Source organism: Gallinula chloropus, assembly GCF_964237585.1.
Source record: "Gallinula chloropus genome assembly, chromosome: 16".
Taxonomy (NCBI): domain Eukaryota; kingdom Metazoa; phylum Chordata; class Aves; order Gruiformes; family Rallidae; genus Gallinula; species Gallinula chloropus.
In genome coordinates this window covers 3,904,869-4,026,764 of record NC_140101.1, presented here as the reverse complement: position 1 = coordinate 4,026,764, position 121,896 = coordinate 3,904,869, and the positions used below count along the sequence as shown (strand labels likewise).

At 43.3% G+C, this 121,896-nt stretch overlaps 5 protein-coding genes across 5 annotated transcripts; 3 read left to right on the top strand and 2 right to left on the bottom strand.

The window, feature by feature from the left end:
• Positions 1-8,782: 8,782 nt before the first annotated feature.
• TAF4 (TATA-box binding protein associated factor 4) lies at positions 8,783-47,373 on the bottom strand (the record flags this gene model as incomplete). Its single annotated transcript, XM_084271607.1, has 16 exons — positions 8,783-10,342; positions 14,794-14,913; positions 14,995-15,051; positions 16,706-16,831; positions 17,473-17,603; positions 18,192-18,361; positions 18,987-19,101; positions 19,449-19,593; positions 20,973-21,224; positions 22,307-22,396; positions 22,534-22,656; positions 23,398-23,517; positions 25,173-25,292; positions 25,806-25,972; positions 44,033-45,121; positions 47,058-47,373. 16 exons carry the CDS (start codon positions 47,371-47,373, stop codon positions 10,175-10,177), a joined length of 3,309 nt encoding a protein of 1,102 aa, XP_084127733.1. The 3' UTR covers positions 8,783-10,174.
• A 16,027-nt stretch (positions 47,374-63,400) lies between these two features.
• Positions 63,401-75,414, top strand: LSM14B (LSM family member 14B; the record flags this gene model as incomplete). Its single annotated transcript, XM_084271783.1, has 10 exons — positions 63,401-63,521; positions 68,040-68,203; positions 68,560-68,695; positions 69,225-69,341; positions 71,131-71,301; positions 71,423-71,503; positions 72,407-72,568; positions 72,746-72,899; positions 73,882-74,061; positions 74,416-75,414. 9 exons carry the CDS (start codon positions 63,401-63,403, stop codon positions 74,051-74,053), a joined length of 1,278 nt encoding a protein of 425 aa, XP_084127909.1. The 3' UTR covers positions 74,054-74,061; positions 74,416-75,414.
• Positions 75,415-77,629: 2,215 nt separating this feature from the next.
• PSMA7 (proteasome 20S subunit alpha 7) lies at positions 77,630-83,402 on the bottom strand. Its single transcript, XM_084271537.1, has 7 exons — positions 83,269-83,402; positions 81,780-81,906; positions 80,393-80,517; positions 79,190-79,312; positions 78,674-78,793; positions 78,137-78,199; positions 77,630-77,858 (listed from the first exon to the last, which is right to left on the bottom strand). The coding sequence occupies exons 1-7, from the start codon at positions 83,362-83,364 to the stop codon at positions 77,766-77,768; spliced, it is 747 nt and encodes a 248-aa protein (XP_084127663.1). The 5' UTR covers positions 83,365-83,402; the 3' UTR covers positions 77,630-77,765.
• Positions 83,403-84,078: 676 nt separating this feature from the next.
• On the top strand, positions 84,079-99,774 carry SS18L1 (SS18L1 subunit of BAF chromatin remodeling complex; the record flags this gene model as incomplete). Its single annotated transcript, XM_084271379.1, has 11 exons — positions 84,079-84,147; positions 88,101-88,177; positions 89,499-89,583; positions 90,413-90,557; positions 94,221-94,418; positions 95,385-95,549; positions 96,413-96,514; positions 96,872-96,964; positions 98,029-98,148; positions 99,288-99,415; positions 99,621-99,774. 11 exons carry the CDS (start codon positions 84,079-84,081, stop codon positions 99,645-99,647), a joined length of 1,209 nt encoding a protein of 402 aa, XP_084127505.1. The 3' UTR covers positions 99,648-99,774.
• A 3,069-nt stretch (positions 99,775-102,843) lies between these two features.
• Positions 102,844-109,345, top strand: MTG2 (mitochondrial ribosome associated GTPase 2; the record flags this gene model as incomplete). Its single annotated transcript, XM_084271496.1, has 6 exons — positions 102,844-103,071; positions 104,697-104,844; positions 105,394-105,509; positions 106,047-106,265; positions 107,721-107,859; positions 108,245-109,345. 6 exons carry the CDS (start codon positions 102,844-102,846, stop codon positions 108,637-108,639), a joined length of 1,245 nt encoding a protein of 414 aa, XP_084127622.1. The 3' UTR covers positions 108,640-109,345.
• Positions 109,346-121,896: the final 12,551 nt, after the last annotated feature.

The following is a 121,896-nucleotide window of genomic DNA, read 5'->3' as shown; positions in this document are numbered from 1 at the left end:
ATGGCTGGCCAGGACCCCTCAGGATGGTCACATCCTGCCTCTCTCAGATGATGTTTCTGCCCTGGTAGGATGCATCCCACATCCTCTCTGCTGCTGGCTTGTGTTGAACTAACCAGCCATCCCTTTCCTCTGCAGCCACATCCAAACCTCCAGAGTTTGTATTTTCGGTTTTTAAAGAGCTTTGGGATACATTAGAAAGGATAAAAATTTTATAAGGGAAACATTATACACTTTTATACGTATAACCCTCATGTTTCAGGATAAAAGGCACCTTCTAACTGCCTGGGGTGAGTGGGAAACTCCTCCACTGGGTGCATTAGAGCCTAATTGTTCGTTATGGATGTTATATGTTGCCCTGTAAGTTTTTACTAAAACCTCCAAACTTTCCTGAACACACACACACACAAATCCCAGTTTTTCATACTCCTGACTCCTGCCTCAGCTGGGGCTGCCCAGGGGACAGGGCTCTGCAAACACACCTTCCACCAGCTTCATCTCCATGCTCGTCCTCACACACACACTGTCCCTGCCAGGGCTGGCACAGTTTCACTCACCTTTGTCCTTTAGTCCTTATCAGCCTCCATCACCAGCACTGGCAGGTTGCGCCCCTGTAGCTCTGATGACTCAAGCACATCATGACCCACTCCAAGAGATCTAGAAGCAGCAAATAAGCAGTTCTCAGCAATGCCAAGTTATTTTAGTAACAGCTCCTTACCACCAGCACCCAGTGGGTGAGACACACGTGGAACAGGTGGCTGGTGACCCTCCCAGGCATGGGGCTGGGACAGCACCCTCAAACCCTTGCAGGGCAGTGCCAACAAGCTGCTTTCACAGCACATGGCACAGCCCTGGGACCATGGAGCGTCCCCCCAGCAGGTCTTTGAAGGGGAGATCTCAGCTCCCACAGAGAAGAAAAACAGAAGAAAACAGGCTGCCCCTGGACCCTCACCAGCGGGTACAATCCCTGCTGTCCCCTGCCTGACCACAGCTGGGGGCAGAACCACCACCATTCCCCCTCTGGCAGCATACAGAGCCAGGGGGTTTACTTCAGACCGTTTCCACGTTCAGCAGCAGTTCCTCCTTGCTGGCACTCAACAACCTCTTCCTTCAGAGAGGGGATTTCTTCAAACCCTGCTGCAGCTGCTGCCCTCAGTGCCACGGCAGGTCCTGCCCACAGCACTGCTGGCTCCTGTCTCCACTCCTCCTCCCCATCTTTGGTCATCCTGGCTCTGTGCCCCACACAGCCCAGTCTGGTTCTCATCAGCATGGGGTCATCCTGACGGGTACAGCTCCTGGTCCATCATCTTTGGTGTTGACCTAAGTCAAGGAGTTCAACCCAGTATCAGTGTGAATGGAAGTAGGAAAAGCAGAAGACAGGCTGAATGTGAGACATCAGCATTTGCCTTTTCTGGTTGGGAAGCTCAGGTTGGGGTTTCATAACATGTTGAATTCCTATGGAAAAATAAACTCTTTTGACATCACCTTCATTAGATGTCTCCAGCCTCACAGGAGAGGAGACCTGGGCTTGGCTCGTGGCAGGCATTAGCATCAGCCACAGTGGCCTGGAGGTGACAGCCCACCCATGAACCTGGGAAGGAGCTGTAGTGCTCGCTTGGAGACGGTTGGACCAGGATCCAGAGAGGCTCAGATGGGATAACCCATCCCTGACATCCCGATGGGCCCATCCCCACCACAGCAAGACGGGTCCCCTCCCACCCCCCAGACAAACCCTCTGCCAACCCAGCTAAATACAGAGCAGCTTTCCTCTTAGGAAACGTGTCTACATTCGAGCTGGGAACAGTGTCACGTCCCCTAAGTGTCTTGAAGCAATACTTGCTGATATTCTCTCCTTCAGTAAACACATTGATTAGATTACAAATAAGATTACTGCTAAACACGGCCCTTTGCAGGAGTGAGGCAGCACCTCTGCGTCCTCCTGTCAAGCAGGTTCGAGTTCGTTTGTTACAGAAGCTCTTGATTATTGTGACTTAATGTGACTCTGCTCTTCCTCCCTCCCAGGGACATGGAACAATTAGCAGCTGCGTTTAGGGGTGATTATAACACACCTTGGGGGTGTGCGGGAGGTAAAGGACCAAAGAGCAAAGGACTTAACGACCTAGAAAACAGCAATTCCCTGCCAAGCTGCTGCCTGTGGGGCTGTCTGACCTGGAATCGATGCGGCAGTCGGGTCCGGGCATGGATAGTTCTGGCAGCCAGGGCTGAGCCAGCCCTTGAGCTACAGGGTGACATTAGAGCGTGGTTTTGGGAGCAGCTCGGAGGTCTGCAGTGACTCAGGGAGATGGGAGAAGGGGCATGGATGGATGGGGTGGAAGCAGGGTCACCCCATTGCTGGCCCTGTGCTCATCAAGGCATCCCCCCTAGAAAAACCCCCACTGCCACGCAGCTCAGCAGAGTTTAGTAGGGATTATGGGCCAGGAGCTGCAGGGAGCCCAGCTGAAAACTAGGCAGGAGGGATACCCACCCCAACCCCCTCCTCCATGTGCAGTTGTCCTGCAAAGGCAAGGGGCAATGGGGAAGCTGATCCAAACCAGAACCAGGACAGCAGTGTCCTCTCCACCCACAGACCTCCCAAAGCACATTGCTGAGATATTTGGGATTTTCTAACTCCAGCAGCCACAACTCCTGGCATCAACTTACCTCACCCCCTCTTCAAACGCATCTCGTATCAAGCCTTGTAGATTTGTACCCTGTAGAAATCACAGCACTTGAAAGAAGGGGGGAAATTAAGAGGCCGTGGTTCAAACCCTGATTCTGCATGTACCACGCTTTCTGACACTGATTTCCTTACATCTTGCCATCACCAGGAGTTGCCTTTGAACATCCATGTCCCATTTTGTAAACGTTTCCAGCCGGCAGCTCCCTTTCTTCTGCACCTCCGCTAATTCCCCTGGCTGCTACCTGCCTTCACACTCGTGAGCTCACAGACATCTGCAGCGACCGTGCCCTCCAAAAAGACTTAAATACATAAATAAACAGTCTGGGGCAGCCCCTCTGATCAAAGTCTGCTGCAGCACACAGGGCTCTCCCCTTTTTTCTTCCTATTAATTGGAGGTTTGTTTTTTCCTGCCGCATCAACTGAGCTACCACCCCCCTTCCCCCCTTCTATTATTTAGCACTCAGCAGAATGAATAATTTATACTTTGCATTAGGCAGAGGAGCGTTCCCCCCACCGCGGGTTGGGATTTAGCAGGACCGTGTTTCAGGGAGAAGGGACGGAGGAGGGATGGAGGAAGGGAGGGAGGGATGGAGGGAGGGAGGACTCGGACGCGGCGTAGCCGGGCTCAGAGCACCATCTGCCGCCCGCCGAGCCGAGCTGGCTGCCCGTGCGCCGCTCCCAGCTTTTCCCTGCACAGAGGAGGACGGATTCGGCACCTTACTGATGAAACAGCAGCAGTTACAGAGGGTTTTTCCAGCCGAGGGTCTCCATGTGCTCCCTCAGCAGGAATGCAGCAGAGGATTCGGGCACAGGATGCCGCGTTAAGCCCCTCTGAGGGGTGAAGGCACAGGACAGTGAGGACCAGCTGCCTCCATGACCCTCCCAATCTTGTTTTAATTAGTTTTTTTCCCCCCAGAAATCATTATTTTCTTCTCCCTCAACCACAGGCACCGAAACCCCAGAGCTGACCTCTTTCCTCCCTCCCACCCGACCCCACACTGACCACAGTGCTCTGCCATTAAACTCACGCTGAGTGTTGAACTACTTTGCCAACACCTCTTCTTTCCCCTCCCAGATCCAGTGACAAAATACAACAGAAACGTTCACCAGTTACAGGCAAACAAAACCAGTAGGCTCCCCTGAAGTAGCCATTAGCACCCCATCCTCGGAGCAAGCACCCTGATGCCACCTTCCATGCACTGGGTGAAACACCCGGGAGGCTCTTTGCTGCCCAGTTCCCTTTGTCAGCACCAGGCAGCTTTGGGTGACAATTTACACACCCCGAACCTGCAAAATCAGCTGTAGGCAGGGCCAGAGAGAGGGGAGAGCTGCTGGGTCACAGAGCCAGCCCGCCTGCGGGGAGAATGGAGTTGCAGAAGAGACTGTTCTATATAGACACTATTTCTCTAGAGATACAGATATACATATAGATTTGTGCCTACATCTAAATATTAAACACATACCCCCACATTGTGTGTACATGGAAATAAAGTGTGTGGGAGCCACAAGCCCAGGAGGAACCCAGGGTCACTCAGCATCTCCTCTCCTTCCTCTGTTCTGGCAAAGAAACTTCATCAACAAAAAAATCTGTCCGGGCCTAAAAAACCCCCAAAACACCAGATCACATCTCAGGGGTGTGATGCTGGTCCTGGATGCGGGGGAAGCAAGCCTGTCCTCACCTCCCCCAGGGACAGCCCCTGCTCCCCCATCATACACAGACCTTCCCCACACTCCCTGCCTGCTTCCGTTGCCAAGGAGATGGGGATGCTCGCACAGACCTGCTTTGTGGTGTGGAGGTACCAGGTACTTGGTTTGGCTATTCTTTTTTTAAATTTATGTATTTTTAAATGCACAGGCAGCCTCAGGCACCTTCCTGAGAGCAAAGCTGCTCAGAGCTTCCAGCTCACCCACACCTTGGCTGTCCAGTCTGCTGGCAGGGGTACAACCCTGGGGAGAGGGGGTCTTGCTCATTCCCTCCTCCCCAGCCACCAGCTCCCGCTCTCATCCCAACCCACATGAGCTCTCATGTATTTTGCAATCAGGGAACCAAGTTGTTTCGGGGAGTTTTGCTGGGTTGAGGGTGCAGCACAACTGGCCCTGCAGGGACAGACCCTGCTGGGACTTGGGGCAGGGGGAGCGGCTGGATGGGAATGGTGCTCACCTCTGCCAGCACTCTCAGCTCTGCCAACACAACTGGTTTAGGGCTGTGCTCTAACAGGGACCCCAAAATTCCCGCACCAAGGATAAGCACACACACACACACACACACAACTTACTCCCACCTTTCAAGAATAATGGGAATAAAGAAAACCTAAAGGAAAAAACCCACCTCAAATCACACCCAGCTGCCGAGCATCAGTGCTAAGAGAGTGAGAACAGCTCACTTGTTCTAGGCCCCTAACTCTCATTTCTCAGACAAGAACAATCAATCCCCCTCACTCCCCCTCTAAGTGAAGGGTCTTACCCACGACTTACACAGATTTTTCCCTCTCAAAGTGAAGAAGCTAAACAGCAACACGCCTGAGATGGCATCAGGAGTTTGATTTTCTTTTAAAGAGGCTGCATCTAAACATCACTGCCTTCAGCTCCTGGGAAATGAGATGCATTGTTCTTCAAAGCCCAATCACAGTAATTGGATGAGCAGCGAAAGCAGCAGCACAGGAACTAGAAACCACTCACAACTTTTTGGTTGGCAACTTAATTTGGTTACTGGGTTGAAAGCTCCATAAGCACTGGAGTAAAACCAGACAGCACTTTCCCAGCACAGTAAGAGCAAGATTTGTTATGCATTTATTCAGGCCTCTTACAGAAACACAGTGTGTATCACAGCCCAACGCTGCTCCTGTTGTTTGTACACGTCTGCTATTGACTTCAGAACAGGGGAACTCCCAGGAGGAAACCAAACAGGGTGCAGCCCGGCTCCTCATGGAAATAACAATAAATAAGCTGAGCAGAAAAACAAAGGGAAAACATAGCACGTTTCACAAGTAATTTGTGAAGTAGGAGGAGAGCAGGCAGGTAGTGGCTATGAAGTGTGAGGCCTCCCTCAGTGCACCCAGAGGTCCCCTCCCACTCCCACCTCCACAGCAGCAAGGAGCAAGTTTCCCTCAGGAGACACAGGAATAGGAGGATCAGGATTGAGTCCTAAAACCAAGTTTTAAAGAGCTGACTCCCGTTCTCACAACTCAGTATGCCCTTGGGTAAGACCATCACCACCCAAAGCAAAGGAGTCCTGACTTGCTCTGCTTGGTCTCTGCTCCAAGGATGGTGATGGGGGAGCTGAGAGGGGCTGTGGCCATAGCTGCTTTGCAGGGGGGACACAGATCTGTGCCATTAAAATGCGATTTGATGTCCAGCCCCAGTTAGCAGCCTGTGGGACTGGGACATACACCCCTGCGGGCAGCATGTGATGGGCAAATTAAAGGCAGGTCGCAAGGCTGCCCTCCCTACCTATCCCTCCAACCATCTTCTCCTTAATTTATCATCTTGGCAACATTCACAAACAGGGAAAGGTCACTTGCTAACAAATAGCCCAGAACACTGAGAAGCCAACCTCACACAGGGTGCTGCTTGTGTGACACTCCCAAAATCTAAAGATTTGGCTCAACCCGTAGTACCCAAACCTTCTCCTGGCCACACTTCATCCATACACATCACACACTTGGATATAGTTGACCTGCACTTGCCTAAAGCCCTAACGTTTGTGCAAGGATTTTTACACACCATAAGCACGTAGAGAAGGGAGCCCTCACAACTTCAACTCACCAGCACGAGGGTTTGCACGCTCCCCTGGACACATGGGTGCACATACACACTCCCTGGAAACAACTACAGCTGGAATCATCACACCCACCCCAGCTGCCATCCTACTGAACCTGCCCCAGGAGTCAAGACTCTTCTCTGCAGTTGGACAAATAACCAAAAATACAAGGAAATGGTTCCAACTGTCACTGCATTGGACTCCTCACACCATTATGGGCAATTTAGTCTTAGAAATATGGGGAAACTTCTTGGATCAGATTAAAGTCTCCAATAAAATCTTAATTGCCCTGAATTTGATGGCATTTATCAGAGCATTCACACACGTATCTCTCACTATTACAACAGGTTCCCTGAAAATGTATCTAATTATACACCTGTGAAATACAAAGACCAGAGTGCCTCATTACATCTCATTTGTTCTGCTGAATTTCTATGCTAGAAAAAGACTGTTATCAATCATTCAGCAATGCCACAGCTATGCACTATCTACTCAAAAGGGTTAAAAAAACAGAGACATCAAGACTTTTGTAAAACAGGGCAGGGAGCCCACCTCTAGGTCACACATGCAAATGCTGGTAAACTTACAGGCAAGAAGAGAGGAAGAGAGTATGGTAAAAACTATTATAAAACATCTTGGGTGGCCAGCAGGAGGGAGGCTGCCAGGCAGGGCAGTCTCCAACTCACACACCTCCGGTCCTGAGGATGCTACAAAGAAGTTGCACCATTCTTTGGAAGAGGATGAAGGAAAGGGATGGTCAGTTCCCTTGCACGTTAGCCCTTGCTCTCTGGGGGAGTTAGGCAAGTGTAGGGGCCAGAAAAGAATGAGTTTCTCTCTTTATGGGTCAGTAACGCACAAGAGAAGCACTTGCCTTGTAAACACACACACACACACATACACAGTTACAACTTTACTCTGAAACATAAAGCTTCTGAGTTATCATTTTTACCATTAAAAACACCCCAACCTGCAGAGTCACTGCCCTGCCACGAGGGCATCCCCCCAGGAGCATGGCCACAACGCAGCGCTCACTCCAGCACCAACAACGGAGCACCAACAGCCCGGTCTGAAGATACACGACTTTGAGCTGCTGGTGGGAGATGGACACCACCAGCTTTGAGACTAAACTTTAAAAGCTGTGAAGATCTGTATGGAGTGAGAGGCTGACTGTGCACTTAAAACCCATCTCATTTAAAACAAACCCACAAGCTACGGGCTTATAGATCTCTCTCTCCTCCCAGCTCCCTTGGTTTCTCCCCCATACTTCTACACTCCTACCTCTGCTGAAGAGGGAGCACAAAGCACAGCACACCGTGTAGTAACTTGCATGTTTGAAACATGTCTTACCCCCAACTCGCTATCGGAAGCAACACCTGAAGGTCGGTTTCTTCCCAGCTCACCTGCCACAGCTCCGCAGCTCCCGTGCTCCATCGCTGGCCGGACAGTAGCAGTTCACATTGACAGCCAAGGCTCGTTAAAGGAAGGCTATGACAATGTTTGGCCAAAAGTCAAAGTCATTTCTTTCCACTTAAGAACATTACACAATGTGAAGGACAGTGTGAAGTTTACAAACAATTAGAAACTTCAAGGTAAGTGTCACACACGGTGTCGGGTGTGAACGTCACCAGGAGCCACACCGTGCTTCCAGAGACAGCCGCTCCCTCCTCACCTGGCCTGAGCCAGCGCTGGGCTGGGGGCAGGTCAGCAGCAGTGTGCTTGGGGCAGTAGCCTGTAGACAGATTTGTCTGTATGCAAGAAATAATGACCAATTTAACAGGATTCTTCTATTAACTTAACAGCAGGATTAGGCCCTCACAATTGTGAATTTATTTTTTGAGAGGGTGAATTAAAAAAAACCTAACAAAACCAAAGTCAAACATTCAGTACAGACCACCAGAACTACACCTTCTCAGAGTTCCACCTTCATAACCAAAAGCACGTTCACAATCAAAAGTATCCTCTTGTATAGCTGTGCTCCAAATCCCATGGTTTGTGTCACATCTCCTCCTGAAAACCATCCCAGTCATGTTGGAGGGAGCAGGCTGCCCTCAAGGAAAGGGCTGAAGTGTCTTATTAAACCACCACTAGACAAAACCAAAAGACTTCTAAGAGTTCAGAAACATCCCCTTGTTTATAAACACAACCAAAACATCCCCCACTATCCCCTCATCTTTCTTCAAGAGCCCTAAGACAACCACAAAATTTCTAGATTCCTAAAGTTACATATCTCCAAAACAATATAAAAAAACCAACCCAAAGTGCATCTTTAGGAACCAGTATCCCCTCAGGTAGACTAAACTTTTACTGTACCAAGAAAAATAAATTCAAGAGAAGATTTAGAGAGAAAAATACATTAGCAAATACAGATAAATTTGTTTTTAATAAAGGAGTTAATTTTCTTTCAATCCTATATAAAACAATAGCAATTAAAAACTTCATTTTTGAAAGTAAAATATTTACATATGAACAAGTAACTGTGCAAAATTTACATGAAAAAAAAATGGAAAGACAGGATTTCCTAAAAGACAAAAATAAAAGGGGTGTAACAGTTGTCAGGTGTCTGATAAAAATACTGATCAGCATTCAGTTTACACGCAAGAGAGTTAAATTCTACCATGAGAGTTCACACAAAGAAAGCCAAAGTATTTACAGTCATAAAAGTACTATCAATAGACAATTTAATACAATAACCTCTGAAAATATAAAGAACCAATTAGTATATTTGTAATAAAAAAATAGGTACAAAGAAGGGACTTTGCTCTGGACATCTTTAAAGTAGGCCCACAGCTTGCATACAGTCTTTTAGCAAAATAATTATAGTTTACATAGCCATTTTTATGTTATGTGCCAAAAATTATGTACAATTACTGACAAAATACACCAACCATTTTTCAACACTTGATTCACACTGAGAAACAGTCTTTTGATGATTCCTCTCAACTTTGATTTTATTTAATCTAAGCTTTCACTTTAGCTAAAAAACACAGTGCAAGTAAAATATATTTATGCTGAAAAGGTTTCTCTTTTTTTCCTTTTTTTCCTTTTTTGACTTTACAGCTTTACAAACTATAGCAAATAAAATGCATTTTTACAGATGCTGCTAAAACATTCAGAAGTAACCCTCCTTTATGGGATTTCAGGGCCTCTAATAAGCAATAATGTGATTAAAACTGAGGTTATGTTTAAAATTAACTGTATATCCCTCTAGATTTCGAACATTTTGGGGAAAGATAAATATTCTTTAAAAAAAAAAATCAGTTTGCTTTGCTAACTGACCGCTTTAAAAAAAAAAGCTAAATGAAATGAGGTCATCTGCTGTAGACATATGCCTATATAATTGATTTAGTTGAATAAAACTGAACTAAAATGTACAATTAATGTCGAAACTGCTACAGGGCTGACAAAGGGTAGCTAGTTATTTGCTAAACGATTCCATCAGTCTTTATATATGGCTTGTTTGGCAAGAAGGCCACTCAATCAAGAGATGAGTTAAAATTTAATTGTCCTTTTATAGTATCCACAGGCCTTGTAAGTATGCTCACTGTTACAGAAATGTATTTTCTCTTATACTGAAGAGTTTTATTTATAAACAGGAATATAAAACTGTTCCATGTAAAGAGGTGGTTGTTTCTTTTAAACAATATCCCATTTGCTTGTTACAAAAAGGCGTAATCTGCAAATATATAAAAAATGTCCTCAGGCGTCTCTCAGTCAAAAATACCTTGATCTTTGCCATTTTACTTAAGGAATGCTTTGTATAGCAATAGTGAATGGCTTGTCTCTCGCTCATTTTCTAAACAAAATATGAGGTCCCTGAGGTTCACCCGCGTTATCCTTTGTCGCGTAAACTGTCTGGTTGTTCCAACTCCAGAGCTGCCTGGGACTGCTGCACTTGTACCAGATCCCTGGAAGTGAGAAGAAAAGATGGATCAGAACATGACCAGGTATTCCAAAACTTTCCTAAGACAACAGGTGAGGGAGAAGCTCTAGTGACTATGTACAGGAAGCTATCAAACTGCATGCTACCAGATCAGCTATTGTTTATAAGAATGGAAAAGAAATCTCTGAAGAAGTTTTCAGCCACATTTAACAGAGATAAAACCCCCAATGCATTCTTCTGTTGAGGAAGCCACTAATGATAGGCAATCCCAGTAATCAAAACAAACAGAAGGGACAGTATTCTTCACAACCTCAGCATACAAATCCCAAGGATAGCCCTGAGGTTCCTGAAAGAACTGGGAAACAGCCCTATCCCCCCCTGGACCCTAAGGTCTTGAATAATGTCCTAGACCACCCAATCTTCATGGTAGGGTAGCAAGACCTCTCCTTTCAGTGACAACAGCTGTAACCAGCTCAGGATTATATTAAGTAGCTGCACTCCTAGACAGAGTCAGACACACTCCAATGATCTCTGAATTCCTTCCCATCATCCAGCAACACTTACCCCTTTGGTACACACTAGTAGTTTTCCCCAAGTAGCAGATTATATTTGTAACTTCAGAAAAAGTAGGAGAAAAAAAAATACATTTGATATCTTTAGAGACACCCACATCCTCCAGCTGTGAAGATGCACACTGCCTGCTGAGAGAGTTATACAGCAAGCCTGCTGGGGCAAACTCCACTGCACTCTAACTTCCAGAAACGCAGTTCTGACAGCATATATATGATTAACACAACTCTGCCATGCCTGTTGTGCTTCCCTTTACACAAGCAAGGAAATCCTGGAGTGCTTTAAAGTCCTAGGAATCAGTTACTATCCAGAAACAAGGTGCCTCTTCCAGTGAAGACAGGTTTGGCCATGTCCTGTGCTCACACACCCGAAACGGTTCGGTAGTAAGAGGGGTGCAGCCTGGCTTGAGGCTGGCGATGGGCACGGTCCAGCAAGGAGAACTGAAGAGCGTCAGGGCTCAGAACAGCACCGGCAACCAGCACCACGCCACAGCAGCCTCCCAGCTCCTCCTCGGCACAGCACTAAGGCGCAGTCACCAGCAGATGGCACGCAGAGACCAAAAGCCAACTTCTACCTCAAACTTTGAGTGGAGAATCTTTCTGGCAGTTGCCTGTTGCTGATACCTTGCTCTTTGGATATTTACATGAACAGCGAAGGTGTTCTGAGACACCAGGCACAGGTTTTCCATGTCTGTGGCTTATTTATGGATTCCTTTTTTCCTCTGATTTCATTTGCTTGAATCATGTTTTAACAGAATTTCAATGCTTAGTGATAGAAGGTCCAAACACACTCTGCTAGTGAGTCAAGGTTTACCTGCCTGAGAGTTTGGAGAATTTTAAAAGCCTGTTCTACACAAGGACATGCCAGGCTTGAGAAAAGCCAAAATCTGCCTACTACAAAGGGCAGTGCAAAAGCCACGTGAATAAGCTGCTGATGCTCACACTAATACATCCTTTCTACACATGAAAGCAGTACAGCTATGATCACTGTGCACTGTTATGGAACCAATCCAAGCTGCACTGGAAGCTGCCATCCCCGGGTGAAGCAGTAACCGCACTCGGTGCGGCTCTTCTTGCTTCACCACACTGCCAGCAGTGAAGTCAGACTTCTGTGACCTGGTGAACCAACAACCATCAACTCAGAGACCTGCAGTTAGGAGGGTTTAAAGGCTGGATTTTCAGAGGGATATTTTAAGGCCCCTGCACAACTTTGATGCCTAATTTCCATCAACTTCAGTTGGAATCAGAAGATGAAGGAGAACCGTGTGTAAACTACATTTTGTTAAATACATACACATGGCTACTAACAAGACAAGAGAGAGAATAATTGCAAGTGTTTTAAGTCTTTGTTTTAAAAATATTCTTCGATAAAAGCTCAAGCCTGATTTTTTTATAAAGACTATAATACTTAAATGCAAAGGTAAAAGTGCAGGAGACACAGAACTCTGCTACTCCTGCAGGCATGGCATAAGTTAAGAAGCTTTTTGCTAATTCAATAAAGTCACGTGGATATAAAACCTCACACTGACAGCAACTTGTTTTGTTGCCTTTTGAAACAAAACAGTACAATTACTACTTCGAAGTGATGTTACACGTAATTAGGATTCAGCATTCCTAGACATCAAAAGCTTACATTTACAAATCTATGTCTAAGTAATGACAAACCTTATTTTCCACACTTCTTGTAATGTGCCTTAACTACAAACTGCATACAAATGGTGACAAGTGGAGCTCAATTTAAAAATGTCAAGTGACACAGCAGCAAAAGCACAGCTGTGAGTCTATCAGATCAAAAGCAGCTGGTTCTTAATTTAACAGACAAAAAGATTAGATTTCCAGGGAACCTGCAGTTAATTGGTTAACCAGTAAGTGATTAATCTAGGATAACCAAATTAGTCAGATTTAGATGAAATACAAACAAGTGTTCACAGTAGATGTAAAATACATTCCATAACCTAAGTGACATTAACAGACTATTAATGGTGCAGTTGTGCATGCATAAGTAAGCAATGCCAACACTAACACTGCATGAGATACTTCAGCATATTCCTTGGGGATTACTTCATTTATACACCTCTGTCTTTGTAAAAGTGCTACTTCCTGCAATTTTTATCATTATAATCCACATTTATAAACCTTCAATACAGTAATTTATTTTTATCTAAGTCTTATTATCAGTAACAGGAATTTTAGTTAAGTTTCAAAACTTAAAATTACTTTAAATGATGCTCAAGAGGCTTGATCTTTCTTTAAAATAACATTTACTGGTATTCAGATCGCCAACGTTTTATATCAAGAACATGTCAATTACTGCTTCTAACAACTCAGTATACAACAAAGTGAATTCTTTTGAAAGAAGAGACTTTTTTCTACAGTGTAAGTGCTTTAACACTAAAAATTTGGAATGCTTAGGGAGCAATAAAGAATTATTAAACTATTATTATCCTATCACTTGTTATTGGACAACTCTGCAGGGGAAAATCCTTCAGTTACAAAGAGACCTTTTGGCCTTGTAAATGACACATTTCAGGAAGACTTTTGTTCTTTCTAAACACTAGAGAAATCCCACATTGAACATCTTCCATAAAGAAAGCAATTTTATACCACTTGCCATTGATGAACTCATTTAGAAATACAGCAGTCTACCAAACTACCTGAATGTAAATTAACATTGAGGTAATCAGACACTGAGCACACAGAGACTTAGTCTACAGAGCAATTGTTAAAGGGCCAGATTAAACAGTAACACAACCACCCCAGGCAAAGCTACAGGTGTGGGGAAGAGTTCCTGGAAAGCAGAAGAGGACCTGGCAGTGTTGGTTGACAGCTGGCTGAACATGAGCCAGCAGTGTGGCCAAGGCCACTGGCATCCTGGCTTGCGTCAGGAATAGTGTGGCCAGCAGGACCAGGACAGTGGTTGTCCCCCTGGACTGGGCACTGCTGAGGCTGCATCTCAAGTGCTGTGTTCAGGCTTGGGGCCCTTGCTACAAGAAGGGTGCTGTCCAAAGAAGGGCAATGAAGTTGCGCAGGGTCTAAAGCACAAGTCTTGTGAGGAGCGGCTGAGAGACCTGGGGTTGTTCAGCCTGGAGAAAGAAGGCTGAGGAGACACCTGATCACTCTTTACAGCGACCTGAAAGGGGTGTGTAGTGTGGTGGATGCCAGACTTTTAAGTAACACTGAGAGAAGAGGGAATGGCCTCAAGTTGCATCAGGTGAGGTTTAGATTTGGTATTAGGGAAAATTTCTTCACTGAAAGGGTTGTCAAGCACTAGAACAGGGAAGAGTTTGTGTCATCATCCCTGGAGGTGTTCAAAAGATGCATAGATGTGGTGCTGAGGGTCATGATTTAGTGGTGGACTTGGCAGTGCTGGGTGTACAGCTGGGCTTGATGATCTTAAAGTCCTTTTCCAGCCTAAATGGTTCTACGATCAGATGGAATTGGTTGAACTGTTTTGCTGTAAAGATACTAAAACTAAAGCAAATCAACAGCTGGTGAAAGAAATTAGCAAGTTCCTACAACCTGAAGCTCCTGCTGTCAAATCTAGCAGTGATTCATTTCTACCACTGCACCCACCTCAGCAACATTAAGAAGCGTGCAGAGTAGATTGGCTACAACCACAACAATCCTTCCCCAAAACTCTGGAGGTCCAAAAAAGCAGAGACTTGTGAGAATAGTGAAGCTCTAACATTCTTCCAGTTCCATGACTTGGGGAATGACAATTCAAGTTTGATTCCCTATGACGCTATGCAGATTCTAAGCCTTGGTCCTGGCCTTAGAGCAAGCAAATCTGAATGCAAAATACACTTCTGCTGCTCAGAAAGCTTCCACAAACCAAGAAACAGCTCTGAACAGGAAGGATTTTACAGAGACTGACGTAGCAAAACCCAAGACTACAATCACACTGTACCTCTGTCCCTGATCCAGATCCTGATGAATCTATTTTCCTCTTCTTTCTGGGACCAATCGCAGCTAATGCAGTCAAGTTGGCATCCCTCTGTCTCATCTGTGCTAGCTCTTGTTGCTGCATCTGCATTTGCCAGAAGAAACACAGTTAATTATTTTTCTTCCAATTTCCAAACTAAAAGCTGATATTAAGGTGAACACTTACCTCCTTGGCCTTCTGTTTCAACCTAAGCTGCTCTGGATCTTCTTGTCGAGATCGAGACTGTATTTGATAGGAGATGAACATGGAATGGTTGGGGGAAAAGAAAGAAAAAAATAATTCAGTTACAAAAGCATTTAAAGATTCTAAGTTTTACATAACATATGAAAGCGTTTCTTAAACATCAGCAGGAAGTGGAGAATACCTACCATGCCTAGGGAGGGCATCAGGGGAAAATAATTCCTAGAAACTAATAGCAGTTTCCCTTTTCTTAGTTTCAGGCGTCTGTTTCTGAAAAAGCATCGTGCTTTTCCAGTTTTGTTAAAAACAGCAAAGGAATAGCTAAGCATTTATGCCTTAAATAAAACCCTTACAAGACACAAATTACACAGATCTGTGAACTGAAATAACCACACTTTGCATATGAAAAAATGAATAAGACCTGTACTTTTTGGAAGAATTCCATCCCTGGGTGTATAACGATGCACTTACCAGGAATGTATCTTTCTGCCACCCAGCACATATAAGTCAGACTCCCATTTGATGAACTGCAGCTAACAGACTAATTATATTAGCAATTGCCCATTTCACACTACAATTCCTTGTCCATATCATACTTTTAGAAGTAACAAAAAGTACAATTTCAGCAAACTTTCTTGCTTTACATAATTAGTACACATTTGCCAATCAATTTTTTCCTACATGTATCAATTCTCTTAATTTCCTGAGGTTTTTTCCCAAGAAATAAACATACAGAAAACAGAAGAACTTCAGGACAGTCTTTCATTCGTACTCAGAAAATACAAGACCAACTATATCCAGACCAATCCTGACTGCTGTTAATACCATACATTCTTTAAGCCAACAGCAAAATAAATTATTTTAATTCAATGCTCAAGCACTCTTAAAATGATAAGCTTTTCCTAATGACTAACCTATGTCTTCCCTGCTGTACTTCAGGAGCAAACACAGGGAATTATATGAATATGCAAAATAGCCATGAAGACTTATGTCTCTTCTGAAGTAAGTGGATTTACTCTCTAATCTTACTTCATAGGTCACATTTTCTAGACCTTTAACCTGCTTTCCTTCTAAAACCTGCTTGGTGTAGGGCCCAAAAACTGGAAAAAAGTATTCCAGCTCAGGTCTAAACAGGAACCAACTGATATGAAGGTGCTTTTTGACATTATCAACTCATACCAGATCACACACCCAACAGAAACCTTGGGTTCTTTGGGGAATTATTGCTAGAGTGCTCCTGTATAGTGAATCATATTCACCCTATATCTGGGTCAGAGTAAAACTGCCTAATGTTCATGTTTGTGCTTAAATGAACTGTTTCCTATTTATTGTATTTCTCCAACTTGCCTAAGTCTTTCTGAATTCTATTTCTAGTCTCCAAAACATCTGTAACCTCTAAATGCCATTTAATACCACCACCAAGCTATAAACCCCATCTTTTTAACAATGCAAAGCACAAAACCTAAGTTTTAAGGCCTCTTTTAGTTTGGGAACACACAACGAGACCAGGAAAGCATGTGTGTCCCACGCTTTACCATGAAAAACATAACCAAGCTCTAACTAAGGAACATATTCATCAAGCTCTGAAGATTAGAGCCTTCCCCTTCACTGCAAGGGCTGTAGAATGAAATGAAGCTCTGCAGTTTTGACGTCAGAAGTGACACTTTGCAGACATGTGTGAAATCCAAGCACTTGCCTTTGCCGCACGCATTAAGATTTCCCTTTCTTGTTCATCTTTACGCTGCTTTTCTATTTGATCAAGTTGTTCAAAGAACTTGAGCTGTGCCCGGACGTCACTCACTTGCTCATATCTTTCATCATCCTGAAAACATGCAAATATGTTTCTCATTACATTTCATAAAAACAGAGCTGTTAGCTTGTGCTGTAGGAAGAACATATACATTTAAAGCTCAAATGCTCACTTTGTCCTTTTCAAACAAATAACAAGTGTGTATCTACACCAGTCAAACCAGCTAGAATTCTTAAAAGCATTTTGTTCTATCCCATGAATCATCAGATTTTTGACTTCCAAACTAGTATCATCACAGCTTTAACCTCACAAACATATTTCACAGAGCTAGGTGGTTTTTTTAAATGCTGTTTAGGCATTTGCATCTATTAAGAACACACATCTGTCAGATAGCAGTCTCTTGAGAATTCAAAGCAGTGCTTTTATCTGCCTATCTGATTGTACAATCACTCAGACTCTAAACATTTGACATAAATAAAGGGGAGGGTACAGTTTCTCTGCATTTGTTTTAAAAACATTTTGTATATGCAAGCTGAAGAGTTCTAGTCATCCATGTGTATTAATATCTTAATGTAAGATGAATCAGTCAGAGAGAATAAACAACCCAACTTCAGAGAATGAACACCACCTGAAGTCACGCATTACAGCCAACACACCAGCCTGCTGATTTTGGGCAGTTTTGCCATTTTCTTTGTGCAATGAAATACAGTTACCTTGTAAGTGATATTCTTTTGTTGAGCAGTCTCTGATAATTTTTCCACGAGGTTCTGTAGTCTTTGTTGTGTGGCATGTGATACGTAGCTAACTACATCAGGGTGGATTTCTGTTATTCCATGTTTTTTACCTATGATCAGAATAAAAGTCAGTTGTAAAAAATGATTTTACAATACAGATAAACATGTGGCTACTCTCAGTCCTGGATATTTTGATGCTGTTTGCAGAACAAGGCCTTCATTTCTCAGGCAAGCACTAAGCAGGAAATGGCAAACAAAACTTCACATCAGCTTAACAAAATTTACAGTCTATTAATAAATGCTGTACACTACAGTATAACAAACAACTGGAGAACACTTTTCATTTAACCATCTGCTCTAAACGAGTAAGTAAATACACTAAAAGTGCTTCTGGATTTATTTTTTTTTAAAAAAGTCATTATTTCTGTTCAGCCTTATCACTTTATACAGTCAGCATTTTAAGCCAGCTCCAGTAATTTTGATGTTACATTACCATCACTTTAAAAGGCAACTGTGTAGGTTTGTTATCCTTCAACACTATTCATAAGCTGAGTGATTGCCCACAAGCATCACAGTGTACAAAAGGTAAGGACTGCAGCAATTTTAAACTACTCAAACCAATTTATACAAAAAATGCCTTCAATTAAACCCAAGACTAGTGAAATTTGTCTATTAAAGTTCAAGAAAAATCAACATACCTATTTCTAATATCCTTCTTTGTAAAGGTGCTGGGAAAAGGAAGGTTTCGTCTTTACAGGACCTTGTTAATGTGCCCACTAGCTCAGAGTTTGTTGCCAATATCCGAGCGCTTTCTTCTGACAGGTTGACTCCAGCCATCGATGCAACATCATTAATGTCATCATCATCCCTTAAGAAGGGAAAACTCATTATAATAACAACATTTACTGTTTATCTGCACACACTGCTACAATACCACAGCTGCACACAATAGATTCCACAGTAAACCTGAATACTTTATTTAATTTTTGCATTTAATTTGCTTTTATTATATGATAAAAATAACACAATTTAATTCCAAAGAGCACTAAAAGTATTCTGGCAGTTTTGTACTTCCTGTGTTCTCAAGATCCTTTCTTAGGTTGTATGTTCCAGAACCTTGAGAAACAAGAGACCAGACACATCACCACCACAACACAACAATAAACTGTCCTTATCACTGTAAGACAGGCTGTACACCTGAATAACTGAGCAGTGTTGGGAGGAGGATGGAATGAATTATATTTACTTGTCCAAACAAGAAGTTTTTGTGAGATTTGATATTTATCCTCAGTGCCAGCTAAATGCTAAAACCAGTCTGGCATAGGCAGGCCCACAGATATTTGTTGAAGTCTTTAATAAAAAGCAGCAAGCTTGCCCACAGAAAATCCACCTCTGGCTGCTGTGAGTTTACCACTGGAGTATACAGAAAGGTTTCCCCAAATTAAGCAGGCTGCCCAGACAGCACAAGCACAAACAAGCATATGGTTCCTCACCTAAAAGAGCCTCCCCCAGGTTCTTTCAGTTTATTCTTCTGAGCAGCAGCTACTTGTGTCGAAACAGTGGCAATAGCTTTGTTTCCAGGTAATACTGCTGGTTTTACCACAGGTACTGCAAGAAGACAGACAAGATTTGTACTCCATCAAATTTGTATCAGAGTTCAGACTTATAAACCAGTCACAGGTAGGAATGGCAATAGGTCTGGTGCAAAGACTTCACAGCCATAGCTTGTGTCAGCATTTCACTCACCTCAAACAGGACCCTCCCACACAATTCCAGTACCCAGACAATTCCTCCAATACACACAGGGCATCCCCAGCCACTATGGCACTGTGCACCGAAGCTTTGAGCAGCAGTACAACAGCCACTAAGAACTAACACCAAGAACTGACACTGATAAACCAGCCTTCAGTCAACACTACCACACACAGTGCACACCAAGCAACTTGACTTCTCACCTGTCTGAAGCTGATTCAGTTGAATTTGAGGAGTAGTGAGCATAATACGACTATGTGGCTGCCGCAGCGCTACCATTGGTGTCTGTGTCAATGTTACCTGTGGAGGCCTTATCAACGCCCCTGCTTTTTGAGACTGTTGGATAACCTGCAAATAATAAGGAAAAAAAAAACCCTGTAAACAATCTGAGAAATAACTAGGGCTAAGAATCAAGTGGGGAGAACAAACCCTAACAGTCAACTTGTAAGTTATCATGTCAACACTTCTTACCATTGACCTACAATCAGCGCATTTTAAGGTATTTAGAGGTTTCTTCAGATAAGTCATACCTTGAAGAAAAACAATATTCCACTTTTTGTGATACAAAAAAAATTAGTAACTTGTATTTATATTATCCAAAACAACAAAAAAATCTATAATCAAAGGTCCAGTTACAACTTCCTATATGTGCTTTCTACATTACAAACTGGATCTGCCCGAACAAACTCTAGAACTGAAAATAAAGATATGATAAAGACAATCCAGCTGGTTCTACATATGCTGTTTTCAACCAGAACCAGCATAAGCTACAACAGCTGTGCAGCTTTATGCTACTGGATCGTTCAGTTAGCTGAATCTCAGGCAACTGCACCATACAGCTTCTTAACAGAAACACAGCAAAGGTTCTGCTGCAACGCTGCAATCAGAGCCCTTGATGCAAACTCCTCTTCTGGCCTCAACCAGCTGTCAGAAACTTACTTTCAAACTAACAACCCTGCTTATTTTGCAAGCTCTGTTTCTATAAGTCCTCCTTTCACTACTTTCGCTCCTAGTGTAAATATTTAACTTAAAGGCCAAACTATTTTCTTGTAAATCCAGCACTCATTAGTCAAACTTCAGATTTTATTCCTTCCTTAGTTTCCTAACCTCCTTCTAGAATATAGGGGTTATAAGGGCAGTAAGACCAATATAATCACTAGATTTTCTCTCCAGGTAAATGAAAAATATTTATGGATTGACAAAAGATCTCTCCTTTTCATTTTATATGAAAATTTCTGGACAGAGTAGCTCAGATGAATGTCAAGCATTCCTCTGAGAATGTTGAAGTAGGAAAAAAAAACCCTAGTAATTTAATAATATACATTACTACACATCCTAGAAAAACCTTCTGCTTAGACACTGCTTTGCTATAAGGGGGGGAGGTACTGCACATTATACTATTTTTATTTGATTTATATGCAGGCCTGATAAAAAGAGGAGAAAGAATAACTTTGGGTAATCTGTTGTTAGACTTATGAAACAGGAAAGGGAAGATCCTTCAAGAACACTGCTCTCATGGATAGGAAGTGATTGAGACAACGTACCAACATTTCATTCTAAAATAGGAAATAATATAGCACAACTTAAAATCCATTCTTGATTAATCTTGGTAGCTAGTTTCTCTAAAGAGATCAAAGATCTCTGAGCTAAAACACCCATTTTTAAGAAGTCACTGTATCATCAAAAATCCCTGTGCAGTAACAGATGATGCATTTAAGCTTACGTACCAGTGGTGTAGACTGCCCTTGTTTACTAACACCAACTTGTGTAGGCTGAGTTAGGCTGATTACAGGTTGTTGGAGAGTACTCGTTACAGTTGCAGTCGCCTTCCCTGCTGTGCGCTGCACTGAGGAGCTTAGAAGCACCGCCGCAGACGGAATCGTCGCTATCGTTGCTTGCGTTGTTGGCTGCTGCTGTTGACTTTGTTGAATGAAAGCTGCAGAGTCTGGTGTTAACTGTCTCAAGGCAGGTAAACTCCTCTGAAAGGAGGAAAGAAAGAATTCTGAGTACTTTAATCCTAGATCACACAAGAAAACGTTAACCGCAAAAAAGCAATGCACTTCGTTGTTATTGGTTTGTGTGCACCTGAGGAAACGTGACAGCAGCACACACAGAAATACCACACTAGGCAGAGTGACAGTACCTTTAGTTGTGGCAGCTTGGATCTCTAGGCTATGCAAGCCTACCTGGAACCCCCAGCAAGTATTTAACAATCCAAGCCCATACTGTTGCTCAATTGTGTTCCTACACAGACACCAAGCTATAACACGTGATGGCTTGAAACACACACTGGAGCACTGGTGAAGATTTTTGAATAGCTCAGGGACCAGTGTTTTACCTGATTCTTACAGCAGTTGTTTTCTTGCGGCAACAATTTTTGTCCTCACAACCAGCTCAAGGTTGAACAAGCATTTAAGAACCCAGAAATGTCACCACACACCTACAACACATCCCTTAATCACACATTAGTCAAGCAGAATTATACTCTTACCATACAGTGCTGTTGTACTTTTTCTGATTTTCAGATTATAAATGTTTTGGAATAAGCATCGTTTTGGGACATGTCCAATTCTATAAAACTCATGACAAATGGGATTCTTTTAGTGAGAGGTGCCGAAATTTGCTGTTTATCTACACAAGCAGATATACAGCACAGGCAACAGAGCATGAGTTTGTCCAAAAGGTAGAGTTTTCTGTATCATTCAATCCCTTGTTTTCTTTCCAAGATTAAAAAGAGGGTAATAATTCATAGGTTTAGTGCTATGGGAAGAAAGTGCTTATTAGTCATAGAAAGAAAACTTTTCAGATTCCTAAAGACAGCTACAACGTGACACTGTGGTAGAAGTTGTATCATTGACTGTGTCAATAAATCACACTAACAAACTCTTGGAACCAAGAGGCAGAAGTATTTTTTAAGGGAGCAAACGTCTGACCAGGTATCATTTAAAGCTTCCATCTACACCATTCTGGGATTCCATCAGTACTGGTTAAAGACAAGTGTGACTTCATTGCTGCTGATGTGTAAACACAGGAAAATTAAAAGGACCAGTGAACACGTTACCTTCAGGAAAGGCACAAGGTAAGGTTGAGGTGAAGAATTAAGTTCTCTGTACAGCCTACTGGTAAAGTCTTCTGGTTCAATTTTCCCATCCTTCAAAACAGAAAACCCAAATGAACGGATTTGGAAAAATTAACTTTTACAGATATTTGAGACACACACACAAAAATTAAGACTTAATTAACTGAAAGTAATAGTGTATCTTACAGCTTGTTATAAGCTTTTCTTACCAGCAGGTTCTGTACCAATTCTTTCACGTTAGCTGCAGTCTCTGTAGACTGTTTTCCAGATGATGCCAGTTTTATTAACGTGGACAGAAAGTTTTTGCATTTCTTCACATTTTCCATGGTTTCCTGTTATGGGAGGAGAAAGGGTAGAAGGGAAACAGTCAGAGATGGGAAGATAAACTCTTTTTAATACATAACCTGACCAGAAATAAAGTTCTGCAGGTCATCACTAGTTCATCAGTGCAAAACATTACTTATAGATTTGCATCCGTCAGAACTTAGGACATAATCAGACTGAAAATATTCTTTTGCTTCATACATACATCCATATTGTGCATTTTTGTTATCAAAATTCGATAAATTACAATTCTTAATGAAGTCAGAAAACACCAAGTATTTTAAGAATGGCAGTGGGAGAATACATGGTTTAGCAGGACAAGAAATAGTAAATCTCAGTGCACAGTTTCTCCCTGCTGTGCAGTCCTGGAAACACGCATTTGAATGAGTTGCTGCCAACTTCTTATCCCTTCTCATCCTGATTCTGCTCTGCAGTGCTGAACAATTCATTTTTCTATAAGATACAGCTAATATGTTTTAAAATAAAGGTGTGCTTTACAAACTGTTAGAGAAATCAAAGTTAATACTTTGACAGCTGCCAAAATTCAAGTGACCTGGGATCACACTTCATAAACTATACAATTCTAAAAGCTTACCTTTTCAAGACCAATAGCTCACAGAGCTCCTGCATCTTTCCTGCTCTCCCCTCTGATCTCCATTTATGTGTATGGATATATATGCAAATACATACATGCACGTATGTAAACGTGAATGAATAAAACAAGACTCTGAATGCACTCAGTATCTTACTGTGGCAGCAGTAGAGGTTGCTGTTGATCCTTGCACTGTTCTCTGAGGAGTTCCAGTTTGTACAGCTGCTGCTGTCCCCAACGTAGTTGTTTGTGCAGTCCCACCCAGCACAATCTGAGGCTGCAGAGAATACAATCGTAAGATTATTTCACCTTGAACACAGCAAAACTTGTTTGCCTGAACTGTCACACTGAAACCGAGCCAGAGGACAGCAGAACACCTTTCACAGCTCCTATAAAAAGGAGTTACTCCTCTGCCGTTTGCTGCAGTGGAAAGGAAGAGCCACCAGGTGGCACAAAACACTGCACATTCGGGACTCAAATCCGAGGAGTCGATTAAGAATTGCGCGGGGTTTGGGTTACAGAGTAAAACAGCAAAATCTCACCATAAACACACCCTCAGACACTGCAGTTTCACAGCACAATTAAAACGACTACTAAATTTCTATGAGCACAAGAGCTTTTTTGTCTGTTCCTTTAAAAGCCAGGGAATAATTTATAAAAAGGGTTAGAGAAAAGCTCAGGTCTTATCTAGGGCTTTTGGATGAACAGTGGGAGAAATAATTTTTCCAGTTTTGTAGACAACTTGGTAGTTCAAAGTAGGAATACCACCCTTAACGAATCAATATTGTAAGCAAGAACTTTTCAAGTGCACAGTTCATTGATGGACTTCCAAAACAGCTTAATTACTAACAACCACCCAAGCAGAGACACTGTCATCCTTACCAAGCTAAAGCTAGCTCTCAGAACTTTAACAAATCATTTGTAAACTTGCTCTTAAGATGCACAAGAGAAGACTCCAGTGCTGCCAAAGCTAAATTTCATTGGCTTCTGGGGAGGAAAAAAATCCCTAAGGATTCAATTTGTCTCATTTTTTGAAATCAGGATAAATTAAGTTCATGGTATGCTCATTACAAAAAAAAATATGCAGATGGAACTTATTAATTTCTTTTTTGTCCAGTATAACAGCAGTGCAAATTAAGGAAACTCAGTTAGGTAAATTAATTCTTAGATCTGGAATGATCACTGACATTGGTAAAGTCTCTCGGAGGGGGAAAAAGGTTAACTGGATGCATAGCAAAACCTGCATGTTTTAAATTAAAACTCTCTAATCCCATCTACTCAAAGGATGAAGAAAGCACAATGAACCAGATTAGGCGACAGCAATCATATTGTATCACTGTTGGCCTGGAAGTCATGTGGAGAAATTCACACTTTTGCTCTATGTTTTAAACTCACACCAACACCCCTCAAAAAAATAAGCCTGCAACAAAGCCTGTCATGAATACAAGGTCAGGTTATTAGAAGAGAACCCACATGCTAAGACACCACCATTTAGCTTTGAGTTATCAGAATATTTCTGTAACTTTTTTTTAATTGTAAATCTTGCTGCAGAGTTCAGAGGACCACAGATTCATCAGAGAAGTAATATCACTGCCCCAAATCCAAAGGGAATTGGTGTCATTTTCTTGAGGCAGAAAACATAAAGGTATTTTTGGTTTAGTCAGTTCTGTGATCATACAGACTAGTAACAGGTTACCTTCAACTCTATATGCATACAAGTATAATATGAAATAGTAATACACATAAAAGATATACACCCAAAATAAAAATTAATTTGAGATCTGCAAATGTTTTAAAGAATAATAAAAAAACCTATTTCTTCCACGCACTTAGCAATTATATTTTCTGTATTTCTACCACTCTGAAGCAGGCTTCCAGCTAAGCTTAACAACTGATGTATGTCACATACACATTATTTTTCTACAAACTCACTTGTACAACTGGAGGACGCTGTAGCGTTGTTGTGGGTTGCACTGTTGTTTGAGCCTGAGACACTTGCTTGATAATAGTAGTTGGTGTCACCTGTCGTGCAATAATAGGTGTTCCTGGAGCCTGGGGAAGAAGAAAAAAAAACAGTCACACTGGATCCTGTATTTAAATATAATCTAACCTGCCTAGTGTTTTGTCTCTGGATAGTTGCCATTATTACAAACACAGAAGAACACATTTGAACTACTATAAAACTGCAGTAAGGATTTTTAGTCTTCATTTATTGCAACTATGATGACTTCAGTATACATACACCCTTATCGACTTTTCTTTTAGTCTTATAGAGAATAATGATTCTTTGGGGAAAAGAGTTCTACATGTTAACCATATATGGTCTTGAACAGTCTTCTTTATATCAAAGACTTGTAAACTTAACGTCATTCAGATAGATAAAAATATTTTGATGAGACAAACTGTAACAGAATTAGGAACAACACTCAACGCCTATGGCATATCGAAAAGCCTGGAGAGCACCAACTTCATTCATGGTTTCTTCAAATCACTACTTTCTGGTTGTTCTTCACAGGAAAAAAAAAAAATCTGACTGTTTTTAACACTGCAAATTACTGAGCTGACCTGCACTGTTGATATCTGCACTGGAGGAGCATTGGTTGGTGTCGCAGGACGAGGAGTCATAGTATTTTGAGGCTGAGACTGGGCATGTGCCTGTGCTTGCATCTGCGCCAAGGCTTGTTGAGGGATCATCAGCAATTGCCCATTCTCACTACGCACAAGGACCATGCCTGTGAAACAAGAAATTGGTCAAGAAAGCATACATCCTTTTCATATATGGTAGAACTTGGGTTTTCACTTTTTTTTTTAATCAAAGCTGGATACATATGGAATCAATACACCGCTGAAGGACTAAACAGCTATCAAAATGGTTTAGAATAAAAGCAAAACACCCAGTTACATTACCACATTTTGTATAGAATAGCTTAATTGCAGAATTACTTTCTCTATCCAAATGCTCGGTATGGCATGCATCAGAACACACAAGGAGTTGTATCTATCCCAAGCAAAAAGTTCCATGTGACTAGGCTTTAGAATTAGCAGCCATGTAAAAATTTTACCTGCTCTTTACTACACAATTTGTTTAATGAAACACTGCAGATAAAAAAAAAAAAAACCCAAACAAAAAAAACCCTCCCTTGCCATTATGCAAGATTCTTGTTAGTTTTTCTTTAAGAGGGGGGAAAAAGTGAGAGAGAAAGATAATCAAACATGAGCTTCGCTGTCAACAGGCACAGAATTGTCTAAGTTCTAAATTAATTTCCCAAAACAAATTTAGTAATGAAAGTGGCTATAAAATCGTAATCTCTCTCATGTGCATCCACAACAGACTGCACTGTGCCATTTTACACCCCAAAAGAAAAATAAAATGGAGAGGGAAATGCAGCTGTCATTCCCTGCTCAGTCACTCAGATCAATAGACTTAACCCCACATTACCACAAACACACAGCTATAAAGAACTAGATTTTAAGAGGCAGATTTTCAAATGATAGGCACAACAGGAGCTGGTCAACATGAACTGTTTCCCAAGAGCTCATTCATTCAGCTCGCCTCAGTCAGTCCCTGAGAGCCTCAGGACCTCATCAGCTCTGGAAAAAGCCACCTAAGGAAACAAATTGGGTACTCAAAATTAGTTAGCCTTTCTGAGCAACAAACAAGAGGAAACTTCACCATGAAAAAAATCAAGAGGCACTACTGATATCAAAGTTTTGCTTCAGTGTTGTTCAGTGAATAAAAAGCCTCACCACATTCCCCAACAATACCTGGAGATCTGGTCTATGCCATCTCAGAGCATGACTACTTTAAAAGAATCAAGCCTTTATTTGCTTTCCTATTCAGATGAAGTGCTGAAACGGTTATAGACAACACCTTAAACAGTTTCCTTGGACTGTTTGAAAATTAGTGTTAAACTGCAAAAATCCATACACTGATTTCTACAAAAATTAGTTCAAATGAGAAGCAGATTATATTAGTTGATTTGCCCCTATTTTTTTCCTTACATTCTCTATGTTAACACACTTTCAATGAAGCACAGTCACACAGAGATGTTAAACTAGTTTACATCAAAAAGATGGGTTTCCATTCAGTCTCATTTAGAAGCATTAATGTAGGACCGCAGTGTGCTGTGGACAAGAGTTACATCCAGAAACAGACACTCTCAAACTGGTTTTCTGTAGGAAAGAAGGAGGGGGAAGTTTATTTGTAATCTTGCAGACTGCAGAAATAAAACTCTTAGTTTAATTGCTACGTCCAAACCCCATTTTCCAAGCCATCCCAAAGAGAGAAGTCTTTTCTCCTGTAACTTACATAAGGAGAAGCATTTTCATCACAAGAGCAAAGCCATACGCCACACCACAGCTTAGAAGAAATTTAGAAACCTGAATAGAAAATACAGAGCTTGATCCTGTCAGTGGCTCACTAGAACCATCACTGCTTTCTCACCACCAGCCTCATGCTACAGCGAGTGGACTACTGACAGCAAACAGAGGAATTCAATGTTTTAAAGACCAGAGAATGACCTGCTGCTACATCAAGCACATTCCTGCACAAACAGAACTTGACATCCTCTTCCAATGTGCAAACAGAAAACCTCGGGAAATGAACTCATGTTGCTCATTTTTGTCATCCCTCATAATAACCAGCTGAAGAAGTTAAACACTGAATCAGTGGGCATCTTCCATATGATTATAACTGAAAACATCAGTACAGGGACAGGAGCTACTTTCAAGTCAACATCAAATATTAAAGGTCGTTGATTACCATTTAGTTTCTAGCAATTGAAAAGACCCAATACAACTATATAAGCTGTGCTTTCAGAAGCCCTTAAGTGTCATGGATTTATAATGACATCCTGTAAGAAACATTTTTTTTCTTAAAATTCTCCATTTGGGGCTTCCTTAGGATATTCCAGGGCCAACATACCATCCAAATTCTTAGGTGTTAAATATTTTTTCCTTCCAGAAGGAACATAAGAGATACTAACTCTAGCTTTGGGCTTGGAGAGGGGAAATGCTTTGGTTTTTAAGCTGAAGTGACTGAAGTTATTTGAAAGTGCCAACCCAAAGCAGCTCATGAGAATCTTCACAGCATCAGGCATCAGCACACAGCTCTGCACTACCTGTTCTGGTCTCCAGCTCAATACACACACCAGGCTCAAGAGATGGGTCCGGACTACACATCAGTGTCCGGCAACAGCACAACCACCCCTCAGGACATCAGTACTGTCACCTCATTATTTTGTTCCCCAAAACACGAATGTGAAAAGAAAGAAAAGGGAGATAACCACAAAATGAAGGCTGACTACCCCTGAAGAACAAGCATAATACCTGAACAATGAAATATTCTCCCTGAGCTACATGCAAAATTAGAACATGCCTACACATTAACATAGCACAACTGCTGAAACAGACAGTTGAGCAGCATATTAATGTGAGCTTCAGAAAACATATCAAGAAAGTTCAGTTTTTGGCAGTAGACAGACAAAACAATCATTTGTAATTCAAACCCTGACTCTAAGCACTATCCTGCTAGATTTCTAACTATGGGAAGTCTGAACCTTCCCTCAAGTATTGAAGTCATAGTTAAAAGAGTCATTCATACAAAGCCACATTCATATCTGCCCCTATTTAAATAATTCTTTCATACTGCACCAGTATTTGATACACAGTTATTTGCAATTTATACAGATTCTAGCATGTCTAGCTAGAGTCTATCACTGATAAACTGCTGTACATGATGGGCTACATACAAATATAAAGATGACTACAAACAACAGACCAGTCTTACACAAACTTCAGTAACGGTGTGATGACCTAAGACATTTCACCTGATTAAAATTGTACCTTGTTAGCATATGGGTGATTTCAGAAAAGGTGTAAAAAATTCAGATTGCAATGAACTTTGTAGTTGAAATTTCTGTGCAGATATTCACCAGTAATACAGTGTGTGGGCAAGTAGTTTTGGGCTGAAAACTTACCACCTCTCCAGCCTTGTTGAGAAGTCTTAAAAAAAAGGGAGCCAGAGCTGTTCCCTCTGCGTCTCTTTCCCCAGCCTAAATACTTTCCAACCCAATTAGCTAAAAAAGAGACTCACTAACCTAAAACTATACCCAAGCTAGCATTAAGTAGATTTTCAGTGAAGTTCAGAAAGCTTTATTGGAGCTAACTTGATTAAGAATTAAAAAGAATGTCCCATTTATTTTCCACTTCTAAACAAAGTCAGTGTCGGCCTGTTACAGCCCCTCTCTCCATACATACATCAATCCCCTCTCCATGGATTCATTCATTGCAACAGAAGACAGGAGAGGCTGACAACCACATGTGTAGAAAAAGTAATTCCCTTATGATCCAAAAATTATGTTTTAAATACAGGGAAGTATCACAACTTCAAACTCCCAATGCATAAGGGTACAAATCCCGTATGAACCAGATCATAAATGCCTGCCATGTACTAGAAACCAGTTAGAATTGTACCCAGGTATCTCACTTTTCTCACTAAATTTAGCAATATATTGAAAGTAAGGATGAAAAATATCTTTCTGCCTCAAGTTTACCATCCAGGGTTTTGTTCCACAAATGGATTAATTACTATTTGAGACCAAACGGCTAAAAAAGATAATTGACAACATTCAATAAAAAAGGTGACAATAAAACCTGGCCATTTTAAACATCTCTGCCTTCTTTTTCGTAGAAAGTCTGATCATGTGTACTTTAAACCCATATTCACTATTAGAAATGCAAACATTCAAGCATTCTTTCCAAGTGTCTCATTTAAAAACTAATTAAAATTAAAATTAATTACCATTTTTGTTAGAAGTTAAAGGCTTAAAAGAATCCTGAATGAGGCTCACATTTTAGTTTGAATTAAACAATTCATCACAGCTCCAAATGAAGGATTAACAAAATTGAGTTGGATTGCTCCTTATGCCAAAAACACTTGTGCTCCTGACTAGTACAATGGTCATCTCACATGTTCGAGTTGTGGAGACCTTCCAGGATCTCTCCTGGTTTTGAGTGTTTGGATGGCAAAGTTCATTATTACATGATGGAGCTGCAGGATTCCACACTGTGCCATTTTTGCCTCTTGCTATTTGGATTTCAACTTGCTAATTACGTTTCCATATACAGTGTTGTGCTTTGGGTGGTTTGGATTGGGGTTTTTGTTTTGTTGCTTTTTTTTTTTAAAAAAACTTGTAAAATTGTGCACTGGAATAAAAAGTTAAGAGAGCTCTGTCCATATGACAGGTCAAAAAAACACAAACCGGGCTTTTTACTAACTCCTTCCTCTTCCTTTTTTCTTAGAAACATGGCTTGGCTTAGCAAAGACTACAGAAAAAAATATCAGAATAATAAAGGAAGGAGTTTTAAAAGTATTTTGAAGCCTTTGCAGATCACACTGATGATCTGAGTAACTCCCAAGACAAAGCTTTTTTGCTAGAGAGCCCAAATCAAAAGTTCCCTTTTTTGTTACTGGTTTTCACTGGTAAACCTAGATTAATATTTCTAGGAGCTGGACCTCCCAGTGGCAGAGTTAAAACTCCCTGCACACTCAGCAGGCATCTTCAGTTTTCTGCTCTGACGAAATGCAGAGTCGGGCAAATTGTGACCTCTGATAACCACATCTAGCAGGTAGCCACTCAAACACCACCACATCTAGGTGTCATCCTCCTGCAGAATAAATCACCATGGTTTAGAGACTCGATTCATACAGTAGGTGTCATACTGGAAGACTTCACCTACAGTTAGAAAGATCTAACAGAGGGACCATAAAAAGCTATGCCCATGCTTGTCACTGGGCACACCAGCATGTGAGAATGAAACTCTTGTGTATCAGTGAAATATAAAACCTAGAAAGAGTCCTATCAGATCACAAGTGACAGCATCTCTCTCTCTGATGCAGATACTGAACAGAAGGTTCAAGCTTTCAGGTTTTGCTCATTACTCACAGTGTAGCTCATGGTCTAATCCTGACCAATTCAGATCCATTACTAAGGACCCAAGCCTTTTAATAAGTTATATTCTTTCTTTTCTTAACAGCTCAGACATGATAGAAGAATTAACAGATGCATGATCATGAAATTGCATACAGAACACCCTTTTCCAGCCTCCTGAAGAAACTGTCATCTGAAAGTAAAAAAAGTAACTGAACTTTATTTCCAGAGGAAAAAACCAGTTAGGGTCAAGGAGAACTGTTAGACAGCAAAGAATTACCTTCAATACAGACACATGCTTATGTTCAGAAATAATGTCCAAGCCTGAAAGAATAACTAGAGGATTGATTCTTCTGGTGTAGGAAATCAAAGTCTTTACAAACATCTCTAGAAAAAAGGGTTATTGATCATAAAGGCCACGGACATCTGACAAATCTTCAAATCCTAACTAGATTTGCTGGAAAAGTTCACTAAGAGGTTATCTTCACGTCAAAGTAGTTTGTGCCTTAAGCTCTCAAGCACTAACTCATTTGTGGCAAGAAGCTGCAAACATTTGACATGGCAAGAAAATCTGACAGTAATCACAAGCAGGCTGTGCCATATTAGCAGAAGAAAGCTTTATAATAGTGTCCCTTCTGTATTGTCAGAAGTGATTCTGTTGCAATAAAAAGGAAAGCCAGTGTGTGTAGGGTTATGCAAGTTGATATTATGCACACCACAAAAACCATATAAAGCAAAGGGGATGAGTCAATGCTCTGTAGATGATTGGATCAGGCTACACAGAGACCCTGGAATGAGAAAACCTTTATAAAAGGATGAAGTTTCTAAGACTTTCCCAATACAAAAACGTTAGAATAATACTGGAGAGACAGCTGGAGAAAAGGATAGCTGCCTATACAAACTAGAGGAAAAACTTTCAGCTGAAATGATATATATGATCTAGCCCTTACTGCAGAAAAGGTAATAACCTGGCACAGACATCAGTGCTGTCCAACAATCCAGCATTCCTCCTCTTCTGATAACTCACCTGTCTGGAAAAGTTTAAACTCTATAAGAATGAAAAGCCAGGAAAAGAGGAAAGAACCTATCTAAGTCTAGTACTCCACAAAATTCTGGGTAATTAAGGAAATCTTCCCTAGTACAAAACAACTTTTAGCAAATTCAAAATTATTTACTATATACAAAGAGCAGCATCTGTAATACACCAGCAGACATGTAGCAGCTCATGAAGGACAATCTACACACCAACTCAACAGAAACAGTGATTACAAACCAAGGTGCATACCACAGAACTTTACATGGCAATACAGCTGTGGATTAGATGTTATCAAAGACATTATTTTATACCTGTCAAAGTCTTTGACATCATCAGTGATCCAGGCTCTTGACTTTTATGAACAAACGTGGTTGGTCTGTGACTTCTGAACAGGAGTCTTAGCTCCATGAGGATAACCACAGTGCAGGTATCAGCTCCTGCAAACCCATCAGCTGAAAACGAACCCACTATCTGTGATTCCCCCTGCACCAAAGCACTCGTACTGCACTGGCACAGATGAGGTCAGCCTGCACTAACAGGAGTTAGTAGTAGCTCCCTGCTGAGCTGCAGGTCTACAAGGCCATAAAACTGCCAGGCGGCGATAGAGCTGTCCAGCACGCTGGAGCAACCTGAGATGCTGTACCAGATGCCCTGACATCCCGGTTCAGAGTAATGGGCACCCAAAGCAAGGAATGCTGAGACTCTGCACACAAGTGTAGTGAGAGCACACAGCACACACTGTGCTGATCGCATCTTAAAGGTGCCTGTTAAACATTCAGCACCTCTTGTGCTTAGTGAGCTCCAGCTTGGCATGAAAAAACATGACTGGCAGGTGTTTCTTCAGAGCATCTCTAATACAAAACACTTGGAGTCTCTCCTGACAGGCACCAAACCTTACACCATTGTGAAGATTGGCATGGTACAGAGTTTTGTACAAGAACTTACTACAGACCTACAAAAGCACAGTGGAATAAAATGAAATGCCTCAACGTTTTGGTACAGCACTAGTTTACTGCAACACTCCCCTTGCCTGTCATCACCCTCCCCACATGCCCAAACTGCACACACAGATCACAGATCATAACTAACGGTTATGGTCTGTGAAGTACTAATTCTTGAACAGTTGACTTACGATTATTGCCAACACAGATGAAAGATACAGTCTCAAAAATCACCAACAATCCTGACTGCAGTGCACAGAAAGCCTATTTTGTACAGACCAAGTACACATTATGAAAAACTGCTTTAGTTTTCTCTTAAAGAGTCAAAAGATAAAAAAATTTCAGCTTCGTAGTAAAAGCTTCTGCTTACTCTTGCTATGCAAGAATTCAGTTTCAAACTGCAGAATTCTACTGTGTATAAGGGGAAGAAGGGAATAATTTGTAAACTATTGATTCACAAGTCCTTTAAGAATATAGTTAAAGGAATAATGTCATGCTGGAATGCCAAAGAGCCACTGTATTTAACAGTGATCCCATATGGAAAAAATCTTACCTGCTCAGTTGAGAAGATGTGTAAGAAGTGTTCTGGGAAATATGTCATTTTATATAGCAACAACTGACAAGCGGTTCAACAACAATGTGATTTGAAACTATTTTGACTTTTCTGGAAAGCTGTATTCCTTGAAAGTGTATTAACATTCCTTTCTAGTCAAGCATACAAAGCCAACACACCAGAGTGCTCTGTCAAACTGCAACCCAATCGTCACATGAATCTGTCTTTAGCCTGATGCATAAAGAACTCAGAAAAACACTACCAAGAGCTAAACCAATTCCTTTAATTGTTGATCTCAAAGTGATTCAGATTTAGCTCTGCCATTAGTTTCAATATGAAACACTGATGCAGTAATACCAATTTGGTTTTTGAGAAAGTAAGAAACAAAATAAAGCTTCACTAATTCTTTTATCTGTTATGCTAAATCAGAGATTTTAAAACTCAACTGGACATCACTCCTGGCAAACAGTTTATCTGTACCAAAGCCCATCAACTGCTATTGAAGGACCAGATTAAATGGGAATGGACATGCTACTTTGCATTTACCTCAGTCTCCACACAAATACTAAATGAGGAGTAAGGCATTAAATCCACGTTATCTTCCTTTAAAAGGAAACCCCCTAGAACAATTAAGTATGTGAAATCTCATAAAAGCTCATTTTTTGAACTCATCCCCAGTGTGAATGCCCTACTCTAGGTATACACCCTTTGTTCTTTAAGCAACGACAAAACCCTTTGCCAATGCCCCCTTTTCCCCCAGAGCTGTGGAGACCCAATGTCAGAGAGTTCCTCCGACTGACAGCTACCCAGGGCAGCCTCGGTGGAAATGTACCCTTCAAACCCTCCTCAGCAGAAACAGCTTGTGATTTTATGACTCTCTTGCTGCCAATTCCTAAGTTATTCTGCTTTGAGAATATGCCAAACACTATACCCATGAGTTCAAATACAAACTATCAATGTGGACATGACATTACATGTCATTTGGCTGATAGCAACACAACATTTATTATATAGCACTGCATTTTCAGTGAGGCTGAACACAGAAATAAGAGTATTTTCACACCTGCAGGTTTGAATTCAGAATGCTTTTAAACAAAAGTCTAGTTCTGATTTTTACTAACCATCAAATGCACAGTCCTGAGTAATGACTAAGCTTAATGACTGGGTATGACTAACACTTATAAATAATTAGTGCCTTCTCTCCCCCTCCCCCATGGAGGAGAGGGAAGGAAAGAAAACTAAATGATACACTGGAAAAAAGAAGGAATGAAAGGAAATAAGAAGTTGAAGTTCATGGCTTGAACACCTGTCTCTTCTTCCAATACACCCCTTAAGACTCCTACAAACTAACAGCTCCCCATGCTGTTCTATAAACTTCTGCAGTGTAACCACTCTCAGACTTCCTACTCCAGATTTGCTCCTGACTTCCTCCACTGACCCCTAAGCAAACACTTTCCTCGTCACCTCTGTTGACTCTTTTCCCACAGATGCTGCAATTCCTCAGTGCTACTCCTTGGAGTTGGTACTTCTGACTCATGTGAGTACAACTGGTCCCACTCGCCACACCACCACTTAAGCTGAACGCACCTGATGTTACTACATTCTGAGAGAGGCACTAAAGCCAACCCTCCCTTACAGAAATATTTGATTAATAAACTGGCAGAAGGTGTGAAGACAGCTTACTACAGCCTCGCTGCCCCCTCAAACCATTTAAGACAGACTGGATCACAGCACCACACCTCATTGCTTAGTTTTTGTTTATACTTTCATATCTAGAGTGCACATTTTTCAACTGAATCTACGCTGGGTGTCTGACCAGAGCCTATCCAGCATGCTCTGTACTCTGTACAGAAGTACTGTGACAGCTTTTAGCAGTTCAACCACTCTCAACTTAATCAAGTTGTAAAGGTTAAGTCAGACCATTTTTACTAGAGAAAAGATGCAATACAAATATCAGAACAGTCATGCTAGTGATGTAGAATAACATTACACACAAGTTTTGTGTTACTAGTTGTCTAGGTACTGGTTACAATGTGTTACTAAAAATAGTTCAATAATGCATTTTAAGGGGAAAAGCATCAAAATAAAGAGATGCATGGCACTAACAATTTCCAGTTCTAATTTATAAAGAGAGTTCTACACTGACAAGAAGTTACTCAATTTTTATCAATATTCTTTTCCAAATCTCACCAAAAGAGCTCAGCAACTGAGTCGAACCTTGCACTAAATCCTGTACAAACACACAGTAAAAGGACTGTCCTTGGGTAAAAGGACTTAATAAAACCTATTTATGCACTTTGCTGAGAATCAGCCTTTTATGCTCAAAATGTTAACTTTCTGATCACTAGTAATACAAAGAAGCTCATCTTTTTTAAACTTTTTTTCTAGCCTGACAACAGTTACAGAGCCAAAGCTTATCTACATTTGTGCAATGCCTTAGGACAGCTCTACAGAGGGGCTGAACTCTGCCTATACAGCTCTCACTGCAGAAACAGGACACAGCTGTATCAATCCCTTCTGGTTATCACCTCTTTCCTGCTTATTGATAATCTATACAATTGTATAGTGACAATAATCAAAGTTTTGTTCTCACAAAAAATAGTCTGTATTTTCAACCCCTTAGTCAAAGGCAGAAGTAAGGTCTCAAGGACCAGTTATTGCCATTTACATTATATATTACATTAAAGACACCTACAGACAGAAAATTACTCCAAGACAGGAGGCTTTGTGGTAAAATCTTGGCTCTCAGTTCCTTGAGACACCTGTACCTCCAGAAAACAACCAGCATTTCTGGAAGGAAATTACCACAGAATAGAACCAGGGTAAAAGTTTCCAGATTAAGCTAAGGTAAAACTATCCTAAAAGGTTTTCAAAACAAAACAAAATAAAGTAAATCATTTGTTCTACTCATGTGTCCATGGTCTCAATAAAAAAAAAACCCAACCCTTCATTTACTTTGAAATATGAGTGATCACACAGTCTCATCACCTGTTTAATTACAACTGCTTTGTGGACAGTTTTTATCCTTCTCCAACATCTGATCAGGACACTAGACCACAGTATTTCAGTGGTACACTGGACATGACTGTACCACTGTAAAACATGCTGATTGTATAAGCTATTTTCCTTCTCTTACAAGGAAGCAGTATGCAAGAGAGCTGATACAGCAAAAATGATACCAAGATGAGAAGGGTTTTACAACTTTCAAAAAACCTGGATCAGTACAAACACCTAAATACCAGAGGTTGCAGTGTAAGTCCTTCATTAGTTTAAAAGTAAATTCAAGTTAATGCATTAACAACTTATAACACAAATCCAAAGCCTGAATATACCCACAGCCACTGTTTCTGTAAAACAACTCTGTGCAACCTGTCAAAGGGATAGACACATACAGAGGCTTCAGTCCCAGAAAAGCACCAGGGAAACTTCAGCAGCGTTCACAGATCACACGAGTGTTTGTACACAGGAACATCCCTGTGGCCACGCACTGAAAAAGCCCTTTGTGACTTCTGAAGTGCCACATACTGTCTCTGAAGTTTGCCCTTCCTTCACATACAGTTTTACAGTTCATAATACAACTGAGACAGTTGTCTACTAAGTGCCACTTAAAATTCCTATCGTTGCCTTCAGTTGTGAGAAAACCAATTTTCAGAATTATTTTTTTCACACCACTACCCCTTCAAATCTTCTTTCACAAGAGATAATATATCTAACAAAAAAGTTAAACTTACTGTCTTCCTTCTGGCAAAACTCATCTTTTTAACATCAGGCAATGGCATGAAATTCAAGGAGCAGATTCAGACAGATAAACGGAGTTACAAACATTCATAAAGTTCCAACACAGAAAACAATCCTGAGAAGAGTAGTTATTTTCAGGTGAAATGTTGTTTTCAAGTATTTCTGACAAAAACTGCAAAAAAGGAGTTTAATATGCTGTGTTCTCAAGTGACTCCTATATCTAGTTCTGACCAAGCAGACTCCCAAGTATCTGATCAGGGTTTTTATGAGAACAGAAAGCAAGCTTACCACAAGCCAACCTCTTCTCTTTGCTAAAACCCACTCAGACAGGTATCAGTATTTTCAACTGTTTTCCTGAACTACTTCATACATTTCATTTTTTTTAGAATTCTATTTACATATCATTTCCCAAAACAGAGAAGAGAAACAGTAATAAGAGTTTTCACAAATCAAAACACTTCATTTCAAGAGTTTGTGATACGTACTAATTTGTATCTAATCAGTATCCAAAACTGTTGCATTATCATCTCAGACTGCTAACCTTGCTGCAGCATCCTGTATAAATGATTCAAGTCCTGGGCAGCATCCCAGTCTGTGCCCCTCAACCCAAGACACTGCATTTTAGAAGTAACCCACATAGATTTCCAGAGATGGAAAACTTGTTTAGCTCACTCAACACAGAAACATCATGTAGCTTCTGGAGTAGCAGACTTCAAAACTGCTCAAAAGAAATAAAAGATTGTTGGTTATTGACCAACCACCTTGATTATAGAACCCTAGTGATAAAACAAGCAAACACAGAAAACCAACACAAAAAAATCCCACCAAAAAAACCCAAACCCAAAAAAACCTCACCCAGAAGGACAACAAGGTGAAGTATAGATAGATTGGCATATGAAACAAATCCATACACACTCTACTAAAGACTTTTGGGAACAACAATATTTTCCCTAACAGAACTGAACAATATGTAGTCAAAGTTAATAGCTGTCATAGTTTAACAGAATCACCATTACATTCCCATTAGATCCCATCACCTAAAAAGACAGCTTTATCAGATGTTCAAAACAAGACACTGGTTTGCCCCATGCCACTCATTTTAGACCCCAAAAAATCCTCTCACTCAGCTCAGAGTCCCAAGCTCTGCAGGGTACAAAAGCTCAGCACCCAGGATTCCTCCATCAGGGAAGTTGCGATAAGAACAAACGCAACTTTCAGTCTGGCGACATATGGCAGATCTGAGGTAGCAGATTTCAAATAAAGCAGAATGTTCCTTTTGCTGATGCATGATTTGAAGAGAAAATCCATCCCTCACCCAGAAGAGTTCTGCAGAAGAGATCCACAGTTATCTTTCAGAAAGGAAGATACCGCATTATGCGCCAAGTATAGGACTCCCAAGCTTTAATCTTGGCAAAATATCGATTCCCTCATGGCCTTGGGCAAGTCAGAACTTCTCTAACTTGCTCTTTCCCCCAGCTCTAAAGCAGAGCTCATACTACTTTATTTACCAACCACACAGGCATGTTGCAAGGATTAAATTTTGTAAAATGCTTTGAAAGTAAAACATACTATAAGTACTGTAAGAAGCTCCTATTATCACTGTGCATTACAGACATTATTTTTAACAAAATACAGCCATGCCAACACTGTTAACAGGCATAACATTGGCAGCACATGCAACATACAGGCAAACTATAATCAGGATATGTTTGAACTCGCTTGCTAGTCAGTGAGAAATAGAAACAACTACATTCCACTACTTCATAGTATTTCTCCTGTTCCTTCCTATATTCCTCATATTATGGAAGTGTGTAGATTCCCTAATCTCTTATATCCATAGTTACTTTAGGCACTTCTGGGGTACGTGTTTCAAGAATGCTGCATTCCACATGAAAAAGTTACATTGTTTAATTGTTTAACAGTTAAGACTGACTGGTTCTTCTCAGCCTGCCCCTGCTCTCCCTTATCCACCCCCTCCTTAGCCTAGCACCCCAATTCCTTACTGAAGGAAGCTGAACTGTTCCTGCAGCAGTTACTTTTCAGTGACTCCAGCTCCAAAAACATAACTGCTCGAGTCAAAAGGACCTGAACCCACGTTTTAAATTAAGTATTCAAGTAGTTTTCCCATCAAGGCCAATCAAGGCCTAAGTTTGAATCCTTCTTGGACAGCTAGAAATACTTAGTTTCCACAAAAGTTAAGCTACCATTGAATATCCTGAAGTTTCCAGCCTCTAAGGCTGTCGAGAAAACCTGGAGCGTGCGAACTGATGTAGTCCATCCTCCACTATCTGCAGACATGTAGCACCAATGCACCTGAAGTACTTCCAAGTACCCTCTGCTTCTAGAAAGTACCACCAGATAGTTTAAACCAACTGTCAGTACTGAAGCGTTAGTTCAGACCTCTGTAACGGTCCATGTTAAGGGAGCTCCATCAGTTAAAACAGTTGGGTAACGGCCCATCATGTGGCTGCCACAGAAACGGTACACGAGAGGCCTTCCACAAAGAAAACAACAACCAAGTTTAGAATCACAGGACCACAGAACATACTGAGTTGGAAGTGGGACCCATAAGGACCATCGAGACCAACTCCTGGCTCCACAAAGGCCCAGTCCCACATGGGACTGAGCACATTGTCTGGATGCTTTTTGACCTCAGCCAAGCTCAGTGCTGTGACCATTTCCCAGGGGAGCCTGTGCCAGTGCCTGACACCACTCTCAGTAACGAAGTCTAGTCTTATCCCTACCATCAGCTACTGACAGAACTGACTTTTGTGAAACTAACTGAAGTTTTATTATTGGATAAAGCAAAACACATCTGTGATAGCCATACAACTGCACTACTGCTAATGAGAATACTGGTCTTGATCACATAAGTCAAAAATCACATAAAGTGTCATATCTGCTGCCTTCAAACAGGACTGAGACTTGCAAATCTTATATATTTGGGAAAACCAAAAATTGTCTTTAAGATCTAGCTAGCACATTTCAATAAGTTCTAACATTCACTTAGAAGGTGAAAGAAAAGATGGGGCTGGGGAAAGTTAAGGTTTCTAAAATTCAGTTTCACCTAGGCCAGTGAAGAAAACTGCCCAGACCTATTAGGTCTGTATTTTCTTACTCTACACCTACAGTGCTCTTTCCTACCTGTTCCTTTCTTTAAGCAGGCACATTAAAAGCTTATTATGAGATGCTTGTACACAAAACCAAAAAACACAAACCAAAAGAGAGTAACAACATAAAACATCTGTAAGAACAGAAAACTAAATATTTGAAACATCAAGATGACAACACTGCTGAAGTAAGGGCAAGTTCATAGACCTTGGGTTTGAAATGGTATTATAGCATTGCTGGAAGAAGATACAATTTTCAAAGTGATTTTAAAGTAGCAAGTGTTGTCGTTTCACAAGATGATTCTACCATGTGTCAGCAATGACCTCTAAACACTTCACAAACTCTTACATTGCAAAAGATTAATGTCTTAAGACATTAATCTCAGTTATGCTTTCCTGCAGACTTTTCTGAGCATCCGTAAGAGCAGAACACTGACTGAACACTCACTCACCAATTTTCCTACTCTTATTGTAAGCAACACATTTCCCATCATTGCTTAACGTACTCTGAAGCAAAGAACTTGATACCATTTATTTTCAGTCACAGTTTCAAAAGATGTTCCATCTTTAAAGTGGCATTTTATAAAGAGAAACTTGGATTTTCTGACAATATTTTCCTGTCTTTGCTAAGAAGGTATAACTAAGGTTGGTTTTGGACCTTCATTACCTGGACCTGTCCAACTGAACCAAGCTTCCAAATACAGGCTACTGAGGAAAAGACTAAGTGCAACAGTCCTCTTTCTTGAAGGTGTCAGTAGCGGAAAACCATTACTAAGGCACAGACCCTCTAAGTCCGGTGTCTTTAAGAAGCAATATACCAGAATCCAGTAAGGTCACAACAACCACGGACCATCAGCTCTTCAAGCACATCTAATTTAGTCAGTCTGTGCTTGATGTACAATCCCCTTGATGCAATGCAAAGCATTATTCTAAAAGTAATATATTTTAAAGACCATTGATCGAGCTTATATTCCACGTGCTCTTTTTAAGAGAATATCTGAAACCTATCAAGGATTCTAATTTTCAAGTCCCAGGTTAATAACACTTAGTGACATTTTATATCCCGGTTTCCATACATGTGAAACTGTAACTTTATTTTGGAGAGCTAGAAACAGTATTAAATGGTAAGAAAATAACTATAAAACATGTGCTACTTATTAGTCAAGCTTTCTATAAGAATTTTCTTTCTAAGTGTTTGCAAGTCCTGGTGTAAAAAGCAACATGTGCAGCGTATGAACTGAAGCTATTTCATGCACTAAATCTTACAAGCACTTATTAGCACACACTGCTAACTTTTAAAAACATTAACTTGGTCATGCAGATTTGATGCACACAGTGGATGCACAGTATACAAGTGCAGATACAGCTTCATACTACCAAACTGCCTTTAAAAATCTGGCCTGTGACACTGTAATCTGAAATACAACTTCAAAAGCAGCCTCATCTATTCTTATTTCACTATGAATGTATAGTCACTCCACTGAAGATTAAAACAGTTGCATGTGGCTAGACTTTCAGAGGTGCCTAGTCCTTGTACCTGTGAGATGTTCGTAAGAGCTCAACATCCATCAGATCTTAACAGTTCTGTAAGAAATGCTTTATGCAAAACGTTTTCAAAGTTGGCTACTTTCACATCATATAAAAATGCAAACCAAAGCAATTCTTAACAAATAAATCTGTTCACTAAAAAAAAATCCTTCCCAATATTAACTCTGCCTCATCATGCAAGAACCCAATTTCCAACTTCTATGTTTTTAGTCATGTCTACTTGCTGATTTTAAGACTCATGCTATTCTTTTGAAGCTATAAATATTTTTCAAGTGTAGGACAGACAAGAAAAGTGCTTAATAAAAAACCTCAAGTGTTTAGAACCTATATTGTTTTACTTTGATCTATCGAGACCTCCAAAAGAGCAATTTATGGTCCAATTATGCTTAAGGACTGGCAATGCTGCTTCTAAGAGTAACACATTTCTGTACGCTACAGCAGTTTGAAAACATCAGCTACCTGGAAAAAAGGTCCCACTGGACTCAAGAGTAGACTTTTCCCCATAATCAGGTTTATAATGCAGTATTAGTGAAAATGTAGGTATAACGTGGCAATAGACTCTAAACCTGAAAAGCCCTTCCACGCTCTGTGGCAATAAACAAATAAATAAATAAATAAGGCTTTTCCAGCCAATTGATTAACAACCTTCAAATTAAGCACTGGGATTTCAAGGTCCAAGCTTTACTGCTTAGTTTTTACACTAGCAACATGTAATTCAGATTGTTCATACAGGGAAATAATCTTTTCTACGCAGCCTGTTTGACAGACTTAATCAAACTACATGGCATCACATACCATAAATAGCACACTGCACAAAAAGATGGTGTGCAGGCACACGGTATGGTTTCTGATCTACCTTACATGACAGGTGCATTGCCTTAAGGTTGGTTAGGAGTTTCAGTAGATGTATTTTTACTAAGACCAATTGGAATAGATGATATACAATGACCACTGATTTCATTCGATACCAGTAGTAAAATTTAATTAGTTTTCTTTGTGCACTGCCCTGAAAACAGTGAATACTAGAAGACAGATATTACTGTTGTTGTTATTAAACAGACAGGAAACAGTGTAGGCTTACACAAGTATTCTCAGTTAAAAATGAAACTGGATACAAGTACAAGCCTGGTTCAAAGTAACAGCAAATTTATAACCTTAAATCTCCAAATCTAGGATATTTAAGGAGGGACAGAGCAGTTCTCAGAGAAGAAATGCTGCTCATCCTGCTTTTTACTCACCCGCTGAGTTCAGGACTAGATTTCTTGTCCAGAGATGCTCAGCACTAAGCATGAGACTAGCTACTATAAAAGCTGCAACCCTAGACACAACAGGGTGAGGTAAGGACATAGGAAGACTGCCTTTTGTATCACAGCTCCAGTGACTAAAAAGATCATTATAAGCTTCATATCTCTGAGTTTTTAAGTCAGACTTTGAAGGTATTTAAAGCAGAAGAAGGTAGTTTTCTTGTGTTGTATCTGCTGCTTCTCTATTCATGAGCCCTCAGTGGTACTGGGGGCATGCAGGGACAGAGAGGGAACTGAACAGCACGCGAAGGTTATATGAACTACTGGCAAAACCGCCTTAAAAGTCAAAATGCCTTACGTGAAAATGAAGTAGCAACATTTCATTTGATAATATTCCATTGTCACTCTTTGTCAGTTGGCAGCTTCATCTACGCTCACATTGTAACAAAGACACCAGGCAGAATGACTTTCTAATTATCACGGATTAAAAGATTTTTGGTCATCTGAAATCATACACTAAGCAGTGTAACACTATTACTATTCTACTACTGAAAATCAGACTATCCTTGATGTTAAATGCAACAATGCCTTTTCCACAATTCACAATAAACCAACAATAAATCTTTTTAGATACCTTCCTTTCCGCAAGAAAAACATTTCCAAAACAAAACCCCTTGATCCTCTTTCTTACCTGGTGGTAACTGAAAATTCTGAATGTTAGTTGGATTCTGAGGTGGCTGAGGCAAACGAGGTGCTAAAACTGTAGGAGTCAAAGTTGCTCTGATTCCACTCGTAGTTGCTGTTGGAGTCCTCGGCAGACTTTGTGCCACCGTATTGGCAGTGCCTTTAGCCATTCCTGTGGGGGTACCAGGAGCTGCAGGAGGTATCCCACCAGGATTGGGAGCAACATTGGAGAGCCCAGCTTGCATAGTTTGCCCAATAATCATGTTACCCCCTGTAGTACTGGGCTGGCCACCAGTAGCCAGCGTCTGCTGCTGGGATACTGCCTGGACTATAGTTTTAGGAGACTCAGATTTGATGACCTGTGTGGCAGGAGCCGCTGGCACGGTGGAACCAGACTGGCTGTTCACAAGCGACGTCTGGAGAGAAACTCCAGATCCCACAGTGGCTGTCGCAACAGCAGGAAAACTCCCCACACTGATGGTCGAATTGATCACAGTATTGCTCCCATTTTGAGTGGCTGCACCAGCTGCAGCCACCGTGGGTCCTGCTGTGTGAATCGGTGGCCTCACAAGCGTTACCGTGGGCGTCCCGGTTCCGATGCTCGGTGGTGGCTGGGAGGCAATAACTGTGGGCGAGGAGGAAGATGCAGAGGACACAGCAGTATTAAGGAAAGAAGTCTGGATGACAGTGTTGGAAGCCGATGGCAAAACAGCATTAACAGTATTTCCTTTCCCCACAGATCCAGGTCCATTGTTAACGAGAGGGGCAACAGCAGGTGCAGAAGCAGGGTTAGCAGTCACAGGAGTCCCAGAGAAAGCAGCACTTCCTGTGTGGTGTGAGTTCATCACCACGTTACTCCCATTCAAAGTTTGCACTGTTGTGGTCCCAATCTTGCCATTCCTGGTGGACAGGGCAGTTGCCATGGTGCTGATAACCACCGATTTGCCCTGACTGAGGGTCCCTGGAGCAGCAGTGACTTCCGATCCTCCTGCTGCTGCAGTGGTGGTGCTGGTGCTCGTTGCAGTGGCTCCATCCAGAGCTGAAGTCTGGGACCTGGTGTTATGATTAATAACACCCCCTTGCACTCCTCCTGCTCCTGCAAGACAACGACAAGGTTAAACAGAGAGAAGGAGCAAGACAAGAAGTCCAGTGAAGACAGAGTGTTCTCTCTCATCACCAAGCCTTCTTCATCTCCCAGGCTGCCTTCCTGGAGCCAAAAAAACCATGACAGAACACAAACTGAAGATAGCTTTGAAGATGTTACCTGGAAGACTCCAAATTCTCACCCAAGACTGACAGATGCAATATTAATCTTAACACCCCTGCTTTCAACACTACAGCAAGACAAAATAGGGAAAACAGATTTGATATGAACCAAGGGAAGGCAGAAGGAATATCACCTTAGACCTCTTCCCCATTCTAGTGCCTAAAATTACATTTGGCAACAGGACTACAACTGCAGAGAGAGAAAAATGGCAATGGAAGACACATTAATAAGGCATATTCCCTTTGCCCAGCACAAGCTACCCTCTAATCCTTTCATCTCTGACCGTTAGTTAGATCAGGAGGCTCAACAACAGCAAAATATAAAAAAGTGAATGGAAATAAAAACATCAGCCTGGCAAGATAAGAAACACTGCAAGGCCTGGAGTAGGTTACCAGAAGATCCCTCTACTTTACTACGGAATTTGTTCTTCTGAATCTGAAGTTCCCTCAACCACAGACAGTTAAAAATAAATAAATAAAAAGCAAAGCTGGTTTTGAGAAAGGACAAGATGATATCTTCTTGTCCTGAATAGTCCTCATGCCCCTTGATGAGGCCTGGTGTTATCACGAGTACAATCATACACAGTCCAGGTCCTAAGGAGACAGAAATGGAAAAGGAATAGTGACAGACAGATAGAGATGCATGTTATAAGGGTTAAGGAGATCCTCCTAGAAGAGCTTCATCAATCGTGACAGAAGGTCTGTAATATCTTCTCACACTTCAGCAACAGAAAAGAAAGAAAAAAAAATGGGGGGAGGGGAGGAATTGCAGAGAAATTCTGGGGAGACATTTTTTTAATTCCCCTGAAAACCAGCTTCCCTCCATCCTCATGTAGTGAGCTCTCCGTCCCAGCCCTCGCACTACCCCCCTACAATCTTCACCACACGGAGAGGGGGAATATTCCCAGGTAGCTACGGAGGGCGGGTGGGTGGCAGACATCGTACAAGGTGGGGTGTTGTGGCCTGGATTCCCCCCCTTCCCGGGACCCGGTGTTGTGACAACACCCCCTTGAGGGCAGAGGAGGAATGAGAGGTGTTGAATGCCCCCTCCAAGCCCCTGGAACAAGGGAGGGAGGTGGGGGGGAGCAATATCCAGACAGGCAGATATGGGGGGGAAGCATTTTGAGGGACTTCCTCCCCTTGAAATCCCCCCTCGCTTCCTCCTCTACAGGAAATAGGTGTCATGATTAATAACACCCCCTTGCACTTCAGCAACAGAGAAGGGGGAGGGGAAGGAGCATTTACACAGACAGCTAAGGCGGCATTATCAAGAGGGAATCCCCCCATAACCTCCACCCCTGGAAAGGGAAGGGGAGCAGTCACAGACGGCATGGGAGGCACAGCCATTACCGAGGGGGTGGGCTCTGCCTCCCTCAGCCCCCGAGATTAAGAAAGCCCTTTTACACTCCAGCAACAAGGGCAGGAAAAGAAGAGGGGACCGGCAGAGTCACGGACGGGCACTGCCGGCGTATTCTGCGGGGAGGCTGCCCCCACACATGATAAAACACCCTCTAGTAAGCAGAGGCGAGGAGGGAAAATAAAGGGGAGGGAGCAGAGGCGCGGATACACACCGAGGGAGCATGATGAGGGGAGGCTCTCCCCCATATGATCGATACCACCCTTTGCACTCCCGCTCCTGCCACAACGAGAAGGAGGAGAGAGGGAAAAGGGGGGAAAGCAGTGAGGGAAGGAGGCAGCCGGAGCTGGGGAGTGGGGGGAGGGGAGGGCCCCTCTCCCTCAGAGCCCCCCACCCCTGCCCATGTTACCTGCTTTTGTGATCTCTGGGGCACTCAGTCCCATCTTGCTGCTGCTGCTGCTCTCTGTTTGGGCATTAGCATTGCCTCCTACTACTACTCCTCCAGGGCTAGGGCTAGGGCTGCTGCTGCTACTGCTGCTGCTCACAACATGGTTCCCCAGCAGCCCCCCAGCGGCCCTCAGGGGCTCCTGCGCCTTGTGGTGCTGGTGGTGGTGGCCGGAGGCCGCCAGCTGGGACTCCAGGGAGCCCACCAGGTCGCTCACCACCTTCTCATCCACCTCCGTGTTCAGGAAAACCTCATCCAGCAGATCCGAGCCCGCCGCCATCTTTTTTTTGGAGGGTTCCTGTGAGCTGCTCCCTCCTCCCCCCCCTCCCCTTTCACTCCTCCCTCCCTCCCCCCACCCCACACACACACTCGGCACCGCCAACGCGCAGGCGCGCGCGCCCAGCCTCACATCACCGGCCGGAGAGGGATTCCGCCCGCCGCTGATTGGCCGCCAGCCGCCCATAAAAACCGGAGCAAATGGCTGCTAGGGCTTAGTTGGGAGTCGGGCGGCGGCGGCCCGGTGGCGGCGCGGTGGCGGCCGGGGGTGGGCGAGGGCGGGCAGGAGGACGGTGGGCGGTGCGGGGCGGCGGGTCGCGGCTGTAGGCGCGGGCGAGGTCGCGGCCGCGCGGGCCGCCGGCGGAGCGGCGGGGGCGGCCGCGGCTCTTTGTCTGCCCCGGCCCAAGATGGCTGCATGTCTCCCTGCTGCTCCCTGCGTTCGGGTCTCTCCCGCCGGCCCGAGTCTGAAGGGCGCCCCACACCTGTGCCAGCTGCGTGTAACTGATCCACCGGCGGCGGAGGGGGGCCGGAGGGCGGGCGGCCAGGCCCCACGCCCAGCCACGGGCGGGGGCAGCGGGCGAGGAGGAGCGCGCCGGCCTCCGCGCCTCCCTCCGCCGCTGGCAGAGGCGGGCTGCCCCGGAGTGCTGCCCGCCCAGGCGTGGGCCGCGACCCCTTAGTGCAGCCGCGGCGCGTTAGCTGCTCGTCTGGGCCGCGGGGGTGGGAGCCGCCGCCGTGTGTCAGGCGCGGACTCCGCAGGCTTCGCTCCGCGGCCTGGCCAGCCTGACTCAGCACGTCGGACCGCGCGGGGCCCGCGGCGGAGGGGCTGGGGCGAACCCCGGGAAAACGCGCCCGAGGAAGGAGGGCGGCTGGGATTTCAGCACTGGGAAGGGAAAAGGAAGAGGAAAGGGGGTGGGGGGGGAGTGGAAGAGAGGGAGATCACGATTTTAAACGGTCCACTCGCAGCTCCGAGCCCGGCACGGCGAGGCGGGGGCCCCGCCGCGCTGGGGACGGTCCCCGCCTGTGTGTCGGCGTGTGTTACACCCCCGCTGCCGCTTAACCCTTGGGGGGCAGAGCCGTGCGTCTGCGAAACGGCGCTTGGCGGGGAGCCGGGGTGCCCAGCGCCCGCTCCGGGGCTGCTCCCCTCCGCAGCGGGTTCCCCATCGCGCCGGGCTTCGGCCCGCAGCCCCGGACGGCCGTCGGAGGGGTGCGGTGGTGCCGAGCGGGGCGCTGGCTGCAGGTGGACATGTCTTGTTGAGCGCCGGCCTTACAGTAGGGAGCTGCACTTCGACCTTATTGTGCAACCGTCATAAAGGAAGTAAATATAGTTAAAGTAAAAATGCAACCTGCCGTTTAATAAACGCTGTCTTCTGCCAGGTGCCATTTCCCCAGAAAGCTGAGCTATGGGAGCAATATTAGCCGCGAGAGAAATCGCAGCGTGTGGTAAGTTTTAAGGGGTAACAAGCTTAAAATAGCACCTCTTATTTTGGCATTATAAAATAAGCTTTGCTCTTACGTATCGGGAATGGGTGGAATTAGAGGCTGGAACTGCGTGGCAGCGGGACTGACTCAGCACCTGCTAATGGCCTGGGTGCTGATGCCCAGCGCTGACTGCTCTGATGGCTGACTGAAGCCTGCGAAGGTGGAGACCTGGAAGAATAAGAGCTATGAGTTATCTGTGAGAAGGGATTGCTTTAAATAGGTCAGAGACAAAGTATTCTCTACTTAGGGTTGCCCAAACACGGGTGTCAGCGCTTCCTGCATTACATTTGTGGCGATGGCTTGCTTCTGGTGCTGTAGGATGAGTTCAATGGTTCTGCTCGCTAGCTGGCCCCATGAGGGGTGGGCAGGGTGCTGAAGTGCTGTCCCATGCCCTACCCTGCCCTCAAATGTGCAAACATGTCTACAAGGGAGAAGCTGTTAGCCAAAACCTCACAGGGGAAACATAAAACCTGATAGGTGTTTATTCTTAGCATGTAGCCATTGACTAATAGGGTGAGTAAATGCCTTCAAACCTGAAGTCTTAGGAACTCAGTTGATGGTAAGGGATACTACTGTCCTCTCACCTGTGGCACTTTAGCTGCTAAATAAAAATTACAATATTGAGCTTTTCACAGGGCTACCATCACCTTACCAGGTGGCCTCACTCTGCCTAGCTCTTCTGAGCTGTTTAATCTTTTTTCGCAAGTGCTCAGTTTTCTGCAACTTCTTTCAATCATTCAAAACTCAAGGTAGAGAAAGAAAACTCCCTTACCTTCTCTATGGCTTTTAACTTCCATTTTACAAATTTTACCAAATTACAGGGCTGCAAAGTAGCTGCGATTTCACAGACATCATTGTAGGTCATGTTGCCTCTTTCTTACAAGGCAGGAATGCTGCTTCAAGCAGGGTAGTCCCAGCCCATTTGCTGCTGCCACAGTCAAGCACGTTGCTAGTTTTAGCTATGGTGAAATTCTATAAGCAACATACCAAAGAACTATCTAAAATAGAAGTCTGGTCACATTCCCGAACCAGTGGAAGACATAATCTACATCAGCTGCTCAAATGATTTATTAAGGATAAAAAGCTAGACTTAAGCTAAACCAGCCCAAAGGTGCAGAGCAGCCACAAGCCCCTCATGGCATCTCAAGAGGAGCACGGCCCAGTGCTGGGCTGCAGTGCCCAGGGAGGGGTGGAGGAAGGGAGTGACAGGAGAGGGATGAAGTGCTTGAATGGCAGTAGCAGTCAGAGTGAAGGGTCAGAGCAGCCTATGTTCTTCTGCTGCTCACGTTCTAGGACAGCTTGAATGTAATTTGCAGTTGCATACAAAACTAGAAATAAAAACCTGGAAATCTTCATGTCCTTGTTCTAACACTCTTTGCTGTACCATATGGCCTAGCTACCATATTAGGTAAACAACTTTACAAAATCACAAGAGCAACTGAGATTCGTTACAACTCGTGCATTATAAGCGTGTAGGATTCATTACTGAATAATTTATCTTTCCTTACTCTCTGCCTCTTGTTTGACATCGGAAGTAACTTTCTAGACTGGATTCTTAAAGACTGGGATTCCCACTCCTCCGTATGGTACTGCTCACCTTCTGTTTTAAATGGTCTGAAAGAGCAACTTCTGTAAGAATTCTAGTAATGGATTACTGGTAATTACTGCTGTTGGGGTAGAAATAGTCAGGCTCAACATACAGGGATTGCTACGTTTCACCCATCGGTAATCATGTTAAAAGATCTTGAACGTTATAGGCGTGTATGGATTCTCTCTGGTGTCCAAGAAGCTAGAAGGAGCTGTACAGGAAAAGCAGAGGACTCTGGGTTCCTTTAACCTGCTACTTTTAGTATATTAGTGCTTAAAATACTATTATTTTCCCCCTAGAACTAGCCTGTATATATAGATCATGGCTCAGAGACTGTCTCTCAAGATACAAGCGTAAATGTAATTCTCTTTCTGGTTGTTTTCTAAAGATGTAGTTAGCCTAGACTTCATTACAGGCACATCTGACAGGTGACAGCAGTATGGGCTATGGTGGTAAGGGGACATAGCAAAGAAGCCCACAGAGGGTTTGTGAGATAGAGTTGTTCTTGGTTGTCCATACACAGCTCCTGTGAGCCTAAACTGACCAGTAGAATCTTGAAGCCCTATAAATAAATAGATGAAAAACTGGTAGTGATAATTTTGATGGGTGTTTTTTTGCTACTTTTGTGGCCCCTTCTCTGCTCCTTACTCAGCCACTGATCATTTTTAACTCCTGAAAGCTGGGGTTTAACCAGTTTTTACCTTGAGTTCAGTCAAACGAGATAAATCCATGTGAATTTTGATTTATTGAGAAAGCTTAGCTGTCCTTGTAGCCAGTATTCCAGTCTGCCTTGCTGCCTTGTACCCCATTTCCTTTTTTCTTTTGAGGCACACAAGAGCTCAATGGACAATTTGGTAAGTACAGGGCATCAGGAAGAGACAAGGAGTGGAAATGATGCAGTCCATGCAAAGCTTCCAGTCTGTTAACTTGAAAGTCTGTATGCTGCTGCTTCTGCAAATGGATGTCAGTCTGCAGGAACAAGTGTTCAGCAAAACCAGCAAGACTTCACAGGCATCTGGAATACAAATGTTTGACAATCTGTAGGAAAAATATTCCTGTTTTACGTATTTTACTTTAAATGTAGAGACAAATGTGTTCTTGCTGCAGACACAGCACATGGAAATAAATAAAACAACTTTAGTGCCTCTTTGCAGTCTATGGACTTTGTCTTCTCTTTGGAGTCTCACAATACTGTTAAAGTTTTGGTCTTAAAATCATCCCATGTACTTCAGTTGTTCGTAGATGAATCTGCAGAAGTCTAATGCTCCTAAGAGTCGGGGATTAATATTCAGAATTAAGTATGGTGTGGTCCAGGAACATGTATTAATCCTTGCATTCTAAAATAAAAACTGATGAACAGTAGACTTAGAAAGCAACTCTACAGTCCCATTTTTATTTTGAGGTCATTGTACCTTAAAATAAATTATAATACCTACCTATACTCCAATTTCCAGTTCAGGACAGCTCCTATCCTGATGTACATTAGACTGTTTCTGCTAGCTACAGAAGCACCCACCCTCTGACTGCAGCTCAGTGTTCCAGACAGAACATTGAGACAATGCTGCTATGGAAGAGGTATGGCAAAACCAGCCTCTTATTTAAGTCTTCATTGCTGCATAACATACCTGGAACTCCAGAAGTGGAGCAGAAAAATAAACAACTTTTTTTCCCCCATGAAGTATAGTGGGATAGGACTGAATAAGTATTTGACAGCTTAAGGGATAGCCTCTTTAAAAACAAGGTATTTAACAAGAACTAGTTAATTAGAGAATACACAGAAAATAGATCTTAGAGACTGCTGAGAAGCTTGATTTTCAAAAAGAAAATTTGGCTGAGCACACAGCTGCCTTGACAACCTTCTCTAGTTTTTATGAGACAGAAGCCTGTGTCACTAATACGTGCTAAATGGAATTCAGTATGGCTGTCCTGAGGCATACCAAAGTCCATGCAGTAACATCCCGTGCCCAAAAAAAGATGCCTGGAGAATACTGGATATATTCTTTAGGATAAAGGGTTATTGTTTAAAGGCCTTCAAGGCTTACAGTATAAAAGAGCTATGGATTATGTTTTTTTCCTTTTCCACTGCTCTTAATCTAACTTGCCATGCTTGTTACTGCCTGCCAATGTGGGAAGTATCAATATCCAGGAGATCTCGTATGAGAAGATAGAAGTTTCCAACCACATGCCCCAGTCAGTAGCAGGTATTTTTTAAGCAAATTTTCTGAATGCAGATTACTAGCAAATGTCCAGAATTCTGTCTGAAGACATGAAGCAGGCATGTCAACAAAGGTTGTGGGTTGCATCTTTTATGAAACATTTCCTGTGCAGGTCTATACGATTCACGGGAAAAAACAAATATGACTCAGTGTGCCTTCTGGTCACTGTAACGAGCTTCAAAAATTTCCCATATTTTGAATTTAGCAAATTATTAGAACTGACTGGAGAAAAGGAAAATGCTTTCCTCTCAAAACAAATTAAAGTAAGTTTTGGAAACCTGAACTGCAATTTCCGAGTGATGCACTGACAGAGTATGTCCAAGAAAGTGGGCCTGCTGATGGGCCTCATTACTGGAAATCTGAACTGCTCCATTTACAGTCAGGATTTGTTAGAATATGCTTGAAATATTTCTTTTTAGTGGGAGGTGACTTGGGCAGGTTTTGCTTCAATTCTTCTGGGATTCTTTGTGAGCAAAGTATTACTCTGCCAGGGACGTTTTATCAACAATATCCCCTCAGACATCCTAAGCATGGCATACTAATACAAAGGGTGTTCCAGTTCTGGACTCTTTCACATCCTCCTGATTCAGAGTTGTGGTAGTTCTTCCCTGAGCCTTCCTAGGTTGCGATTCTCCACCTCCCAGTAGTTGAAAAGACAATAGTCAAGTAAGTCCATCGCCTCCAGACACGAGCTTGGGAGCTTGCTATAGTCAGAAGGGAATTTCTGTTCTGCTTACAGCTCTGCCCAGCTTTATGCATGACATATAGTAATGGTCACTCAGGTTGCTCTTGAGAGGTTAGGTTGATTTAACTTCAGATATAAAGGCCAGAGAAAGGTTCCTCATCTGTGTCACTATACTCTTCTGTTGTCACTGATGATGCTGTATGTGCTGCTGTGCACTGCTTCTTCATCTCCATGATACTCTTCTGTGTATCTGGTGAAGCCAAGAGGCAGAGGAGATGGGAGCCTAGGTAGTGTGATGCTATTACACTCCCCATTCTGTGCATCAAGAGCAGAGCAGCATACACTGTTAAAGCTGGAACTCCTTAAGTACTACACTGTGTGGGTTTTTTTTTTCCCAGGCAAAACTACCCTACAGCAGTCCTAGATCATTGTGGGTTTGTCTCATCAAGACTCTTTACTGGACATTTGTTTAAACAGTTATGTCAAGCAGTGAATCCTCTTTCTTTATATGCTGCCCTCCAATCACTCAACTTCAAAACTACAGAAATAAATAAAGATAAAGAACTGAAGATAAATTGTCATCTTGTTTGTTCTTAGTCAGTGCCAAGAACAGGTAGAGTTAATGCTGCATCGGTCATGAAACAGCAGTTGCTGTAGATAAAAACATTTGTCCTAAGGAATTTAATAGGCATCTGTTTTATCACAATGCCTACGGACCATAAGTTACAGGAACAAAGCTGGACACATTCTTTGTCCTTATGTCCCCATCTAAATCATTCAGTAGCCCCAAGGCACCCCTCTTTTAAAACAGAGGAATAATTTAAAAACATTTCTCAATAATGAGAAAGTATTTCTCAATAATGAGAAGTGTCAAATGAAATTAACAGGCCAAAAGAGTCCATAAACTGTACATACAATATGTAGGTAAAAATCCAGATCCTTGTAGATCTGAACTGGAAGAACAATCCCATGTGCAAGCATTTCTGAAAGTCATCTTCTGATGACAAAAATGGGTAAATCATTTTCCCTGCTCTGCCTCTAGTTCACAGTCTGCCAAATGCTCTTACCAAGCCTTATGAGACGACAGGATTCCTCAGAGCAACTTGACTAATCTCAGTGACATTATAAAGAAAACAGACACAAAAGACACTGAACTGGGAAGCCAGTGTAGACAGAAGAGGTATGGAAAAACCATCATTTAAAAAAAAAAATAAGGAAATCTAGTAAAGGGGGTTTGTTTTGGTTATAATGAAATGAGATTGTATCTAAAGATTTTGTGGATTTGGAATGCATGAAGTATGTAAGCAAGATTTTGCCAAGTTGTTATTGTGTTTTTCTTTTTAATGACTTCCCTGTAATAACTGATTAAAATAAATCATGTTGTAGCTTCTTTATTGAGCTGCCTCAGACTTAATGAAAACACAGCACGAAAGAGTGTTCTACAAGGGGTTTTTCTGAATTTTCCTGCAGACTAAAATAGTTAGGGATATGATTCCAGACTACAGGTTACTTTTTTACACTACCTAGAATACAGTGTCACTACTGGAGACAGAATTTGAGGACTTGCCTATTCCTTTAATGAGCTTTTGTTCATATCAAATCCAGTAACTCAATTAAATATGGGATGTGTTCCTGCAGTTGACAGAAGAAACTAGTACATGTTTTGAAGCAAGTCAGTCAAATATTTTATCTTTCAGAATACAAGACGGGGAAAACTTCCAACCCAGAGGAAATGATACACCCAGATGGAAGGCCAAGTTTTTTATGTTAAGTGGCTCCTTATTGTCAGTTTTGTCTGTGTGGGGTTACTTCTAATATTCTTCCATTACCACAGCAGTATAACACCACCACCATCACTATTACTTAATTTTCTAGCTTAATTTTCTAGCAGTAAACCCATCCATCTGTGTAAACCATTTATTAATGACCACACAAAATGTCAGGCAACAAATACAAAATCTTGTTTAGGAAAGGTGATTAGTTAGGGCAGCAATAGGCAATTTGTATGTTCTTGTATAAGAAAGTCAGATTGTTTATATAAAACTTGTTTCTCTTCATTATTTTCAGCAGACCAAAAGGGGGAGCTAATTTTGCTACTCTGTACAGTTTAGTGGGCCAGTAAGTTTACTCATTTATTACTATTCCTTGACATGAAGCAATCTAAATAGAATTGTATGACTTGGCAGCCAAAGCCATCCCTGCTGCACCCTCATCCCCAGCAAGAACCCCTCAAACATAACATCCTTGTGACTTTGAAAGCTATGTGAAGCTGCATACTGTTACACATGTTGGCATGATCATACAACATGCCAGCTCTTACCCTGTACTATTACCAGCATTTCCACTGACTCAAAGAGAAACATGAAATTCTGTGCAGGGTTGAGTTGCCCCTTTCCTACTGCTTTCCTGCCACAAAAAGAGATTCACAGAAAACAGAATCCTTAACCTTTCTCTTGAAGTTTGACTGCTTTTATGTGTTCCAAATTCAACCTTTTTCATTCAGAAGTATCACCTCTCATAGAGAAGCCACATCCCCTTTTATATCTGGGTGCAGTGTCAAGCCACCTGTGTCACGCAGACTAAGTCACTTCCTCTTGCCCTGTAAAGCCCAGAGTGCATCATCATCCCACTGCAGCTCAGGTAGTTATCTGAAAAGTTATTCAGTACTATGTCAGTTTGGGCTTCCAGTTTATTCTCTTGCAGATGCAAGTATCAACTATTCCACTATATCAGCTGCTTCTTTCAGTTTAGAAGATTTTTTTTTCCTTACTCAGAATATCACTCTCAACTCTACTTGAGGTTCTTTCTGCTTCATCAACAACAATTAAGATTCCTCAGACAAGTGCATGCTCTGAGTTATTCTTGTACAAACCTTTTGCCTTCAAAACACCTTATTAACAATTGTATGTCCCAGATAGGCTTTAGAAGTTTGTCACAGGTGATGGAATGGGCAGAGTAAATGCTGGGGATACTGCTGAGTGAAATATAGTCCAAGACAAAGCTGTGAGGCTCTCTGGGAAAAATTAGTTATGTTAATATGAATTAAGTGAGAAAATTTGAATGCCAAATCAAATGTTGTTGTTATTAGGGTTACTTTCAGAACAAAAATGTGGTTTAAAAGTGCACTAACTAATAAAACCCTTGTCATACATGAAGTAGAGAGAAATGAGGTATGAAGTACAAATAATGCAAAGGCTTTGGAACAGTAAATGTCAGAATTTTCAGGTGTACATGGGGAAGTGTGTACACAAATACTACAGCAGTAAGAAGCAGCGTGGGTTACAGCTGGCCAGCCAGGGAGACACTGCTGTCTTATACAAAGACTGATTTACAGTTCAGTTTCTAAAATGGGAAGGAGATTAAATGCCAGTTTATTGGCATACGAAAATAAATTGCTTTCTGAAGCTGCACTAAAATCCTATTGCTATCAATCACCTTGCCATTCTTGGTATCTTTAACCTAAACCTGAAGTAGAACCTATAAACTCTAAACTCTAATGCCTGTTTAGCCTTATTATAAAAAGTAAAGCGACAAACATAAATGAAGCACACCCTAGCAGATAAAACAGTTACATCCTCAGAGACATTTCTGAAACATGCTTTTTAAAACATGTCCAAGAACAATTCAAGCTCTGAAAACTGCAGCAGATGTTATGCAGGGAAAGAACAGCATACTGCCAAGTCAAGGTAAAATGATATGTTACCTAGCTGAACAGAAAGCAGCAGAATCTACTGGTTGTTTGTAAAACAGGTAAGGAAAGAAATATTAATTTCTTTGGCTTAAAATCAGATTCCACTATAGAGAATGCAAATGACATCTCTGAACTAAAACAGTGAATAAAGGAGCTCTTTCCTCTATGTTCTCAGCCCAATGGTGTATGTTGGCCTATGATCTGATTTGCACTAGCAAGAACTGGGTAGCAGGTTCAACCTCTTCAAGCCCCTGGGCCAATGAAATAGTGCTCGATTCTGATAGCCTGAACGTGTTCAAGAATTTGTAGAGAGAAACAAGGGGCTCTCCAAGAAACACTGCTATCAAATGGTGAAATTTGCTAGTTTGAAACATCCAGAGGTCTGAAGTATGCCATGAATATAACTTGTCCTCCCTAAAACATAGGGTTTTGTTCTGAAAAGACCATCCAGAGAGTGACACATCATATTTACTCCCATCTACTCCTTAGTTTTTCCACTGAGACTACTGTCAAGCATACCTGGTAGGTGGTTGGATAGTCTGGTTGTAACTTGGACCCTTTTTGGCCCAGAAGTAGATTTAAATCATTGCTTATCACTGCAGCTGTTGAAACTCTTGGAAAATTTGGCATGAAGTTGAATACACAGATTCTTCTTCTCCCAGTTAATGCATAAACCTGAAACACCAAAATATCTTTATTTGCAGACTAATCCTCTGCAGCAATTTATCATAGAGTCATATCCCTCAAAGACAATTTTTTGGCCCCTTTCTGCATTTATTATCACCTATTTGCCTTTCAGTATACTCTTCACTCAAACTTTTGCTCACTTCATGCCTGAAAAAATACATCTCATCAGTGTACCTGTGACAAAGTCACACAGAGGCCTGCAGCTCACCTCAGCTCTACATTATCTGAGAGAAAGCAGCCTACACAGAAAAAAAACACCAAAAAAGCCTCAGAAAACAACAACAAACTAGTCAGCAATTTTTCCTAATGGAACTTTGTATTTTAGGCTATGTTCAAGTGCTCCCCACTGTCCTAGATAGACAACTATCTCTCTTTATGCCCTAATTATTTCTAAACTTAGGTCTGAGTCCTGTTACTCATTTGAATGGGAGATAGATGCCTAAACACTGTTTTTAGAATCTAGGTCTGGCTTATAAGACTTCATCCTTCAATTTTTGTGACCAAACTGCAAACTTCAGCTTTATCACTCTTTTTTTGGTATCACATACATTATCCATTTACCTGTCTTCATGAAAGGTATATTAAAATTTATCTCCAGCTTCCACATCCATAAATAAATCACCGCCTAGTTAGCCAGGGTAACTTCATCTTGCCATTTGTGACTCAGGTAGCCTCAGTGTAAAATGTATTTGCACTTCTCTAAGTGCTCATTCCCCTCAATGATTAAATGAACTACAACAGCAGACAAGATACTGGGGATTCTGGGTTGTGTTCTTGGTCTGTCTAGTATTGAGTGTGGTTTTTTGGTCTGATTTTCACAGCTTGTAAAGTAGACACTGTGTGGAAAAGGTCTGGAATAGCAATGTGTGTTCATTCTAACAAAAGATGTTATCCATATCCAAGATATTTCTGTTCTAAGTAAATAGATGTTCCCTCCTTACTCTGTTGCATAAAAAGTGTCCTAGTGACTTTGAACCTTGATATGTTCAGGTAATCAAACACACCTTTTAAGGGTAGGCCCTTTAGACTCACGAGGTACAACCAGCAAAGACTAGGCAGGCCAGAATGGCACTGTTGGCTTATCCCATAAATTTAAGTGGCAATTGAACCTATCTTAAGAAATGGAAGACTTTAGAAGTCAGACTGGTAACTTGAATCCCCATGTGGTAATTTGGATCTTTCAGCACTACATAAACAGAAAATTACTCCAGCATTTGTTTTGGTGATTTTACCATTGGAAATTATAATTTTGCATTATAGCAAAGAACTGTCTTTTCCTGTAGAAAATGACTGACCTAGCAGGTAAAACAGTTAACAGACTTCAGTATGAGAAGTGGTATTGAATACTTACATGGAACAAAAACAAACCCAAACTATTTTAACTCTCTGCCATCACATCCCTATTGGTAAAAGATATTTTGTCTTGACTATGCAGCACACTTGGACTGCTGGGAAATGCAATGGAATAATGCTGATTTATGCCAGTTCTACTAAGTACACAGTCAAGGTACTAATTAAGAGAGCCAATCCCACACAGAACTAAAACTCTTGTCACTTTATAAAACATTTATTTTAAATCCAGGAATTAAACTGACTTTAAGTTTAGTATCTGGGAGTGGAACAAAAGATATAAAATTGAGAAGTCTGAAGCACAAACTAATAACTGAGGAAAAGAGAAAGAGAAGAAAGGACAGACCAGTATTACATGTATTACAGTCTCTATTGTTTTGATGGAATTTTTTCAGAAGAGATACCCCTTTTCCTGAGATGCAAGACAAACTAATGTAACGAAGCACTGTTCCCTATATACATTATATATATTTTATATATATATTCCCTACATTCCCTAGACTGTGGGAAATGGAGAAATTGTACGAAGCACTCATACTCTAAATAAAAGTTACTGAGTTTTCATGCTTTTCTATTTTTTCATTTCCTTGTTCCATTCTCCTTCCCTCTCCCTTGCCTTTATTCTAGTTGACTTTGCATGTTTTTGTCTTTATTCCACTTTCTCTGCTTTTCTTTATTTAGAATAGAAACACTGACATAGAGACCATTTTCCCTTGTGATCTTTCCTGCATCTTTTCAGTTCTTCTGTCTTTTTCTAGTCCCGACTTCCCTCCCGGGCACTTTTCTACTGCTCAAGTCCTGTGCCACTATAGAACCATGTTCTTGGACACCTTACCCTCCTTCCCTGCAGCTACCACGTTTTCTTCTTTGAAACTACTAGTATGTTTCTAACTTTTCTTCCTCCAGGGCTCACATTTCTGCCTTCCTTTGCACCATTTGTTTTGCGTGCCACACCCCAATTCAAGTCTCCGTTCCACTTTCACCTCCTCCACTTTCCATGCTAGTCTCCCTTCTCTCCTCTTCCCTCTTCCTTTTGAGACTATAACCTTCCCTGTGCCACCTCTGGTACTTTAGGCCCCCAGCCAACTTCCAGAACTTCAGTTCAACCCCTGTACCATTAGCTGCCGTTTTCCTCAGCAGCTCTGCATATCCTAGTAATTCCTATTGCCACCAACCACAAACATATCCCACTGTCCCCAGGTGGAAGAGGTGATGCTCCAGCAGCCAGTGCCTGGCTCACTTCTGGCAGCTGGAGCCTTTCCAACCACTGCCCTCTGTCATTAACTCTACCAGATGTTAGTTCAGCTCACGTTGCCATGGACATGGCCATCAGCCACCACATAAGCGATCCCTCACCATCACACACCCCACAAATTTAATCATTGCTGTATGTTTTCTAGCTGCTATGAAATGTCATTAGATGGTGACCCTCCCCAAACACCAGTAGTTGCATTCCAACTGCCATGGGAGTCTCCTTAGCTCTGCCAACATCAGTTTTTTTGTAAATGAGCTAGCTATGTAGTTACATACTCTGACTGTACCCTACCTCCAGACTCCACAGACCACAGTCACCAGTGGTCCAAAATGCTGTTCTGTGCCTGCTGCCACAGTTACATTCCTTTCTAGTACCATGATGAACTGCAACTGGGTTCTTCATATGAAGCCAAATATTCCCTCTTCACATGAGGGCAGCCCAGGATCGCACATTTATCATGAATTTGCATCATGAAAGATACTTTTTTGTTCCCCTTTCAACACCTAATGGATCAAGAACTGTAGTTTTTAGCAGAATAAAAAACACTAACAAGGCATTTGAAATGTCAGGTGCTGTATTTCTTCTTGCACATAATTAGTTATCTCTGACTGCTGTCAAACAAAAGATACTGAGGAAATCAATTACAATAAGCCTATCTTCCAGAAGCAGATCGATTTATGGCCATGAGGATTATAACTTATATTCTCTCTGTTTGCATCTTTCTCCTTATCAGGGTATAGTTTGTGCCACTTTGGTGTATACTTGTTTTTCTACATTGCTTTAATTAGTCTTCCTAGGGGATCCACGCTGCTGTATTAGTACATGATCATCCCTTTCTCTTTCCTGGTATTAAATTTAAAAAAAAAAAAAAAGAGAAAGAAAAAGTGAAAGGATAAAACAATCGCAAAACCTTTGGCTGAATACAGAATAAACCACTGGAACTAAAGGTGTTTATGAATCAGTGACATTTTGGTGTGTGTAAAGAAAGAAAAAGCTGAACTGAAAAGCCTGGGCACCCACTAACCATTTCTAAAGAGTATTTTAGAAGTGGAAATAAGGAACATCAAGTTAAATACATTGTGGAGTTTGAGCATATAAACCAAAAGAGGGAGCACCTCTCGTCTACATTTGGTTTTATTTCCTACACTGACATAATTTTTCCAATTCAAAATAATCACTTGTGACTGCCACCCAACTGAGCACTTTATTATTATGATTTCTTGGCCTGTTTTTTCTCCATTTGAACTTTTCTACATTCTTAAACCAGACACTCCTCATTCAGTGGCACCAGATGAGGTTTTTTTCATCAGGGAAGTGTCTAACTATTAATTTGCCCACTAAAGGGCACTGTTTACTACAGTAAGAAAGGAACTATTTCTTGGTCTGCGTAGGTTATACTTTGGGCTGAGCTAAAAATGTAAAAAAGAAAGATTTTACTTTAAGGTCTGGCTTTCTTATTCAAAAATACTGTTTGCCCAATTAATATAACTGAAATAATTTGGTTTTGGGGGTTTTTTTAGCAACTCTCTCCATGCTAGGAAGGTGAAAACTTAACAAGAGAAAGACTGCACGTGTGTCTGTAAGAGCGAGGGAGAAGGAAGGCATCTTGCCTGTTCAGTGGGATCTACCCTCCAGGCTGCATGAACAGCATAAAATATGTGAGGTCACGGGGTGGACAGCCTGGGGCATTTGGAGAGCAGCTCTCTGAGCTCTGATGTGGAAGGAAGCAGGTCGTCACAACACGAGGCTCGGCCTGTGGACGGCATGCTATCGTGTCACTTGTGTCCCTGACGGAAGACGGGTAAGCGAGGCACACGGGCGCGTGCAGCTCCAGCAAGCCTCTTCACACAGAGACAATGGCTCCCACTGTATTGTCTCCAGCTGCCGGTTCTGAGTCTTATTCATTGGTGTCACACGAATTAGCGAGATTCGTGCACTCTGACCCGCTGCCCCAAATGGAACTGCCCTGCCTGATCCCCACCCGCCCTCGCGCCGGTGAGTGACTTCGCCTCCTGTGACTATGTCTGCCAGATGCTACCGGTTGCCTCTCGCTGACCCGCAGAGGGCTGGGGAGCCGGAGAAATCCCAGGAGACGCTGCGCTCACAGAGTCATTCTCCAGCTGCGGCCTGGCATTGTGGTCCCTCTGCCACGGTGCCGCCATCAGCGCGCCGAGCGCATCTCCCCGCGCCTGCCGAACAAAGGCACCGTGCGCGCCTGGCAGGCAGGACCCGCACGTACCGAGGGCTCTGGCGGGACGCAATCGGGCTCTTCAACCGCCGCGGCACCGGAGCAGGGAAAGGGGGAAAGGGCTGGGGTGGGAGGCGGCCATCCCTGCGCTCCTCCTCAGGGCCCGGCCTCCCGCTGGAGGCGGCTGGAGGCGGGAGGTCTCGGGGCAGGCGCTCCGCTGCACAGCGCTGAAGTGCTGCTGAGCGAGGTGAGGCGGCAGGCGGCTCTCGGGGCGGGAGAAGCTCCCCTCAAGACACCGGCGCAGCGGAAGGTGCTGCGGTAAGAAGATGCCACGCACAGCACAGCCCCGCACAGCCCCTTCAGCCCCACCACTGCGCTATGTAACAGGATCTCCGCCACACGGGCGAGCGGGCACCAGCGCACAACCCGCTCGCGCCGGTAACGCCACATCGCCCGGCCCGGCCCCACCGCCTCCCGCCGCCGCGGCGCAGAGCGGGAATGGCGCGAGCGGTCGCCCCGCCCACCCGCGTCTGGCCCCGCCCCGCCCGCAGCGCACGTGGCACCCTCGCGCGGGTTGCTCACGTGACGCGGGCTCCGGGCTTTTCCCCCCTCCTCAATACACCCCCCTCCCTTCCCTCCGCGTCTGACCCCGTCTCCCGTCTGGTCAATAGCAGGCGGTGGCGGCGCATGCGCGGCGGCCGCAGCACGCCCCCGCCCTGCCTCCCCCCCCCAGCGTCTCCCTCCGCCGTATATAAGCTGCGCGCGGCGGGGCTCCCCACTCCGCAGTGTGCGTGGGTGGCCGCGGCGGCTCCGCGCGGTGGTGCGGCGACCCGGCGGCCTCCTTCTCCTCCCTCGGCCCAGCGCAGCCCAGCCCAGCGGCTGCGCCGCCGCCATGAGTTCGGGGACCCCCTACATCGGCAGCAAGATCAGCCTGATCTCCAAGGCGCAGATCCGCTATGAGGGCATCCTCTACACCATCGACACTGAGAACTCCACCGTGGCGCTGGCCAAGGGTGAGGCGGGGCCCTCCCGGGGAGCTGGGGGGGGGGGGCGGGTGTCGGGCCTAGAGCGGCTTCGACGCCGCGGCCCGGCGCTCGCTGAGGGGATGCGGGGAGCCCGCCCGCCTCGCTCGCCACCTCCGTCCCCCGAACAATGAGCCCGGCCTGGGCGAGCGGCGGCTGCAGCCCGCCCGCCCCGAGGGGCTGCGGCGGAGCCCGCGGCTTGCGGCCGGGGTCGGGTGCGGGGAGCTTGGGGCTGGGGGGGTAGCGGGGTGGGAGCCCCGTGCCTTCGGCGCCGCTGCCTTTCCGTGAGTCAGCATTTGAGAGGCCGCTCCGCGACGCGGGGACGGGCACGGTCCGTGGCGGGGGCTTGTTGTGCTTCCCCGGAGGGGCGCCCGGGGCCGGCGGGGCCCGGGATGCTGAGCAGCCCTTGGCTTTCTCGGCAAGTTACCGCTCCCCTGAAGAGGAAGAGGAGCTGCCAGGAGTGCTGGCTCCTCTTACTGTTGTCAGAGCCGGGGAGGCGATGGTCTGCATCGCGGTTGGGGTTTGGTTCCCCTCCTGTCTGTACCTGGGTGCCCGGCAGTATCTTGGCGCTTGGCTTGAGCGCGGCCCCAGGCCGGTGCTGGGGAAAACAAGAGTTGCTGTTGATGTGTCTTTGTTCCCTTCGTGATCAATAACTGGACTCTGCTCAGGTGAAGAGGGTGAGCTGGTGTGCAGCGCGCTCGGGGTATCTGCACATGGGTCTGGCTCTTCCTGCGTCGCAGGCTGCTCAGAAAGGTTTTGCATCTTGTTCCTCTGTAGAAATACAGATCTTTATCAACTGCTTAAACGGTGTCATTTGGATTCAGTTGTCACCTGGGCTGGGAACTCCTGTACTTACTCACAGAAAAGCCTGCCCTGTCTTGTTTAGTCTTTCAAGCCAGGTCTTATTTCTGTTCTGCTTTTCATGTCCAGCTTGGCTCCTCCAGCTAATGTGCATCAGCTTTTTCTTTCCCTGAGTTTTGCCCTTCCCTGGTTTGGGCAGTTGGCACCTTCACTGCTTTCAGCAACCCACTGGGATTGCCCACAAACCAAACATCTTGAAATTAACCATCTTCAAAGATTATCTGCTGGCACATGACACTTGACTCCCAACTATCCTCAAGGCAAACCTCTGTCACAGTCTTTTTCTTCAGTATAATGGTATTCATGTGATGCTGGTCATGAGTATGTGACACCTATTAGCATGTATTCTGGAGTTAAAATGTGTTTTTTCACTTTTATCCTAGGAATTTGGCTGTTTATTAAAATGTACAAATTGAACTATTTACATTAACGTTGCATTAAAGTAATTGAGAGGCTGCAGATAGGATGCTGCATGTGCAAGAAGCTCTTCACCTCTCCCCAGCAGCAAGTGGAAATGGTTTTACATAGTTATGGTTTCCACATAGACTTGATGTTTCAGAGCATAAGTGATGTGTTTCAAAGGCATTTGGGATTGAAGTGCTTTATGGTGTGAAAATGTACATGCACAGTATAAAATTTCTGCCAGTTCTTTATTGGCCTCTTAAGTGTTCAGTTTTGAACTGGAATGTCTTAAGAAGTAGTTATGACAGATGGAGAATACGTTTTTTTCTCCCACTTCGTGCTCTTCTATAAACTTTACAGTACAAACCCTGCTTTTTGTTTTAACTTGGGGTTTTTTTTTTTATTTAGAGACTTTATATCAAAATAAGTGTGAGAATTATGAACATAACAATGGTGATGTTGGTGATAGCAATAACAGCCCTGTGGTTATGATGGGCAGCAGTTAAAAACACTTGGCCTCTGAAGGATTAGAACAACTAGGGATCACTGACATGCAGTTTAAGTTGTCTAGGTAGCTAGTATGTTGTTATTAAGCCCTAGATGCCACTGTTTAAGGCTCAGGCAACTACAGTATGTAATTTCAGTGATATTCTCTTCGCTTTTTATCATCCTGATGGTACAAAGAAAGAACTAGATTGAAAGAGACCTCAGGAAGGAACCTGGCTCAGCCTTTTCCTTGAAGCAGGGTGAACTTCAACTGCTTTGTGCTTGGTTCCTGTTAGGTCTCTAACACATGCATGGCATCTTAAATGCTTGATGAGGAGATTCCATGTGTTAATTAAGCACCACAAGAAAGCTGTGTTGTAAGAGGCTGAACTTAAATTGTGAATAAAAGAAGTTTAAGCCTGTTAGTGTCCTGTCAGCAGTGAACACCAACAACTTACTCCCTTCTACTGAAGTCTGAAGAAACTAAAGTGTTTGAGTATCCACATAAGCTCTGTGTTCCAGACATCCAGTTGCTCTTATGCTTCCTGCCCCTCCAGAGGTCTGGCTCCACAGAGCCCTCCACATGAATACAGACTGTAGTGTACACAGCGAGCTGCAGCACGGTGTGGGATTGATTTCCTGTTCGCCTGTGAACAATAGCTGCTGTAACTCTTCATGGGAGACAGCCCTTCCTACTGCTGCAGAGACTTAGAGCTGTACTTTGTGATGAGCTGCAGACTGTTAAAGGCTTCATGTGCAGAGGCAGGTGTGCTCAGCTCTGAGAGCCCTCTCAAATGCCCTCGGTGCTGTTCTGTGTACACCAAGGATATAGCTTTCAGATGTCTATGCCACTGTAACTTAAGAGTAGTATGATAGTTTGGGTTGGAAGGGACCCTAAAGATCATTTAGTTCCACCTTTTCAGTTAGAAACTGTGGGATCAGCCACCTGGGAGGCTGCCTGGACAGCTTTGGGCTTTGCAGGCTGTGTGTTTCTCCATGTGGAAACTGACAGGCTGATCCTGGTGCTCACAGAAGACATGGTGCTTCCCAAGCTAGCCGTGGGATTCTGCAGTAGTCCCAGGATAGCCTTAGTATGTCTTGCTGTGAGCTGTACTTATTTGATCTTGAGCAGGGCTATCAGTGGTATGGTTCATGTGTAAAAGGCTGCAAGCATTGCTTTTGGTTAATAATCTGCTTCTAGATGGCTAGGCTACAGCTGTAGTATGATCAAACAGCAGCTGGAGATGTAAAATACATTGGAGAGCTTGTATACTCAAGGAACTAATGGGAGGCAGGTGTTCAGAAGTGATTGACAGCTTGTTCTTGCACCAGTCAAGATCTCCTTCCAGTTAGGTGTACGCTGGGGTACTAAACACCATCAGTGTGACAGGGATGAAGTTTGGCACTGAGCTGCTGTACTAGGAGCTTATTGCTCCTTGTGAGCTTCACAGGGGTGACTGCTTGCAGCACAGAGCTGCTTGGTGGGGAACCCCACAACAGAGCTTTTCATCTCAGAGACAGGACTCTTGATGAGTAGCCCTGCCTACTGCTATCAGCATGCCTAGGAAGGTGGTATACCAGGTATGCTCAACACCAAGGTTGAGTGTATCCACGTCTTGCTGCCCTTCTGGGGAAGCCATGGTACCCCATCCCCTAGGATCCCTGTGACAGAGCTGTCTGCTTGTGTCTTTCCAGCTGTGCAGAAGGAGTGGCAGCTGGCTGGCATGTCACCACAGGCTATGAGATGGCAGGTGCTTGTGAAACTTAAGGGTATAATTTGTGAAGGTACTGCAGGAACCACAGTGTGTCCTGGAAGAGAGGTTGGCTACTTCTAACCTGTTAGAAGCAGCTGGTGCAACTTCAACACAGAATTCTTCTGTTGGCAGAAAGTGTACACCAACCCAGTGTGTGCTGGTGCTTATCTGAACTGGCAAAGCCTCAGGAAGACAGAAAACAAGGAGACTTGTAAACTTACTGAGCTTCTGTAACTTGTGGCTGAAGTTTCAAGCTCTCATGTGTCAGTGTCTGATTTGTTACCTATTTTCCTGCACTAACAATCCTGTAAGCCTGAGTCTCAACTCTTTAATGGCTCAAATTAACTTATTCTTCTACCAGGTAGCTGCCCACACAATCCATTGCAGGTTTTTTTTTCCCCATTATGATGTGTGACATCACCAGTTAGTACCTGCTCAAGTGTTCTGATAGCTGGGATTCAGTAAACCCTCAGTAGACATCAAGGTTTTGGGCTTATCACTAAGAACTTGCTTTGTAGTCAGTGGATATTAATCACAGAACCAGTGGCATGAAGTAGAGAGAATTTTAAAAGGAAGCTCTTGTCACTGATAGAACTTCACCTCTAAAAGGTGCAAATTTAAGCCCTAAAGCCCTTAAGCCCTTTTGGGCCTCTCCTGTGGTAGTTGTCTCAAACTGAGTGCCAACATGGGGCAGGGGCTGGGAAGGGAAAAGGAATATGGCAGTGTAGCAGGATGGAGTAGGATTTGTCACTCCAGCTGGTCTATGGTCTTTACCTTCACAGCTTGATGTAAACAAAACTGTTTATACAGGCTGCTGAAAAAGCTGGCATTTGAGGGACCAGATGTGTGCAATAAGGAGATTCATGGCTCTGGAGGTAACCTTTGTTGTTACTTCTGGCAAGTATTAGAAGAGGCCTTTTTAATTGTGTAAATCTTCACTTAAGCAATGCTGTAATGGTGATCCTGGACTAATACTGGACTAATAGTGATCTTTCTAATGCTAAAGTGCGATCCTTTGGTACTGAAGACCGGCCCACAGACCGACCTGCTCCTCCAAGAGAAGAGATCTATGAATACATTATTTTCCGAGGAAGTGACATCAAAGACATCACAGTCTGTGAACCTCCAAAAGCTCAACACACACTGCCACAAGATCCTGCCATTGTTCAGGTAAGTTACCCTGAAGTGTTGATAGAAAACTGTGATAAAACATTGGTGATTAAAGACTTGGTTTTTGGCATGAACTTATACAAATGAAGGCTAGTCAGTGCCTCCAGTAATCTTCAGATTGAAGCATCCTGAATTTCATTGTAATGTCTAAAATAGCAGCAGCATTAAAGACTTCAGTCAACAGAAACCAGAGCTAGCTTACCTAGCTGAGAATGCAGGAAAAATCAGGAAGAGGTAAACTAACCCTTCTTGGTATTTAAGCTTCAGTAATGCTGTGTGTGTGAAGTAGAGAATCTCTGCCAAAGCAAGTTGACTTCAGGACACTGTAAATGGAAATGTACTTTGTCTTGTTACAGTCTTCACTGGGCTCTGCCTCTACATCATCCTTTCAGCCACATGTGCCTTACAGCCCGTTTAGAGGTATGCCACCTTACAGCCAGCTTGCTGCCAGCTCTTTACTTAGCCAGCAGTATGCAGCTTCCTTAGGTTTAGGTAAGTAAAAACTTCACTTGCTGGAATAAAGGTACAGTCCTTGTATGCAGCTACTGTGAACCCAAATGCCAGTAACTAATACCAAATTCCCTGCCAAGTGTCAGGCAGCAACAAGCAGTGAATAAGTAGCTAACAACTTTGTGCTGTGGTCTTATTGGGGGCTGGACCTGATGATCTCTCAAGGTCCCTTCCAACCCCTATGATTCTATGATTCCATTGCAAGGAGGCCTGCATTTCACTTACACACATGCACACAAAAGAAAGAAACAAGCTAAATAGCTGTGACTTCTTTCTGAAAGTAATGTGAATACCCAAGAGTTGAGACCAGTTCACTCCTAACCTAACACACACATACCTTACATACACATTGCATGTTGAAACAACTTGTAGACCCAGAGAGGATTGCAAATACGCTGCTCTAATGCTGCTCTAGAGAGTCTTGTATCTCTTTCCAGGTCCTTCAGGTGTTTCACTACCTTGTATCTTATCCATATATCTTTGCTTTCTCTTCTTCCCTCTATCTCTTTAGAGAAATTGGTAAGCCCTCCAGCATCAGCAGCTGCTTCCAGCCCTAGTTCTTCTCCGTCTCCACAACCTGTTTCAGAGCCTGACATGTCTTCAGAGCCCCATCAGCTCTCTTCCAAGGGTAACAAGAGTTTGAGGACTCCAAATATTTGGAAGAACTGCATGGCACTTGCAAACACACTGTTGTCATTAACCCCTGCTAGAATGATAGTACTTACATGGGTTACACTAGTGGAACTAGTCTGTTCTCAGCTATTTTTGCTTTTCATTACATGAAGTGTTCCTCCTGTCCTAGAAGTATCAATTAGAGACAGGAGAAAGAAAAAGTACAGGACAGCAGATCATCTTGTGTAAGTATCAGGAGAGGACTGAGGTTTAGGGCTGTAAATTTGCTGCATCCCATCTAGAAACATGTGTCACCTTAGAGTCTGAGTGAGGAATTCATTAGTCTTTCCTGGAAAGACAAGCACACTGCTTAAGTCGTGGGTGGCTTTGCTGTTAGAGACACAGGTTCATAGGAAATTCAGGAGTATTGCTGTAATTGAGGAAATACCAGGATAGATTTCATGCATGATGGGACATAGTACTCTGTCAAGACTCCTAATTAGCAAAGCATGACTAATAGTAAGCAATTCCTGAGTTGTGGTAAGTTGAGATAATGTGGTTCTAGGTGCTTGCTTCTGTGTGTAAAAACTTTTAAAGGAGATTAAGTAGAGATACTAGACTGACCATCCTCAGAGCAGAAAGCCCAGGTGCAGCCTGCATTTAAACATGGTAATTGGTTTCATCTGTTTTTAACTTAAGCATGTATGCTTGTGTTGGCATGAAACTGACTCTGGTTCTGGCCCTCTGTATGTACTTTCTCAATATGCTGGCTAAGCTTTGAAACTTTCTCATGTTAAACTTGCACAGCAGCCTTGTCCTACTGAATAATCCTTAGGATGTGTCTGTCTTCCTTGCAAGCTTTCCAGGTGTACATTAACTGGGAACCTGCATGATGTTACCTACTGGGTAGATCCCATGTGGACTTGGGTGACCCAGCAGTGTCAGTGGCTTGGTTTGTGTGTACTCTTTGGCTTTTCACTTTTCTTGCTCTTAAAAGTATATTCCAAGTTTGCTTCCAAGCAGTTCTTGCTCATAACTACATAAACCTGTAGTACTCCCAAACTTCTAATTAAATCTAGAATGCAGTGTTTCTTCTGAGTACTGAAGACTGTCACTTTTTACTATAATTGGTGTAAGGTATACCAAACCATGAAAAGTATTTACATGTTTTGTAGTGTGAATAAATAAGCCTGGATGGAAGAGCAACAGAAGTCTTGGTAACACTTTGGCCTTGACCAAGAAGGAATTTAAAAGGGTAACTTTGAGATCCTGGTCTGGTTTCAGGTTTTCTTTGTTTGAAAGCTAACAATAAGCAGTGAAGTTGAAGGACTTCTAAAGTCAGCTTACGAAATGGGATATAGTTGAGGTGGTTGAGCTTTTGCTGCAGAAGTTTTTTGGTGAAGTGGGGAAGCTTCCTTGAACGGTTTCAGAATGCTGGATTTCTGCTTTCAGACTTAAAGTATCCCATAAAGTACCATCTTACATAACCCAAGGACACACCTAGAAATTGGATTTTGGTATAAACTGTCTTAACACTCGCCTAGCTTATCCAATGCTTGTCTGACTTGGTTTAAGAAATAAACGGGTAGATTTCTTGCTGGTTAAGCTCTGGATTTGGGAGCCACGACTTGTGTGGCAGTAGTGCCTTCCCTAGTGCCTATGCCACTTAAACATCGTGTGGCATGATAAACACTCAAGGCTTTGAGTGATCCCTGACACCGTGGTTTCTCTGTAGCAGCGGGTAGGGTTTGAGTGGTGCTGTGCACGTTTTCTGGGAGGTCCTTAGTGACTGGGGTTTCTTCCAGGTGCCGGCTTTCCCTCCGTTCACCCCGTCCGCAAAAGCCCCATGGTGGAACAGGCTGTTCAGACCGGCCCGGTTGACAACATGAACTCACAGAAACCACCCCCGGTGAAAGGAGCTCCGGGGGTTCAGCGCAACGGGCGGCAGGTCCCGCAGGGCGGCAGCAAGGCCGGCGGTAGGTGTGCACCACGGCATCGCCCAGGGGCTGTTGGGACCCGTCCTGGGAAGGTGCATAGCAGCACTGTGCTGCTCCGGTTTGGTTCTTGTGCCCCTGGTTAAGTTTTATCTCTGTTCAGTAGATACAGTCCCGGCAGCGCCTGTGCAAACCCAAGGACAGGTGAATGATGAAAACAGGAGACCTCAGAGGAGAAGATCGGGTAGGTCAACCTGATGCTAGAGGGGCACATTACTCACATTAGCCTATAAAGGCAAATACTGTTGATTCAGCTGAGGATGAGTGGATGGAAGATTCTAGTCTCTTTTTAAAAAAAAGCAACCCTTGAAGGTAAATTACACAGGGTGATACTGTGAGGTGGCAGCAACAGCTAGTTTCTGTGAAACCTGAGGTATTCCTACTTGGTAGGGGGACCTGTTGAAGAATTTCCAAAGCTCTTTTAACTATGCAGCCCTCACTTCCATAGAACAGAGAGGTTTTAGCTCAAGGGTGCAGTTTAAGCACAGATCAAAAAGTTAAAATCAAACAGGTATTTCTGACAAGAAAAATGAGAGAAGGCAGGAAATGAAACTCAGGTCTTCAAATTAATTTGCCTGAGGACAGCACTGCAGAAGAGGTCATACCTCTTCCAAAAAGGAGTTGATAGCTTGTCAGCTGGAAACCAGAAACTATACCAAATACAAGGTCCCTTTGAGGGTAGATGAGTCTTGGGTGGGTTTTCTGAGGCAGGTTCCCTGCTCCCTTTAACCTCCATGACAGGTTTGTAGACCAGTTACAGTACTGTGCTGGCAGGTGAGGAGCAGGCAGGAGAGATTGCTTTCCCTCAGCTCTTGGTGTTTCACTTGTTCTGATTTCCTCCCCTCAAGCTGGAAGGGGAGGAGATCTTACATCTCATAATGGTAAGACTGCCACCCCAGAATGCCAGTCAGAGTTAAAGCATTGCTGTGATGTGTCTCTAGAGCCAGGTTCAGATCAGAGTGCTGTGGCCTAACCATGGGACTGGAGGCCAGAAACTCCCAAGTTCTAACCCTGGTTTCTCCTGCTGTTGAGCAAGTCACTCAGCCTCCCTGAGTGCTACAGAGTGTTTAAACTCTCGTGCTTTCAGGGAACAGAAGAACCAGGAACCGTTCTAGAGGACAGAACAGACCCACTACTGTGAAGGAAAATACAATAAAGTTTGAAGGCGACTTTGACTTTGAAAGTGCAAATGCACAATTCAACAGAGAGGAGCTTGATAAAGAATTCAAGAAGAAACTAAACTTTAAAGGTTTGTGATTTCATTAAATATGAATTGCTGAGCTAGTAGTAAGTACTGTGTAGACAGGCTTGTTCTGAAAAACTGCATGATTGCATGTGGCAGCATCTCAAATCTTGTTTGAGGGAGTGAGAGAACAGATGGCTCTTCAAGGCATCAAGGAAGTGTAATAAGTTTTATTATCTTCAGATGACAAAGCAGAGACGGGGGAAGAAAAAGGGGACCCTGGAGTAGCAACTCAAAACAATGATGGTACTGCAGAGGAGGACCTTCTGGGACCCAACTGCTATTATGATAAATCCAAGTCATTCTTTGATAACATTTCTTCAGAACTGAAATCTAGGTGGGTATTTCCTAAAGCTTGTGCTTTTTAATGCAGTTTTAGACATGGAATTCTAGACTTGAGCTATGTCACAGGGTTAACTTTTTAACTTAGAAGGCAAGAAAGCATTTAGAAGGGTGCTTGGCCGTGCATTTGATGGTTTACAAGTGAGATCAATCCAGCTTCACACAGTGGGATCAAACAGAAAACAAGGATTTCAACTGATACTGATGCACTTGCCTGAACTATGATACAGGAATTTCCAGCTCTGTTTCCCAGTGCTGACTTTGAAGCCATTAATTTTAAACAAATTCCTTATCTCGCTTGTGGGAGGAGGCGGCATCAGGGTCATGTTGGGCTGAGGAGGTGCAGCTTGCAGACTGGAGCACACTAAACCTGGAGTCGGGCAGGGAGGGAGTCAGCTCCATCTGTGGAAACATGTTAAACTAAAGATTGGGAATATTAAAAGAAAGCTTTGTCTCTTGCTGCTGATGGGGATGTTTCACAGTGCCTGGTGAAGGCAGGTACCCCTTCAGTGTCAGGGTGTGAAATTTCCTGGGTGATGTTTCTGCTTCCCTTTAGCAGAGCTTTCTCCTGAGTGCTGGCTGCGAGGTGTTTGGGGCAGGCAGGCCCTGCTGGGGAGGGGACACAAGGCTGTGGAGCTGTGCTGGTGGCAGCCTGCTGAACACCAGTTGTGGTGCAGCTTCCCAGCTTTCTCCAGAGGTTTCAACAGAGCTGGGAGTTTGCATTGGTCTGGAAAACCAGGCAGGGTTTGAAATGCCAGTGAGGCCATGTTCAACCTCTTTCTAGACCCATTGTTACTCTTCCAGTATGGAAGTAGCTTGCCAGTAACTCTCAGATCCACAATTAGTGGAGGACCTGAGTGAGCAAGCACGTGCATGCTGCGTTCTTGGAGCAGCTCCACAGCGCAGGGTGCCTGCAGCTCCCCAGCTAAGGCAGGGGGTGGTTATTTAACGCTCAGTCTGAAGGCAGCCTTGTGCAGTTCTAGGAGAACCACGTGGGCTGAGGAAAGGAAGCTCAACACGGAGACGTTTGGGGTGTCTGGACGGTTCCTTCGTGGCCGCAGCTTCCGTGGTGGATTTCGGGGTGGAAGGGGGAGTGGAGCAGCAAGGCGAAACCAAACCACTCACAGAGCTGGTACTGGCAGAGTGTAACTTGAGAGGTGAGTTCTGTAGCAGGAATAATACTGTTGGAGCCTGGCCTGTCTCTTACTTCGCATCTGGACAAGGCATGTGCAACTTCTCTTGCTCTCCAGTGGCATGGATACATAAAGAACTGTTCCTTATTGTATCTGACTTGTCCTTTGGAGTGGTAGAAGGAAATACAAATGGTTTAGCATGTTGATTGTTCTGTTGATTTTTGTGGTGTTTGCCTTCTCTCTCTGGAAGCAAAAGCTGCTTGTCTGACCTGAGGCTTCCTGCTAACTCTTCCAGTCGATACATGGGTGTGAACTTTGCTGCTCTTTCTTGAAAGATCCCCACGATACCAAACCTAACTCTGCCTTTCCTCTGCATAGGTTCTGGCATCACTCCCCAGAGGATGGAACTGTATATAGAAAAAAAAACCCAACCAACTGCTGCACTAATGTGGGAAAATGGTTCATAATGTTTACTGTCTCAGCTCAAGTGACAGAACTTCATGTACTACTGCTTATATTCTGGACTTTTTTTGGACCAGCAACTGTCAGCTGGAATATTCTTTGGAAGAGGGAATGTGTTCAGGGGTACCTTCTTCAGGGTGTCTTTTTGTTTGTGTTTTCATTTCTTTAAGTGCAGACTAACTTACATGGTTCTTCTTTCTGGGTCTCTCAAAGGCTGCTATAGTCTAAGCGTAAGTCAGACTCCTTTTCTGAACCCTGAAGAAGATAAATCACGCTATTTTAACATGGAACCAAAGCTCACTTGAAATAAACCAGCTATAATTTGTTCTGAGTTACCAAATGGATTCTTCGGTGCTGCTGTTGGCAGCAGGTGTGAAGGATTCCTGGTGCTGAAGAGTTGTGTATATTGTCACTTGGGAATACTGGATTGTGGATCATGTAGTAGTGTAAATGACTGTACAGCTGTTTGGCTGGTACTGCTGTGGAGGTACCATGGGGTTACACTGAACCGGGACTCCCTTGAGCTGAGGGGTGCTGGGCGCTCCTCAGGCTGGGGGCTCCTCGCTGGGTCAGGGCAGGGGGGACACAGTGTGCTGTGGCCTTGGTGGGACAGGAGCAGCAAGTGTCTCTCTGTGATGAAGAGATTTTGGCAGTGATCAACTGTCTGGGAAGGACCTGACTGACTCCCTGCCTTGTATCTTGAGCTTGTACCTTGCTCACAGGCCGTACCACATGCAGACAGCTCTCTGTACACTAGTAGACTGTGGTGGAACACTATGGAATGTTTTCATTAAACTAGGGATGGGAGTCCATATAATGAAGCTTAACAGATGGGCATGTTTAATTTGTTTCCTCTGTACCCCCATACTGTAAATAGTTTAGTTTTTTTCTTTTTTGTTTTTAAAAAATCTGTATGTGGGGAGAGGGGCAGGGAGGGAGGGGTTACATTCATTTGCATGACTAAGTGGGTTAATTGCTATAGGCATGTGTCCCTTTTTTGGTTGGTAGGGGATTTTGTTGAAAAAGCACCTTGATGACTGAACCCCTTACATAGCTAGAGACTTTTAGTTATGCGTTTACCTAGGTTACTGTAAAAGCTTGGATTTATTTTTGTAGGACTTTATTGCTAAGAATTAGAACATAGCAGTGGGGCTGCTCTTTGGAGTAATGTAAATTGTAATTATAATAAACATGTAAATGTTTAATGTTTCCCTGGTACTCTCTTCTGGGTGTAGTGTGGTGACACCAGTCTGTACAGCCTGGCAGGTGCCAGCCCCAGCAGGGCTTGAGCCTGTGTCAGGAAATGGCATTGTGGAGTTCTGCCAGGGCTGCACTGAGTGAAACCAGCTTAGAAGTCCTGTGTTTGAGGCTCTTGTTGAGGAACACACCTGGGGCTGTTGTCCTTGCACTGGCTGGAACCCCTGGGTAGGTGGGGCTGAACTAGAACTCAGGTACCTGGGCTCATCCCAGCAAGGCAGGAGGGTGCTGGGAGCCTCCAGTTGTTGGCAGAAAGGAATCATTAACTTGTGTAACACCTTTTATATGCCTTGGCTTGTTAAGGCAGTAATGCCCCATTTCTGAGTAAAGCCTCAGCTCTACCAGTGCTGAGGCTTCTGGATGAGGGATGTGTCCCTGTCAGAGCACTGGCCTGGCTCCTGGGGCTATGGGGGAGCAGTGTGAGGGGATGAGGCCCCTGCCAGCCCTTTGCCTTCCCCTGAGGCAGAGAGCTGGCCCCAGGGTGCTGCTGTAGCCCTTGTGGCTGCTGGGTGGGAGCTCCCCCAGTGTGGCTGATGTGCAGGGACCACAGCTTTTCTAACTCCAACTGTCCAGCCCAAGGACTGATAAGGGAACAAACACAACTGTATTCCAGCAACTCCCCCTTATAGCTTGTGTGGTCTGATGCCCTCCCAAGCAGTAACAGCACTGCAGCCTTCCTGTCCTTGAGTCCTGCAGGATACTCTGCCCCCACTTTGCTTTGCAGCATTGAGCTGTAAACAGGTCAGGGAGCATGTGAGTTCCTGGGGCTATGTCCTGCTGCCCCTGAGCAGCTTCCAGTGGGGCAGGGTGGGGGTACCTGAGCTGCTCAAGTCAAGTATTGTACCTGTAAAACCAGGCACAGGTTGGTAGGAGCAGACAGCAGAGCTGCTTCTGAGGGGCTGTTCAAGTTCCCTGGCTGTGGACAGAGATAGGGAAACTCATCAAGCAGGGACTGAGGCTTCTCCCAACAGCACAAAGTGCAGCACAGCTGGGGCAGGTACCCCCCTTCCTGGTGCTGAAGGCTGTGAGGGGAAGATGTCCTTGAGTAGGGGCAGGCTAGATGAAGCTTTTCACTGTGCTTACTGAAACAGAAATGGGAGCCCCAGAACAAAAGGAGAGAGAGTTTTACAGAGCAGGGGCTATTGGTGGTGCTGAAGGGGCACTTGAGCAAACAGCTCTCACCTAATACCTTCAAATGTATGTATTTCTAGTGTTATGCTATACATGGTAACTGCTGCAGCTGCACCAGGACTTTGGTCTCTGCATCCCTGACAGCACCTGAGACATCTCTGCTGCTGCAGGGAAAGGAACCAGCTCACACTGTTGCTGGCACAAGGACCTGAGTTAAATGCAAGGCCTGGGGCTAAGACAGGCCTAGGAAGCAGCATAAGGGTAAAAGCAGAAGGAGAAAGTAGAGCAGAGGTTACAGCTGAACTTTTGAGCATGGGGAAGCAGCTGGTCTACAGCTCCCCTCAGGTGCTGCCCCCCAGCAAGGCTCTGAGTCACCCCCAGTCCCCCACCTCAGCTGGCTGCCATACCTGCCAGGGTCAGCTCTCAGCAGCAAACACAGCCCTCAGAGGCTGCAAGGCTTACAGGCAGAGCCCTAAGCTCTTGCAGGTGGAAGAGGGTAAGAGGCTGCCTAATTGCAGGGTAGCTGGGTCATAACACAGCACCACAGCTAAAAGAAAAGAAGAGGCAGGGGAGAAGCCAACACCTGACACCTGAGTGGGTAAGAGAATCAAACAACTAGTGTCCAAGGAATGAAGGCAAAGTCCTTGTCCTCTAACAGGATACTGCTGCTGCATCATCACAGCCAACCAAATAATGCCAGGAAAGTCAACTCTGAAGGACTGAGAGATTTTTAAAATAACAGTTTAAAAAAAAATCAGTAGGTTTATTGTAGGTCTCAAGAGGGGCACAGTATGAGTAAGTGGAATGCCTACATGTTGTCTATACAGAATAACCCAGCGCTTGAATTAAAAAGCAGCTAAGCAGTTGGATTTCATTCATCATGATGTTTTCTTCTGCTTTTTCTTTTCATTTTCTTCCTTTTCTTTTTCAATTTCAGCAACATACTTCTCAATTTCTTCAGGGTTTAAGATCTAAAACAGAAACATTGGTGACCCTTAAGATACCAACACAACTCTGAGCCTTTCATTTACCCAAAGCAACTTCAGTTCTGACAGGGACAGAAAGTTACCAGGTGGTTCATCCCCACGCAAGTACCTTTATGCAGACACAACACCATTCCTGGGCCACTAACAACTCACACAGGCATTTGCCAGAGCAGAGCAAGAGATTAAAGGCTGGCAGCTAATGCAGATAACAAGGACAGTATCAGAAACAGGCTGCCAGGGAGAAAGCAAAACACAGGCCTTACCTTCAGTGGCTGTTCTCGCCTCATAACCGCCAGCTCAATGTTCTTCCCACCAGACTGTACAACCTAAACAGGAAACAGATGCAGGTATTGTGAGTGTGGCCCATTAACTGTAACCACCCCCTTCCAGGTCTTTCTACGAGGAGAGATGGGGTTGGGAAGCAGCTCTAAGCAATCCCCTCTCAATGTAACTGAGAAGATGAGGGTCTTCATTCTGGCATCAATGCCCACAGTGGCTGGTGAACAGCTCCTCATTGTGCCCATCTGACTTTGGGTATTTTCTGCATCTTCAACATGGAAGCAGAAGTAAAGCATTCTGCATGTCTCTGGTGCGTTGGTTTAACACCCAGAACTGCTAGAAGGTCTTCTGTTAAGCTCTGGACATCGTTACCTGTTGTATCTGACCCTGGAGTTCAGTCCCCTGCCCAGGCCCCACACTGAAGTTTTTTCTCACAGCACTTCCCTGTGAGATGTGCGAAGATTTTCACACACTCACAAATCACAGGCAGTGAGAGTCACACAAGGGACTGAAACACTTACCTCAAGAAGAGCCTTGATGACAAGTTTAATAGTTAAATCATCTGTTTCAATGGCTTCGTCAGTGTAGTTTTTCTCCAGAAATTCACGCACAGATTTGGCTCCTCTGCCAATGGCGTTAGCCTGGTGGCATCAAGGGGAAAGAGAGAAGGAATGGAAGTTTAGAGAAGACTTTGTTTCCAGAATAAATTGGGTAATTACATAGTCTGAAACCATTCTGTGACCACCACGTATTTCAGGAGTGTTACTGCCAAATGTCACACAAGACGACAGCTGTCGGGCACATGTGGCTTTGGGCTGGTTTGTTGGTTTGGGTTTTTTTTAAACAAGACAAGATCCCCCAGTGAAGCTGAGCTGCAGACTGTCGTTCACAGTAAATGACATCATCAAGGATTTCTGCAGCTGTAGGCCAGCACCATCTGGGCAGTTAGATGTCCCTTCACCACCAGCCTCTCTTCAAAGGAGATATTAACTCACAAATATTTCAGTACCTCTCCGCAAGAGACAGAATCAACTCACCTTCCAAGCATGGTATGTGCCAGAGGGGTCGGTCTGGTACAGCCGCGGGGTTCCATCGAAGTCAAACCCCACGATAAGAGCAGAGATACCGAAGGGTCTGCGGCCGTTGCTCTGTGTGTATCTCTGATCAGAAGAGACAGAAGACCATAAGCAAGGCAAGAAAGAGGTGGCTACCCTACAACCCCTGCTCCTAATCCCCACTAGCTTGCTGTGGGATTCCAGCTATCAGGAAGAACCTCCCTCGGTTGGGTGGTGCTGAGCACACCACATCTGCCAGCCCAGGCATAACGCTCTTGTGTAGGAAGCAGAGAGAGGAGGGTGACACCTGAACACAAAGCAGTGATTGGCATCAGAAATCACAACAGCCTCTGTGGGAATAAATGTCCCACAGCAAAGCCCTGACACTCGTGTGGCAAAGCCTTTGCCATGTCACACACCAGAATTGCCCAGGGTCAAGGAGGTCTGACACCGGCAGCGTTAATTACCACAGCAGGAACGCTCTGCGGGGTTCGTGTTATTAACAGTTCCAGACAAGTCAGGAATGTGGCAGAAGGAAAGATGTGAAGGTGAGATTGCTGTAAGGGACCCAAGTGAAACTGGAAAGTAGCCATCTGCCCTGGCAGGAGAGTGGTTACACTATTGCCACCATTGCTGCACTAAAACGTGGCCATGTGGAAGCTACACTCTAATCCCCACCAGTTGCTGAAAATCAGTTGAATACACTGGGAAATGACTAATTTTATCACAGAATGCAGTTGGGCATGTTTTGGCACTGTAATTCATTTGAAATTCATGAATATCAAATGTAAAATATATCAGGTACTCCACTGATGTGCTCCCCTCTCACCTCTCCCTGCAAGGGCTTAGGAGGGAAAGCAAGCAGGAACAGTGAAGAGGTTTTGACACCACCTGTCACGGGAGTGGATCAGAGCTGTGGGTCAGCAGAGTGTTCCCAATGATACTGAACACTGTTACACAGTCCTCACAAGTGCTATTTCTTCATCTTTGGACAAAACCCAAACAGCAGTCAATCCTCCTTTCTTATTACTACATCCCTATTTCCAACAAACACCCACAACACACCCTGTTATGCTGCTGTTTACCAGCTGAGTAGCAGAGGGCCAGGACAGACCTCATCCGTGCTCTGTCTGGAGTGCTTTTCACCAGGACATATTTTAGGCACCTCCACGTGGTCCAACATACCTGTTTCAGGCTAGCGATGTAACGCGTGATGTACTCCACGGTGACAGGATCCTCCACTGTAAGCCTGTGGCTCTGACACTCCACACGAGCTCTATTTATAACTATCCTGGCATCAGCCGTCAGCCCTGGAACGACAGGGGATTCTCAGACTTGTGCTTCATACCACAGGGACAAAAAGAGCCCCAAAAGGCTCACAGGGTCAGCAGCAGCAGTGAAAAGAACGAGTTTATGATCACACTTTCTCAGGTTTGAGGAGCAAAACCAGCTCTTTTAAGGCAACAGGAGAGGAGCCAAAGTACCAAAATAACCAGAGGAGTCAGTTTGCAGCTCTCAGGCAGTTCTGAACCAGGTAGTCGTGGTATTACTGACAGACTGATGGTGTTCCAGCTAACAGCAAAGCAACCTCACTGCTCACACACACCAGGTTCATTTCACTGGCAGCTTCAGAGGCTGCAGCAGCGTGATGTGGGCTGGCAACAAGTGAGCACGACCCTTTGAAAAAAAACATTAATTCCAAACAAACCTCTCCTTTTACTCTCTTGCTTATGATGCCATAGAAACTGCCTTGTTTCTGTTAGAGAACTTCTCTTCAAGCTTGTGAACCCACCTGCACACACACCAGCCCCTGGCTAAGGCAGCCAGGCCACACATGTAGCTGAGCTCATCCCTCTGGCACATCAAACCCAAACCCCATTACTTTCTCCAGCTGAATCAGAACAGAAACTGCCTGAAATACATTTTGTCTCCATTTCCTTTAACTTTTACACCTGTTTAAGCTCTGAACAATGGATATTTAGATACGTAGAACGGGAGGAATGTGGAACTACAATATTTATGCTCCAAAATCCAGAGCTGTTTATTCAGGAGGAGCCTTCTGAACTAGGAGAGGAGATTTTTGTTCTATGTAAGTCTGCAAAATCTAGCTTTTTTGGCTTGGTGCATGAGGGAAAAGGTTTCCAAAACAGACAAATGCCTCTTATTGCTCATTATTATTTATGCATTAATAAAACTTAATTTATATGTAACATATACATTTGTAAATATTTAAAATATGTACAATATATATGTATAAATTTAAATACAGATGGGTTTAAACAGTGCATAGCTGTATCTGTGCCAATGACACATCAATTCTCAGCCTTCATCCTCACATTAAACCTGGAGGAACTTAGTAATTTTAAAGCTTATTTGCTCACATCAGATCACTGGCACTCACTTTCTCTCTCATCTCCATACAGCAGACTACTCTTATTTTAAAAAGGATAAGTAACTGTGGGAATGTACTCCTTCCCCAGAGCCCTCAGCCAGCTATGCCAAGATTCTCAGAGTCTATAAACACACTCAAAGGTGCTCCAGTGACTGTGAAGCCCCCAGAAGGGTCACATACCTGCAAAAGCCATGCAGACATTGTCATCAAGAGCACAGATCTTCCGGACAGTTCTTTCATCCTGAAGTTTTGCCACAGACTTCTTTTCCACACCAAGAACAACAATATCCTTCCCCCTTACTCCAACCTTCAACACATTAAAAGGAAGAACCAAAAAGTTAAGCTAGGCCCAAAAAACCCCCTGATAATTCAAACTTCACTGAAGCTAACAGGAGGACAAACACTCAAAGCCCACGCTGTAAACGTTGTTTCAACAGGAAGCATCTTATTGCCACAACGTGGAGAAAGGACTGATGTAATGAAAGTTGTGTTCGATTCCTGCATGCATCTGCCTACACCAATTTTAATCCGTGTTGTTCCCAAGAGATATATTCCCACCCCTTTTACCAACACTGTTTTCCCCAACTGTCAACACCAGCACTGGTGTTTCAGCAGCCACTGGAGCAGGGTCAGCCACAGAACTACCACTGCAGCCAGCCCGCTGACTTTGCTTGTCAGAACCTGAAGCACTGAAGATCAGACTGAGCAGAACTCCAGTGGCCTGTCAGTAGCTCGCTGCCTTCATGCCCCTGGTCACACCTTGAACATAACTTCTGCAACGGGAGGGACGGCAAAAGAACGTCTCCTGTCTCCTTTCACACTCGTTCCCAGCGCTTCTCACTCGGCGCTGGGGGGATTTTCCCTTGGGGGGCAGCCCTGCTGTTGGTGGGTTAGGGATGTTTCCAAAAAACGTGACACTCCACCAAGCACTCAACAAGGGACAGGACGGAGACAGGCTCATGGGGTGCTGTCCCCGCTTTCACAGTGCTTTTAATTTCGGGTCCGGGGGGGGGGAAGGGGGGCGGAGCACCTGTTTGGCGCTGAGACTTCTTACATTTACACACACCCCCGGCTGTCGGTTTCCCTCAGTGCACCCTGTTATCCGGCAGTCAATGCTTTTGTCGCTCCCTCCAGACACCACCTTGGGACAGCCGGAGGCTGGGGCCAGAAAGGCCCGGCGCACACCGCTACTGACGCTGCCCAGCCCGCCGGGCTCCCGCGCCAGGCACCGGCGAGAGGCAGGCCGCGCTCAGCGCGGAGCCACAAGGCCGATCGGCCCCGCAGGCCCGCCGAGCCTGCGCCCCTCTCCCGATATACGGCCCGCGGGGCCTGCGGGCTCCGAGACACCCGCCTCACGGGCCCCACGGGCAGCGGCTCAAGCCCCCGCGCCCCCCGCCGAGCCCCACAGCGACGGCCTGAGGCGGGGCCGGGGCTCTGCAGACAGCGCGGGGCCCCGCTGAAGGAAACGGCCGTCTGGAGAGCGGCGCCAGAGCCGGCGCTAAGCGCGCTGCCGCGGGGCCCGTGTCTGGGAAAGGGCCGCGCTCCCCGCAGCCCGCGCCGGGCCGGGCCGTGCCGCCGGCAGCACCCGTGCATCGGGCCCGGCTGCACGGCGAGGGGCAGGCCCCGCTCCCGGCCTCCCCTCAGCCGGCGGCGCAGCGCCCTCACTCACCGCGGTGGAGCCCTTCTTCACCGCCTCCTGGGCGTATTCCACCTGGAAGAGGTGCCCGTCCGGGGAGAAGACGGTGATGGCCCGGTCGTAGCTCATGGCTGCCGCCCGTGCGTCCCCGCGGGGCCGGAACCAGCCGCCTCCCTCAAAACAGCACACTCATCCCCCCGCCCCCCGCTTCCGGGGCCGCGCGCCATTCCGCCGGCACGCCGACTGCGCCCCCTGCGCCAACTCCGCACGCTGCACCCAGAGCGCGGCACGGAGGAGCGAGAGGCGGAGCCCTACCCGCGCTCTTGGCGTACGGAGCCCGCGTTACGCACCCGGCGTAGGCGGCCTCCCTCTTCTTCCCCCCCCCCCCCCCTCCCCCCCCCCCGCCTTCCCCGCGCTGGCGCACTTAGCGTACACGGTGGCCGTCCTACGCAGTTGGCGCAGCTGTCGGCGGCTGGCGAAGGCAGGGAGATGCCGCTCGCCTGCGACAGGAAGCCCAGCGGCAGGGACGCACCATGTGCGGGCTGGCGGGGAGGAGGCGGCGGGGGCGACGGAGGCCGCTTCCCTCCCCTTCCCCAAAAATCCCCGCCGCCGCCTCCCCGCCCCGAGCCGTCGGCGCGGGCGGCGAGGCGAGGGCGGTGCGTGCCGGCGGGTGGTGCGGTGCCCGGCGGCTCTTTGCGGGTCGCAGAGCGTACCATCTGCGCCCGGCTCCCCTCCCCATGCACTGCGGAGAATCTTCGCACGGCAATAGCAGCCAGATAATAACAATATTAGTAGAGCCGGGAACCAATATATTGTAGACACATAAAAAAAAAACACCCCACCATGTCGGTTGCCTTTGCTTCTGCTCGCCCAAGAGGCAAAGGGGAGGTCACCCAGCAAACTATCCAGAAGGTAAACCAGCATGCTTTTATACCGGCGATTTTACACCTTTATTCCCTCCGTGCTCCTGCAGCCCAGGAAGGAGCCGGGTTGCCGGGGCGGCCAGGGGAACGAGTTGAATTTGCCAGGGCTGCAGAGATGGACAGCTGGAGAGAGAGGTGGGGGAAGGAGGAGGAGGAGGAGGAGGTGGAACAAAGCAAAGGTGTTCAGATCACGGCAAAGACAGCGAGAGAAAAGGACTCGGGGAATAAAAATCGGGGTGGCACGTTGTCCCTGCTGCTCGCAGAGGGGGGAGAGCTGTCAGTAAAAGGCGTGGGGAGGATTGGCAAATAAAATATACAAACGTGCGATTAATTTCTGATGGGATGTCAGCTTACGGCCCCTTCTTCCCCCCCCCCCCTCCCCAAAATCCAACCTAGAAAATGAATTAAAATAAAACCCCCTGAATTTGCCAGGGATTTCTTTTGTATTTGGATGCAGAATTTTAACCTCTCAGAAGATAGAGGGAGCACCGATCGCTGGGATCTTTGGTATCCTATTATTATCATTTGTGGTGTGTTTATTGATGGCTAATGACAAACAAAGGTTTTTGCAAGATTTTTTTTCTCCGGGAAGGACATCTCCGGGAGGGTCTCGTGCAGGGGCCAGAGCAGAGGGTTCCTAGTTGGGAAGTTATTGTTTCCTATTCTGCAGGATTGACAGCAGGGACTGTGCACACATGCCTGACACCCCTTCCTCCTGCAGAAGGTAACGGTCCGGAAGGAAGAGGCTGGAAACGTCAATAAAGAACATGCATGTTTTTACTTTGACCGCTATTTGTCATTTGTACCTCTGCTCTATGTTTTTCGCCTCTTCCCCACCGCGTAGGTACTTGGTTTCTGTGGAGCTGGAGCGCGGTTGGAAGTGAGGGGGGTGTGTGTGTTCTGCCAGGTCCTTTCGGGGTCCATTGCTAGTGCAGCAGATCATCAGTGGGGTCTGCAGCCAAACCATCATCCAGTGCCAGTGCATGACTTCCAGGGAGGGGGGAAATCTCGGTGGCAGACTGTGACAGGACAGAGGTTTAGGCAGAGCAAACTGCCATGAGTGGGGCCGAAGAGATGACTTGAATTTTGGGAGACTCTTTGGAAACTGAGCCTGTTCTGTGCGGCTCTTGCAGCACATGTGGTATTGTGAACCAATTATTTTTAGCTACTGAGGTGTTTCCGACTCCACTAGTGGAGTTTTTCTCTAACCCCCAGATTGGTTTGGGTTAGGACAGAATTATATAATTCGCATAGTTTCTACTTAAAACCATGGCTGTGTCCACAAAGGGCAGCCAGGGAATCTTCAGTTGCATTTTCAAGCCCTTTCCTTTTTACATAAACTTTATGGAAGCTTTGAAACGTTATTTCCTTACCAGTAACGTGTAAAAACATCTCCCACCTCAGGTACATTTGCTGGCATGTTAGTTTGGAATTGTTCATTGGTGGTGGGCTCTTGGCAGTGATTTTCTTTTTGACAAGCAGTGATGCTGAGGAAGAGACACTTGCAGGCACAGTAGCTGGGTGGGCTTTATAGTCAAGCGTAGGAATGGGGCAGCAGGAGAAAGGCAGGTGCTGAGTTAGTCGCTCAGAAAATCCGCATTTTTTTAGAACACATACCCATTTCACTGAAAAACAGGATTCTCTTTTTGTATTCATAATATATAGTCCTTCAAAGCTGCTATTATTCCAGCACCAACTATTCCTAAAATAGATTTCACGTGGAGGAAGTTAGAGCTTTTGACAAGGCAGCAGTGATGGCGGTGCTTTGAAATAGTTCCTCAAACAGCATTTGCAGGCCAGTAAACTTCATTTTCTTCTGTGTAATGGGAAGCAGAACGCCAGGGTTTTTTTCCTAGTTAGTAAAAGAGCTATTCCTGATTCCTTTTTCAGCAAGCAAAATGTTCTTTGCCTAACTGTAGAAGAATAGCCCTTTTCTGATAGAGGTACCTGTAATATTGCTTGGACTCTTGCTGCTGAATATGGATGTTAACTGGATGTGAGAATAGTGTCAGAGATAGCTGAAAAGGATGGCTTTGTGTTCTTTGCTAATCCTGCACTGTCTCGGTTCCAGCCAGGCCAGAATTCACCTCCCCAAGCAGCCAGCACAGGTGAGCTGAGGTGGCCGGGGCTGTTTCCCACACCGCTGACATCACTCCACTGTAAAGGGGCTGGTCGGGAAGGGATGCTCCTGGGTGCCTCCAGGGCAGTCCAAGGGCAGCTCTCCAAGTTGGGTTGGTCCTTGCATTGTGCAGCACTCTGTTATTCTCGGGTTGGTAAGGTACTATGTTGTCACTGGGTGCGAGTGTAATTTGCAATGGGCTGTTATTGTTCCCCTTTCACGGTGATTTCGTAGTAAACTGTCCTTATCCCAACCCATGGAGGCTCAGTCTGCTTCTCATCCAGGAGCGAGCGGAGTGTGGTGCTCAGCCACTGTTTGGGGCTGAACCACCACATGTATGCAGCACTTCCACTGGCAGAGGTGAAAGCTCCGTCCAGTGAGTACAGAGCACGGAGCAAAGCGCTGCACTGTGCATCAGGCAGGGGCATTTTCTCTGAAAGTTACATGCTGTGGCCAGGTTGCCATGTGAGCATAGGCAGGCGTGCAGGAGGAACATGGGTTCTTGACTGACACAGTTCTGACATTCCCTGTCAGCGAGCAGCCGCTGACCTGCCGTGGCAGGCTGCAGCAACGCCCTGCTCCTCAGAGCCTCGCTGACCTGAGTACAGGGGATCATCCCCGCAGCAGGAGCCTGTGGTGGACGAGAGTGTCCAACAAAGCTAAGACCAACTTGCACATTACAAGCAAGAAGCAGGACAAGCTGAGTTCTCCAAGGGAGTGGCAAGCTAGATGGCAGGTGCTTCAGACAGACTCCCCTGCTCCTTTCCCTGTAACCTTGCCCTTTGTTTGCATCTGAGTGGGTCAAGAATTGTTTCTTCTGATCACAACACATTCCTACACAGATTAATTCACATTCAACTCATAAAAATATGTTGCTTTTTCCCCAAGGGTTCTTCTGCCCTAGTGCCACAGTGGTTCAAAGGCCCAGCCCTGCAAGCACTTAATAGCAGTGGTACCTATAAATTGTATTACGTAGTGAGTCTTTGCCAGGGGCAAATCTAAACGTGTAAATGCTGCTGTTATTTTTTGCATTCCTTCACCTGCAGAAAGCTGGCTGCATTCACAAGAAAGCTGGGGGCAAACTATTGTGATTTAAAATGAAGCAAAGGTTATTTTAAGCTTTTAATTGTGTTATCAGTTCATTAAATGAAGGTCAGTGGTCATTTTGTCCAGCAGCCCTGACTTGCTTGGCACCAGTCAGTCACTAGAATTTATTGAATGTGGCTAAGCTAGCAGCCACTGATACATATAAATTAACTGATAGGTAATTGCTCTGTGTTTCTATTTTAAGTCCTCTCTGAATGAGAACATACTGGGATGTTATTGTCTTAAATGTGGTTTCAGTAGATCAAGTAAAGTAAATTGTACATTTCACCAAGCTGAGAAGCCTGCACACACTAGTCCTATGCAGGGGAACTAGTAGGTTTAAATTGCTTGGAAGTGTGTTTTTTTGTTTAAAAGTAGGCACGTTAGTAACCTTTGAAGTTTTGGACAGGGTTGGGTGATGTTTTAGGGGTGTTTTCCTCTTTCAGCATAAAAAACCCTATCTGCCATTTAAAGAGCAAAAAAAGGTAAGTCTGTTGATTCTTCCACATTGGGTATTTCCACTAACTACTTTACAGATAACTGTTCTTAAGCAAATTACTTGAAAAGCACAGTCTTGTGGCTCAATAAAGTCACACGTAGGTACTTTGTAATATCCCAAGGCAACTGCACCAAACACCACCCGCCACCACGAAGGGTGAATGTAGCCTACCACAACCACACAGCCCTTCAGCATGATTCTTGTAGTAACATGTTTTGACCATATTTCTCTTATGCAGATGCTAGACGAAAATCACCACCTAATACAATGTATTATGGATTATCAGAGCAAGGGGAAAACTGCAGAATGTACTCAGTGAGTATCATGAGTTTTGGAGTACGTTGGAAATTGTTGGTGTACTTTTCCTCAAGAACGGCACTATGAGCAGTTCTGTTCACTGATCAGTGAGAAAAAACTCGAGTTTTTTCTTAATTCACCTGTATTAAGAAATATATATTGTTCTTGAAACTGAGATTTTTTCAAAGTATACTGAGTATTTACAATATTTCTGACAAATCATTTACCACAATAATTATAAACTATTATGGCTAATTATGGACCACTTGTGCTATGCAGAAGAGTAGAATACGGTACAAAGTCAGCAACATGTTTTCATCAGAAAGTAATTCCCTGTTAAGGATCAGCAGTGTGCTTAGCTATGGCTGAAACAACATGCATGTAGATGTACCAGTCCATGTCACTGCTTACAATTTCTAATCTTAAGTTCATAAAAGCATTTTGCTTTCATGAACTTGATGGGTTAAATCTTGGTGAGGAAGAATAGCCAGTCTGCCCCATGAAAGGTCCAGTTATGGGGCTGAATGCAGAAAGCTGTGCTTTCAAAGATGCCTTTGCTAGAGTAGTCAAGCCACCATTCTGGCTTCATTTTTTTTGCCACTCTTCCCACTTCCCACATCTTCTCCCCTTATCAGAAGAAAACCCATGTCAAAAATACCCCAAACCCCAAAAAACCACCACCAACAAAAAAACCTCTTTCTTTTTTGGAAGCCTCCCTGTTTCTAGAAGTTTGACTCTTCATTTTGTTCAGTGGTACAGCTGTTAGTTTGCTTTTGGATGCCCTCCAATTGTTTATTATGAGCTCTTCCAGTTGGAGAACTGTGAGGATGCTGGTGGTCCTGGTGGTGCTTACTTGAGTAAACACTCCAGTTAAAGCACTCTTGATAAAAAAAAAAATAATCTTCTTGTTCTTGGCTTGCTGGCAGGGCAAACAGGCTTTGGCTCTTGGAGTTCTGGAATTTCATTACTACTAGGACCCTCGTTAAACAGAGGAAGAAAAAGTGGGTAATTGTTACTGCAGCTGACCGGGTGTCAGTGCTCAAAGACTGAGATGCCAGCTTCACAGTTCACTCTGAGCGCTTTCAAAGCAGAGTGTATTTTACTTCTCCCTTCCCCCAAGGTCACCCATTTGTAAAAGAGGTGTTGAACACACTGATCCTTGGTGAAAGGCATGGCTGCACAGATATAGGTCAATACTATTTATTATGACAGATGAAAAGTGGGTTAATAGAACTTAACTAATCATTTGTAAATAGGAAAAATAAAAGAGAGAGAGAAAGGTTGGGAATTTTCTGTATTGTTAGCCCTTTCCAAATAAGCTTTACTCCTTATTCTGTAGATACCAACAAATCTTGCACAGAAACCTGGTTTACCTGGCAACAATAGCAGATTCTAACCAGAATATGCAGTCCTTGCTTCCTGCTGTAAGTACCAGTGCTACCATCAGATACGTTTACTATGGCAGAGGGAATTGCTCTTTGATTCTGTTACTGATCACTGTCAACCAGTTTTAAGTATTTTTCCAGCTAAAGTTTTGAAGCAGTGAAGTAGACCAGTAAGCAATTCAAAAGCTACTTTTACTGTTCTTAAAACATATTCTTTGGGACATTTGTGTTAATCTCTGTCTCTGGAGCTCAAGGTCTATATATCATAAATGGTGCAGTGGTGCAGATCCGAATGGGCTCCATTTCTTCCACATTTGTTACTCTTTACCTATTGTTCTTGTGTTCTTTACACAGGAAAAAAAATGTGACTGTTTTATATCAGAAATCTAATTCAGCATCTGAGCGCTGCTTTGTCTTTAAACATTGTGTTGTTCTTGCTAAGTGGATTGATTTTGGAGGTATCACAGGTAACACAAAATAACAGCACAGCTTTATACTTGACACAGGTCAGTTTGTTAACACACTTCTGCGTGTCTTTGCTGGTAGATAACCCCTCAGCAGTTGTGTTCTGACCAGCAGAAAATGACACGCCTGCAAGTACAGAAGAGAGAGCAGAGAAGCCAGACTTGATTTTAAGAACACTTTTAAGATCTTCACTGTGCTCCCTGCCAGCTTCTCTGTATCATGCTGAATGTCCTTCACACGTAGTAGTCACGTGAAGAAAGGTTTATGCAAGCAAGCCCCAAAAGCGAAGGATGCTCTTATTTAATTGAGGCAGTTTTTAGCCATAGCCAGGCTAATTTGGGGGTTATTATTTTTCTAATTAAAACCTAACTGAAAATTTGCTTCTCCTCCTTGTTATTTGCAGCCACCAACGCAAAACATAAACTTGGGCCCAGGAGGAATGACTCAGAGTGCATCCAACCAATCTCTCCATTCACAGAGCAATCTCAGCGATGCAATTGGGACGGGCCTTCCTCCTTCCTCCCTCATGCAGAGTCAGATTAGCAATGGTGAGCTTCGGTCCCCTTTGTGCTGCTTTGCTGTTGCTTGGCAACAAAATCATTAATGCAGAATATACTTACAGAGCTGTAAAAGACCTCTCCTAACTCACCTTTCAGGCATATGGGGATTTCAGGCACATGCTGAAATCATCACAAAATGGCTACAGTCAGTAATGATGTTGGCTTCTGCAATGACTCCAAGCTGCTCAGTTATTTCTATAGGGGAAATTAAAAATAGGGAGGTTTTTTTTAAAAAAAAATATGTCATGAAAATCACCAAGTAAAGATGCATCCAAGTTTTTAGCAAGAAAAATTAGATATTGTGGTATTTTTTTTTTCTTGAAAGCAGTGGGGTCAGACAGGGTAAAATGGAATTGCTTGCATGGCTAACCACACAACCAAGCCTTTAGATTGCAAAGAACTTCCAGGATACATGCCTTCTTATTAAGGGTAATTTGGTGTTGCATCAGTCTTTGTCCTCTACAGAAGCTTGAGGAGATTGTACTACCTAGACAAAGAGTTTGCATATTTCATATGAACAAGAAAACATACTTTGTCTATTTGCTTCCTTTGTTCATGCAGCTAAAAAGAATTTAATTGAAAGACAATTTGGTTTTACTCTGTGCATTTTACAGTATGGAGAATCTGTTTATTTTGTAGTTCATAGTTATTTAGTTGTTTCTGTGGGTCTTTCTCAGAGTGAGAGGGAGACAAAACAGTTTCTGTAAATAGAAATATAAGATTGTAAAATCACAGACCTTAACAGAGGGACTCAAGAGCAGATGCAAGCCATGAAATTACTTCTGAGTTTTTAAAAGCCCATTTGTGGTCAAGCAGGTAGTACCTTTTAAAGTAATGGATGAGGTACCTACTTTAAACAGTAACAGCTGGTAAAGTCAACTTATTAAATTTATCTGGGCCTTCTTTTTGAAAGATATATCATGTAGTATAAGAATTATAATAAGTCAGTCAAAACATTGTTTTTTGTTACTAAGAATCTACATTTTCATTGTCATTGTTGCTTTTTTTTTGTTATTTCCCCACTCCCCCCTCCACAGTTCTTTATAGTAATTTAGTGCTGATTGAAAGAAACAGCCTGGGAATCCCAAAGACTCATCAGCAGAACAGAAGCAGGGCAGTTAACCTCATGTTGCAAGTTTAACCTCGGGCTGCCCCAAGCCAGTACTAAAACCCAGCCTGAGTTTGGGGGGGGGGGGGGGAGTGTCTCAATCTCTGCCCAGTAACCTGGGTAGTGCCCAGTGTTATATCCTGAGAACAGAATTCTGCTGGAAAACAGACAGAGGTTATAGCTACGCTTGAAAACAAAGGTGTGACTGGGAAGGCAGCAGCCTGCCTCTTCCATGTGGCCTAGGTAAGAGCAGAGGATGGCATGTGCTCTGCTGCTAGTGCCAGCTCTCAGCTTAGGACCCTCACACCCCTGGGTTTGGGAACACTCCCCTTGGTTGCCAACCACTCCAGCTACTGTCTCTGTGCCAGCTAGAATCAAGTTAGCACAATGATGCTATGTGACACACCAGTCTTGACATACAGAGAGACTGTGAGATGGAGAAATTATTTTTACATCAGTCAACACTGGTTTTTGGAAACTAGAAGTAAATATGAACAAACAATTCAAATACTCAGGCTCTGGTACTGGTGAAAGCTTCTTGTCTAGTGGCAATAGAGATGAATGTCTGTAACAAACAGGTACATGGAAGCTACTATGCTTTATTATTTATTGTCCTTGGTAGGGACTTTACAGGAATCACCTCTGCAGGGCTGTAACTAGCTAATTCCCTACATACACCGAGCTAGGTCAATTGTAATGGTAATTCTGTTGATGGGGACAAGTTAAAAACCAACCCATTGGGATTTCAAGTAATCCATCATCCACAAATGAGTGATTCTTCATGCCATAGCCCTGCAGGCACACCCATTAGACACAGTAAACCAAGCAGTGAAACTCAGCTGCCTCTGGACAGAATTTGGCCCAAGTGCAAGTTTAAACTGTTCAGAAATCAGGAAGGGTTCCCTTTCAGGGAACAACCCCACTGCTTTAGATTCATGAAAGTATAAAAGAGGTACAATGCTTTGTATTCATCTTACTGGTTTAGTGGGTTTTTTAAACAGTTTTGGTCATGCTTTCATACCTTTCCTTACAATCCCAAATTAGCCAAATCTTCTTTTTTTGGTTACTTTAAATAAGGTGAGGACTCTCTAAGTTTTCCCATAAAATAGGGACAGGTTTACCAATACTGGCTTCACTCCATCTCTACCTCAGAGTGCCTGCTAGCTCCATTCAAACACCAGGTGGGTCTTGTGCTGATAAAGCTGATACTCTAAGTATCAGCTTTATAAGTCCTACAAAACTGTAGCAAAGTGCAGGACTAGATCTCAGTATATTGACCTGGCTCCTCTGATTTCTGTAGAGCTCACTCGCTTTATCACTTGGTGAAAATGCTCCTTGCATCCCTCCATTAGAGGGAAACATAATAATCTAAACTGATTTTTTTTTCATTTTGATGTCTATAAACACCATTAAGAGTAATTAATGAAGTTTGTACTAATAGAATTAGACATATTTTTCAGAAGCTGTAGAAACACTTCATTACTGTGAATTAAAATAACGTTATCTAAACATTACAACATAATTCTGCCTCTTCTAGGGATTCTGCATGTTTTCCGTTCTACCTAAATTACTCTAGATTGACAATACAGCTGAATTTAGATAGACAACAATACACACTTTAGATAGCAACAGTACTCATGAAAACAACTTTCCCAAACTCACTCCTAAGAGTGTTTACAGCAACAAACAACAAAAAATAAGGACCAGATTCTCCCCAATTTTAGTTACCCAACAGCAGTAGAATTTAAAAATTAAGCATACTGGCAGGTAAGCAGGATGGTACAAACCCAGGCTGTAACTGGAGCAGTCTGACAATTCCATACAGTGATGTTGGAGAGGAAGCACTGTAACAACTGGGATTATTATGGTGACTTGTAAAATTTGTCTGCTGAAAGTCTCAGGCACTTCCAGTCAAACTTCTGGAGAGGGAGAGACAGGCTTGTCCTCTGAGGAGAGGGTGTCTTGGTACTTCCTAAGCTCCCGCTGAGAAGGTTAGTTGGTTATAAAGGAAATTAATGGGTGCAGCAATGTGCAAAGTGTTTCTCAGCCACTACTGTGCCTTCCCATCCGTGTGAAGGGGGAAGAGGAGTCAGTGGTAGGGCAGGAGGAAGGAAAGGACAAATTTCAGAAGGCTGGGATGTTTCAAGAGTCCATGTATTTTCTGAAGCATCTGAAATTACTGGCATCTGTTACTTCTGCTGCCTGCGAGGAGCTGGTTGTAGGCCACAGCATGTTAGGGGTTGGAAGGGACCTCTGGGGACCATCTAGTCCATCTAGGTCATTGCTGTTGGTATTGTTCTTCCTGCCTGCAATGCTGTACAGCCTGGATTTGGCTGCCAGGAAGAGGAGGATCACTCTAACTATGCAGAAGGGAGTTTTAATTTGTCTGTAGGTAACAGGGAATTTGAATAATAAGGAGTTTTTTGGGGTTTTGTTTTGCCTTATCGTAAGGTATTTCAGACAGGCCGCGAGGGCTCTAATGCTCACTGTACGTTGCCAATAATAGCACAGATTTTTCTTGTTGCTCTCTTTAATTTTTCTAGGTCCTAATCACGTGTCTATGCAGCAGTCAGGCCAGAACACTTTGCCCACGACCTCTCTGAGTATGACTGTCAGCAGTCATGGAACTGGGCCTGGTTATAGCCATACAGTGCCTGCATCTCAGAATGTGCCAATGCAAGGCCAGGGGTCAATAGGCAATTATGTCTCTCGAACAAACATCAACATGCAGTCTAATCCAGGTAAACTCCCTCTTCCTCCTTCTGGGCCAACGTGACTTTTCGGTGACCTCAGAGGTTTACCACACATGGATTTGTTCTGTAAATATTTTCTGTAGACAGGGACAAGCATTCGAGAGGAAAAGACAGCTCTAAGACACCTCTGAATTCCAAGGTGTCAGGCACCAGTGTGAGTCAGAGCAGTTTCAGACTTGCTTTAACTTACACCAACTTGCTATGGTTAGCAGCGAGTTGGGGAAAAGAGGGTTAGCTAAAAGTGCACCAGCACTATCTGATAGCCCCTGGCAGCAAATCCCACAACTGTGGGAGGGATCTGAGAAGCACCTTTATCCTAGCTGAAAGAGCTTGCCAAAGAGCATTACACATTTACTGTTTGTACATTGCTACCCAATTTTTTGTTATTTTATTGATATTTCACACTGCTTGCAGGGTATAGAGGGACTAGAAGACAGCTCAGAATTAATCTCTTAACTTGTAAAAATGTTTGCTACTGTTGAGTGGGATGTCCAATGCTCTCACAGTATGAAATGCTAGAATGTCAGTTTACTTAAACTGTATAATCATCAGGTATATAATGAGATGGAAGTAGAAGAAACTGCATTATAAGAGAAAGGCAGCAATGATTTAGTCAGTAGGTAGAGGGGAACAAGCACCACTTCTTATTTCTTTCTTTAGTCCTACTAATATGTAATAATGATTACATTCTTTTAAATAATAATAAATATGGCTAGATGTATTTTTAAATGTCTGACTGAAGCAAATGGCAAGAACTGACCATGTAATAACATCCTTTCTGGATTACAGTGCAGAAGAGTTAAATACACGCAGTAGGAAAACATCTCCCCCTGTGGAAAATTCACAGAATGATCAGGATGCATGTTAGTTGAAGGTTTTAACTTGCTTCCAAAGAGACTAGGGAGAGAACTGTCCCATCCTTTTAGAAAACAATGCTTTCCATGTACGTTGTAGTCTCCATGATGCACCAGCAAGCAGCAACGTCACATTACAACTCGGCGCAAGGAGGGAGCCAGCATTACCAGGGGCAGTCTTCCATTGCCATGATGAGCCAGAGCAACCAAGGCAACAGCATGATGGGCCAGCGACCAATGGGCCCTTACAGAGCTTCACAGCAAGGTAAAATCTATTATTAGACTATTGTTTTAATTATTATTAGATTGATGATATGCAGTCCTGTGGGGTAGGCAAGCCAACAAAGTGTTCAAGTCCCACCTGGAAACACAGGAGATCTTGAATGGTGGAGGTATCATGACAATCAGATGAACTTTAATCTATTGTCAAGATTTATCTATTTAATTATTTCAGGTATTTAGAAAAATAACTCTGTTTAAAAGGGATCATATATGTCTAGAGAACAGATGAGCAATTTGAAATACAGCTCACTCAAGCCACTGGGAATCTTTTACGTTCTTTCAAATGGTATTGGATCAGCCATAGCATGGCACAGTTAGCAAGGAACACATTTCTGCAAAGAACATATAGTTTGCCAGCAATTAATACAAAAAATTAGGCCAAGGAAAGGAAAGCACCAGAGGATAACTTCCAAGCTCTAAGACCATTCTGGGAAAAGTTCTAAGAGGTACTAAAGCTGCTAGACTGATTCTAACATAAACTGTACTTTGCTAAGAAGCAAATTATTACATTAATTAAAATATATTTCATTCTGTCTGTGTTCTTGAGTGTGGGCTACACACTTCTGTGCTTTCTAATAGCTCAGACTAGCAGATGAAATGTAGCCATTACTTTTGGTTCTGCTGGAGAAGCGAGTGGTTTTAGGACATGTTGCTGATCTTTGTGTAATTTATTTCAACCAGCTTTTTTTCTGAGAATACAAATTTATTTCCTTTTTCTAGTGAGCAAATCACCTTTGAAAATGCTCTCAGCATACACAGCTTGTTTATTTATCCAGATGGATAAGAAATAAACATCCCTTAGGAATCCCCGGGCTCAGTTTGCTCTCTCTTGTCTTTGCCTTGCAGGTTCCTCGCAGCAGTACATGGGTCAGGAAGAATATTACAGTGAACAGTACAGTCATGGACAAGGCTCCTCAGAACCTATGAATCAGCAATATTATCCAGATGGTAATTCCTCTGAGCTGTAATACTCTTGAAGTGTAGACCAGCATGACTGCCACATCAAAGGACGTGGCAAACCCATTACAATTCATTTCCAATTTAAACGTTAGAGAATTCTAATCCCAGGGTGTGGGAGCCTGGTATACAAACATATGCATCAGTGCACTTTGCTACCCAAACTGCTTCAAAAAGACCACAAAGCCAAGTTTGTATTAGCAAATGCAAGAGGTTTAACCACAGGTGTGACTTTGCTTGCCATGTATTCAACCTCCTAAGGGGGCTGTATTTCCTCTTTGGGCATGAGAAGCTTCATAATATATGTGTTCCACAATACATCTGATAAATCTTTGTGATTCCTTGTAGGACATGGTGATTATGCCTATCAGCAGTCATCCTATACTGAGCAGAGCTATGACAGGTCATTTGATGACTCGACACAACACTATTATGAAGGAGGTAGGAAAATCTATTGGCAATTTGTAAAGGAAAGCTCTAACCCCCTAAAATACTAATGAAATGCTTATAGAAATGTAAAACATGACTTGCAATTTCTGCATCACTAACTGCTACTTAGGTATTACTCAAGAGTGTGTCCAGGAAATAGAATTTAGCTACGTAGAGCATTTTATATGCTAAGACTATATTAGACTGTATACACAGTATTGTCAGTAACTGTATTGTGTGGCAGTCATGCTGTGCAGCCTTGTGGGATCAGTAACTACTTGTGTATAACCTCATAGTCATTAGAAAAATGATCCTTGGTTGTGGCTGAGCCAGGTGGAAAAGCCTCATGATTAGTTCCAGCTCTAACTTTATTTTAACCTTACTTAATTCACGTTACAAATCACTAATCTTTGAAAATCACCAATACTATGAGTTTGCAATTCTACTGCTAAAAATCCCCCAACAGTATTATGTCAGTAAATTCAGGGATACTACTAAGGTATCTGAACTCTAAATTAATTGCAAAATATTAACTTATGATACAGTGAGGTGGCATTTAGGAAAAGCAATGTCATCTGAATAGTCTCTGTTCATTTTGTAGTTTCAAGATACTCCAAAGAGAATTTTCATCATAGGTATTTAAAAAAAAACCCTATTGGTAACAACTAGGTAAGTTCTTTCTGGGGTATATGAGTAAACATATTTGTTGGGAAGAAAGTAACAGTGGGAGGGCTTCTTGAGAAGCCAGCTCTTTACCCTGCACTCTCATCTTTGGGACTGTTTTTCTTCTGAAATGCTTCTGGGATTAAAAAAAAAAATTAAAAATTGTGGAACAGGTTTGCTTGCTTGTTTGTTTAACAATACATAAATAACTCTCTCCTCCTCAAAATTACTAAGAATCACTGAAGAAATTAACATCCTGATTGGCAAAATGCAATCATCTGTTTCTGGAAAGAGTACTTGACCCTAACCTCCAAGACAAGGTTGTTTATGCCTTTGTTTTCCTTATGATTCGCATGTACAGTGAAATACTTGCCTCATCTGTAACCAAACTCTTTCAAATTTTCCCTCTTTAGGAAATTCTCAGTACAGCCAGCAGCAGGCAGGATACCAACAGGGAGCTGCACAACAGCAAACGTATTCCCAGCAGCAATACCCAAATCAACAAAGTTACCCAGGACAGCAGCAAGGATACGGTAAGAAAACTGACCGGTTAAGTGTTTGCCCTACTTCATCCTGCAACCTCCATTCCTAAGCTAAAATATGCTGTAAACTGTTTCTTTGACTAACCTTGGACATCCACATACCAAAACTAGGTTTTATTCCTCAGTGAGGGACTGAGGTGAAAGTGGAAGTATTTTGAACTAAATGCTGGTGCAGGGCTTTTGAACCCTTCAGGTTACCTGGGGCTGAGCTCCCCACTGCCATCAAAAGAATCAGAGTTTGATAGCTGTCATGGAGTATTCTGACCAATTGGAGGCAGCTTGTAAATATCCTCAGCCTTTGGGAAAAAGAAACCATTTCGGGTTATTTTAGTACGAAAACAGGGGCCTGAAAAATCAGGATAATCTAAATCTTAGCTCCAAGTCAAGGGATTTCTGGTGCATCTCCCAAATATGATGGTACTTGACCTTGAACTGGCAGTGCTAACCAAACTTGATAATCTGTGAATCCATTTTAGAACTGTAACATCCCTAAAAAGTTACACCTGACTCTGCAATACCAGTACAGTCTGGACTTCTCAAACCAGACATAATTCTGTGAAATCATACCCAAAAATTCAGTATATGATGTTAAAATCCATCCTCTTTTTAGAAGTTCTTCTTTGTAAAAATCCACCAGTACTAAAAAGTAAGTGCTCATAGTTGTCTGTACACAGAATATACAGTCCCAAATAAAAGTAAATCCATATCCCCATATAGTTGTGTCAGACTTATGTTTTTTAAAAGTATCTCTATATTGAGAGATTTCTTGGGTTCTGCCCAGGCAGCAGTGCTTTTGGTGCCACAGCCAGATAAAACTAGATAAATAAGGGCCAGACAGCTTGTGTATAGGTAATAACTGAGTTGTGCCAGTACAGATTTCAGAGAGGCAAATCACTTAAAAGTATATTACATTATCTGAAACTCGTGGTTTACAGTGGTGCAACTAGGTCATTATCAGTAGTAACACTTCCTAGTGTAAAGCTAAAGAGAGGGGAGGTCTACACAAACTTTACTCACAGTTCATATGGGCAGAACTAGCTTTATTATACCATCATGTTTTACCTTGTGTTAACCATAAGAACTGCCCTTAGTAACTCAAGTCTTACTAATAAATGTCACTGTGTTCTCAGGTCCTGCACAAGGAGCCTCTTCACAGTATTCCAGCTACCAACAGGGACAGGGGCAGCAATATGGAAGTTACAGAGCTTCTCAGACAGGCCCATCTGCTCAGCAACAGAGGCCTTATGGCTACGAGCAGGTAAACTGTCTAAATCTCTGCTATGAAAAAGCCCATTTTGCTGTTGGGTCTGCATATAAATCTAGTTGATGATTTGTCACATTGGTGACACTTCAGTGGGTCTTTCATAATTCATAGACTGAAACAAATTGTGTAACTCACTGTTTGTAAAACTCTGATCTATTACTCATCGACATTTTTATTTCTCTTTTTTTTTGTTTTATAGGGACAATATGGAAATTACCAGCAATAAAGGAATATGATCCCGTGTCAGATTCATTTCAATAGTATCTCCATCTTTTGAACTGGATGTACAGGCAGTTTTGATTAATTGTAATATGTTGGTTACCCCTTAGCACAAAGCAGCGTCTGTATGTGAACAGTGTTCATTTCATGCTGGATATGAAGCAGTGCACTACTGGTAACAAGACAATGCTTTAATGGTTTGATATTTGGTGCTGTGTATAGTACTGTATGTTGATACAATGCAGAAGTTTTTAATTTACCCCTGTTGCCCCATTCTTGGTGTCTCTAAATAGCTTTAGGATCATTTGATGGCAGTTGTGGCCCGTTCTGGAAAAGAGGCAGGTTGTTCTGCAGCCTGGCTCAGTACAAAGCCATTCAGTCATATCTCAGTATCCCGTGGTAGGTTATGGATCTTTTTTTAGCTGAATGCATTGAGGTTTACCTGCCAGCCTCTGAAATCCATGGCTCTTGACTTTACTCCTTAAGACTAAGGGCATGGTGACATTCCTTATGTGAAGGCAGTTCTATGCTATATAATAAAATTAACTGCAACTTCTGTAATACCTACCTACCCCAGTCTTATAAGTCAGTACTCCACATTTCTGTTACAAAAGGTACAGAAAGATGATCAAAACCTATATTAAAGGAAATGTTCATCACTAGAGGCACCTTTTATAGATCTGTGTAAACTAAGGTATTTCTATCATGGAAAGAAAAATAGAAGGGAGCTCTCAGATCTGCAGTGTCAGCCTACTAGAAGTCAATATTGCTTCATATTGTGCTTAGCTGAGAAAACATCTGGCAAAACTCCAGTCTTAAATTGCTACTCCAAATTTTATAACTTGCACATACATTTAAATGCCAAATTTCACAAGCAGGTGGCTAGCATCCTTCTTTATTTCTGATTGCTCCGTTGCCCTTGCTCAGATTTTCCAGCAAGCACTGTAACTATAAATGTTGTCAAATCTTCTGGTCAGCTGCTCTTACAGCTCATCACCATTTTTATTTCTCTCTTGTAGATTGACAGAAATAGTTCAGAAGTAAAAGGGAAAAAAAATCCATCTTTGCTGCAGAGATAAGCAAGTAAATTCAGCTTTAATTGTGAAATAATATTATGCATATAGAGAACTATTAATGGGGTCAACCAGTGAGAGAATACCTATAGAGGGAGAATTTAGAAATAAAAACTAGTGGTATGTAAAAGCCAGTATGAACAATGTAAGTCACTTCTATTCATTTTTCTACGTTCTTACGAAGTGTTGGAAAAAGCACTTAAAAAGTGCATGTCCGAACGTCTCTGAGGCAAAAAGCTAGGATGGCCACACTCCATGAGCATCTTTCAGTATGAGATAAATTGTAAATTTACAGTATAGAGCAAATACACCCTCTGTAGGATTTTTCTCCTTTTCTTTGTCAGAAATGGTGTATTTATGGGGTTTTGAGTTCTAGCCACTTACATTTTTGTAAAACCAAGACCACAAGAAAAGATCTCTCAAATCATTATTTATTTTTCCTGTAGAGGAAAGTCTTTAACTGGACAGCTAAAGAGTTTACTATTAAATGTTGCCCAAGCACTGCCCTTGTTACGTTAATAACTTGAGTTACTGATAAAATAGAAGACATTTCTTTAGTCAGTCCTCATTTCTCTCATCTCTCCTGCTGGTGTTTTCATACCAGCAAGTACTCTCGAATAGCAAGGAACAGAAAGGAAGTAGGATTGTTTTCTTTACAATACATTAATATTACAGGTAGCCAGAAGAATGCAATATTGCTCGTTGCCAGCTTGGAAATATGCCTTTTCTGTGGTTTTTTGAAAGTGCTGAAATACTTTTGAGAGAATACGAACAACACTTAAAATGAAACAGCAACATTACATCAATCTGAAATGTCTTACATTAAGAACGTCTTGAATGTTGTGTATATAATGTATTTGAAAGAGCACTTTGGAAATAGTTTGTACATTTATTTCCTAATTTATACATGATTTTTGGTGTTAATATTTCTAATTGTTAATAACAAAATGTTTATTTAATGTGTTGTCCATTTTTATGTATTACTGTGGAAACAAAAGTGATGCCAGCATTTTGACTTCTTCCATTCATTGTATCATCTTCTGTTTTGTAATACAGAATGCTTGAAAACTGTTTAGGTTAAAAATGATCTGTAAATGAAGTTGGTGGTACCTTCCTTATGACATGGGCTTTTGAATGGAAACAATGGCCAAGGGGAGATTCCTTTGGGCTGCACCTTCTCCCCTCCTTCTCTAAGAGGCTTCGTAGATAATTATGGATGATAAAAACTTGTCCCAGCTTTCAGATTTTCTGGCACAGTAAAGTTTTGGGCAGGTCCTCATCATTTTTTCCGTATTTTGTGGTATGTAGATGGCCGGGAAGAGGGGAGGAAGGAGCAGCCTGGCTATCGAACCACAGAATCCCGGGATCCTTTAGGTTGGAGCAGACCTTTAAGATCAATGGCTCCGAACGCTGCCATCTTCCCTCCTGAGCTGCAACCATCAAACGCTCCGCGTGTGCGGAGCGGATGCGCGAAACCAACAGCTCGCCTCACCTCACAGGCAGCGCGGAGCTGGGAGGGGGAGACGCCGGGCAGCCCTCAAGCCCCACGGGGCCACCTCCACACACCTTAACGCTAGCTGCCGCAGCCTGCTCCTGTTCGCTGCGGCGACAGCGACTTCTAGCGCCGCTAAGACTGAAGCGGGCCGGACTCTCGGCGCGCCTCAGAGGGGAAGGGAACCCGAAACCGGGTTTCCCGTGCTTCCCGCCGCCGTTCCGCGCCGCTTAGCCCCGGGACGCGCAGGGCCGCTCCTTCAGGGACTAACAACCCTGACGGGAGCGAGCTCTGTCCGCGAGATTCTCTAGGCTGGGACATAGCAAGAACCGAGTGCACTTGGCGCACATCTCAGCGCCCAGACGCGATGTTCCCCCCCCCTCGCCGGCCGGAGCGGCCGCTGCGAGGCAGGGCGGGCAGGCGGCGTGCGGAGAGAAGCGGCGGGCTGAGGGGGAGGCTGGCGAGAAGCTGCTGGGGCTGCGGGACACCCCTTCCCGCGCTTTCTCCAGAGAGGCTCAACTGCGCGCGCTGGCGGCCGATGGGCGGGGTCCGGGCGGCCGATGGGCGGGATCCTGGCGTCGGGGCGGGCCGCGGCTGCGCCTCGGTCGGGCCGTTCTGTTCCGTTGGCTGCGGGCGTCATGGCGTCGCTGTGGTGGGCCGCGCTGGGCGAGCGTGCTCTTCCCGCGGCTATCAGCGCAGTGCTGCCGCGGTGCTGGGCTGTGCTGGGTGGCCGGCCTCTGCGGAGTCTTCTCCCTCTCCTCAGCCCGCTGCCGGTGGGGGGCCGGCCGCTGCCTTTCTCCACAACCTGCGTGAGGTGTTCAAACAGGCGGCTGAGGCAAAAAAGAGTCATTTCCGAAAGGAAACTGGTAAGTTGCAGAGTAAATCGGCTGTTGGTTTGTCATGCGGCTGCCTTGCGGGGTGCTGGCCTCCCCGGCACGCGTTAGAAAACAGCCCTTGCCTGCTCCTCGCCGGGCTCTCCTCACAGTGATCCAGTATATGCCCTTGATGGGGGGGGGCTGTCTTTCGAAAATCCGGTTAACTTTGTGAACAGTGAGGAAATAAGTCTGCCGTGTGACGCTGCCGGTGTTGAGAGGGGTTGCAGTAGGGGTGAGTGTGCCTTTTGGGCTGAACGCATGCATGGGTGGAGGAAGCAAAAAGCCCTACGTAGCTTTAAAGCTAAAATGCTGGTTTGTGCCACGCTGTTTTCATAGTCTTACATAGCAGTCAGCTGCCTAACAGACAGGGTTTGGGGCAGAGAGACTGCAGGGTCCTGGAACTTCATATTCCTTAATTTTTAATTGCATGTCTATGGAAAATCTTATTTTTTAATCCATAAATCGCTCCCCGTTCAAAGCAATAGTTTCCTGTCTCGCCGTGTGGTGGTGCCAAATACTTTCCTAGCAGAGACTCTTTAAGAAATCACTGGTCACACTATAATTATCAAGAGTGAGGTTGGGGTTTTTTCACTTGATTATCGTGGTATCATAATATTTTTCTCCCTCACATACTGTTAGGGCTCTTTGACACTTACTACTCATTCTCATTATGAAGTCTCTCAGTAACTGACAGAATTTCAGTGTTGCTGCAGTCAGGGTCATGCTTCCCCTTTTCATCCCAATACGTAAACAAATTCACCTACCTACATGAATATACATCTCCAGTATTTTCCCTTGGGGATTTCGGCCCACTTTATAGACACAAGTAAATAACAGAAAACCTGTTTTGCTGTTAAAAAAGCTGAAATGTAGTATGATGTAATTATTTTGCCATAAGTCAAATACTAGGCTAATGTCAAAAATAGAGCCAAGATCTGGAATTCTCTTTATGTTATATATGTATATATTTTAGCCTTCAAACAATCAGTTATGACATATATTAAGATTTCTCCTGCTTATTATATCTGCAGGTACTGTCTATTCTTTGCCTTTAATATTTTTCTTAATTGTTATAAAGTTGAAGTTTGCCTTAATTTCATGAATTGTGAATCAGTATGGGAATATCCCTCCCATACATGCACTATATCTTTCCCACAAATTTCAGGTTGGTTTAAAGAAGTAAAAAGTTCATGGGTATTAATGCAGTTACTGAGTGATTTTGGCTTATAGTGTGGTAGCTCTCAAGTTACCTGTCAGCATTGCATCACAGTGTTAAAAGGATACTTTTCCTGTTACTGGTTCCCTTAATGTGAATTTTGTGCTGTTGGACTCTGAGGTTATATCAGTATAACCTCAGGCATGTACATTTAAGGGCTTCTTAAAAATACCTGAAAGATTGGATCTCTTTCTCTTTAATATTATGCTTAGTGTGCTGCATTTAGCTGATCGGTGACTGACAGTGGGATTCAGATTTCTTAACTTATTTTTTTGCTGTTGAATGGAACTCTTTGTGACATAGCAGCTCTGTGTATTAGTGAGCTTTGCAGAACAATCAACTTGTTGGAAGACAACTGATAAACTGTACTTACAGGGTACCAAATCCATCCTTCTTACAGACGCGCTACTTCGTGGATCACCGGAAAGTGCGTGTGGTTGGAGGACAAGGAGGAGAAGGGGGTCATTCTTTTTATAGTGAACCTAGAAAAATATTTGGAGGTCCTGATGGTGGAAATGGAGGTGATGGTGGCCATGTCATTTTGAAAGGTAAAGTTCATTAAATCAGTCTAGTTTCATGTTGTCTTATTCCTCCACTGCCCAACAAAAACAACCCTACATGTATGGTAGAAAATGTTAAAATCGTTATTTTTTTAGAAGCTATCTTTGCTTTTTAAGCTTTGTCCTGAGCTGTGTTTAACAGGGACATAAATGACACTGACAGCCTTAGAAAGCATTCTGAACAGAAAGATATTTCACGCACATTTTAGTGGATGCTGCCTATGTTACAGTAAAGCTAGGATCTGATCAAATTCTACTCTGAAGATGGATAAAGCTGTTTCTGCCACTACCCTGCTGCAAAATCTAGCAAATACATTTTCCAGAGTATTTTGTAATGGTTGATTTTGGCACGAGCACTTAATGAAGTGCATGGTTAATAAACTGAAGCAGGTAAGTAAAGGCAGCTAAACTTCACCGTAACTTACATTAACGTTAGTCTCAGCAATAACTCAGAATCAGGGAAGACAGTAAACAGGATATGCATTCATGCATTATTCAAACCCAGTGTGTTTAATGTATGCATATTTTTCTTTACAGCTGACCAGCAAATGAAATCACTTTCTTCAGTCCTCCCATTCTATCGGGGGTTCCATGGAGAGAGAGGAGGAAGGAAGAATTGTTACGGAGCTAACGGTGCATCCATGTATGTAAAAGTACGTACGTTAAGGTTGCATGCTAGTGTGTTAGCTTTGTATGAACATGCCTGATTTTCAAGCTGGATGACCTCATTGTGAGAAAATCTCAGGTATGTTTTTTCAGGGAGCCTTGTGTGCTGTCTCTGCTGAGACAGAGACTGTTGGCATGCAGGCAGATCAAGCTGCTTTAAGATTCTAAAATGTAGGCTTCTCTACAAGGTACATCTGACCAAAACAAATAGGGTTCTGATTTGCTGGTGTAATGCCCAAGAGCAATTGCAAAACAAATTCTGGAGTAGGATCAAACTTTTTTCTTTCATACCTTTTTTCTTTTAAACTCTTTAACATGCCTGTTTTGGTGCACACCTGTGGTCTGTTTCTCACAGTGCACGCCTGCAATATGAGCCTCATGAAGTACACTGCTCTTTGGATTCCCCAGCCTGACAATCTGGAGGTTTTATTCTCAGCAAATCTGAACTGAGCGGGTAAAGGATCTGCTGAACACAGCTCTGCAGACTGCTTTGGTGTAAGACTTGCATCTCTCTTCACTTCAAGGTCCCTGTAGGTACATTGGTTAAGGAAGATGGGGAGATTGTGGCTGACCTCACTCAACATGGTGAAGAATATGTTGCAGCTTATGGAGGAGCTGGAGGGAAAGGTAATCGCTTTTTTCTTTCCAATGAAAACCGAGCTCCAACATTATTTACTCCAGGAGAGCCAGGTCAGGAACGGGTCCTCCATCTGGAACTCAAGACAACAGCTCATGCAGGATTGGTGAGTGTTGCTGTTCTTCCAACTTCTTTGTCATTGTAGGATGACACTTGACTGACTGAAGAAGTAATGTTTGATGACATTTTTGTTAGCCTTTTGGCTTGCTTGTTTAGAGATGCAGCTTGATGCTCTCTTGCAGTGACTTTGTGGAAGGGTGTCCAGAGTGATTTGCAGAGCTGTCGCTCTCTTGCTACTTGGCATCATTTTACTTTCACTAAAGTCACAACTATATATAGAAAAGTGATGTGGTAGATTCGTTGGTGATTAACAGATTCACTGATGATCTACAGCAGGCTTTGTATGCCAGTTCTGCAGATGAACAGTAAAGTATGGAGAGTTCTTCTGAAATAATTCCTGTTTTCTTTTTTCTTTATAATTATAAGGTTAAAATAATCTTCTATTTCATCCCTGTATTTGTATTTTTTACAGATATTAAACCATTTACTTTGTTAGTTTCAAAGACTATTTAGACATGAAATACTGAGTCAATTTAGGGCTTAAGCGGTTTTCACTTTTAAGTATGGATATATTTTAACACCAGCTGGTAAAGCAGTTAAAATTATGCTTTGCTGCAAAGAGCTCTTGCTATAGAGTACAACTACAGAGTAACTGGTCTAGGAGAATTTTGTGAAATTCTTAGAGACTAAGAAAAGTATTGCTGGAAAAATACACTTAATTCTCTACCAGTTGGACACTCTGGTCCACTTCTCCCATTTTTGGCACTAATTTGGAAATCTGAGATTAATCTGTTCTGTACTTCCTCAAGAATTCAGTGTCTGTGAAAAAAAGGGAGAATTTGTGCTTTGATCTGCTGTCATCTGGGGATCATTGATCATCTACGTAGCTATCGTATGTTAACTATAGGATATGCCCAAGTAACTTCATGTCTGGGTTAGGTTTGTTTAAACTCTTGCCTTCACCCCAGAAGTCCAAGTGATGATCTGATTTATTTTGATGTTGAGACCATGGAGAGCAATAAAACCCCAAACTTGTAGGCATCCAAGTTACAGGCCAAACTCTGTTACTGAATGAGGGTCAAAACCAGTCTAAATTATTTTTGAAAATAATAAATCAGAGTTAAAAACCAGATAAAATGGGAAGTACAGGACAAAGTATCATAACATTGTTTCAGTGTACCAGATATTATGGTAGGTACCCTTTTGGCTCTGAACAAAATGAATATTTAAGGTGGTACAAAAATATTAAGGAGATCTTTCTATGTTTGATTATTGAACTTTTATGAGAAAATATACATGTAAATCAGGGTTTAGGAGAAACAAAAAAGAGAAACCAGGATGCTTTTCAGAACAAAGTACACAAAATTAAAGTTCTGTTAATTCTGGAAGAAGCTTGCCACATCTGCAAAATCTTACAGGTTTTTTATTTTGGTTTTTTTTTTTTCCCCTGTTAATTGTGATTAACCTAGAACTATGACTTTAAGTAGTGTTTGTATTCCAGGTGGGCTTTCCCAATGCTGGCAAATCATCACTTTTGAGAGCAGTCTCCAGGGCGAGGCCAGCAGTGGCTCCCTACCCTTTCACAACCCTAAATCCTCACGTCGGCATTGTGCACTATCAAGACTTTGAACAGGTATCAGGTAAGAAATGTCATATGTTGTGTGCACTTCGATGGCAGTTTGTGTTACCTGGGTGACTCTTTGAAATGCTGCAGAAACAAGCTTAGCAGTTCTGTAGAATTTTTGGTAGTTCTAAAGAACTTAAAATAATACAACACTGAAAGTCCATTTCATGTATGTGAGTCATTCATGCAAAACTAGCAATCTGTCTTCTGGAATGATGTAAGTGTAGGGGTTTTAAAAGGTAACAGCAGCCAAACCTAACATGAGGTGTGCTTTAATATTGATGTGTTGAGATGTAATTCGAAAAGTACTTGCACTGGCCAGTAAAAGACTGTAAGGGTTTCTTCTGTTCGCTTGCTTTGTTGGATACTTTGGATTCACTGTGAAATTTCTCTCTTTGCAGTTGCTGACATTCCTGGCCTAATAAAAGGTGCTCATCAGAACAGGGGCCTGGGGATGGCCTTCCTGAGGCATATCGAACGCTGCCACTTTCTCTTGTACGTCGTGGATCTCTCTGTGCCTCAGCCATGGATTCAGCTGCAAGACTTAAAATATGAACTGGAGCAATATAAAAAAGGATTGTCTGAGAGGCCTTGTGTTGTCATTGGAAATAAGATTGACCTTGCTCAGTCCAAGATCAATCTGCCACTCCTTAAGGAACATATAGATGACCGGGTCATCGCGTTGTCTGCGTTGACAGGAGACAACCTAGAGGAACTGTTTGTGCATTTGAGAGAACTGTATGACACGTACGTGAAGACAGAACAATCACAGGGGCAAAGCCCGGTGAAGTGGTAGGAACCAGAACTACTGAGAACTGTATTGGTAGGAGGAAAAAAGTCATGACTCATTTAGATTGCATCTGTGTGATTTATTTTTAGTTTTCTTCTGAATGCAAGGGGCATAGCATGTGGATTTGTTCTGGACTGCTGCATTGGAAAAGTGTGGGGGTTTTGCTCACTTCTAAGGTGTCTGAGGTGCTTCACAAGAAAATTTGGAAACTCTAATCGTGATGGGCGTTGAATTGGAAATGTGGATCTTGTTTGGCATTGGTTCATTATGGAATGAAGATAATGCTATCTACTAGAAATGAGTGAAATTCATCATGCAGGAGATGCTGTCTTGCTTTCTGAGTCAGCCTGAAGTGACTTCTCAGTTTTCACTAAATAAGGTCTCATATTTATCTGGTTTTGTACCATAACCACTTCCAGTCATCATCTCTTCAACTTTTCTCCTGTTTTGGTTTTGTTTTTCAGAGGGTGCACAACTGCTCAGTGTTTTTAGTGAGGAGCATGAAACAGCTAAAATTGATGATTGAAATTATTTCCATGTTAGTATAAATAATTAACTATCTTTAAATACTAGCAGCAGCTAAGTAACTGTGCAAACTAGCAAGGGAACAGCCATTTGAGACTCAATTCTGAGTTCTCCAGTTTCCTTGAGGAATTTCAAGCAATGCTCTGAGAAATCCTATGCTTATTTCAAATAAAAGACAAATACATTTTTTGTTGTCCCCTCACTCTTTTTTTAATTACGCTCTTTTGTGGACAGTGTTCCTAAATTTTCTTCTCCAGGAATTCAGAAATCTTCATGGATCATTGCCTTCATGCTGAGTGAAGAGCTGCTTCTGTATACTTTGGCTATATTACATAGAAGGTGATATTTCTCTCTGCTTCTGTCACTTTGCATGTTTTCTTTGATTTCTTTGCAAATACTTTAATGCTTCTTAATGGTGCTGGCTTTCTCTGCATCCATGGACAATGGACTTTTTTTCCCTGACTGCCTGTGGCTGAAGAGGAGCAGTCTTGTTCAATCTCTAAATTAAAGCTCAACTCATGCCCTCCTGCTGTATCAGTGTTTGGATCAGCACTGTGGTTATGATAATAAATTAGAACTAACTTTACCTGTGTAAGAAAGTAGATGTGTACCTCTTATTCTTAAGAGGAGCAGGTTTTTATTTTGAGGAAATGCAAGGTCAACTCAAATACCTGAATTATTAAATAAAAATGTGGTCAAAGTAGGTAATTACCTCTCCTAAATTCACATTCTGAGTATTTCTACCTGTGATCAGGTGTGGAAAGCAATCTGTGCATTATAAGCAGTGATAATGGTGTAAATATGGCCAGGAGAAAATGAAAACATATTAAATCCCAAAGTCTCTCTAATGTTTTGTTTCACATTTGCTTTGTCCCTGGGATTTGCCAAACTGAATTAGGTAAAAGTTAATACTTGTCTCTTTCCTCCTGTTTGGCTTTGTGCATGGTTTTAAGGCTTCACAGTTGTATTTCCTTCTATTGCTACAGGTTTTGTCAGCCACATTAAATAAAACCAGGAGAAGATTGCCTGAACACAAAAGCTGTTGCGGATTCTCTGCAGAACATGTGGTGCCTGCAAACACTTTATGCTGTGTCTGGCTGTATTTTAGTATTTGGCTGTCTTTGAGGCTGTTCTAAAAAGCTCTGTACTCAGGAGCTTTTCACCCTTACTTCCTAGTAGTCCTGCAATCTCAGTTCTTGGAGTGGAGACTAATTTGTGTACTGATGTGCAAACAGCACAGCAGGTTGCTGGATAACTTCACTGAATGTCCTATTGATCATGTAATTGGTTTGTTTGTTCTTTAAGGCTTAGGCCACCAGTAAGAAGTTGTTAGCACATGCTCACAGGGTTCAGAGGGGCTTTACTGGAGCACAGCTGCTTCATCTGTAGTGAAAACTGCCCAACAGCTCCAGCTATAGTGTTTGTAGGAGGTTAGTCCATACACACCGATACCAAAGCGAATGCTGGAGGTCCCTGGTTAATGCCAGACAAAAGGAGCGGCCGTGTGCTGCTCAGCACAGTGCAGTCTCCGTAGTGCTCCTTCGGCAGCATCAGCAGGAACTTCGCTTCCATCCCGGTCTTATTATGAGGTACAGAACTGAGGAGTAACCCCAGGTTCTGCTGAAAATAAGGCATTCACAAAGGAAACTCATTTTACATCTAGGATCAGAGAAGAAAAAATAGGTTGAGAGAGAGAATAATCAGTTGTTTCAGAGAAGAATTCTGTCCTATAGGCTTGCTTCCCGTTTTTTTTCGTGGCTGGGGTTGGGGTGGGTGGGCTTGTGCTGGTTTAGGTTTTGGTGGCCGCCTTATGCATAACTTTTCCTAACCAGCTTTTGCTTTGCTCTGCTGAAAACTTTGATGTTTTCCTTGTTTTTCAAATTGTCACGAGGAAAGAGATGGGGGGTTTTATTTCTCATCCTGGCAACAAGCCTGATTTTAATGCGAATTGAAGTCCAGTCCATATTTCCTACAGAAGCTTGAGGTGTAATTTTGTTTAGCACTTAACAGTTCTAGTACTCGTCTTTATAATGCATCTTTTTAGTACATGATTACAAGAGTATTTCAGAGCTAATTGTGGAGAGTTCTTAATACTTACTTGCAATCCTCTCCCCCCTTGTATGTTCCTGGAAAGTGTAGGTGGTATCAATGGAGCAGAGAGAGAAAACAACATGTGAATCTAAAAACAAGTGCTGAAAAGGACCAACCTTCTTAAACGCGGGGATACTGAGGACTCACTGCAGTACATCAGCTGAAACACTGAATCTGTAGGTTTAAGCACGGTGTTTTTGCAATTTGCTTTACTTGCATGGCAAGGTCTGTCACCTTACCTGATGTTAAAGTAGTGGTAGGTCAGCAGTTGCTCAAATGCAGTTATAAGAGAGGCTTGCTGGAAGTGTCAAATCTCACTTGGTTTCTCTTTTCATTGCAAGGCAAATTTCACTATTTTATGTGTATTTATTAAACCTCTTGAGTGTTGTTTATTAAGTAAATTTGTGCTAAGTGTATTGGTACTCTGACTTGAAGATGTTTAAAAAAAACCCTTGTAACCTGTTGCTTTTAAATATTAATTCAAATTACAGAATTAGAGGAATGCCTGTGAACCAAGAGATGCTACTACTGCTTGTAGAATGGGACCAGGCCGTTGCTGTCTTGTCTTCCACAGGATATTGCTAACTGGGCTCTTTGGCTGCCAGCTGTAATGTAAGGTGAATGTTGGGGCCAGAGGTTAGGTGTCTTGGAGGTGTGCAACGTAACAAGTTATTAATTGAATGGCAGGCAGAACATAAGTAGGGGAGCAGCCAGGCTGCTGGAATGCTAATGCATTGTTTGAACTGTTAACTCTGCAATGGAAATGAAAAGAAAAATACATGCTTTTCTTCCTTGTTCTACAGATTTTGTTGTGTAAAAATGGATTTTTATCAGTAGCAAGATCACCTTTACTTCAGGAGCTCTTATTGTTTGGGATACCATAGCCCATAATCTGGAGATTGTTGCCTTGCATGTAAATACTGAGAGATGGGGCTTTTTCAGAGAGGTGGTGCTTTGTACAGTGTGTGGAGGAAGAATAGGAGAGCTTGGAGCTCAGCATCTCCTGATCTACAGTCCTGTCATTCCAGTGGAAGTTATATTTTGGTTTTGGACCATTTCCATTAATAATGAAGTTCATCACCATTGTGAAAATGGGTTTGATAGAAATTAAAACGTCGTCCTGATACTTGCTAAAGTTCATCCCAGTGTTGATGCCTGCCTGGCCTTTAAAGAACAGCTTTGTTTTCTTCTGGTTGTCTTCCATACTGCACTTTCCAGTGCTGTTCCCCATTTAACAAGTTTTCCCATCTTGTTAAATAGGGATTAATTGTCCCTGCACTACAGAGGTCTGGAAAGACTGAAGTTATTAATATTTGAGGGCCAATAATGATAAGGGATGAGTTTGCAACTCTTGATAACAGAACAAAGCTACCTTCAGGCTGCACTCTCGATTTTTCTCTGCAGTTCTGAAATTTATTATGTGGTATGTGCCCATTTTTCTGAGACATAAAACATAGCTGGTAGGACAAAGGCAGGGAGATTTTTATCAACCTTGTTATAATATTGAGATTGTGTTTGTCCTTCATTTTCCCACTGAGAGTAATTTTTCATCTCCTCTTTCCTGATTGAAATAGAATTGTCCAAGGAGGCCTTAATAGCATCTCATTTTTTTATTTCTGTTTTTTTTTTTTTATCCACGGGGTTGGGTTGATTTCTGTGCCCTTGTTTATATGAAATAGCACTTTGACTCCTTGAAGTGTGTATTCCGTGGTGAAGCTCTATTCTTTGCTTTCCAGCATACTGTTATATCACCAAGGTGGAAGTATTAGTGTATTACATATGTATTTCCCAAATGGTAAGACAAAAGACTAGTCCTACTACTAAACCCTGTAATTGTGGGCTAATAACTAACTCATGTCTGCATGCTCAATTTCAGTAAGAGGTGGTGGGTATGGCTGGTTACTTTGTTGCAATCCATTTTATTCTGGTAACATTCCATTAATTTTAATTGGAGCCATTCTGGCGTAATGCTGCTGTGACCCAGGCCCAGGTTGTTTTGTTTTGTTTCTTTAACTTGAAAGCAGCATCTGGGGATATTCAAATGCTGTGGTTATTGGGTAAAATAAAGACACAAACCATGAAGAGCTTTGTGCTTATTCACATGCGCTGAAAATGCTTTATACAGACTAAATCGCCTTTTAAAATGCATGCTTTGGAGATGCACTTAGATCCAGACTTCCTAGCACTGATTGAAAAGCCCGGCTGAAAACTGCCTGCATAACAAACTGTCTTTTGCTATTCAAATCCTCAGTGGCTGCCTCCTTGTCCTTGTAGCTGGAGAAGTCGACAGTCGATTAATCTGTAGGTAAGAATCAATATTTTAAAAAAAAAAACATTTATGGTTCAGGATCAATTTTAGCTTATGGAGAAGCTTGGTCATAGTTATAAAGATTGCTCATTTGAATCTTTGACATTTGGTCCCTCAGTGCTTAATTACTATCGAGACTGGAACATCACTGTTTTCCAGAGACATGTGAATCCTCACCCAGCGCTTCCTCTGTCCACACGCTAATCAGCCGCTGATAGAAGTTAGCTATTCACTGTCTCAATCCAGATAAATTAATCTCCCACTAAAAGTGGAAAATGCTTATGAAGAAAAATATTTGCATGAGGCAGTGTAATTGCTAAAACACTGGTTGTCAAGAAGACATCTGTGATATTACGGATGAAGTATCCATATTTTGATTATCTTATTCATGAAATCATACTGTTTTGTGGCTGTTCATTTCCTGTTGTTTTCCTGTGTTACAAATCAGGAAGATGAGTTTGGGCAGCTACTTTGCTTTGGCCAGAGAGGACATGCATTTATCATATTTAAAAAATAACCTGGTAAAAGGTCAGCACATTAAATCAACATTTTTTTACTGCATTATTTTAGAAAACATTTATTTTCTTCATTTACCCACCCCCACACCAGACATGTAATGGAAGTTTAAAACAGTACTTCAAATAAACTATTATTGGGAGAGTGAGCTCTGTCTAGAAAAACAAAAGCTGGTAACATTTCATAACTTCAGTGCCAGAAGTTGTGGGTTTAAAGCTTGCCCATCTCTGCTGTGGGTTACATCCTACGCTAGCTATGCAAGGCCCTTACAGCCCTGGAACTATAGATGTAAAAAAGGAGTTTTGTTTTGTTGAGCTAACTCATCTCTGTTTCTATATCAACCGAAATTTGCTACCTTCATTAACTAATTTATCGCCATTAGGAAAATGGCTTTGAGGGATGAAAATTTCATGTGGTTTACATCATAAAATTACAATGCCTTATGTTTGAGAGTGATTTATTAATCTTCTTTCAGTGGTCAAAACTGAAATGGAGGAGGCTGAGGTCCAAATCTAGCCAGGCTGGGAAAAGCCTACATCCCCCTGAACTGTAGCAATGGTGAATTTAACTATCTGCTTGGGTTTGGACCCCAGTGACTTGCATAGTTACGTAGGAAATCTGTGGCAAGGCAAAGGACCTGGAATTTGGAAATACACTGAGTCTGGTGCTAGTCCTGTAGCACTACTATTTTTACTTTATTTTTATTTATATAACTTAGAGCCAGCCATATATCAGGTTTGCTTTCAAGTCCTTCACCAAAGTGTAGTCAGACAAGAACAGAAACACATGACTGGCAGAAGAGATGCCCAATTTGGCATGCTGCTTCATACCTGCCCTCCACAAATCCCCCAGTATCCATTTTAACCTCCCTGTGGTATCCCAGTCTCTTTCAGCATTTAGGAGTTTTCTATGAGCCAACTCCAGCTCTCTCCTATTTACTTTTTTCCTCCCACAGTAAATAAAATTTGATTTGTGGATGAATAACAAAAATTGCCGTGTGAAACGTACAGTTTATTAACTGGTGCTGCTAATTCATGTAAATTATCACTAATTAAACGTGCTAAAGATGGTGGGGTTTTAGTGCTTATTAAATGTGTTGAAGTGGCTTATGAAACTGATCCCACAGAACAGTTCTAGAATTGAACATTAGGACTAAATTAACTTAGTGCTACAGAAGGTAATTTCCTAATGTATTTAGTCTGGAACAAAAATGGTAATACATTTAACTAACCAGGTTGCTAGATGAATGAGTGCACAGTTGGAAATTTGCTTTTAGTGAGTATTCAAGTGAAAAAATAGCTGTATTCCCACTTTCATGCTAGTAAAGATCAAGTGCTTGTCTATTAATGGAGAAAATAATTGCAGAATGGAGACAATAATTGGTCACAAATGTAACAGAATAAAGAAGGAGCTCATTCAGACTTTCTCAGAAAATACTTTATGCTTGGATTTGTCTTTGCTAGCTAACATTCCTGTTTGTCTAAGGCAGTTTGGTGGATCCCATCAGCACACAAATACCTCTGTGAGGATCGCTGTGTGGGTTGCAGTTAGGCTGACTGCAGTTCAAGATTTGCTTTGGTGTGGAGGAGGCAGTTCTGTTGTGTTACTTGCTGATCTGATAACTTCTCATACCATGGTTGTGAGTGATTAATATTGATGAGAAATTTTCCCTATTTATAATTTGTGCCTGAAAAGCACTCTACTGAATTGATGCATAGCAAATAGTACTCAGGGAATTAATTGCTGAGGTGAAAACATGGTTGTTAAGAGGAGTTGATCATAATGACCTTAAATAGTTGATTTCTCTGGTAGTCTGTTCTACTTTAGCTGGGGCAACCTCTTGAGGTGAAGGGAGGAAGGTTGCGTTGGGAGGGTTTTTTCCAAAGGAAATGAGGGTAAAATCCATATTCTCAGAAACCATTTTTAAATGGTCCCTTTGAAGCCGAGATGGGGAGCATGTAGGATTTCTGAGGTGGAAATCCTAAGGGATTTCAGCTCTTGAACTTTCTGAAAGAGATGATCTGCTCTGCATACTTTGGTGCACATGAGTTCTTCCCAGTGAGAACTTCAGAAAGGACAGGATGGGCATCTGGGTCGTGTGCTGAGGTTTCCATTTACCTTGTTGGCAGTACACTCAGCAGTGACCATCACCCACGCGTGTTTGACTTTCCTTACCTTAAAACTGGCCATATATCAGCATTCATCCACCTATATTAGAAGTATTAATGGCAACAACAAAGGATCTTCTCACTCATTTTTTCATGAAAGCTCTTGAATAACAACTTAATTCCTAGTTCTCTGAGCGCTTAACGTCGGCTTTATTCAAGTATTACACATATTATTTATCCTGGTGTATTTTGAATACAAGCTGTATCAGAGATATTAAACAGTGCTTTAGCTGTACCAGTCTATTAAATTTGTGCTTCTTACAGTGTAAATTATTTTCATTATGGCTGGTAATTGCTCCGCTTTGTCAATCCGTCACCAATTCATGAACGCGGCAGGGTGTACATGCAACCTCATGTTCAAGGAATTATATATGCAACTCCCGTTATTGTTTGTTGCTCAATAAACAGCTTCTAATGACTAAAGCTGTGTGTGAGCTGTTACTCAACGGCTAAAAAACCTGCCAGAATTGTCATTGCCCTTCTAGCAGAGAGCCCATTGTTTGTGAACGCTCAGAGACAGCTCGGAATGAGACTATTAACTACTTTGCAATCAGTTTTCCTTCAGTGTTAATTGTGCTGCTAAATCCTGGGATATTGTGTTAAAAATCGTTCAGAAGTCAGTGTTGTGTCACAGATGTGGGTTTGTGTTTAAAAGAACAGACACCTAAGCTGCAGGCGCTGTCTGCCTCTAAAACCTCTTTTTTTCTCGTGAACATTTACACACACAGGAGGGGTAGGTGTGTTGTTTGTACACACACACCCCACTACTACCTACCTCCATACCCCTTCCTTGCCATCTCTAGTACCTAACCATTGCGTGTTACAGCGGGGAGCCCTAGGAATTACTGACAGGTACTTGATGTATTAGAAAAGCCTTTGCACCACAGCAAGAAGTCCTGCTTGGTGCACCTGAGTCATTTTAAAAAAATTTGTTTCAGGTTGTAGAATTTTAGAAATGGAAAAATAACAGACTTGTTCTTCCCCCACAAACATGCAGGCACAGCTCTGCCTATAGTGCTCGGTAATTGGATTAAGTGTTGGTTCCCTTTTGTACCTGCACTGTGCAAGCAGCTTGTAAATTAGGGCAGTAGGAATGTGGGCCTTGTAAATACCTGGTAATAAGTAATACTCATGCATCCTGGGCTATAGCAATAAAATTGGTGCTGATTTAATGAGTCATCAGCATTCCTGAGCTCACAACAAGAGGTTTAGTGACAGACCTGGGCTTTCTTGCCTTTGAGGTATGTACAAGGACTTCCCAGGTAGCAGTTGGGTTTGTTGAAGTGAATGCTGATGACAGCTTTATGTATCAATAAAACGCTGATACCGGGTTACAGATAATACCTTTCACCCTGCTGAATTCCTAGCTGCTTTTCAAACAACCCCTCCCCTGCTTCCTTCTTCCTGCAAATACAACTGTATTGTCAGAAATGCCTGGTGTGCAAGGGTGAGGAGGAAAGGAGGAGATTTAAGCCCCGGCTAAGGGTATACAGAAGGGCTGTGAGTTCCCTACTATTCCCAAGGACACCTGTGAAAGGTTAGGTTTGTGGCATTAGCAAAGTGTTTTCATTGCTGTCTGCAGTTCCCACATCAGGAGTACAAATAATTCTCCTCATTGAGTTCTGTCTGTTTGTGGAATGAGTTCTTTGGGGTGGAGGGGGTCTCTTTCATGACCAGATCTGTGCTGGTGTCACCGCATGGGAGCTGAGGTTGTGAGAAATTAATTCTCCCTCAGAGAAACCATGTTGTTAAACTTCTTTTGAGCGAGGATACTAGCCTACTGTCCTAGTGCTGCTATGAAAATGAATGTTCATTTGCAGACACGGAAGGAAAACCATTAGCATCCTTTCAAATCAGAATATAATCACATCTTCCCCATTTCAAAGCCCATCCCTCTCTGCAAATCTCATTAATTATCCCAGACAGGTGTTCTTTAACAAAAGCTCCTTCTTGCCTTCTCTCTTCTTCTCTAGCTGCCTATTTGAGCTAATGAAGCTTCAGAGATGTCTCTGGAACAATGGGGCAATTTATATAACTGCAGGTTGGAGAGAACAAATGAGGAATGGTGATTGAGGAAGGGCGCTAAAGAGAGGCGGCGGGAGCAGAGATCCTCTCCCTGTGTAAAGAGATCTCTCAATATTGGTGATTAGGGAGGAAGCATTGCAGAGCCAAAAAGAGAGGCTGTGCTGAAAAGTGTTCGTTGGTAGTTTATTGATACAGGGGCACTGCTTTGTGAAGGGACCACAGACCTCCGTGCCGCAGCCTTCACATCCTCGAGTCAATGGAAGGTAGGTTTGTGTTAAGAGAAGGCAGCTGGCATTGCCCCTGCATGGGTCTTACTGTAAGTCTCTTAACCTGTTTCATTAGAAGGCTCCTGGGCACCATTTGCAGCAGTGTTTACTGATGTTGTTTACTGATGCTCTGTGCATAAATGGGATACTTCTCTCTGGAGATAGCTGGGTTTCTTTTCAGCATGGAAGCCCATGTGCTTCCACCAATATTTGATAGATATTATTAATAATAACACTGAGTTGTCTTTCTTGGGTTTGCAAACATGGGGATTTTATTAGACAATATGAACAGGGCTTTTCTATTCTTTTTTTAGCAGATATGGTAGCAAGAATATATAAATATGTGTTTTGCTAGGCTAGCTGGCAAGAAGCCCAGCCTTGTGTATCACTAATGCGTTTTCACATCCCATATTTGATTATGCCTAGAAGCTCCCTGGTCCCTGCCTCTCACAAATGCATATAGACGTGTCTATTCTGAATGCTAAAAATCATCAGTTATCAAGTCCTCCAAACTTCAAACCAGCTCATAACATTTGCAGTGTGAAACCCAGGCTCAGCTGTGGCCTCACATCCAGGCATAAGTAGTTGTGTTTCTATTTGTCAAGGCAACAGCTCTGATTTCAGCAAGCAATATCAGTATCTTCCCTGCAAAATCCATAGATGAATACAATTACTTTCAGCCAAGTTTAGGTAATTCTGCCCATGTGGAGGTCAGAGACCATGAAAATACTGTGCAGAAGGCTTACAGTGAAGTGTGTCCAGTGCTTCGCTCTCTGGAGAAGGACTTTAAGATGAATGGTGTGTTCTGAAAGCTCAGAGAGAAGCGCTGTTAGGGCTTCAAATGACACAGAAATACATGGATGTCACTGGTGAGACTCTAAGGAAACACAGTGCTTATACACATACACTCCAGTGCTGGTACATCATGGCCTTACAATCGCTGAGAGCAAAACCAATCTCCACCAGCTCCCTGTGAGTATTAAGAATTTTATGAGTCTCTTAAAACCAGGCAGTTTCCTTCCAGCTTCAGCTCTTTGGGTGAACATGTGACTGTAAGGAATTCCTGAACCAGGTGCTTGCAAAGTCACCTTGAAATTTAAAGCTGGTCTCATCACTTTTGAACAAAGTTAATACAGATGGATGTAGGGGAAAACCTGCTCTTTGCCTTTTGTACACACCAAGGATTTGAGGTTGGAGACTCATACTAGCTGAAAAAAAGTCAGGTTTGGAATTTAAACAGTAGCTGCTCCCTTTTTAAATGGCTTTTTGGTCAGCTCATCTTGTGCAGGAAAACCAGTTCTGGAGCTAGGAGTGTTAATGTATTTATTTACTTTCAATGTGATTCAATGAATTCAAGCTTTAAAATGGGAAATTTATAGAACTTGGGAAAAGTAGGAAGAAGGAGGAAAAGAAAAGGCCTGCTTAAGTAACTCAGTGTATGCTCCTTGCTGCTTAGGTCTGGAGGGGGTTTTTTGCATAATAATGTTTTAACATTTTTGATGTGTGTGGGAATGTGGAGGAAATAAGGAAAAACAAAACCATCCCCCTCTGTCACCTTCCTCTCTTACTCTACCAAGAAGCTCAGTTACCAGTCCCTGCTCAGGCAATTGTCTTGTACAGTAAAGAGTGGTAACTTCTTCGTTCCTTCGAGTAGTAAGAAGTAACAAAACCACAATAGGGAAGCTATTGTCAGGTCTGGTTTGTTGGAGATGTCACTCTTAGCCACAGAAAGCCATCAGAGTTTGTTTAGATGGACTTCTGCCTTTTCTGTTGCATTTCCTCTCTCAAAACACTAGAAGAAATGCCTGTGCCTGTAAGATTTCAGTTACATGTGGGGGTATTTCTGTGACAAAAACCAAGCCCCACAAATGGGATAAGGGATGGAAGCCAAGGCGTGTGATGCTGGAATTGTACTTGGCTTTGTTAAATTCCTGGTACCTGTTTTGCCTTTTCAGTAGTTACCTGTAGCATCATACCTGCTTTGGCAGCTGTGGATGGCACACAACTGACACTGAAGTGGCAGCGTGCTGAGGATGGACAGAAATTGGGGCATCAGGGGATGTGTGTTCTACCAGTACAAGGGGCAGAGTTTTGGGTCATGTAGGGGCAACAGAAGTGGTACTGGAGTGGGCGTTGTGGGCATGACTTTGGAAGCTGGTAAAAGCTTCCTGGAGAAAGCTGTCTCTGTCCATGATGGAAGGACACATGAAATGACCAACTGAGCATCATTTCAACACTTGCCCTGATGTATTTCAAAGACCTTCCACCGATCCAGTAATGATCGTGCAGGACAGTCTTAAAAGAAGAAAACAAACTCCTTTCTCTGGAGGACGTGAACATCAGGTAGGTAATCCCTACTTAACACCAGATTAAAAAAACCCCAACCCAATAAATGAGAAACAAACTAACTCAAAAATTTCCCCACCCTTAAAGTGTAACACAACTGGTACCTTTTCATCAGACTTGAACAGACCAGTAGTCCCACCTCTCTCTATGGACAAATGAAGGGAACCACAGCTGGAAACTGGTACCTTGTTCACATTATAACTTTGTCTTTCATTTTTTTTAGGAAAGCCAGTGGATTATGTTAAGTCCCAGGAAGACTCAGTGTTGATAGAACCTTTTCAGACCTAAGTTGCATGTAACATGCTCTGGAAGAGAACCAGAGTTGGAAAGAATTAAAGGGATGTGTGCTCTCCGCAGCCTCAGTGTGCTGTCAGGAACCTGTTACTCAGAGGTAAGAGAAATCCAGATGGGTTGGTGGATTTTTGCAAAATATATAGGCTTCAACTGTCTCCTCAGCCAAACCCACAGATGTTTTGCTTTCATTTGGCTTTTATAATTTCCAGCAACATCCTATTTAGTATAAAATATTGGCAAGCTTCGTATAAAAATACTTTATTGGGGGTTTCAGAAGGTAGCAGACACAAGGAAAGGTACAAGCAGGCTCAACAGCACATACTGTCAATTCTGAGTACACTTACTTCAAAGGATGTTGTTTTAACCCCTATCTAACCGTCTGACTGAACATGTCACGAGACTGAAATATCATGTACACAAAACAGACATCATTTAGAACCTGACTTCAGGTGACAATATTGATCTTCTCAACAAATGTCACAGGAATAAACTTGGATAGCAGTTTCTTTTATTCCTAGCAGCAGCCAAAAAGCAGTTTGTTTACAACAGCAAAGTGTAATCAGCAATCACAGCGTTATAAGCTCTTGGGTGCTACTTTACAGCATTTGGGTTTCTATTTGTAAATGTAGTTTTCAGGCTTAAGATCTTGAACTTTCCTGTACAACACTCTTAAATATGAGCATTTGCCATGGCAACTAATTACATATTTGTATCACTGTATCAC

What these genes read in the sequence shown, in the direction of transcription:
- PSMA7 (XM_084271537.1), bottom strand. Translation starts at nt 83,364, where the DNA reads ATGAGCTACGACCGGGCCATCACCGTCTTCTCCCCGGACGGGCACCTC. An exon ending in TGAAGAAGGGCTCCACCGCG is followed by an intron (nt 81,907 to 83,268) that starts GTGAGTGAGGGC and finishes AATGTGTTGAAG; the next exon opens with GTTGGAGTAAGGGGGAAGGA. An exon ending in TCATCAAGGCTCTTCTTGAG is followed by an intron (nt 78,200 to 78,673) that starts GTAAGTGTTTCA and finishes TTTCCTGTTTAG; the next exon opens with GTTGTACAGTCTGGTGGGAA.